This window comes from Kogia breviceps, chromosome 1, assembly GCF_026419965.1.
Source record: "Kogia breviceps isolate mKogBre1 chromosome 1, mKogBre1 haplotype 1, whole genome shotgun sequence".
Classification (NCBI taxonomy): Eukaryota; Metazoa; Chordata; class Mammalia; order Artiodactyla; family Physeteridae; genus Kogia; species Kogia breviceps.
The window spans coordinates 127,656,593-127,800,771 of record NC_081310.1 but is presented as its reverse complement, the minus strand read 5'-3'; the positions used below and the strand labels follow the sequence as shown (position 1 = coordinate 127,800,771).

General features: G+C 42.9%; 1 protein-coding gene across 1 annotated transcript; it reads right to left on the bottom strand.

The window, feature by feature from the left end:
* Window positions 1-69,781: 69,781 nt before the first annotated feature.
* LPAR3 (lysophosphatidic acid receptor 3) lies at window positions 69,782-143,675 on the bottom strand. Its single transcript, XM_059061675.2, has 3 exons — window positions 143,483-143,675; window positions 118,151-118,907; window positions 69,782-71,593 (listed from the first exon to the last, which is right to left on the bottom strand). The coding sequence occupies exons 2-3, from the start codon at window positions 118,884-118,886 to the stop codon at window positions 71,262-71,264; spliced, it is 1,068 nt and encodes a 355-aa protein (XP_058917658.1). The 5' UTR covers window positions 118,887-118,907; window positions 143,483-143,675; the 3' UTR covers window positions 69,782-71,261.
* Between the last annotated feature and the right edge of the window lie 504 nt (window positions 143,676-144,179).

The window sequence follows — 144,179 nt, the reverse complement described above, 5'->3', positions numbered from 1 at the left end:
AAAATTTCCAATTTTGCTTAGAAACAAAGTTTTATATTTGCCAACCGTATGAGACAAAATGGAAAATGTTATCCTTAATTACAGGAGTGAGAATTAATTTTGAGTTGTCTCCCCTGTGTTTCTCGGGGTCTGTAGATTGCAGCTTTTTGGAGCCCATGTTTCTGAGTGACTCACTGTTGAGAAGAAACATCTCTCTTTCTCAAGAAGAGAATGAAGATTAATAGTCTGCTGTAAATCCTGTTGGTTCACAGTTTGAAAGCTTGTTTTGCACAGATGTTCATACTGATGCGTGGCTTTAAAACACCTCTTCCATTACGCCAATGTCCTGTTCCAACATCCCCCATGGAGGGTTTCTGTCTATTGTACTGCTCAACTCCCTTAACACCAGTCCTCACCTGACAGCAAGAAACAGTCCACCTTTCACGTGCCAGAGCATAGGGGGAGGGCAACTTCCCTTTTGAGTTAGAAAAAGAGGACTAGATTTGTAAGGGGGAAATCTATACATCAATACTTATAAATGATAGATTTTTTACACTGTATCTATTAATTATATCCATCAAAATGTATTAAGGATGTGGAGATTCTATACTAGAATGCTGGGGACATGACATTCAGTAAGATATGGTCTCCAACCTTAAGTTCTGACAATCCAGTGAGGGTTAGTACTTGACTACCATGGAGGGATGTGACTTACAGTTTTTAACTTATCTTTAAATATTCCACATTTTTACTTAGATTCATCACTCATCAGTCTCTTCTTTTTGATCATGAGAAGGGAAAGCATCAACTTAAGTTTCTGTTCTTTTGCCCCAGCCAGTGATCATTCTTGAGACATATTCCTGAGATCTCTTCATCTAAAGGAGAAATGAAGATACATCAGTATTCACATCTGCACAAAACAAACGTGGCACTGATATGGCTGGTGGCACTATGTCTGTGGACAAATCAGCATGTCATCACGTGACCAAGTCGTAAATCCTTACAACCATAATCTTACTCTAAGGAGGGTAGCACTTGTTAAATGAAAGCTGTTTTGTTTGTTTTGGTTTTTTTTTTTTTTTTTTTTTTTTTTTTTTTCAGCTCAGCCCTTCCATGGGAGCTGAGTTTGGAATCCAGGGCTAGAGAAAGTTTCATTGTTTTGCATAACAGGGTGAGAAGAATTGAGAGTTCGCACTGCCAATTCATGGATTGAGGCGGGGTGGGAAGGGGAGAAAGTGGAGGGATGAAGGAGGGAGGAGTGAGAGGACAGCAAGAGGAGTAGAATGAGGCTAGGGTGCCATGTGGGGTGGAAGGGCCAGGGCAACGCCCTCAGTGGTGAGATGGACAAAAGCATGGCGCCTCAGGGTCAGTTGGAAGTAGCCTCTGTGGCTGCAGTGAAGCATTCCTCCACTCCTGCGCTCTTCCCCATCCCTGATGTGAACAGATACTGGGTGTGTGGTGGGCAGAATAATGGCCCCCAAAGTTGTCCTAACCCCTGGAACCTGTGATTATGTTAGATGACTCTACAGATTGGATTAAATTCAGGAGATGGAGCAGGGGAGATGATCCTGGATTCTCTGGGTGAGCCTGCCATAATCACAAAGATCCTTAAAAGTGGAAGAAGGAGGCAGAAGACGCCAGTCAGAGGAATACGGAACTAGAGAAGAAAGGCACAGAGAGAAGCAACGTTGCTAGCTTTGAAGCTGGAGGAAGAGGGCCAACTCTAGGAGCTCTGGAAAAGGCCAGGAAACAGATTGTCCGTTGGAGCCTCCAGAGGGGAAAGCAGCCCTTGTCAACACCTCCATTTCAGCCCCATGAGACCTGCACTGGATTTCTGACCTTGAGAACTGTTAAGATAATAAATTTACATTTTTAAGCCACTAAGTTTATGATAATTTGTTACAGCAGCAGTCGGAAACTAATATAGGGCATAAATCAGGGAGAGGAGTTGAATGCCAAGACAGGAAAATGTAAGTATGATTTAGCGACAGTCATTAGACCCGAGGGTTGCTGGAGCCAAGTAGAATAGACTTTAAAAGTCAGAAGGTCGGTTTGAGTCAGGCTGTGGGACCCTTTAAAGGAGAGATTAATGAATTTAGACAGGATCTCTGGGCCATTGGAAAGCCACTGACAGGTTCCAGCACAGAGATATAATGAGCAGAATTTCACAGGTGGCGATGCAAGAGCACTGAGCGCCTCTTGCAAACGCTGTAAAGATGCAGAGGCCACCTCGGGGCTTAGCTAAGCTGTGGTAGGTGAGCAGGCCCTGGGACTCCTACCTGCACTTCTCCAGAGCACTTTGCCTTGTCCCCCATTTCCTGTCCTGGGCTTCCACTTCAGAGCTCATTTGAACAAGGGATTTGTATCTAATTAATTAAAAGGAAACAGGAAGTGAACAGAATTTGCTGCACAGAGAGGTTAAGTGTCCTGTCCCAGGTCATCCAGCTGGAAGGTGGGAGGGCAGGAACTTAATCTCTAGGAATCCTACCTCCCAGTCCTGGGCTCTGCTGGTGGCAGACAGGAAGGACTGGAAAGGGAAGCAGATGAGGCCATCTGTTAGGTGATCGATCCTGAGTCATGGACTGTGGATGCTTTGAGTATGAAAGGAATGGTCTGGTCATAAAAGACAAGTTCCAAGAATCAATGTGTCTGGGGGACTCAGTGGACCCAGAGGCAGCAGATGCCAGTGAGAAGCACTGCACTGACCCCTTCCCAAGTCCAGGAGTCCATGGACAGGAGGAACTGGATGTTTAAAGCTCCAGAGTGAAGGAGTCACACTGGCAGACCACAAAGAGGACACATGAAGGATGCAGGTATGGTTTCACAAGAAGGGTCCAGTCTTGGGTTAACAAAGCCAAAAAACGAATGAAATGATAGAGCAGGAAGCAGAGACCTGGACTCCAGCTTCTGCCAAAGATCCCAGATGAATTACAGCCTAGTCTATTAACCTCCTCATGACCCCGCTTCCAGGAAACTTGTAAAATCATAAACCAAACAGCTCTGCGAGTGCTCAAAATGAATGTTTAGGGCTTTGCGGTTCTCTAAGCATGCCTTTCAATTGTCAGGGTGTTATTACTTAAACAGGAACATTGTAATTACTTTCGCGTTATTACAATACAAAAGTGATTTAAGCAGTAAAAAGGCTTTGATGAATTAGTAGGTCTTTTGATTCCTACAGTTTTGTGGCTCACGTTCAAAGATGTCTTTTAAAAGTTTTCAGAGCCATGGAAAAGCTGCTCTAGCTCTTACCCAGATTTTCTTTTTTCTGACTCCAAACCTGCATAGCTTTCTGCTTTCTGGGCACTCCACCCAGAAGACCCACCCTCATCTCCAACTCAGCTGTTCAAAATTAAAACTCATCTCCGTTCACTTGGGGCTCGCTCCTCCTCCTACATTTTCTATCTGGGCGAATGGTCCCTCCATCCATTTGGCTGTCCAAGTCCAAACTTTTGGGAGTCATCTTTATTCTCTTTTTTGTTCCATCTCCCACCATCACCCTTTACATTCAAATAACATCAGCCACCAGCCTAACAATAACAGTGGCTGCCATTTTTTGTTTTTTTGTTTGTGGTATGCGGGCCTCACTGTTGTGGCCTCTCCCATTGCGGAGCACAGGCTCCGGACGCGCAGGCTCAGCGGCCATGGCTCACAGGCCCAGCCGCTCCGCGGCATGTGGGATCTTCCCGGACCGGGGCACGAACCCGCGTCCCCTGCATCTGCAGGCGGATTCTCAACCACTGCGCCACCAGGGAAGCCCCTGTGGCTGCCATTTTTGAGTGTCTATTATACTTCAGGCACCTTGGACACATTATTGCTAGTCCTTACAAATTCTACAAAATTTATATTTGTAGTCCTCATTTAATAGTCAAAGATCCTCAGGTTCAGAAACATTGTTTCAGCAAAGGCATTATTTCAATAACTGCTACTAGGGGGCAAGATTTGAACACACATCCATCTGATTCTAAAAGATATGCATTTTCCACTACTCAGGGCTGCATTCAATAGATCACCAATAGTTCTGCTAAATTTTACTGTTAAGTATTGCTAAAATCTGCCCACTTGGCTCCATCTGCAGGGCTGTTCCCTACCTCAGTTTCCACGTTCATTAGTTCTCACGAGGTCTGGTCTCCCTACCTCCAGCCTTGCTATATTCTCAACCCCCTTCTCTAGTGGTGTATTGGTAACCTGACTGGTCATAAACATTTTCCTGGACCTACTAAATCAGAATCTCCAAGCCTGCAGGTCTCTTTTAGTAGCAAGCAACCCCATGCCCTGACCCAGCACACATTGATACTTAAGATCAGCCAGTACATCCAGAGAGATGTCTAAGAGGGAAACCCTTTACTTAAAATCTTCAGTGACTCTTGGTCCCCTACAGGGTAAAATGAATAATCTTTAACCTGACACATAAGGGCCTTTTATCATTTGGCTCCAACTTACCCTTTCTAATCATGCTGGCCCATAGAAGTCACTTGGTAAATTGATGCATGGTGTGGTAGGCAGAATAATAAATGCTCAAAGACGTGAACACCTTAATCCACAGAACTTGTGAATATGTTACCTTACACAGCAAAGGAAACTTCGCAAGTGGGATTGAGGTTATGGAACTTGAAATAGGAAGATTAGCCTATTTTTATTATTATTATTATCCTATTATTATTAGGATAGGATTATTAATTATAGGATTATTAATTATAGGATTATTATTAATAATTATAGGATTATTAATAGGATATTATTACCCTATTATTATCCTATTATTCTATTTATTATTATTATCCTATTTTTATTAATTTAGGTGAGCCCAACCTAATCACATGAGTCATTAAACCCAGAGAACCTTTTTTCAGCAGCAGTCAGAGAGAGGTACGATGATGGCAGAAGGGTCAGAGAGATGTAATGTAAGAAGGACTTGACCTACCATTGCAGATGAAGGAGGAGGCCATGAGCTAAAGAATATGGCAGTGTCTAGAAGCTGAAAAAAACAAAGAAACAGATTCTACCCTTGGGCCTCCAGAAAGGGATGCACACACCTTGATTTTAGCACATGTTGGATTTCTAACCTCCAGCACTATAAAATAATCAGCCTGTTATGTTTCATGCTGCTAAGCTTATGGTAATTTTTTATAGCAGGAATAGGAAAAAAATGCACATAGTTTTCCAAAGGTGACCTGCTCATCCACACTTCTTTTTTTTTAATATATATATATTTTTAATATTTATTTATTTGGTTGCACCGGGTCTTAGTTACAGCAGGCGGGCTCCTTATTTGCAGCTCTCAGGTTCCTTAGTTGTGGCATGCATGTGGGATGTAGTTCCCTGACCAGGGATTGAACCCGGGCCCCCTGCATTGGGAGCGTGGAGTCTCATCCACTGCACCACCAGGGAAGTCTCCTCATCCACACTTCTTGCATGTACCACTTTCTCTGTCTAGAGTGCCCTGTTAGGTGTACTTGGAAGACTCCTACTCATCCTTCAAAACCCAGCTCAAATTAACTGATTCACACATGCATTCACAAATAGTTCCTTCAACTTCAGTAGCATCCAATATTTTATTCATGATAAATCCTAACATCATCTTGCTTTGTATATATCTACAGTCCCCATTCTCCCCATTCTCCTTAGGATTGAGATCTAGTCATGCTCAGTTTGTACTCCTAGCCTGGCACAGTGCCTGGCATTTAGTCAGTGCTCAAAAGTATTTGCTGGGCAATAGCCATGGAGATATTGAAGGAACCGCATTATAGAGGCACCTCAAGTAAGCTAATCAATGTTGGATTCTGTGAATTCTTAATAGAATATCAGGGTTTTAAATGACAAAGGTAATGATTCCAAAGATGAGTCTCTTTGGGATTGACACTTTATGTTTACCACTTACATTTACTTTTGAAATCAGATTATTTTTGTTTTCCTTATATGGAAAGCATTGATTCCAGATGTTTTACTCCAGGCAGGCAAGGCAGAAGAAAAACATTACTTTGGTCAAAAGCAAGTTCTGCATCCCAATGTCATTATTAAAACTGAGTTTATACATCTTCCCAGGAACTTGATTCTCACTGGTTCCCTTGTTCTACAGCCACGTGAAGAAGTTAGGAGCCTGGCCACGTTTCCTCCATAATGTGAGAAAGCCCTTGGTAGCTGGGAAATCCTTACTCAGACCACAGGGAAGAAACCAGATGCTCCCAGAAGGAATCCTGTGGCTTTGTCCTGCCACCTCTGACTTGTCCCCACTTTGTGTCACAAGGAGCCCAGGGCTCTGTCCCACACCTGCCTCAAGGCCCAGGGGAGGAACCAGAACAGAGAGTGGGAGTGTCACCCAGGCTTGCTCCCCTAAGGTACCTGAAAAACTCTGTTTGTTGTCATGAATTGCTTGGTTTTCATCCCTGGATGCAAATTTGAATCACCTGGAGAGCTATTATCAAATTCCTGTGGAATTTTTATCAATTGGTCTGTATTAGGACCTGGGTACCAGTATTTTTCAAAGCTCCTCAGATGATTTTGAGGTGCAGCCAGGTTTGGGTTCCCATCAGACAATGGTTTTCAAATTTCCGTTGGAATAAGGATCAACTGTGAGGCGTCTTAGGCACAAGAGTGCGGGCCCCCACGGTCAGCAGGTCTGGGTGGAGCCTGGGAATCTGCTGGCTTGACCTGCAGCTCCACAGAGTCTGAGGCAGCCCCGCAGCCCCTCTGAGGGTGTGGACACTGTCAGCAGCTGCCATCTGGAGGTGCCCGGCCCACCCATTGCCCAAGCCAGGACACTGTCCTAAGAAGCAGAAACCCTGGGAACGTCCAGGGTCCCTAAAGCAAAGGCTGCAGTTATTCACAAGCACAAGTTTGTCTATACAAAACTGACGCCACAAAGGGAAGAGGAAAAAGTATGGTGTAGGTTGATGGCATATATAGAACACACCTCTCCTTTACCACCAAGTGATAAAGAGAATCAGGCCTTTATGAGTTCACCCTTTCCCACAGTCACTTCCCGAGATAACATATTAACCCATTAATGTCTGGCGAATTTCAAAGAAGAGCTCAGTGCAGGGAGTTTGGGATTAACATGTACACTGCTATATTTAAAATGGATGACTAACAAGGACCTGCTGTATAGCACAGAGAACTCTGCTCAATATTCTGTAATAACCTATAAGGGAAAAGAATTTGGCTTCCCTGGTGGCGCAGTGGTTGGGAGTCCGCCTGCCAATGCAGGGGACGTGGGTTCATGCCCCGGTCTGTGAGGATCCCACATGCCGCGGAGCGGCTGGGCCCGTGAGCCATGGCCACTGAGCCTGTGCGTCCGGAGCCTGTGCTCCGCAACGGGAGAGGCCGCAGCAGTGAGAGGCCCGCATACCACAAAAAAAATAAAAATAAAAATTTGAAAAAGAATAGATGCGTGTGTATAACTGAATCACTTTGTTGTACACCTGAAATTAACACAACATTGTTAATCCACTATACTCCAATATAGAATAAAAAGTTTAAGAAAAGAGTTCAGTGCAAATCCACACATGAACTCTCATGACACACTGCAGACATCCGGTTGTTTTAGATCCATCCAGCCTCTGTTTATCCAGTTTTTATTCACTCAGCTTAAACTTTGTAACAAAAACGTTTTGTCTTTACTGCCATAAGTATAATGGAATATGTGAGTTTGTCATGGTCAGGGACAAAGCTGTCAGGCAGGTCAGCTCTGCTCAGTTATCTGTGGCTTTGGTTCCAAATATTTACACAGATGATCCTATTCATCAGGAATGCGCAAACATTTCCTTATGGGAGGTGGGAGAACACAGGCTTCCTCAGTGCTCACATTCACCCTCCCCAACTTCTTGGATGCAAGATAGTGTAGAATAAATGAGTCAGGTCACCTTATCTGCCGAGACCAGGGGGCATATAACACACCATGTGGCCGGATCCAGATGGGGAGTTGAGGCAATGACACAAGAGTGGTCATCTCTAGGTCAGCTCTGCCCTTGAGAGCTTTGGGGATGCTGAGCAGACAGAAGTTGGGCTGCACACACTTGCCAGAGGCTTGCCTGCATCCCAAATTCTCCTATGGAGTTTCACGTATAGTATACTTTTATATAATGTACATTTCATATAAGGTACTTTTGCTTGTTAATTCTTGAGGTTGGTTTGGATCTTATATACAAGAGGGGCAACCACTTTAAAATGGCCACATGATATCACTTGCACTGCTGAGTGTAGTGAAGAGTGGACCAAATCATTCAGATGCCTTCATTTGTTTAGGAAGGGATGAAGTTCATTCTTTCTTCCAAATGTATTATTCACTATAATTCCACCCCGAAAAGGAAAAGCATCACAGTGACTTGCTGAATTCTCTGTGTGACTTGAGCTCACTGATGGCAGTGACCATGCCTGTCTCTCATGGGCTCACCAAGGTGCTTTGCCCTTACTGGGCCCTTGTAACTGTTCACTGAATCAAAGAATTAATTAACTAATGACAAGCTATGCATTACTCAGTTCTATCCAAATTTAATTGTGCTTCCATGGTTTCACAACATTCATTGGAAAGCTTCTATGAGACAATAATGAAGTAGAAAACAGTAGTTTATGGAATCTGAAAAGTATCTGTGGCACAAATCACATATTTGCAAACAATTCTGACAAAATGGAGGTATGTTAAGAGGCTCCACAGTGAGATTGGTTCAAGATGGTGGAGTAGAAGGATGTGATCTCATTCCCTCTTGCGAGGGCACCAGAATCACAACTAATTGCTGAACAGTCATCGACAGGAAGACACTGAAACTCACCAAAAATAATGCCCCACATCCAAAGACAAAGTAGAAGCCACAATGAGACTGTACGAGGGGTGCAATCACAGTAAAATCAATTCCCATAACTGCTGGGTGGGTGACTCACAAACTGGAGAACACTTATACCAGAGAAGTCCACCCACTAGAGTGAAGGTTCTGAGCCCCACATCAGGCTTCCCAACCTGGGGGTCTGGCAATGGGAGGAGGAATTCCTAGAGAATCAGACTTTGAAGGCTAGTGGGATTTGATTGCAGGACTTCCACAGGACTGGGTGAAACAGAGACTCCACTCGTGGTGGGCACACACAAAGTAGTGTGCACATCAGGACCCGGGGGAAGGGGCAGTGAATCCCATAGGACACTGAATCAGACCTACCTGCTTGTGTTGTAGGGTCTCCTGAAGAGGCAGGGGGTAGTTGTGTCTCACCATGAGGAAAGGACACTGGCAGCAGAAGTTCTGGGAAGTACTCCTTGCCGTGAGCCCTCCCAGAGTCTGCCATTAGCCCCATCAAAGAGCCTGAGTAGGCTCCAGTGTTGGGTTGCCTCAGGCCAAACAGCCAACAGGGAGGGAACCTAGGCCCACCCATCAGCAGTCAAGCGGATTAAAATTTTACTGAGCTCTGCCCACCAGAGAAACACCCAGCTCTACCCACCATCAGTCCCTCCCATCAGGAAACTTGCACAAGCCTTTTAGATAGCCTCATCCACCAGAGGGCAGACAGCAGAAGCAAGAAGAACTACAATCCTGCAGCCTTTGGAACAAACACCACATTCACAGAAAGATAGACAAGAAGAAATGGCAGAGAGCTATGTACCAGATGAAGGAACAAGATAAAACCCCAGAAAAACAACTAAATGAAGTGGAGATAAGCAACCTTCCAGAAAAAGAATTCAGAATAATGATAGTGAAGATGATCCAGTACCTTGGAAAAGGAATGAAGGCAAAGATCGAGAAGGTGCAAGAAATGTTTAACAAAGACCAAGAAGAATTAAAGAACAAACAAAGATGAACAGTACAATAACTGAAATGAAAAATACACTAGAAGGAATCAATAGCAGAATAACTGAGGCAGAAGAACGGAAAAGTGACCTGGAAGACAAAATGGTGGAATTCACTACTGCAGAACAGAATAAAGAAAAAACAATGAAAAGAAATGAAGATAGCCTAAGAGACCTTTGGGACAACATTAAACACATCAACATTAGCATTATAGAGGTCCCAGAAGGAGAAGAGAGAAAGAAAGGACCAGAGAAAATATTTGAAGAGATTATAGTCGAAAACTTCCCTAACATGGGAAAGGAAATGGCCACCCAAGTCCAGGAAGTGCAGAGAGTCCCAGGCAAGATAAACCCAAGGAGAAACATGCCAAGACACATAGTAATCACATTGGCAAAAGAAAAGCCAAAGAAAAATTATTGAAAGCAACAAGGGAAAAATGACAAATAACATACAAAGGAACTCCCATAAGGTTAACAGCTGATTTCTCAGCAGAAACTCTACAAACTAGAAGGGAGTGGCATGGCATATTTAAAGTGATGAAAGGGAAGAACGTACAACCAAGATTACTCCACCCGGCAAGGATACCATTCAGATTCGATGGAGAAATCAAAAGCTTTACAGACAAGCAAAAGCTAAGAGAATTCAGCACCACCAAACCAGCTCTACAACAAATGCTATAGGAACTTCTCTATGTGGGAAACACAAGAGAAGAAAAGGACCACAAAAACAAACCCATAACAATTAAGATAATGGTAAAAGGAACATACATATTGATAATTACCTTAAACATGAATGGATTAAATGCTCCAACCAAAAGACACAGGCTTGCTGAATGGATACAAAAACAAGACCCATATATATGCTGTCTACAAGAGACCAACTTCAGACCTAGGGACACATACAGACTGAAAGTGAGGGGATGGAAAAAGATATTCCATGCAAATGGAAATCGAAAGAAAGCTGGAGTAGCAATACTCATATCAGATAAAACAGACTTCAAAATAAAGAATGCTACAAGAGACAAGGAAGGGCACTACATAATGATCAAGGGATCAATCCAAAAAGAAGATATAACAATTATAATTATATATGCACCCAACATAGGAGCACCTCAATACATAAGGCAACTGCAAACACCTATAAAAGAGGAAATCGACAGTAACACAATAATAGTGGGGGACTTTAACACTTCACTTACATCAATGGACAGATCATCCAAATAGAAAATTAATAAGGAAACACAAGCTTTAAATGACACAATAGACCAGATAGATTTAACAGATACTTATAGGATATTCCATCCAAACACAGCAGATTACACTTTCTTCTTGAGTGAGCATGGAACATTCTCCAGGATAGATCACATCGTGGGTCACAAATCAAGCCTCAGTAAATTTAAGAAAATTGAAATCATATCAAGCATCTTTTCTGACCACAACACTATGAGATTAGAAAACAATTACAGGGAAAGAAATGTAAAAAATACAAACACGTAGAGGCTAAACAATACGTTACTAAATTACCAAGAGATCACTGAAGAAATCAAAGAGGAAATCAAGAAATACCTAGAGACAAATGAAAATGAAAACACGATGACTCAAAACCTATGGGATGCAGCAAAAGCAGTCCTAAGAGGGAAGTTTATAACAATACAAGCCTACCTCAGGAAATAAGAAAAATCTCAAATAAACAATGTAACCTTACACCTAAAGGAACTAGAGAAAGAAGAACAAACAAAACCCAAAGTTAGTACAAGGAAAGAAATCATAAAAATCAGAGCAGAAATAAATGAAATAGAAACAAAGCAAACAATAACAAAGATCAGTAAAACTAAAAGCTGGTTCTTTGAGAAGATAAACAAAATTGATAACCCATTAGCCAGACTCATCAAGAAAAAGAGGGAGAAGACTCAGATCAATAAAATTAGAAATGAAAAAGGAGAAGTTACAACAGACACCACAGAAATACAACACATCCTAAGAGACTACTACAAGCAACTCTATGCCAATAAAATGGACAACCTGGAAGAAATGGACAAATTCTTAGAAAGGTATAACCTTCCAAGACTGAATCAGAAAGAAATAGAAAATATGAACAGACCAATCACAAGTAATGAAATTGAAACTGTGATTAAAAATCTTCCAACAAAGAAAAGTCCAGGACCAGATGGCTTCACAGGTGAATTCTATCAAACATTTAGAGGAGAGCCAACACCCATCCTTCTCAAACTCTTCCAAAAACTTGCAGAGGAAGGAACACTCCCGAACTCATTCTATGAGGCCACCATCACCCTGATACCAAACCAGACAAAGATGCTACAAAAAAAGAAAATTACAGACCGATATCACTGATGAATATACATGCAAAAATCCTCAACAAAATACTAGCAAACAGAATCCAGCAACACATTAAAAGGATCATACACCATGATCAAGTGGGATTTATCCCAGGGATGCAAGGATTCTGCAATATATGCAAATCAAACCATGTGGTACACCATATTAACAAATTGAAGAAGAAAAACCATATGATAATCTCAATAGATGCAGAAAAAGCTTTTGACAAAATTCAACACCCATTTATGATAAAAACACTCCAGAAAGTGGGCATAGAGGGAACCTACCTCAACATAATAAAGGCCATATATGACAAATGCACAGCAAACATCATCTTCAGTGGTGAAAAACTGAAAGCATTTCCTCTAAAATCAGGAACAAGACAAGGATGTCCACTCTGGCCACTATTATTCAACACAGTTTTGGAAGTCCTACCATGGCAATCAGAGAAGAAAAAGAATAAAAGGAATACAAACTGGAAGAGAAGAAGTAAAACTGTCACTGTTTGTAGATGACATGATACTATACATAGAGAATCCTAAAGATGCCACCAGAAAACTACTAGAGCTAATCAATGAATCTGATAAAGTTGCAGGGTACAAAATTAATGCACAGGAATCTCTTGCATTCCTATACACTAATGATGAAAAATCTGAAAGAGAAATTAAGGAACCACTCCCATTTACCATTGCAACAAAAAGAATAAAATACCTAGGAATAAGCCTAACTAGAGAGACAAAAGACCTGTATGCAGAAAACTATAAAACACTGAGGAAAGAAATTAAAGATGATACAAACAGATGGAGAGATTTACCATGTTCTTGGATTGGAAGAATCAATATTGTGAAAATGACTATACTACCCAAAGCAACCTACAGAGTCAGTGCAATCCCTATCAAATAATCAATGGTATTTTTTACAGAGCTAGAACAAAAAAATCTTAAAACTTGTATGGCGACCCAAAAGACCCCTAATAGCCAAAGCAGTCTTGAGGGAAAAAAACAGAGCTGGAAGAATCAGACTCCCTGACTTCAGACTATACTACAAAGCTACAGTAATCAAGACAGTATGGTACTAGAACAAAAACAGAAATATAGATCAATGGAACAGGATAGAAAGCCCAGCGATAAACCCATGCACCTATGGTCAACTAGTCTATGACAAAGGAGGCAAGGATATACAATGGAGAAAAGACAGCCTCTTCAATAAATGGCGCTGGGAAAACTGGACAGCTACATGTAAAAGAATGAAATTAGAATGCTCCCTAACACCATATACAAAAATAAACTCAAAATGGATTAGAGACCTAAATGTAAGACCAGACACTATAGAGGAATAGACACACTTAGAGGACAACATAGGAAGAACACCCTTTGACATAAATCACAGCAAGATCTTTTTTTATCCACCTCCTAGAGTAAAGGAAATGAAAACAAAAATAAACAAATGGGACCTAGTGAAACTTAAAAGCTCTTGCAAAGCAAAGGAAACTACAAAGAAGACGAAAAGACAACTCTCAGAATGGGAGAAAATGTTTGCAAACGAATCAATGGACAAAGGATTAATCTCCAAAATATATAAACAGCTCATGCAGCTCAATATTAAAAAAACAAGCAACCCAGTCCAAATATGGGCAGAAGACCTAAATAGACATTTCTCCAAAGAAGACATACAGATGGCCAAGAAGCACTTGCAAAGCTGTTCAACATCACTAATTATTAGAGAAATGCAAATCAAAACTACAATGAGGTATCACCTTACACCAGTTAGAATGGGCATCCTCAGAAAATCTACAAACAACAAATACTGGAGAGGGTGTGGAGAAAAGGGAACCCTCTTGTGCTGTTGGTGGGAATGTATATTGATACAGCTACTATGGAGAACAGTATGGAGTTTCCTTAAAAAACTAAAAATAGAATTACCATATGACCCAGCAATCCCACTAGTGGGCATATACCCAGAGAAAACCATAATTCAAAAAGACACATGCACCCCAATGTTCATTGCAGAACTATTTACAACAGACAGGTCATGGAAGCAACCTAAATGCCCATCGACAGATAAATGGATAAAGAAGATGTGGTACATATATACAATGGAATATTAGCCATAAAAAGGAACGCAATTGGGTCATTTGTAGAGACGTGGATGGATCTAGAGACTGTCATACAGAGCGAAGTAAGTCAGAAAGAGAAAAATGAATATCATATATTAACGTATATATGTGGAACCTAGAAAAATGGTACAGATCAACCCGTTTGCAGGGCAGAAATTCAGACGCAGATGTAGAGAACAAATGTACGGACACCAAGGGGGGAAAGCGGTGTGGGGGTGGGGTTGGGGGTGGGATGAATTGGGAGATTGGGATTGACATGTATACATGAATATGTATAAAATGGATGACTAATAAGAACCTGCTGTATTAAAAAATAAATAAAATAAAATTCAAAATTTCAAAAAAATATTGCTGGAAAAATAACATTAAAAAAAAAAAAAAGAGGCTCCACAGCTTTATGAAGCTCTGGCTGACTCCCTGGCTCGAGCATTTTGTGGTCCCTTGACTTGCATTTCCCTGCCTGATGAGACACGGTGCTCACAGTGTTGGCACAGAGCTTCTTTGGCCAGTCGCGGTAGGATGCGTGCACACAAGCACGAGATGGGCAATTGAGAATATTTTCATAGCACTCCAAAAAAGACATCTGTTTTCAAAAAATGTTTATGTTTAGTACAAAAATGTTTTCTGATTCCACTAAATTATGGCATGAATCTACCTATTCGTGGGACCCAGAGGAGATCTAAGTTTACATTGGGAGCTCTCTCCCGGTTCTGTGAAGGGTGGAATCGCCCTGCAAGTAGGGTAGCAATACTCTGGCAAGGAATTTTGTCCCCTAGAGTCTTTAAGAAAAGGATCTCCTGGTGGGACATCCACCAGGCACACACTACATTTAACTGAAAAAGTTTTCACAAAATGATACTTCCCTTACTATGAAATGCCCCTTAATAGTTTCCATTCTATGCTATTCCAACTTTCAAAATGCTGGTCATATTCACTGTATTGATTACCTGACCCTCTAATGGACTGTGATCTCCAGTTGGAAAAATACTGTAGTAGAAACATGAAGAGTGTACCCAAAGTAAAGACTCTAACAGGAAGCCACAAACACTGCTTGGGAGGTTTGGGAAAGCTGTGGTCCAGAATATCCACCCCCAGAGCGCACTCTTCAATGGTGGCCTACAGCTCATGGTCTGGGAAGCTGGGCTGTCTGCCTGCGCTGGGGCGACAGCACCCTGGACTCACACAATGAGTAGGGATGGGAGAGGGCTTTGCATTCTTTGCCTGTTAGTACAGCACGGTCAGGAACAAGCCACCTCTCCTAGTTCTTAGCAGAGGCTTACAGAGATGTCACCCCAGAAGGAAACTTCTCATCCTTTGAGAGGATGAGTTTTTAGGCCGCACACCCCACCCCACCATACCTCAAATGTCACTTTCATGAAGCTCTCCTTTAACAGTTCAAAGTCCTCTCTCCCTCTTCTCAACACCTGCAGCACTTGATCCACACCTCAGTTTGTGTACATAACACTTTCTAAACTGTGTATTGGTTGTGATTTGGTCTTATCTCCTTTACTGGCTGTAAGTATTGAGGACTGTTATGATGTCTTACTCATTTTGTGTCCCTAATCTAGCCCGGTGCCTTGCATGTAGTAGGTGCTCAATTGATATTTGGTATGCACACAAGGAGGTCAGGGAAATGCTTTGTCTTATACCTGGAAGTTGAAAATGATTTATCTTTGGGAAAGTGTCACTAAACTCCTCTAAATATTCACTTATCCAGCATGGTTATTTCCACACCTCTTATCTTCTGCCTCCCCATCCATTTCTCCATCAATTCACCCATCCATCCATCCATCCATCCATTCCTCCATTCCTCTATCCATTCCTCCATCTCTCCATCCATTCATCCTTTCCTTGTCCACCCATCCAACACTTACTGAGATTCTACGATTTTCCTATGCTAGTCGTTATGGTTACTGAGGTAGATAAGACAGGATCCCAGAGTCTTGTGGGCGCAGAAGACAAAGTGATGAGTAATGACAACACAGTTTGAGAAATGCTATGAGAGTTTGCTGTCTCTCACCATAATGCAGTCCTCTCTCATCATATATATTTTTTTACTTCTCTCAAACTTCTTAAACTCTGCCCCACTAGCAGAGATTTGTTAAATTTTATATCCTATAGTTTGTATCATAAAAACCACAGCTGTGTGAAAATGTAAAATTGTTACAATACTGAATGTTTTTTTCAAAGCGTCTACATATATCTAAAGTAAGATGATGAAACAGAAATTACAATACAGTGTGAAAAGCAAACTGTTTAAGTTGAATAATCTCACTTTGCTGCTTAAACTCTTCAAAGGCTTCCCTTTTCCCTAAGAGTAAAATGTGAACTGAGGTCTTCCCATGAGTAAAGGTTTCTGCATGATCTCACCTCTTCACACTTCTGTTTTCCTTGCTGTGCCCCAGCCAGTGTGGCCGCCTACACTCTGCTTGATACACTCTTCCTCCATCACTTGGTGGGATGAGGGGGTGGGGTGTGCAGACTAAAAACTCATCAGAAAGGTTTTCCCTGACCATCTTGTATAAAGACAGCTTCCTACGGTTACTTCTATCATAGCAGCCCCCCTTTTCCTTCACAGACCTAATCACAGCGTGTCATTATTTCACTTGATTGTTTCTCTTGCTAGACTGTTCTGTCCACAAACTGTTCTGTTCACCAGCCTATCCCCAGAGACCCACATGGTTTCCAGCACATGGTAGATACTTGATATATTTTCGGAATAAATGAGTGTTAGGGCGGCTCACCGAAAGAGTTCCTACTTGTAAAGGGAGGAAGTCTTCCACCAGCGGGGGAAAGGCCTGTGTGGAAAGCAGCAGTGGAGCAACAGCGCCACCAAGCGGTCAGTCACCATTTCTCAAGACATCTGCTCCTTTCCAGAAATCTTGTTATTATAGGGCTGTTCCCGGTATTTAAAGGTGAATCACAATCCATTAAGCTTCTTTCTTTCTTTTTTTCTTTTCCCACACACACACACACAAAATCCAAAAACTTCCCTCAAATGCCTCCCACCTCTGCCCTTCCACAGAGCGGGACATTTGAAGGCAGGTGGAGGCTAGCTAGCTAGGTCGGCTTTGGGTGTTGCTATGGTATCTTTCCCCTTTATTGCTAATCCTTTGGAAACCTTACTTTTTCAAATCTGCACACTTGGAAAAAGTCTGCTTGCTTTTACTTTGTTTCTCAAGCTTAGCTTTGATTTACCGTATTGAATTTGCTCCACCTTCTAACTTGTTAAATGACATGTTATTAAAATTCCCCAAGGAGTCAGCAGGAATCTGCACTCTGAGAGACATAACTGCATTCTGGAAGCATCGGTGATTCCCATCTGAGCACCCCTTACAAGGTTTTAAAACCCATTAGGGTATCACTACTGAGCCGCTGTGGACAGACTCTGCGTTGGCCTGGAAGCTGCAGCAGGCAGCTCACGTCTTAGGTTGATGATGGAAAAGCTGGCTTTGTCTCTTCACTCCCTGCCCCTCGTCTCCGCTGCTGCTGGCCCTGGATGTGAGAAAAGTGACCCTGATTTCCCATCTCACCTGCTTGTTTTCTCTCATTAGTCACCCCTACCAACACAGGAGAACAATGTTCCGCGCTCAATTAGAATGACGCTAAAATGCATCCCTGAGGTCTGTCCATCACAGAAAGGAGACCTAAGCAGCAGAACAGGCTACTAGGCGGTAATGGCAGGGCCCCACCTGACTCTCAGGCCCCGGAATGGGGGATGATTTAGGGAGGCTACGCAATGCAGGTCTACACGGCTACCGCAGGCAAACGGAAGCGTTAAGTAAAGGAAATGCAGGCAAACCGTGGTTACAAAAAGGCTGCTAAGACTGACAGAGCTGCCAGAGCTTCCAGGAAGAAGGTGAAGGTAAAAATTTGCATTGTGAGAAAAATAGATCCCAGCACACCCCTTAAACGTTATTACACAGCTTTAGGGTCCATGTTGTCCTTCAGGTAAAAAGGGAAGCAATTTCTCCCGGCAAAGACCAAAGCCCTGGTGCCCTTTCTGGAAAGTAGTATATGCTTCCACCACCTCCCGCTTAATTTTTTAAAATGGTCAATAGGTGGTAGATGTTTTACGCAAATGCATACCCCTTATTAAAGGGAAGAAAATCGAATAACATGAAACTGTATAGAGAAAAAATAAAAGTTCTCTCATCTCTCTTACTCCCTTTCTACCCACCTCTCCATAGGGAGTCCTCTGGGAGCAGTTTGGTGTGTAGTTTCTGGTGTGTGTATGTGTGTGTGCAATTGAGGTGTACAATTCAACTTTCAGACTCAATGACCCAGTTGTGCTATGTCCAGAGTGCAGTCTTTATTGTTGCTTTAATTTGGTCTCCTGCACAGCCTCCTTGGTCTGGTGCTTCTTTGGCTGACCCCAGGATCCCACTCCCCAGCCCCCCTGACTTTGTGCTGGCCTCCCATGCCCTTGCTCCTTGCATGTTGGATCTGGGTGTCCTGGACACGCAGTTGGATTTTGTCCATGTCTTTCTGCCACCTACTGTGTATTTCTAAAAGCCCAGCTCTGACGCTGACCAGCATGCTTCCCAGAATCGTTTCTCCTGAGTAAAATCCACCCCCTTCTTTACCATCGGTCACAAGACTCTCCCAGCGGCTTCCATGGAGTCTCCTTATCTTTGTTTGTGATACAAAATTCCAGCTGCCTTCCCTAGGGTGTTTATATGTACCCTACCCCCTCCTGAACTCTCTTTTCACCAAATATGTTATCTTGCTGCCTTAACATCAGTCTTGGCTCTTTCAACGCTAGGGTCCCCCAGATTTGGAGAAATGGAGGGCACATCCATCCCACACACAATCTGTTTGGTTGACATTTTGTGTAATGACAGCAATTTTGCTTAAGAATAAAATAAGAAAAAAATGTGTCCTTAACTTGTGTATAGCACAGGGAACTACATTCAATATTATGTAATAACCAATATGGGAAGAGTCAGAAAAATTATATACATATATATACATATATAATGGAATCACTGTTCTGTACACCTGAAACTTACATGGTATTGTAAATCAACTAGATTTCAATTAAAAAATTTTTTTAATGTGTCCTTATTGTAAAGCTTGTCACAGTAGCTCCACAATGAAATCATTTGGCATTTTGCTTCTAAGTGGAATTGTGATATCAGATGGCTACTACTTCTGTCTCCCTCCCCTCCCCCATGTATCCTTTCACATTCTCTATGTTTGCCTATAATTTCTTTCACATCGATCAAGAGAAAGTATTTATTCAGGGCATAACCCTGTGATAGGCACCGAGAGGGATATGAAAAAGCCATGGGCCAACACTTTTAAAAGGGTGTTAATTGGATTTTTCCCATATAAAACCCCCCATAGCATTTTATTTCCTAACTCTGCTTCTCACAGTCAACTTCATTTGCCCATTTAATGCAATTTGCTTCACATGATAAGATTCTATTAAGTGATTATTAAGACATTCTGAGTTACTTCAGCCAAGCACGTCTATAATCATTACCTGCCTCCTGGGGGTGATGGGAGGCGTAATTAGTTAAAGCTCACTGTTACCTGCCAGCATCCGGAACTACAAACAGAGCCACTTCCACGCAGCTAAGCCAAGAGCCCTGAACTTACTCCAGGAGCAGGGCCAACACAGCTGCTCACATTTACATAAATCCCACAGATCCGTGTTTAATGACAGACAGTGTCAGCTCCGTGGAAACAGACAGCATACTAGAAGTTGGCTATCTGTATTTTTTTAATTGAAGTATAGTTGATTTACAATATTATATTGGTTTCAGGTGGACAACATAGTGATTCAATATTTTTATAATTATACTCCATTTAAAGTGTTATTATAAAAATTGGTTATATTTCGCTGTGCTGTACAATATATCCTTGTAGCTTATTTATTTTATACATAGTAGTTTGTACCTCGTAATCTCCCCCTTTCCCCCCCGTGTCAACCACTAGGTGGTTGTTTTTTGTTTTTGTTTTTGTTTTTTGGCTATGTCTATTGATATCAAATTATATCCCTAAGGGTTGATTTCTGTTGGTTATTAAACCCTATTATATAATAGCCCCAATCTTGCTGTTAATCAAACAAACAAAAGAATCTTCCACTAAAAATTAAAATAGCTTGAAATAAATCAACCCAACACTCCCCTTGAACATCTCATTCTTTTAGTCTCTCAGAAACACTTACTGAGCTCTTACTGTACAGGAAGCGCTAGGCTAAGATCTAAGGCTACCATGTTGAGAAAGAAAGTCACCACCCTCAAGGAATTTATAACCCGTAAACTATACAAATGGTAATAAAGACTTTGGGCAAACTTTCACCATTTATGCAAAAATCTACCTGGTATTAAGATAGTGGGGACCCAGGAGAGAGGAAGAGAGAAAGAAGACATTGCCTCTGAGTGGTTTAAAAACTTCACCGATGAAATACTTGAGTCAAGTACCAAGGCACCAGAGGTCCTGGGGTCTGTCCCCTCTTGGCGGGCTAGTTTTTAGTCCACTGGAAGATTAGAAGCCTTTAATTAGAAGAGGGAGTGAACTGCTTCAGTAGGCAGCAGACAACAGTGAGAAAGGACATGGGTGACATCTCTGTAATAAGGGATCAGGATGAAAAACTGAAAAAAGAAACAAGAATTCATGGAGCACTGCCGTGCGGGGACGTTTAGCATAAGGACCCAGAGCTCTGCAAGTTCCAGCAGCTCCTCAGGGTTCCTTCGCCTTACAGCACCATGCAATCATTTATTTGCATAATGGCTCTAACTCAACAGAAAAGGTTACAGCATGGCTGCTAGGCAGGGGAATAGGTCATGGAAGATGATTTCCACAGAAAAACATTTCTAGAAATTTAAATCAGTTCTTAAAATGATTAAAGTCACTCTTCAGTAATAAGATGCAGGAGAAAAACTGTAGCTCAGTCTAAAGAAGTGGGTTCTCGCCATTTTAGCTGCCCCTGCGTGGATTTGGCAACTTTGGGAGGTGGTGAGTATCCTGTGGCTCAGAGGTATTTAAGCAAAGCCTGGACAGCCCCTTGTGGGGGTGCTGCCGAGGAACTTCAGTGTTAGCCTGCTGCAAGTTTTGTACAGCCTGAGAGCTAAGGATAGTTTTTACGTGTTTTAATGTAAAGTTTAAATGGCCAAAGATCTGTTAGCTTTTCAGTGAGAACAGTTGCTCAATTTTGCCTCCCGACCTGGAAAGCCTACAGTGCCCCCTAGCTGGTCCTGGGCCCACCCCGGCTCTAAGGGGTTGTTGTCTCCCAACTCTGAGGTCCTGGGATCTGCACACACCTCATTTTCTGATGAGGCCTCCATCAAAGTGACTCTAGAGCAAAGCTGCTTCACTGTGGAGTTGAGGGTCCCTGCAGGAGACCAGTACAGTCTCTGGAAACAAACCTGGATTTCACATTAAGCCGTGCTTGTTAGCAGATACACATACTGGATTTCCTTTCTCTCCTCTTTCTTACCAGCTAAATGTTACACTTTCAGATTTTATGCACTGGCTGGGGAGAAAGACAACTCAATGAGCTCCAACAGGCAAGCAGCAGGGGCAGGGCATGTCACAGTCACCCAGATCTCCCCTTCCATCAGTGCCAGCGGGGACACTTTCCTGGGCATCCCTCACACAAGGGCCCATGACCCCTGGACCATCCTTCCGGGTCTCTTCAGGGAAGACGGTAGAGACAAGGGCCAGGGACTGTCGTGTTATTTTTACTCTAAAAGAGAAATACCCTTAAGAAAATAAAAGTGTTCACATTTCTTTAAACTTTTTTTCCTATTTTTTTTTTCTCCAAGTATAGGGGGAAAAAAATCTTAGCTTAGAGAAATGCTATCTCCACCTGTTCTGCCTTTGCTGAGGGATTAGCAACCTTTGAAATGCTCTGGTCCCCGGGCATGCCGGGGGCAAGAAGAAAAGGGCTCATCTTGTGACAGTCCCAGGTGTGAGGTTGTGGTTTCAAGAACGGAACTATGCCCTGGGTCTCTGGGAGGAGGATAAACAAAGGGGGAAATAAACCCTGACACAGCCCAGTTGACCTTAGCTTAACCTAATAAATTCCACTGCTTGGAGTTTGAGCCAAGAGACCAAGTCTTTGGGGGATTTCATGATCTCCAAGTACCAATGTGTGTTTTGAGTTCGTTTTTAAAATGTGCAACTATGTAACCATAAGTTTGTTTTCTATGTCTGTGAGTCTGTTTCTGTTTTGTAGATAGACTCATTTGTATTATTTTTAGATTCTAGACAGATAGAGAAAAGTAAAACATAAAAATGTGCATTTATGTATGTTCTTGTCTTTCCTAGCACCAGTGCTCCCAGACGTGGTGAGTCACTCAGGACACAACAGCATGCAGTACATGACATTAAAAAACACACATTGTAAGTCCTTTTAATTGCTTCAAGGACTTGCTCACATGCGCACACGTGCGTGCGCGCACACACACCCCAGCTCAGTGCTCTGACGTCTGCCGCTGCCTCTTGCCCTGCTGTGTGTGTCAGAGTTCAGGGGCACAGAAGCAAAGTTTACTGCCCCAAAAGGACCTAACTCATGCCACCAGCCCTGCATGGATTCTCCACGTCTTTCATTTCAGAACCCCTAAGCACAAAAGATTATGGTTATGCCACGTTTTACTAAACATCAATTTTGTGACCCAAATCATGCTTGAAAATACAGTTTTCACCCACTGTGGGTGTTTTTTCACTGTGACTGTTCTCATAAGCACCTGTGAGAGGCTAGACATTTCACAATACCTTTTAGAGTTAATTGTGGTCGGGAACCTACAAACAGGTCCAGTTACAGGTCTAGCTTTCCAGGTACCCTGCTATCCTCCCCCTTTCTCTTTAGACCCCTGCTCTTCACCTTCCCACCCCCCTCCCCCACATGATCTCACGCTTCTCCCAGAGAATGGGCTTGGACCACATGTGTAATGATCTGGACGGGCACATCTCGTTTGTCACAAAACCAATCGTGTCTTCTCTCCCAGCCTCTCTCCTCCCCCGCCCCTCCTTCCCTGTTTCACAGTTAGAATTCAGCTCAGAGTGAAAAGAGCTGGCACCCAGCAGACGGCCGTAGGCAGCACCTTCGCCCAACCTGGACGCCCATTCCTCAGCAGAAAGAACAGGGCAGCGCCATATGTCGGAGCCACTAACACTGCCAGCAGAAGGGGAGCTTTGTTCTTTTGTTGGGTTTGTTTTGAATGGGAGCATAAATAATACACACCCACTATTCCTTCCCCAGCAATCTGGGCAGACCTTGCTGGCAGAGCCTTGCAGTAGCACGGAGTGGCCCAGATTGTTCCCCGAACATGGCTGGGTACAAGTGCTGGCCTTGGCCCCCAGATGGATGAAGTCTGATTAATTGCCAACAGTAAATAGTACTCCTATTACTTTTCTTAAATGGAATCAGTGAATGAGCTTTTGGCTGAAACAATCATGTTTCCCTGTAAAAACTAAGATCTTTGTTTTCACACAACCCTAAAAGCTTCTCACAAAGTCAATCAGAGGGATGGGTGCTTCCACCTCCTGGGCCCATGTGTGTATTGGGGAGGGGGAGGGTTGGGGGGAGTACATGGGGGAGGGGGAGGGCCAAGGTCTGAATGTCCTCAAGGCACTTGAGAAAAGAGTAGCAAATGAGGGAGCCCAGGGCTGTGTTCTGCCTCAGCCAGCCAGGTTTGTGTCTCCTACAGAAATCCTGCACGCTTCTCAAAGTCACTCATTTCAAGCTGTGAAAAGCATCTAAAAAGCGTCTGAAAGCCAGCACGGCCTTGCTCAACACTTCATCCAGTCTTAGCAGTGCTGGCACGTCATCAACTCTCAGTAATTTTTGTTGGATAAGTGAGTGATTAAATGAATTACTGCTATTTGGGTTAAATTCTTCATAGCTTAAAATGTGTTTTGGAAACAGATTGATATACATGTATGTGTGTGCGTGTGTGTGCGTGCGTACTTGTATTATGTGCATATGTATACAAAAAGGATCTAAAATAATCTAGCCAGGATATTAATAGTGCTTAATATTATTTATTGCTAGTCACTATTTTCTGATTTTTTGTATTACTTTTGTTATTAGAAAAAAGATTAACTTCATTTTGAAAAGGAAACAACATGTAACACTGAATAAACCAAAACAATATCAATCATCATCATTATAGTAATTACAATCTGCAAAGAAACTTTGAGTGGGTGCCATGTATCGGACACTGTTCTGAGCATCTTACATGCATGACCACACTATTAAGTAGGAACTATTATTAACCCCTTTTACAGAAAGGAAACCTATGAATGCAAATGATTTATGTTCTTAAACAGTGTACATAATGCAAAGATAAACAAATGAACAGCCTACAATTTACAGCCATTTCCAGGCTGCAGCGTGGAACTGACAGCTCGACTCTGAGTTGCCGTATGTAGCGTAATGAGGTCCACCTAAACGACAACGCCTGCTGTGCTGGGTTTGAGAGGAATCAATGACATATGGGAGTTTCCTGCCCTGGTCCTGGCCCTGATCTGGGTTTAATAAATGCTAGTTCACGCCTTCAGCCATCGGTCCAGCCTCCCCCGCTCTAGCTTTCTCCTGGATCCTTCAGGTGTGAATGGTAACATCCCAGGCCTAAGCTGTAACATCTGGAAACATTAACAACAACAAAATAAGCAGTTTGAGACCCAAGTAAGGGCCAGCCCTGTGGAAGGTGTTTTATAACTGTTCCCTCATTCACTCAGTCTATCTACTAACTCTGCCCCCCAGTGGTAATCTGTACAGACCTCATTCGCCAATATGGTGACGTCAGCTGGGATTTATGCAAACACCGTGAGACAAGACTGTTCAGTGTTCTACAGCACCTGACACCATCCCCTAAAAATCATGTTCCATGCCATTGTAGTGGAAAATGGATTTTGTTTGAAAAACAAGTTGCCCCTTCCAAAGTCAGTAATCTATATATGGCTGTCATCACCATTAACAACTATTTGAAGAGAGTTCATGGATCATGCACCCAGTGAATAGGAGAGGCAGCTGTGAGGTTTTGTGGAAAGGTCAGGAGGCCGAGTTAATTCTGACTCTGCCACTCACAAGCCTGGTAAAGGAGGGCTTCAGTTCCTTACCATAACACAACAAGGGTGGCTGTGTACAGTTGCTTTCAGCTATAACATTTCATGAGTCTGAGCTAACAAAGCCCCTGGAGACCAAAGGGGCAGCAAAGCTTTCCCCAGAGGCAGGGGCATATGATGAGCGCACGTCCCATAGACTTGTAAAGCCCAAGTTCCAAAACGATGGGCGGGTCTGCCTGTTATTCACAATAGACTTCTTTGAAGGGATGAGTTTGAACTGGGTTTTGTGAGAAGGGAGGAGAGAAGGCTTTCTCTTGAAGTGGAAGGAGATTAGAGAACGGAGTCCGGGAAAAAGCTTTCCTGCTTGGAAAATATCAAGATCTGCTCAGCTGGCACAGAACATGCAGTAGCGGTATATTTAATTTAAAAAAGTAATATCCTACAATGGGTTAGTTCAACAAATATCTGTGGGCACCTGCTGTGGGTCAGGAATAAGCTGGTACTGGGACATCAAGGGGGCTTCTGCCTGGTCCCTGCCCTCAGGGAGTTTCCAATCTAGCGATCAAGCCTAGAGAAGGACAGGTCACTGAGACCTCCAGACTTTGGGGAGAATGGCAGCAATAGAGAGACTCCCGCATTCGGGAAGAGTCATCTAGATCAATGTAAAGATCTTCAATCCAGAAATGAGCTGATCACAAGGCTTGTGATGTGGCAGAGAGGAAGGGAGAGGAAGGGATTACATCCTTTAAGATAATTGATTCCTTTCTCAGGGCTCACCCTTGTGCAAACCTCCTGCATGCTGCTGAAAGGAGGATTTTTTCTACACCATGGAGAGCCTTGGGTCACCCTTCACAAGTTGTCATCGCCTCTCCATTTGCTGCAGAAAACTCCTAGTGTGGCATTCAAGGCCCTTCACAGAATGACTGTTTTCCTAACCTCTCCCCCAGCCTCATCCTGTGTCCTGGGATGCTCCAGGAGTGTACTTGTATCCTCGGGGTTGTTCATACTCTTGTCCCTCTAAGGAGAAGAGGGAGTAGAGACCATCTCCTCCAATATTATCTTTCCTGGGAAAATTTCCCCATCTTACAAATTCATTCCATTTAGCCCAACAAGATATCCATTGTATTGCTTTTCTCCCAGCGCCTAACACATTGCTCTAGACACATGGGCATTCGTGTGAGCTAAATCCTCAGAAACTGAAGGGGTTTGAATGAAATTGCTAATAGTGACTCTAGTTTGCAGACTAGAGTTTAGTCTTGCATGCTAACTCTGTCCTCTGATGATGCAGAGAAGGATTTTAATGCAACATTCTGGTCTAGCCGGAGAGGTATGGTGGTTGATTAATGAAATCTGCCACTATCACAGGAAGAGGGTGGCAGCATGCATGCCATTTTTCCATTATTTCACTAGAAGCTCCCGCAGTGCTCATACATTTTTTTTTGGCGGTACGCGGGCCTCTCACTGTTGTGGCCTCTCCCGTTGCGGAGCACAGGCTCCGGACGCGCAGGCTCAGCGGCCATGGCTCACGGGCCCAGCCGCTCCGCGGCATGTGGGATCTTCCCAGACCGGGGCACGAACCCGTGTCCCCTGCATCGGCAGGCGGACTCTCAACCACTGCGCCACCAGGGAAGCCCTATACTTTTTGTTGTTGTTAATATATTATAGTCCTCATTGTTGTTGTTGTTATTTTGTCAGAATAATATGTTCTCAGTCATTATGAGCCAGTTTTTCAGCTGTCTGTTGCCCTTCAAGTTGACTATACCCACATTTAGCCCATAGATTCTTGGAGGCTTCCATGTGTATCATCCATACCTCTGGCTAAATAATGAGAAAAAGATCTTTAAAACAAAATGCGGCTGGATTAAATACCTTCCACTGATATTTTACAGCATTGAGGCATTATTATTACGTGGACTCTTAGTTTTCAATGTTCTGAGCCTCAAATACTGCTGCTTGTCTGCATAGCTGATCCTACACAATACAGTCTTCTACATTCAATGAATAATGTGTTCTGGATGCTTAACAGTGAAGTACGATCTGATCTTCATCCAGCAATTTGGAGAGCAAAATGCTCTTGCAAAGACCAAATATACCTCTTCACATTCTTATTTGACTGGGGGCCCACAGCGAGGAAATTTGCGTCTGAAGCTCGAGACAGGTTCCCAGTCTTTGCAGACACTCCCTAATGAGGTTTCTAACCCAAGTCAGGGGTCACACAGTGCCCTGTGATCACAGTCAATTCAGATAAAACAAGGATACCTTCTGAATTAAGGTTGAAAGCAGGTTTTGTTCACTTGAGTATTTTTTTGCTTTCTCTGTAGACTCTGAAAGTGATTATCTTCCCAATCAGGGAACATCTACTGCAAAGGAATGCAATCCATGTAAAACCCAAGGGCACAGTTTCTCTAACCAGAAACATGTCTCACACTGCAGAGAGGCTGCCCGGGATGTTGCCACTGCCGTGGGACAGGGGAGGAAACCAGAACGGAGCCAGGATGCCAAAGTTCATGGAAGGGAGGTGGCTGCTTGTTTGAACAGGCGCTTTTGAAAAGCTCCTGCTGGGAAGATCCCCGGAAGTGCTAATGGATGTTATGAACCAAGACTCCCAGGGAAGCCAGAGACCGTCAGCCAGATCATTTAAAGCTAGAGCAAGGAGAACACTTTGGAGGAGAAACACAGTGGAGCCCTTCAGTATGGCCCAGGAAATGGGCAAGAGCCCCTGAAATGGAGGGCTAATCATCAGCCCTTCAGCCCTGAAAGAAGATACGTGGTGAATTTCCAGCACAGAGACCGGAGGTAGGTGGTTAGCTCTCAACAGGAGTCTCCCACCTGCTTTGGGAAGGGGTCTAGGGTGGTGAGGATAGTTTACAAAGGTAGACCACAGTGGAGGGGGAAGCACAGGGCAGCTGAGGCTGAGTCCTCACTCAGACTCCTCCCCCTTCCCTGCCCACCTCTGCCTCACCTTGACCATCATCTCATCCTTGTCTGCAGGCATTCAAGTGGGTGCCTGCTTCCACCTTTGCCCCTGTATTTGTTTCTGATTGCTGCTGTAACAAACTACCACAAACTGGGAGGCTTAATAGGAAGAGCAGAGAAATACAATGAATGGGAAAGTTGTTAAATTTGTGGCAGTCTTCTACAGCAGATGAGGAACGTATACAGTGATTGAGTCCAAGCCCAAGATCAGGCCTTCCTGAATTTTCATCTGAATTCTGCCATTTCTGACTGTGTGACTTGGGCAAGTAGACGTGTAACTTCCCATGTCTCAGCTTCCTTGTCTATAAAAAAAGATAACAATAGTACACGACCAATCCTGTCTTCCCCACCTGCTTCACACTAGAAGTGGAGAATAACAGACACGTGCTTTCTCCCATTCTCCTTTGCTGCTAGAGGTGACCCAGTCCTGGCCAATAGGCTGCTGGAGAATTGGGGGAAATAGTTTCTCCTCTATAATGAAAGGCATGGGAGGAAAATGATTCTTTCTTTTACATTCCTCTCTTTCTGTTGTGGGTGCTGTCATGAGAGAATGTGATGTTTTTTCAGCTGCCATAACCATGTCACCATGAAAGGGAGGCCAAAAGAATGTAGAGATGTTCGGCCTGTGCCCTGATATCACTGAGCTGCTGAACTTCCCTAGAACTGCTCATCAATCCTTCTGTCAAGGAGATGATTAAATGACTCTTCAGTTTAGGCCACTGTCCACTGAGTATTCGGATTCTTGCAACGTAGAGCATTCCAGCTGATACAAATTTCTATCTTGGGGAATCATTGTAAAGATGAACTGAGATAGTGCATGTCAAGTGCCTGGCACAAAGCTATCATTCTATAAATGATAAACTATAATAATTATTACTAATACCTGGGGAAAATAAGGATCTACTATTATTTGCTTTTTAACTTCCTTCTTTTCAACATCGCTAGCTCACCAATTTATGTTTCTACTGGGAAATCAGGTGAAGTCTTGTAGGCTCAACTACATTTGCTGAGTAGTTTATATCCCTACTTGGACTCCTGGAACAGGAGTTCTTCAAGGTAAGGTGCTGTGTCTCATTCATCAGTAGGCTTCATGCTTGGCACAGAGTGCCATGATTAGATGTTCTTGGGTGGATGGATGAATGGATATAGATGACTAAATGGATATGGATGGATATGGATTGGTGAGTGGGTGGGCACATGGTTGGATGGATGAATATGGATACATAGGTGGGTTGATGGTTGGATAGATAAATAGATGGGATAAATGGATGGACAAGTGAACTAACCCCAGAGCCTATGCAGAATCCCTTCTTACATGGCATCAGGCCTGGTAGCCTTTTGTTCTGTATAACACCAAAAAAATGAAAATCAAAATCACACTTTCATAGGATCTGGCACTTCTCATTTAAATCCTAACTAATGATGTTTTACAATCTACCCAGGGTTGTGTCTACCTGGGCTAAGAATAGGTCAAGGCCACCAAAGGGATTTCTCCTTCTCACTGTGATGATCAGCATCAGTCATCAAATTTTATTTTTTCTCATGTCTTCCTATACTCCTGTGTCAGCTAGGAATTTTTTTTTTTTTTTGCCACACCACGTGGCATGTAGGATCTTAGTTCTCTGACCAGGGATCGAACCTGCACCCCTTGCACTGGAAGCACATAATCTTAACCACTGGACAGCCAGGGAAGTCCCTCAGCTAGGAATTTCTATTGGCTACTATTAACAGGTTGGATATAATGTGTAATAAACACATTATTATGAAGTTTGGATGTAGGTAGCCCAGGCCTGGTTGGTGGTTCTGCATGTCATCAGGAACTCAGGGTTTTCTCTTACTCTTAGCATGTGGTTTCCACCTCAGGGCTGCCTCATGCTTCAAGTATGGTCACAATCACTCCAGCCATTAAGCCTGCCTTCCAGGTAGGAAGCAGAAGGAAGAGAAAAAGAACACTTCTCAACCATTTTCCTCTTTAAGGAGCCTTCCTGGAAGTTCCACTGAAGAGCATCCATTTATATTTCATTGGCTGGATATTAGTCATATGGACACAGTTGTCTGCAAGGGAAGCTGGGAAACATAGTATTTTGGCTGGTGTGTGGTTACCATGCATACAACTCAAGTTCATTACTAAGAAAGTCTGGGAGGTTGGATGTTCAATAGAAACAGTCAGTTTGCCCCATCTTTACTCTGCCTTTCCCTCTTTCACCCCCAACAGTCCATCTAAGTTCTGACCTCTGATCTGTATGGGTTTGGGTTCTTCTTTAAATCAGTGTTTAACTTTTAATGTTTATTATCTAGTCTCTGTATGGAGGGGGATTTGTGGTGTTGTTAGTGATGCACTTCAACCAAAACAGACTGAGCAACTCCACCCAGCTAGGCTGCTTCTCACTTTAAACAGAAGCCTAATGCCTCCAGGGTAACCTGCCATTAATTTGGCAACACCACCAAAGACGCAGGTGTAGAAAGAGGCAAACAACCCATTACTGAGTCTTTGCTATGTCTCATTAAATCCTTCTGACCAACACTTAATGGTAAGTACCATTATTAATCCTCATTTGATAGATGAGGAAATCAAGGATCAGAGAGGTTAAGTAAGTCACCCTAAATTGCACAGCTGTGAGGGGGATTTAAACCCAGATGTGTTTTATCCCAGAGCTTTTCCTAGTATACTATACGTTTTAGTAAGTTCTGGTCTGTCTCCTAAAAATAAAACCAGGCTCAAACTGGAGCCCACAGATGTGAGGTTCTGCCCAGAACACACCAGCCCCAGCCTGGTCAGGGTCACTGATTTCAGAGGTAGCTCTTGGCCCTTTGCCAATCTGCAAGACGGAAGCAGGAGGGGTAGTGGAAAGGTTCACCATTGGTCTGGTCCTCAACCTCAGTGCTGTCTAACTTCTTTCCCATTGTGGCACATGTAAAAAATGATAATATTTGTACAGCAAGGGGGTAACAGAGGCTGATTCAGGCCCCCTCCTGCCAGAGGATGAGGGTTCCGTGTCTCTTGCCGTCCCCTCTGTCAGGAACACGAATGTCCTTATTCTGCTCCAGGCTGCCATCTAGGACCCCACATTCCATCTAGTTGTCATTTCTCTTTAGTCTTCTCGAATCTGTGACAGTTCCTCTGTCTTTCCTAGTCTTTCATCACCTTGATGCTTTTGAAGCATTCTCATCGGTTATTTTTACAGACTATCTCTCAAGTTGGGTTTGTTTGATGTTTTCTTATGATTAGATCGAAGGTATGTGTTTTTATCAAGAGTACATAGAAGTGATGTGCCTGTCTCAGTCCATCATATCCAGGGGTTGGCGATGCCAGTGTGTCTTATAACTGGTGATGTTGACCATGAACATTTGGTTAAGGTGGTGTCTGCTGGGTTTTCCCACTGTCAAGTTATTATATTCCCATTGTAATTAACAAGTGTCTTGAGGGGGATACTTTCAGACTATTCAAAGAATCTGTTTCCCTTCAAACTTCTGCCCACTAATTTTAACATGCATCTGAGGATCTTGCCTGCGGTGTTCTAAAGGTGATTTTTATATGTGCCTCATTCCCTCATTTATTGATTTTAATTCTTCTGTAAAGTTGTCCCTTCTCCCCCCTGTTATTTATTTATTAATTTGACAATTTATTTACATCAGTATTGACTCAGGAATATTTTAGGCTATGAATTATAATCTGATTCTATTATTATTTATTTTGCTGCTCAAATTGTTCTAGCTCTGGCCATTGGGAGCTCTTTCAGATTAGCTTCTGTGCCCTTTTGACATGCTGTTGTCCTTTTGACATGTCCTGTGCCCTTCGGATATGCTGCTGTTGTCCTTTTGGGGCTACTTTCTTGCTTTTGGGCACCACCAAAATGTTCCAGATTTATCCTGTGTTTTCCCTGCCTCAGTCCGATTTTTCCAAAGGAGCCCTGGTTCCTTTCAAGGGAGAACGGTATTTAGGGAACAGCAACTGGATACTAGGTGGCATTACCTGTCATTGTAAGATAATTTAGAATCAAAACATGACTCCAGTTTTAGACATGAGAAGTATAGGGATTAGCGAGGTTACATGATTAACCAGTGTTACACAGGGCAGAAGGGGCAGAAAAGTTCAAACCAGAACAGATCCTGTACCCTGAACCTCTCCACTAGTGTAAATGCCTTATTTATTATAAACATGAATTAATACTTGGAAGAAAAAGCGCAGATGTCCAGATAGATGTGATTTCTGGTTGATGGAGTGTCGACATCAACCAGAACATATATAAAAACAAATTTGGCATCCAATAAATATCTTTGGGAAGATTCTGTTGAATGAATCGTCATTATCATCAAATATTTCTTGGTCTCTGTGAAATGTTCCTACTGTTCAGCTGTACTTTCATTCCTTTCTGGAACATGATAGGACATCTGCAAAAGAATAAAGAACATAGAAAAATAAAAACCATGGCAGGTTCACTTTCTGGGTCCCTGTGGTCTTTGGATGGAAATTTGATGGCAGAGTTCACCCTCCCTTTGCCATGTTGCTTTACTAAAGCCAAAAACCAAGTCTTAGGACAGTAACTTGTGTTCGGCAAGTGTGAAGCAGAGTGGACCTAGCATTGATGCCTCCAGGCTGGGTCCTATCTGGCTTTGAGCATCATGATCTGATCAATTACAGCCCCGGGGCAGGACAACAGCAGCTGCAGAGACTGAGCCTGGGCAGGACTACAGTTGAATTCTCTGTACCTTGTAGCCCAGGCCCTTGGGTCAGCTGAGAGGTGCATCCACACTGCTGGGAAAGAGACCTAGCAACTCCACTCCCTTCCTGTCCTTCCTATGTTTAATTCTCAACACCAAAGCCACTTCTCGCTTCAGTCGTGGCCAAGAATCCAAGACACACATTAAGGAGAGAAAGAAAACATGGTGGCCTGACTCAATCCAGAGGGAGGAGACCTGGTTTCTAAGTCCAGTTTGGCACTAACTGGTTGTTTATACCAGGAAAGATCTTTTATCTCTCTGAGCTCCACTTTCCTGGCCTCAAAATGATAGGGTTGAACTAGATGATCTCTAAGGCCCAACCCTGCTTTGAAATTCTAGGATGCTTCAAATTCCTTTCCAGAATTTCTCTAAAAGGGCCATGGGCCGGCTGTGGTCTCATTGGTAGAACTCTTGCGCCACCTAGTGGCTTATTTGGAGCCTTTTTCTCCCTAAAATGCCTTCTGCCCGCAGGTCTTTCCTCCATTTAAGCAAGAGAATAAAGCCGGTTCAGCCCTTCCTTTGCAGGAGTATGGCAAATTGCCAGACCTGGGAGAAACAGGTGTTTAATTCACATCCTAGAAAGATATTTTGTGTGAACACACTGTCACTTCCTATGGCAAAGACCTTGCCATAGAGAAGTATAGGGATTAGCGAGGTTACATGATTGCCCACTGTTACACAGGGCAGAAATGGCAGAAAAGTTCAAACCAGAACAGATCCTGCACTCTGAACCTCTCCACTTGTGTAAATGCCTTATTTATTATAAATGTGAATTAATACTTGGCAGAAAAAAATGCCGATGTGCCAGATAGATGTGATTTCTGGTGTGGTGGGCATGTGGTTCCAAAGCCGGGCTCCTGATGTCAGGAACACCCAGCGAGGTCCCCTGACACATGCAATGGGGAAATGTCTTTGGGTTACCCCCGTGTGCTAATTTGTTACACGCTGGTCCTCAATGCTATCAGCTGCTCCGCAGTTAACACTCATTAAGCATGCATGCAGTGCTTCCATCCTAGGCCTTACCCTGCTCTCAGAACCCTCCATGAGACATCTGACACAGAAAGAGAAGGGAAGGACCCCTTGGGTCACCTGCCAACTTGGACCAATCAATTCTTCATCATTTGGAAGCTCCCTCTGAGTTTTTCCTCTTCCTGACATTCCCATCTAAATAAAGACCATTTCTGAAGCCTGCCTGGCCCTCCTTTGAAGCACCTGAGTCATCCTTGAGCTGCGGTGCATTTATCCCACACATTTGCCCGATGTTGTCACTAATCCTGGAATGACAGACACTGCCTGGTGGCTCATCACTCCTCTCATGGTGACTGCTGTTTTCCTGGAGCCAGAAGTTCCACATCTTTTGCTTTCTGTGTCTATATCCTGGTGGGGCATAGTACCGGCAGCAATATTGGTGTCCACTGTATAGGCAAGAAAACCCAGGTCAAAACGGGTTAGGTGACTCTCCCCAGGTATCCAAATAGGGAGTGGTGGAGTGACACCGGAATGAAGGCATTCTGACCCCCTGTTCAATTAAGCAATGTTTGGTACTTTGTTTTTTATGGTCTCAGTGAGGGGGCCATTGTTTCGTTAATTTTCACCACAAACACCATTGAAAACCATTCATTGCCTGTGCCTTAAATAGCTGTGTTTTTTTGTTTGGGGTTTTTTTTTTTCATGCCAAGCAAGACAGTGGCGTCAGTGGAGGAGAAGGCACTGGGATGGGAACCAGAAAACCTGAGTTCTTTTCTGTCGTGGCTTCTGCCAAGCTGGGAGGCCTGGGGAATCACAACCCCTGAGGCTTTGATTTCCTCATCTCTGAAATGAAAAGGCTGGACTAAGGTTCCTTCCCTTCCTGAACTCCACATGTATGAAGAAAGATCATGTCTGATTTAAGGTATGTCTCAATATCTCTCTAACTCTGGATCTATCCAAATAAGATGATTCAGTGCAGATATCTTGCCTAAGAATTAAGTATCATTCATCTGGACAATCCAGATTGTTCAGGTGGATTTATTTCTTTATTGATTTTTAAGCTTTTTTCTTTCCTTTTCTCTCTCTCTCTCTCTCTCTCTCTCTCTCTCTCTCTCTCTCTCTCTCTCTCTCTCTCTCTCTCTTTAATGTCCTGGTCTGTTCTTGGTACAAAATTTCATTTCCAGGTTATAAATTTCTAGGGTAGTGATGGCAACTAGGTTTCATCTTGAGTGCCCTTCAAATCAGTGGGCATTGGCTGTCCGGAGCTCTGTGTTAAGAGTTCATGCTCGGGACTTCCCTGGTGGCTCAGTAATTAAGAATCCGCCTGCCAATAAAGGGGACCCAGGTTCGATCCCTGGTCTGGGAAGATCCCACATGCTGCGGAGTAACTAAGCCTGTGTGCCACAACTACTGAGCCTGTTCTCTAGAGCCTGCGAGCCACAACTACTGAGCCCATGAGCCACAACTACTGAGCCCGCGAGCCACAGCTTCTGAGCCCGCGCAGCACAACTACTGAAGCTCACACACCTAGAGCCCCTGCTCGGCAGCAAGAGAAGCCACCGCAATGAGAAGCCCGTGCACCACAACGAAGAGTAGCCCCTGCTCGCTGCAACTAGAGGAAGCCAGCACGCAGCAAGGAAGACCCAGCACAGCCAAAAAATAAAGAATCCATGTTCTAAGGCTCTTGGGGAGAGGGACTGGTTAGCCATGTCTGCCATGCCATGGGCATGGGCTGGGGATATATGGAGGTTGAGGGCTGTGTCTACAACAGCAGTGGACAATTTGGTTTCCCATGCCATGCTCAGAGGCACAGAGCTAGGACAGAAATTGAAATCCAGGCCTCCTCCCTTCAAGTTCAGCTGCCTCCCACCCAAATCTCCCACTCAATTGGATATCTGGGCAATCAGATGCTTTTTGATGACGACGATGATGAAATTGATGGTGCTGTGGCAGCAGGCTCCCTGCCTAGTCTCTCTGAGCAGTTTTGTGTACACCCCACAGATGTGTTTCTTCCTTTCTGTGGGACAGAAAGGCTTAACACTTGACAGGAGATTGACCGGGTGACTTTAATAAATGGCTCATGTCCCCATTAAAACATGCCTTTCTCCTCCCGGTCTGTCCCAAAAGACGTCTAAAAGACATGGGAGATTGGGATTGACATAGATACACGAATACGTATAAAATAGATAACTAATAAGCACCTGCTGTATAAAAAATAAATAAAATAAAATTCAAAAATTCAATAACTAAATAAAATAAAAGACATGCCTTGTACAAAGACAGGTGGCAGCAGGGGGAGAGCATCTGGGCTGCACGTGGGAGGGCGGAGGGGAGGGCAAGGGCAGGGGCATCTGAGAGAACAATGATCGCTCGTGGCCTTCTGAATGGCAAAGACACAGTCAAAGCGAGCCTGGCTGTGGAGCGGCTGCCCACCCAGATGGACTCGCTGTTCTGTGAAGGAACATTCAGTGTTCCCTGGCTGGCAGCCAGCAGCCGGCCCATCAGCCTCCCCTGACTGCACATCCAGGGCCCCGACAGCTTTCTCACGGGGCACCTGGAGCTTCTGCCCCGAGCAGATGCCTGGGCTCTGTGTTCCCACAGAGCAAGCTGCCTGCAGGGGTCCATCCATATTTCTCACCTTCATCTGGGAGACAGTGCAGCCCCCCTGAGCCCATGCAGAAGCCTCTGGCCTGGCCCAAGAGGGAGGATGCTTTCTGGGTGGAGAAGGCAGCCTGGGCCCTGGGCATGGGAGACTCTGGGACCCATCCAGGGCCCTGGAGCCTGAATGCCCTTTTGTTTGCAATGAAATAAATCTACCCTTTAAAAAAGCATCCGCGTTGCCAAAATCCCAGGTAAAGTGGGTGCAGTTGACAAGCTGCTAGGAAGGAATTCCTCAAGCCCTGTGCCTGGCTCTCAGTGTGCATGGGGTTCCCTTGACACATGCCCTCCCTTCACAGGCAGGCAGCTCCACAGTGAGGAAGGACCAAACCAAGTCTCAGAGCTGCAGAGAAGGGGCTCTGGATCCCACTTTAGGTCTGGGAGAGGCCCATCTTTTCTGGAGCAGCGAGCCTTCCAGTCCACTCCTCAGGGCAAGGCCTTTCCATCCTCTTCTCTCCGTTCACATGCAGGGCCCACCCAGCTCCCACAGGACTCCTATCTAACCAAGTAGGCTAGTCCTTTCTTTGCTACCATCAGTGCACATTCCTCAATCATGGAAACCCCAGGAGGCCAGATGTCTGCTACACACGGGTGTATTATTGATTTCCACAACATGATTATCACCGCAGGGTGAGAAACTGAATATGATTTGGGTCCTGAGAGACCTTAAGTCACTGTCAAAGGTGACCTTGTTATCAATCAGCCGAGACCTGGGGCTAAGTTTCTGTCTCCCAGGATTCCACTAAGGACCCTGCAGGAGAGGAGGGAACATTCCACGGACCAGGCTAAGCTGAATCCCAGCTACTCAAGCCATCCTTGCCCTTGGGATTGGACCAGGAAATTTTTGTAAGCATTTCTGACCCACGCTATCCTGTTGGATTTCTTTACACACCTGCACCCATTTCGTGTTCAGATCCATCATGCATTTGATTATAAGGCAGAGGCTGCTCCCGTGCATAAATACACTCCCTGCCAGGCTCAGCAGGAAGGTCCTCTGACAGATAAGCAAACAAGCATGTATTTATCTGCTATGTTCCAGGCACTGTGCCAGGCTCAGGCTCCCCCATGGGTCCTCATGAGGCTTTCAGATATGGGGGAAAAATATCAGTGCAAAACGTTACAGGTGCCGTGTGAGAACGAAGTATCAGGTTTCATGGGGGCACAAAGTAGGTACAGGAGTTGGAGGAAAGAGAGCAGGAAAGTTTCCCACCACCTGGATTGTTTTGAGGATGAAACTTACAACGTGGAGCTCTTCCATAGACACTTAGAGCTGTTTGCCAGGCTTTGGTCCTGATGGTCACAGGCTATCTGCTGGCCCTGTCTGGTGGGGACCAGCATCTGGGGTGTGGATCGAGTTCTCCAGGCTCCCAGGAGATGGTTAGGACATCAGATTGTTGGTATCTTAATTTTCCACAGTGGGAACTGTGTACGTTGATGAGGGAGTATCCCTGCCTAGCGGGAGACCACTCCTTCTCTGGCACAACCTTGCCCAGGAAATCCCAAATAAATGTTCTCTTCAATAAGAGCCATGTCTATCAAAGAAACACTCCAAGCGGGGGAGAAAATAAATAAAAGAAACAACCCATCCACATCCAGAGACCTGAACGTTGCCCAGGAAATCCAGCTAGGTTTGTCTAGAGAGCCACAGACTTGTGATTTTACATGGAATGGCTAAGGAAAAACATGTTCCCTGCGTACTTCCGGATCCACCCTGCCGCATCATCGGGACAGTTCGGGTTCTCCCTGCACCCAAATGCATGATTCAAGGTATTATATCCCTTCATGATTGCATCTGTCTATGGGCCTTATGCAGTAGAGTTACTGTCATAGTGATGCTATATCACATGTGTGTTAACTTGGAAATACCGCCTACAGCATAGACAATAATTGACAGCTAATGACCAAAGACAGCTTCTTCTTTACCTTGCCACTCTCACTACCCAGCATGAAACTAAATTCGAACATGAATTATCTAAATTAACTAAATTCTAGCAGGAATTGCTAGGTCATGCTAGAGTTTATGGAGCGTGCTCTGTGCTTTGCTATTTGTTATATTATTTAATTAGTTTTTTCCTCTTGCTCGAGTTCTCTGCTCCATGCAGGCTTAGGGAAGCCACACATCGGCTTATTACAACCTCTGAAAGTGCTTAGAATTTACAAGCACTGTGCACTTTGGAGAAACCACATGCCCTTTAGAGGCTCCTCTAAATCAACCTCCACTGGTGGCTCTGAGGGGCGTTATTGTATCCAGTTCACCCTCTCTCTGGACCTTGATGGGGTGTGTGAGCCAAGGAGGCTGGGCGCGCTGGGACCAGGGTGCGGAATGCACGCTGAGCCTTGTTTCCTCTGGCTTCTCCCCAGGCAGCAGCAGGAAGGAGGCAGCTCTTGGTACCCCACGCACCAGGTGCCATCCCCCGGGGGGCCGAGGAGGCATGTTGCCGCATCTCAGTAGCAGCCGGGTAGAGCCAGGAGCAAAACTGACTTTTGCTTTTACTTATTGAAAATCATGATCCGAGCTATGTGCTGCCTTAAAAAAAAAAAAAAAAAAATCATTCCTGAGTGTAAAAGCAGTAAACTATCCACTGCCACGGATTACTTTTAAGACGTGCTTTCGGTCCTTGAGGAAGTTGCACCACCCATAATGAATCCTGAGAGAGGGGGGAGGGGGGTGATGATCAGGAAGCAGAGCAAGGAGGGGAGCTCCCCGATAGTCACTTCAGGCTATAACTTTCCAGCAAAGAAAGCGATGCGTGGGTTCGGATTCCTCCAGCCCAGGGCAGTGTCTGCTGGGCACTTCAGGGTGTAGGGCTCCCCGGAGCACAGCTCAGCGCCTCAGAGGGTCAGGCCTCTCGGACACTCTGCTGTCACCCTGAAACCCAAGGCTTGTCCCAGGTACACAACAGCTCCTGTGCCCGACGTCCACTTTTAGGCTGTGCCATTGTATAGAATCAGAATCTACTCAGAAGAGATGCCTTATACTCATGTGCCTTCAGGACGCACTGACTTAGTACCCCCCCAAATGGCAGACACTGGTCTAGCCAGCAAGAATCCAGTAGTGAACCCGACATGATGACATGCTGTCATCATGGCGCTAGTGTTCTTGGGAAGGCGACAGCCAATCAACAAACAAACACATGGCTGTATAACCTAGCATCTGGTGGTGATCCACACCAGGAAAAGCGTAAAGCAAGGTGGGAGGATATGAGCTCCCCTGGGTGGGGTGGTCAGGGAAGGTCTGCTGATGAGCTGCCCTTTGAGCAGAATCCTGAGTGGAGAGCATTTCAGAGGGACCAGTGGGTGCTTAGAAGAAGGGAGAATCTGGCAAAGAGCGCTATGGACGCTAAGAATAGCTACTACTATTAAGTGCTTATTGTGTATGTTACACCTCGTGTGCTCCTTACATATATCATCTTAATTGTCACAAAAGGCCTATGACACTGGTACAATTACTCTCCCATCTTATAGATGCTGAAACACAGGCTGAAGGATGACCTAGTTTGCCTCAGATCTCAGAGTTAGGACATGGCAGCGCTGAGGCTTGAGCCTGTGTCTAGGCTGAGTTCAAACCCCCCTGTTCCCAGCCTGTAAGCCACATTGTTCTGTGCTGCCGCACGGAGGGTGCTCCCAGGCCCACAGGGCTTTGTGCGGGGAAAAGGTTTCTGAGGCTGCACGTTGCCTGGAAGACGCGTTGCTCTTCGTGAAAATCGCTTTCTTTTAGGATTGTTTTCTTTCTCTTACCTGGAAACACTGTCCAACTAAAGCTACCTCTGGAGGTGTCTTGCTGAGTCTTTGCTGCTTCTCTGGTTTTATGAGGTAAATGTGACTGCTTCCAGGATGACCGCCAATGCTACTCTGGTCCTCAGCTTTATTTCAGGGCTTCCTGGGGGTGCCAAAAAGTTGCACAGCTCTTTTAAGAACCTGGCATATGCGATTCACACTTGTAAGGTTGCTTCATTCTTACATTAGCCCTGAGATCAGAAATAAGTGTAAAGCGTAGCCATCTCAGCAAATGCTTCATCCAGTAGAACCGCATGGACACAGTGCAGTGTAGTGGAAAGAACAGCAATTTGGAATCAGCCAGTTTTGCAGAGTCTGACCAAGAAAACACACACACACACACACACACACACACACACACAGAGAGAAAACAACAACAAAAACCAATCTGCATGACCCTGAGCAGATAACAGTCCTCTCTGAGCCTCTGGATCCTCATCTAAAAAATGTCAACTTCCTTCCACCCTCTTCAGCCTGAGAATATGCTTCTTATGAAGGATCTCCTTCATCCCTCCCCAGAAGAGAAGGAAAACAAACACAAACAAAACTCCTGGTGCAGAGCCCAACTCCTGTCTCTGGATGTGAAATGCCTGGATGCTATAAAATTACCTGGTATTTATCCATGCTCAAACAGTAGTTTGGGAGGCAAAACAAGGTCATTGAAGGATGTCCCTTCAGGCAGAAGCAGCACAGAAAGCACCCCAAATCGAGGTAAATAAGAAACCACCTCAATAAACACATTTTGGATTTTAAAAACTTGACCCAAAATACAAATGTGTGGGTAGGTATAGATGTGATTAGTCGTTAAGGCATGGATTCTGAGCCAATCCCTTGAGTTCAGATTCTGACTCTGCCACTTACTAGCTGTGTGACCTTAAGTGACTTAATTGACAGCTCTGTTCCTTTATTTCACTCTTTATAAAACATGGATAATAACAGCACCTACCTCAGAGTCATTGTGAGATTGAATAAATAAATGTGTACACATGTACACACAGAGCCCCTGACAAAATAAGCACCATTTAAGTGTGGGTTATTTTATAAGGGAAAGACCAGGTAAGTGCTGGTGCTTAATACTGGTTTCTAAAAACAAACAAACAAACAAAAATAAACAAGAAGGAAAAGAAACGAGACAAACTAAAGGCTCTTCCAGCTAAGACCACCTAGTTTAGGGGGAAAATTCCAGGCCATGAGAAAGATGCTATTGCTTAATTATCCAGGGCATAGCATTCTCTAGGAAAAGCAACTCCAAATGTGCCCAGGTAAAGCGGACCCTTGGCTGGAGACATGTGTGGCGGCTCTCGGTTAGGGCTGGATGCAGCTCCTGGGCTCTCCGACTCATCTTGGGGAGTGGGAGGAATGTTAAGTGAACACTGCATTGTCGTTAATTAATTTCTCAAGGGCTGCAGTAATCAGGAGGCTCTTTAAAGTGTTTCAGCCTGCCTTTCATTTAGAGAATGAGTAGCAAATGTAAATGCAGTCTACTTAGAAACCTTAAAAACCATTCAGTGCTGCAGTAGGAGAGGAGACACCCGGGTATGTCTCTAAGGAAAAGAAAAAAACCACACGAGGGCTTCTTTAATCACATGAAAGACGAGCAATTCTAACTCGACAGCAACAGAGGCTCCCTGTGGCTTTTCAAATATTATCATTTGGAACTGCTCTTGTGCGATGTTTGAAGATGCCATGTTCGCTCCATATTTATATTCCTCCCAGCAGGGAGCCCGATCCCGACCCGCAGATTCGGCGGGGAGGTGCGGGGGGCGGTCTGGGGGCGTCCCGGGCTTGGCAGGGCCACTCCAAAGGGGCCGCTCTGAGCTCATCGGGATGGGCAGCCGAAAAGGCTACGAGTGGAAGCCGGGCCCCCAAAGGCTCCCCCTACTGGAGGCCTGGCTGCTGGGCCAGGTTGGGGACACAGGCTGGTGGTTTCTCTAATTCTTCAAGGCCAACCTCAGGATTCCATGGACTCTTCCTCGCTCTGATCTTGACCTCCTCTGAGGAGGTGCTTGAAACCGCACCAATTCTCTCTTCTCTATGAAGTCAGCACATTTCAGAGGACCCTTTTGTACACCTGGACCCCTTCTTCCCCAGCTAGTCCTGTTACACGACGATAGAAAGGGCTTAGAACAATGCCTCGCTGATAGTAAAGCCCTCTACAAGTGTTTATTATTTTTGTTGTGCTATCGGTGGCCACTGGCAGAGAGTGGCCATAGGATTTGGGGCCTCTGTCCCTCCAGTTTTCCACATTGGGCTTTCTGACCATAATTGCCATGCAAGTCATCACATAACCAGTCATAGCATCTTGGACTGTGACTCAAACTTCCATCCTTCCTAGTACCCATCCTCATCTTTGATCCTATTAGGTCAGTAACACCTACTCTCATTTTTACCCTCCCCCACTGCAAGGGGCAGAGGGCTGGGCTGAGGTCCACACCCTCCCCTCTAGAGTAGGACATGCCTCCAGTGGAGATGATGATCAGCCCACAGAAAGCAGAGATTCCCCTGCACAGAAAAGGAATGCCAAGGAATCTGTGCACATTTTCTCCCCTCAGGGAAAATAATCATTCCGTCACTTAACACACGCACTGCCCCATTTTACCCTACCCTCCCGATGACCTTGAATATAAGACTCTCACATGTGTCCCCACCAGGCTTTCCTTTTAAGTTCAAACATCTATTGAGCACCTACTATGTGCCAAGCTCGATGACAAGTGCTAGGGATACAACATGGCTGAGTCTCTACCCTTAAGGAACGTACAGTCTAGGGATTAAGCCACACCCAGAAAACACAACACCAAGAAATGAGAGCACAGAGGAGAATATGTCACCCAACCTAGGCTCCCTGGAGGGGATGCAATGTAGGCTTGGTCATCAAGGACACGTAGCAGGGCCCAGGCAATGGGCAGTGGGTGGGCATTCCAGACACGGGTAGGGGCCAGCATGGCATCTGCCACCAAGGTGAGCACAGTGCGTGACCCACAGTAGGTGCTCTGCATGCCCACTGAGCTGGCTGATGGCAAGGTGGCAAAAGCCGATGGGTGCTGCCAGAGTGTGAACTCTGTGCCGCACTGGGAAAGGGCGCTGAAGAGGGCCTAAAGCCCTGAATCTGAGCAGGGCTTTGTGTGCCAGGCCCTTATCTGTAGACCTTATCCTACAAGAGTTTGAAGCAAAGGGGTGACGTGCTTGGTATTACATCTTATTCGCATGCAGTATTCCACTACCCCAGAGGAACCCCCCGAGAACGCTGAAGAGTAAGGCTGTAAAGATCACAGGGGTTTTTTTTTTGTTTTTTGTTTTTTTGCGGTACGCGGGCCTCTCACTGTTGTGGCCTCTCCCGTTGCGGCGCACAGGCTCTGGATGCGCAGGCTCAGCGGCGATGGCTCACGCGCCCAGCCGCTCCGCGGCACATGGGATCCTCCAGGACGGGGGCACGAACCCGTGTTCCCTGCATCGGCAGGCGGACTCTCAATCACTGCGCCACCAGGGAAGCCCAAGATCACAGTTTTATACTCTGGTATCGTAAGGAGCTGTTCCCCAGCCATATGAGAACCAAGTTGCTCCTTTGTTAAACAATTTGATAGCTGGATATCTAATCTTGAGATGCTTGGTTGAAAGTTTATAGGTTGAAACCTTCAATCTCTACCTTAGTTCCTAATCTGTAAATAGAACATTTGAATTGTATTGAAAGGTTTTCTCCTTCATAAAGCTGTCCTATTAACCAAGGTTTGTTCCTGCCTCCTGCCCTTAACCCCTACGACGCAGTGTCATGGGCCTATTTGTACACTTATGGGTCTATTTCACAATATTACAGCCTGGACCTGGATCAACTTCTCAGATGTAACATGTGACAACATAAAGAATTTTTGTTCCAGGCTTTGACACAAATCGTGCCAAGGCTGAAATTCAAAGGAGTGGTGTTTACTGAAGTATCTAGTTTTAAACCTGAATCGTGCCTCACTCTTTAAGATTTTTGTTACATTTTAGTGTTTTTTTCTGAAAATTAAATAAAATAATGGTAAGGGGCTTAGAAATGTTCTATCTATAGTAAGCCCTCAAGAATGTTGCCTCTGTTCATTATTATTCACACAGGCAGTTCTGCTGAAGATTCAAGTCTTTTGCCTACCTCTGGGGGTTGAGAGAAATTTATCAACTCTGAGAAATGAGTTTGGCTTTTTAAAAAAATGTTGATTACTTTGGCCTCATTTAACTCTTGTATTGTTCTTTAATGTTTTGTATTTATGTCTTGGGCCCCTGATTAGACTATAAGGAGTTTGAGGGCAGAGGTCTTGTTGGACTTCTGTGTTTATATCCCTCACAGAACTCAGTACCATTCCTGGCACATAACAGATGTTCAATAAATACATGTAGATGGACTAGATGCATATAGGGGTCTATACATGAATATTAGAGTGTTCATCACCACGATACCTGGCAAGTCATTATCCACTCCACAGTCCTTTTCTTTGCCATTACTTCTCAGCTCAAATTTATAATATTTCCAGTTGCCTGGTTTGCACACCCTGACTCATCTCTGGGTCTCTTTCTAACACTGTACACTGGCCCAGCAGAATTGATGACCTTCTCTGCCCTCCAGGCTCCAGGAAACCAGAGGTAGAACCAGCTCTCCAGGCTGTTTCTTGTGCTAAGATGCAAATGACTTCTTCACAGTTCAAGAGCCAAACTGGAGAGGCGGCCCCCTCCCTAGGTCACCCACAGCAAGTTGGGACAAACTGTGTTGGCTCCATCTTCCCTTTCAAATAATAGGCCATTCAGTCTTTGGGAGAGAAATGACTCAGCAACCCCAGGGCCATTCTGGCGGCTCAAACAGCTTGCCAGCTGGGCAGCCCATTTCAAACAATCACTTAGTATGAGCACCACAAGTTGATCGGAGCAAATCCAGGCACCTCTCCCTGCAAAAACTAGAAGGGCACCCACATCTGCATGGAAAAATGAAGTTGTTTCACCTTCCGTGGCATTGTTCCACTCCAAGGAACAAGCTTTATTTCTCTCAAAACTTGGCTTTCCTTGACCTGCCAGATGAAAAATGATATGAAGTTACTGAAATCATCTGCTCAGGGAAATGAATCCAAGCTCAGTGAAAGACGTTTGCTGCTTTTTTCAAAGCACATCCATCAGCCTGTCTTATAAGCAAAATAGAATGTCGCTACCAGGTAAAGACAGTAATTATTTCAGTTAGCAATTGTATTAGATGTAGAAGGTAACGAGGAATAAAGACGTTGGACCCAGCCCAACCATTCACTACCTATGCTTCTCTTTCCTGTTTTGGCTAAGGAGGCAAATAAACACAGAGTGAATTCAGCAGTGGGATGATAGAGGCTTTCCCTGCTAGTGGACCGAATCACCATTCATCCTTCGCTGCCTGATGAAGAAGCAGCACAACACTGGAGACCACACAGACGTGAGATGCCAATACTGCTTGGTTCACCCTCAGTCCAATACTGTCCTTGGTGCCCAGTGACTCTTGCAGAAAATGAAAAACTATAAGGCTGTATGGTAGTTAGTGAAACAATAATTTTAAAGATATTTTCAGCTGTACTGCTAAATGAAATAAGGAATTCCCTTATTGGATAGCTGGATATCTAATCTTGAGATACTTGGTCTAGAGTATTTTTATTCCACATCTCCTTAGACCATTCTTCGGATTTTAAGTGTATGTATTGTTGGAATGGGAGGAAAGAAAAGAGAGGGGACAGGAGATAGAGCAAGGGCCACCTTATTCTGGAAAGACTGACTAAATTGGGTTAATATGGCAGAAAAGACTGAGCCAGCTGATAATCTTTTTGCAAATGTAGCACATTTGACATTTCTGCTTTGATTAGTGCCTCTGTGTTATCTGAAAAGTCTATCACTAAAGCAAAAACTGACAGTATTTCAAGGAGTAGTTGACAAATCCATGATCAGAGTGGGAGATTTAACACATTTTCTTAGTAATTGATAGATCAAAAAGCCAAAAACAATCAGTCAAGTTTAAAAGATTTTGAACAACATGATTAACAAGTTTGATGCAAAGAACTTATACAGAGGACAGCACTCAACCACTGGAAAGTGTATATTCTTTCCAAAATCACACATTACATTTACGAAAACTGATGTTGAATTCAGGCTTAAAGCAAATCTCAAATCTCAAAAAAGTTTAAAGAATCAGTATTATAAGACTGTACCATCATTAAGTTAGAAAGCAGAAAAAAATTACAACTTAAAACCTCCATACATTTAGACATTTAAAAGCACATTACTTAAAGATCCAGAGACAGAAAGCAGATTGTGGTTGCCGGGCCTGAGAGGAGAAAGGAATGGGGAGTGGCTGCTTAATGGGGATGGGGTTTTCTTTGGGGTAATGGAAATGTGTTGGAACTCGATAGAGCTAGTGGTTGCACGACATTGTGAATGTACCGAATTGTACACTTCAATATGGCTAACATGTTATGTGAATTCCCACTGCAGTAAAGAAGTGCTTGCTATCTCTGTTTAAATCCTAATCTGTGGAAACACGGGTGTGTACCGTTTCTGATACTTTTTCAAGCTATTATGTGTGCACTTTTCTGTGCTATATGAATATATGTTTACACCTTCTATATTATGCTTCAAGAAAGAGTTTTTAAAAAGCAAAAACACATTACTTACTAACTTGGGGGTCAACATGAAATCAAAAAGTGTAAAGAGCAAGAATCGCATGACACTGCACTCAAAATTTACGGTATGCAGTGAATTCACTCAGATCACAGAAAAGCGGCCATGACAGAGGATGATGATGATTTCTCCAAAGTAAACATAAAAAAAAAAAACAGCTTAAAATGTTTATTTGGTAAAAGAAGAAAGGCTTAAAATTAATAAGCGAAGCATCAACCATGAGAAGGGAGAAACAAAACAACAGAATATTCCCAAAGAAAGTGAAAAGAAGGAAACAACCTTAAACGAAAGAAACAGATAATAGATACAATTAAGATAATCAACAAAGACGAAGACTGGCTCTTTGAAGAGACTAACCCCTGGAAAGACTGATTAAGGAAATTTTAAAAATATAGAGAGAAGGTACAAATAATATTAGGAATGAAAAAGGAGAACACACAAAGATCAAAAGGATAATAGAAATATAAGATAGAAAAACTTATGCCAGTAAGTTGGAAAATGTGCATTGCAAATGGAAAAAGTCCTAGCAAAATAAAACTTACCAAAGTTGACTAAATAAGAACTAGAAAGTATAATCAGTAGTAAAAAATCTTCCCACAAAAGAAATCTTAGGTTTCCAGAGTTCTATTTGTGAGTTCTAGGAGACATTTTAATTACAGCCTCAGATTATGACCAGTATGTTAAATATGCAGGATGCACGGGATGTAATTCAGAAAGTGATCATATTGTTGCCTCCTACTGTCCCTTTAAGTCTTCTTGTCCTGCCATTGGATGAAAACTCAGACTTTTGTGGTTATTATTGAATAATAGAAATGCTTATATTTCTTTTAGACATAAACCCAGAATCAAATTAGTAACTTAAAATGCCCAGTACAATATAATAAGCTAGGCTTTCAATGTAAAAGTTAAGACTTCACTCCATTCTTTTCCCCCAGCTAGGGGCTGTGGCTGGCTGACCACCTATCTGCGGGGGCAGGAGGTGGAGTCAGAGTCTTCTCTTTCTCTCTTCCACCTTCTCAATCATCCCTCCCTCATCAGTCAGGGTCCAATCAAGGAGACAAAAAACATACCAGTTATTTGAGAAAGAAGTTAATATAAAGAGTTATTAACTAAATGTAAAGTTACTAACCAGGCAACTGAAGAGACAAGAAGAGTATTCTAAGGTATCATACATGCAGCAATTTCAAGAAGCAGCTACCATCTCCAGGGTTGAAGGAATAAAAGGTTGAGGTTAATATTCTTAAGGCTTCAAAGCATAGACAAGGGACCCCACAGAGCTGAAACTCTGGCTCCTGAGGAGGAAGTGATGCTTGGCTGGTGCTGGTGTCTCTGAGCTCAGAGGAAGGAGCCCATGAGGTCAGAACCCAGACTCCGAAGAGGAGGTGGCTGGCCAAGACACAGTCATGTTTCAGAGTGAAGGAGTGGATACGACGAGTCTGGTCCTGCAAGTTTTGTAGAAAGTGCAGACGGGATTGGCTGGGGCTGTGGAAGGAACTGCCACTGCAGGGGTGAAGAAGTGGTGCTGGAGCGACACTCACAAGGACCTCGAGCCCGCAGAAGTCCACAGGAGAGAAGCAGGGAGGGCACGTCTCTTCTGTTCCTCCAGCCTTCCAGTCTCCCTCTAGCACCCCGATTGGCAGAATCCAAGAGGGAACAACCGGTAAAGCACAGGTGTGGTTTGCAGGGCTGCGGCCTCAGCATCACAGAGCAGAGGATGAAAGGGTGGGCCTGGAGCTGAAGGAGAATAACTTAAGAACTGATACTCCCCCGCCAGCCGCCCCCCACCGCACCGCCCATTCACTCAGCGTTGTTTCTGATCCTGTCCAGTTTTGGAAGATGGAGAAAGAAGGGGAAGAGAAAGTCTTTACTGAACTGGTACTGTTATTAGAGTGTTCTGCTCCCTCTGGACCTGCTGGGTATTCGAAGCTGGTTCTTTCTCTCATGGAGCGCTTTCCTGTGAACTGTGGAGAACCTATTTTCTTACCACACCACTGCTGATTTCGTGTGATCTGAACGAATGCATTGCGTTCTAGAAGTTGCTTATTAACATCCATTTAATACCCCAAACCTCCCTACCCCAGCATCCACCTCCAGCTTCCCCTGTAATGAAACCTGTTCACCTTCCAGCTGACCTGGCTCTATTTGAAACAATCTGGGAGGACCCCGTGCCAGCTCTTTTGTGCATACCTGGCTATATATGAGCCAAGGAAAGACTCATGCATTCTTTGCCTAGGCAAATTTGGGGAATGAAAGCTGATTCAAGCCCAGCAGCACCTTTCTTTCACTCTAGCCAGCTCTGATCTTGCCTTCCTTGTTCTAGGTAGGAGCCAGACACAAGTCCACTGGACCTGCCTAGCTGCAGAGGACTCATATGGAGTTCTCCAAGGGCAACTATTGAATCCCTTCTCAATTGGCTCAATTCATACCAGTAACACTTTCCAAAGGAAAAAATTGAAAAATCTTATAGAGACATCTCCATCAAACTCCACTCTCTCAAGCCATTTACATGCTTCAGAGGATGAGGAGTTGATGTCAAAAACTAATTCCTGGCTATTTCCTTTGAAAAGGCTCTCTTGGCCTATCATCTCACTTTGGAAGTTTATATCTTTTGAATCTTGGTGCTTCAATTGACACTTAATTGAGCATCCTCTTGCACCAATCTTAAATTCTTCCAATCCATCCTGTGAGATTTGTATAACATTGATCCTAAACTAAAATAAAATATGACTGGAAAGAACACTTTATAGGTCACTCTTACTCATAACCAAAGTTGCAAAAATGAACTATTCTAACAAACTATTATCAACCAAATCCAGAAGAATATGAAAAAGACACTCCATCATACCAAACGGGGTTTATACCAGGAAAGCAAAGTTGGGTTAACATCATAAAAATAACATAATTCCTTATACTAACACATTAGAGAAGGAAAACCATTTGATCATCTCAAAAGATGCAGAAAAAGCATTTGAGAAAAAGCAACCTAATTTGTGATAGAAACCCCGAAAATTATAATTAAAAGGTACTTCTTAATTAAAAGCTAAAACAAAAGACATGGAAAATATCATTCTTCATGGTAAAATTTATAAGCATTCCCTTTAAAATTAGGAACAAGCTGAAGATGCTATCATTCTATTCAACATTATCCTCATGATTCATTAGTAAAATTTAAAAGGGAAAATAATAGGTATTCAAATTGCAAAGAAGAAATAAAATAATCATCATAAGACTGTACCATCATTAAGCAGATGCTATGACTGCCTATAGAGAATATCCAAAAGAATCTATTGTCTAGTTATTAGGATTAGGAAGGGAATTTAGCAAAGTAGCTGAGCAAACAAAAACCAATTGCCTTTCCATACATCAGCCATAAAAATTATAGTAATATAACTTTTAAAAGATAACATTACAGGGACTTTCCTGGTGGCACAGTGGTTAAGAATCCACCTGCCAATGCAGGGGACCCAGGTTCGATCCCTGGTCCAGAAGCTCCCACATGCCGGAGCAACTAAGCCCATGCACCACAACTACTGAGGCTGCACTCTAGAGCCTGCAAGCCACAACTACTGAGCCCATGCACCACATCTATTGAAGCCCGTGTGCCCTAGAGCTCATGCTCCACAACAAGAGTAGCCACCGCAATGAGAAGCCCGCACACTGCAACAAAGAGTAGCCCCCGCTCGCTGCAACTAGAGAGCGCCCATGTGCAGCAATGAAGACCCAGTGCAGCCAAGATAAAAAAGAAAGATACCATTACAATAGAAATAAAACTATAATATAATATGGGCAAGACCTTTATGAAGAAAAATTTTATTGAAAAACATTAAAGAAGACCTAAACTAATAAAGAGATATACCATGTCCATAGGTAGGAAAACTCAATATCATAAATATGTCAACTCTCCCCAAATTTAATGCAATTCCAACCAATATCTCAATAGTTTATTATAGACATTATTAATCTGATTCTAAATTTTACATGGAAGAGCTAAGGCTCACAAATAGTCAAGATACTTTTGAGGAATAAGAACAAGGGTGTGTGTGTGATGGAATGGGGGTGAGGGTTGCCCTGGCAAATGTCAATAGCAAGATTCATAAATCTATGTACATCAGGCAATGTGGTATTGGAACATGGATGGACAAATAGTCCAAAGGAAAGAATAGTGAGCCCAGAAGTGGAACCATAAATATATAAAGATGATTCTCTGTCACTGCCGAGCAGTGTGTGTTGGGGGTAGAGGCGTGGTGGAAATGACTGTTTAATAAATAGTGTGGGAACAAGTGTTTATCCATATCAGAAAAAAAATGATTCTGGATTCCTCCCTCACATCATATATAAAATAAAGTCCAGGTAAAATAAAGAGAACTTTCAATGTGAAAGAAAAAATAATTTTATATATCAACATAGAAGAATATTTTATGACCTTGGGTAAGGAAGTATTTTCTAAACAAGATGCAGAAAATACAAATCATAAAGGAAAATATTGAGAAATTTAAAAACTCAAATTATGAATTTCTTTTTAATGAAAGACAATATAAAGAGAGTGAAAAGACAAGCCAAAATTGAGAGGGCATCTTTGTCACACATATAATTAACAGAATCCATGAAGAACTCCTAAAAATCAGTAAGAAAAATTAAAAACAACCCAACAGAAAATGAGCAACAGGGATGAAAAGGTTTTTCACAGAAGAGGAAACATGAATGGCCAACCAATACACAAGATGTAGTTTAATTCCATTAGTAATCAAGGAAAAGCAAAATAAAATCACAAGAGATATTTTTACACCTACTAGAGTGGTTTAAATTTAAAGTCTGACAATTTTAAGTGTTGGCAAAGCTGTGATATAATGGGGTTGACTAAACACAGGTAGGGTTACCAGATAAAACATAGGGGCCCAAATACCTTTGAATTTAAACAATGAATAACATTTTTAGTATAAGTATATCCCAGATATTGCGTGGGGTGTACTTACACTAAAAATTATCTATTGCTTATCTGAAATTTAAAGTCAAAAAAAAAAGAACATTAATTAAGTGTCCTTTTTCACTGTTGTTTGTTTTTAGCTAAATCTGGCAACCCTACTCACAGGGAGTTTCAATGATATTTATAACATTCTATTTCTTAAGTTGGGTGATAGGTTCATGACTGCTCATTTTATTGTTTTACTTTTAAAAAACAAACAAACTTTAAAGCAAGTCTGTCATGATTTATAATTCTACCTGGTGGACCCAAAGCTTTGGCTAAAATATCATCAGCAGCTATAGGCTGGGCTGGGGCATCAGGTGCTGATCCTTCCTGGCCTCCTTGGGATGCACCAAATTGCTTGTGGCTGGGTTTTCTCCTTGCTGCTCTCACTGTGCTTCTGTTGGTGATTACTGTACCCCATCACACAGCTAAATAGCAGCTATTAGAGTTGGTTAGATAGGGCATCCCACCATCTTGCTTTCATAGTGTCTGGGTGTTACTCAATGCAGGATCCACTTTAAGCTCATGTTCCAAGCCATAAGATTTTCTAACCATCAGAGGGCCCTCCAATATCCCCTGCTCCTCAGAGAAAACACATAAAAGAGATTACAAAGAACATTCAGATTAAAGAGGTTATTATTTGCAAAATCACTTGCCTAGTCCCATGGGAAGGAGCTTACTGGAGAGAAGAAAGCCTTCCATAAAATTTAACTGATGAAGACTCAATATCTAAAGACTCTTCTTGAAGCACGTGCATAAGCAATGGGTAAAGAATACTGAGACCACTAAAACAAGAGTAGGACCTTCCAGCATAGCACAAACAGCAAGGGCGTAGTATGGGGGCTGACAGGACATACAGAAGAGATTCAAACCAGATGTGCAACTAATAAGCCCCAGGACTGCAAGCAGCTCTGTTCTGCTCACTGTGTAATCCCCGTGCTTAACCCACTGACCAGCATAGAGTTATCCTCAGTAAATATTTGTGCGTGGAACGCATAAATGCATAATGAATGAAAGAAGTAGCAAAGAGAGGATTAAAGGCTATATCAGATCCTTAGAAAAGAGGAATTAAAAAGTCACATCTCTATCTGCTGAATCTCTTATATATTGCATTGTGTATCGGTATGTAAACTATTTATTTTTCTCAATAAAAAATGTGGGTTCATAAAACCTGAATTAAAAGAACCCCTGGGTGAAACGACATATCAATTTCAGTCAAGAACCTGGTGTCCAGAGTGGGCAGAACCAAAGAAGCAGCTTCTAATAGATGCCATCGTAACTGGGCCTGCTTCTGCCTGTGTTTGCTTAGTCATCCTAGCATCACTGTTGAGTACATCCTTGGTTTTTCTGGCAGCCCTTGAGGGATCATGGCCAAAATTCTGACACTTTTCATTTTGCCATAAGGTTGGGATACTGGACTTCTCCATCAATTCTTGCGTTTAACCATTTATTCAACAAACATTTATAACACATGTGCCAGGTACTGTGCTATGCCCTGGAGATTTAGAGGTAGTATTTAATGAGCACTTACTAAGTCAGGCACAGTGTAAAGCACATTGCTTAAATTATCTAATTTTCAGCTCTAAGCAGTAGATACTATTATTAACCTATTTTACAGTTGAGGAAATTCAGAGATGAATAAGACATGGTAAACGGCTTCAAGAGACGAGATGGACATTTGCAATATGCTGTTCTGAGGATTTTACAAAGTACCATGGGAACATAGTGTATATGTGACCTGAGATGCTGTCCCGAAACACCTGTATTAGTTAGGTATTGCTGCAAAACAATATTACAACACAATTAGCAACTTAAAACAACACACATTTATTTTCTTACAATATCTGTGGAATCAGGAATCCAGGCATGATAGCTAGATCCTCTGCTTCAAGGTCTCCCACAAGACTGCACTCAAGGTATCAGCCAGGGCTGGGTTCTCATCTGAAGGTCTGACTGGGGAAGGATACACTTCCAAGCTTTTATAGTTGTTGACAGGGTTCAGCTCCTTGTGGGTTTGAGGGCCTCAGTTTCTTGCTGGCTGTCAGCTGCTCTCAGTTCCTTGCCATGTTGCCCTCTCCATAGGGAAGCTCATAACATGGCAGCCTGCTTCTTCAAAGCCAGCAAAGGAGAGGGTCTCCTAGCAAGAGAGATGTTACAGTCTTATATAACAAAATCCAGAAGCAACAACCTATCACCTTTGCCATATTATATTAGTTAAAATGAAGTCACAGGTCTGGCCACACTCTAGGGGCAAGGGATGACAGAAGGATGTGAATACGGGAGATTGGAAGCACAGAAACCACTTTAGAATTTACCACCCTGTGCTCTTCTTCATCTGACCAGATTAACTGTTCCTCCTATCTGCCTCCAGAGCTACCAAGGCTGCCACATGTGGCTGTGTATTCCCCTGGCTGCAATGTGAAAGGCACCCTGCCCCCACCTGGAGTTGTGTAGCATACAACCTACATAACCACACACAGCAGGCCTGCCACTTCCATCATAGTGTTTCTAACACTGCATTGTGAGTATTTGTTTACTTTTCTCTCTCTTTACTAAACTGAAAGCTCCTTGAAGTCAGAAACTGCTAGATCCCCAGTATAGCAAGTGCCAAACAAGTGTTTGTCAAGTAAATGGGAAGAAGAAGGGAGCACAGGTGGCTCACATGGGGTAGCCTGGGGAAGACTTCTCAGGGAAGGCACCGGGATGCTCCTCCTTATCTCTCAGCTACAGATGGACACTCAACTTCCTTAAAGAGACTTCAGGAACAATTTCTTCTTTTTAAAATTTATTTATTTGGTGTGCAAGGTCGTAGTTGTGGCAGTCAGGCTCCTTAGTTGTGGCTCACGGGCTCGTTTGTTATGGCTTGCCAGCTCCTTAGTTGTGGCATGCGAACTCTTAGTTGCAGCATGCATGTAGGATCTAGTTCCCTGGCCAGGGATTGAACTTGGGCCCCCTGCATTGGGAGCGTGGAGTCTCAACCACTGCACCACCAGGGAAGTCCCTCAGGAACAATTTCTAAGGAGATAGAATAATAAAAATTTTGGTATACTGTACTTTAGTTTCCTACCAAATAATCTCCATGGAGATAAACACAAAAACACCCTGTTCATTCAACCCAGTAAAAACCAGAGTCTTTGTTCTCTTAAGGAGGTAGTGGGAAGTAGCAAGTGGGATGTTGCCTATTTTTCTGGACCTGGCAAGTAGGGCCCAGAGCAGAGAAAGGGCACTGAGCTTCCTGCAGTCCAAGTCTGGACAGCGTGCAGCTCTGGGATGCACCTCTCTGCAGGGCTTGCTGAGCGATGCCATCTCTGCCGTGCCGGCCTCAAGCTCCTCCCCACCACCTTGCTTCTCCCACTGCTCCACCCCCAGCCCCTGGAGCACGCTGAGAACTTTAAAGTCACGTAAATAGAGAGGGGACAGAACTAAGGACAGTCTTAAAACTGGTTACACATTTTAAGATCATTAGCAACTCTCTTTTCAGGTTTTTCTTCATATAAAATCATTTCTGTTTCTTTAGAGTTTCTTTATGGTTTCCATGTTACAGGCCTTAAGTCATTTGCTGTGGTTCTTCTAAGGACTGATAATGGTAAAGTTAAGACCAACGCTCCATATCCCAGGTCATAGCAGCATCTGTCCAGGGCTCTCTCACCCAGACCTGACCAATGGGCCAACTTGGAAACTTTAGGACCAGCAGTCACACATGAGGAAAACAATGATACGTGCAGCAGTGATGGGAATGAAAAGACTAAAGCCAGAAACGTCCGCCACTTCAACATGATCGTTCTGTGGTTTTCTTTGTGGAGACAGAGTTGGTTCCTCAAATTAAGCTAATAAAGAAACAGAAATCAAACACATGCCTGCATGCCACCTTCACCGTGCTGTCTTTGGGAGGAGAGGCCAGGATGAGTGGAGCTGAGCTTTGATGGAGCTCACGTTATCTGTTCAGTCACGAGAGGCCTTTGGACCTGCTGTTCCTCTGTGTTCCGAGGAACGCTTTGACGCAGAACAAAGGCGCCAACCAGCAAAGTTCACAGCCTTCTGCTGTTTCCTCCACAGCAAAGATCACCTTCACACTGTCCAGACGCCGACTGACTCCGCTGACTGCCTCCTCGAGCCCTGCTCCTGAACGATGCCATAGTTAGAAAGTTTCTTTTATGCCGCTTCTATTAAATGTGAGCTTTTTGGTGCCCTCGAGTGGTTTTGAGGAGGTAAAAACTACTCAGAGGTTAATGTTGCTTTTAAAAACTAACATGCAATTTATTGAAGTTACAGATTTAAAAAACTATTTTTTTCTGAAGCTTTTAAGTTCTGCATTTTACTGTTCATTGTATACTATATACAGCCTGTCATATTTTTTAAAACTATGTCAAAGGCCTTTGAATAATATATGATTCTGTTTCTAAGCTTAGCTAAACTAACACCTTCAAGCATTTTAAATTGCATTTATAAATCAGTGTATTCTATTTCTTTTTTAAATTATTATTTCCATGTTTTGACTGAACTAACACAACCTCCCTGAGTATTCAAATAACAAGGAATCATCATAATTCAAACTTATAAATAAGGTTGACCTTAACTTCTTTTAATATTTCAATACTGTGTATAAACTTAGTAAAATTATAACAAAATTGAAAGCAATTATTCACATATTATAAGTTGGAATTTAAAATCTGGTAGTTTTAAAATTAGGCCAAATTGTGTTAAACACTGCAGGCACATGAAATACCAAATACATGCTTCTCCTTCACACAGAATATTAATATACCACAGGCTGATTTCCTTAAACACATCCATACTGAAATCTAAACCAGCCTGTGGTTGAGTGATGCTTAAGGTCTGTATTGCTTTCTTAGGGCTCCTGTAACAAATGCTCACAAACTGGGTGGCTTAACACAACAGACATTTATTCTCTCCCAGTTCTGGAAGCTCAAGAGTCTGAAATCAAGGTGTCAGCAGGGCCCTGCTCTCTCTGGAGGCTGGAGAGGAGCATCCTTCCTCACCTCTTGCAGCTTTGGTGACTCCAGGCATTCCTTGGCTTGCAGCTACATCACTCCAATCTTTGCCTCCATCTTCACATAACCTTCTCTGTGTGTCTCCTCTTCTGCCTCTTATAAGGACTCTTGCAACTGGATTTAGGGCCCACTCAGGTAGTCCAGCCAGGATGATCTCATTTCAAGATCCTTAATTCTGGGCTTCCCTGGTGGCGCAGTGGTTGAGAATCCGCCTGCCGATGCAGGGGACACGGGTTCGTGCCCTGGTCCGGGAAGATCCCACATGCCGCGGAGCAACTAAGCCCGTGAGCCATGGCTGCTAGGCCTGCGCGTCCAGAGCCTGTGCTCTGCAACGGGAGAGGCCACAGCAGTGAGAGGCCCGCATACCGCAAAAAAAAAAAAAAAAAAAAAAAAAAAAAAAAAGATCCTTAATTTTATTATATCTGCAAAAAGACTTTTCCCACATAAGGTAACATGCACACATTCCAGGGATTTGGACATGGACATGTCTCTCTGGGGACCACCATTCAACCCACTATCTGCACAAAGGAGCTGTCATTCCAGTGGATCACGCGGTAATGCCCAGAGGTGGTCAAAGGGTGCCTTTCTGATGGCAACACTGCAGGGACATAGTAGTTCTATTTATAGCATTGCTATCAATGCCCTTCGGATGAGGCTGTCTCATAATCGAGCCCTGAGTTTACATTCTGTTTTACTGAATTTGTTTAACTTCTCACAGAAGTCTGCACCAACCCTCCTCCCACGTGGACTACACACTTCATTTGATGAGGTTTTGCATTTATTAACTCAACATATAAAAATATGTTTTCTGGTTATCCCTAAAGACATTTGAACTTCAGAATCCTGGATTCTTTTCATATCCTTTCAATCTGTTAGGCTCATCAAATCTTAGGGTTAGTGATTAAAATGGTACCCAATTGAATTCTGGCATTCTTGTTACAGTTTTGCTGACTCGTTGGTCCCACTTCTAAGGTCTTCCCACTGCCAGTATCAAACAGCTGGGTAGAAATTCTCTTAGGACTTTAAACAAATCATTGAAAAATGAGTCTCAAAGAGCGAATTCTGACAGTAGGTCTTTACTTAAAGGAGGTGGATTTGTAGAGTGGTTAAGAAACTATATGTATAAGCTGTGTGGCTTGAGAAAATTACTTAGTCTTTCTGAGCTGGTGTACCCCTGTCTGTAGAGTGGAGGTAACATCATTCCAAGTTTCTTCATTGGGTTGTGAGGATTAAAAGAGAAGTGCATGTAGAGTACTTCCCACGGTGCCCAGTTTATAACAAACACGCAAAAAAATGTTAGTGTTTAGAATACTAGAATTTGTGTGTCTAGCAGATGTTCAGAAGAGTGTTCCTATGTTCCCTTAAGACGATATGAACACAAATTGTGGTAGATAGAGATAGTCCCTAAAAGGAGGTTTCCTCCTGCATATAATACATTCATTCATCTTTATTTATATTCAAATATTTATTGAGCATCTACTATCTGCCAGGCACTGTTCTAAGTGCTTGGGATGGATCACTGAACAAAACAGGCACCAATCCCTGCCTCACGGAGCTTAAGTTCTAGTGGAAGGAGCCTTACTGAAGGGGATAAGTACCACCAAAAAAATGGAGTGGAGGAAGGGGGTTGGGCAGTGCCGGGCGTGGGGTGGGCTGCATGTTAGATACGCTGGTCAGGGCAGACCTCATGAAGAAGGAAACATTTGAGTAAGGACTTGAAGGAGGTGAGGGATATGCAGATATATGGGGAGACACCATTTCAGGCAGAGAAACCAACAGTGCAAAGGCCCTGGGGTGGGAGCATTCCTGACATGTTCAAGGACAAGCAAGAGATGATGTAACTGGAGTGGTATAAGTGAGGGGGAGAGTACACGGGAAAGAGGTAGAGAGGTGACAGGGCTAGATCTTGAAGGTCATTAGCATCTCTTTAATAAGATGGGAAGCCATTGCAAGGTTAAGAGCAGAGAGATGACACGATTTAACCTGAATTTTAAAAGGATCACTCTGGCTACAGTGTGGAGAATAGATGGGAGGAAGGGAAGTGTAGAAGCAGGGAGACCAATCAAAGGCTATGTAGGAATCTAGGCCAGAGACGAAGGTAGCTCAGACCAGGAGGTAGAACTGGAGGTGTTGAAAAGTGGGCAGATTCTGCTTTTATGATAAAAAGAGCTTAGGCAATTTGTTGACATATTGGATGTAGGGTGTGAAGGAAAAAGAAGTGAAGGAAGGCGCTAAGATTGCTGACCTGAGCAACCTGAAGCATTGTGTTACCATCAACTGAGACAGGGTGGGCTGTGAGTAGATCAGGTGTGGGGTGGAAGTGAATGTATACTAGACATTCAAAGGGGAATTTTCTTTTTTAAATTAACTTATTAATTTATTTATTTTTGGCTGTGTTGGGGGCTTTCTCCAGTTGCGGCGAGCCGGGGCTACTCTTAGTTGCAGTGCACGGGCTTCTCATTGTGGTGGCTTTTGTTGCGGAGCACAGGCTCTAGGCATGCGGGCTTCAGTAGTTGTGGCACGCAGGCTCAGTAGCTTTGGCTCGTGGGCTCTAGAGCGCAGGCTCAGTAGTTGTGGTGCACGGGCTTAGTTGCTCCGCGGCATGTGGGATCTTCCCAGACCAGGGCTCAAACCCATGCGCCCCACATTGGCAGGCGGATTCTTAACCACTGCGCCACCAGGGAAGTCCCAGGAATTTTTTCTTTTTCCCAATTTTTGAAAATTGAAGCATAGTTGATCTACAATGTTGTGTTAGTTTCAAGTGCACAGCAAAGTGATTCAGTTGTACATATATATATCTTCTTTCAGATTCTTTTCTATTATAGGTTATTACAAGATGTTGAGTACAGTATAATTCCCTGTGTTATACAGTAGGTTGTTGTTGTTTACCTATTTTATACATAGTAGTGTGTATATGTTTCCCAAATTCCTAATTTATCTCTCCCTCAAGGGAGAATTTTCTATATGAGTTTAGAGTTTGAGAGAGAGAGAGGTCTTGGCTACAGATAAAAATTTCGGAGCTGTCGGCATATATATGGTATTTAGAGGCATGTGACTAGATGAGATGACCAACACAGTGGAGGTGGATAGAAAAGAGAACTGGACCGGTGGCAGAGCCCATCAGCATTGCTGAGCCAGGGAGAAGAGTGAAACCAACAAAAGAGACTGAGAAGGGGCAACCAAGAGACTTGGTGTCGTGGAGGCAAGGGGCTGATCCTCAGCGGTGCTAGAGTCTGTATTTAACTTGAAATGCCCTCCACTCGATGACAGTGAGCCCCTTAACAGTCCAGGTTACATCTGTTGTAGCCCTCCCAGTTTCCCCTAACTCTTCCTCTCTAGCTAGACATCTTTTGACTTTCTGCATAGACTTCTGTAGGGGAAGTCAAATGGGTTTTAATAATTTTAAAATAATAAAGGAAATGAAAATCAAGAGATACACCTTGGGTTAGCAATAATAATTTTTTTAAAGTATGCCTATAACTTGTTCACATAATCTATATAAAATGTGCACATCACATGCAAATGCCCTTGCAGTCACTGGTTCATAGGAAAATTCCAGTTAGTTCCATAACAACAGTGAATTTTATGCCATAGCCTGTGAGTTGTGCAATGGCAATCCATACAGCACTTCTGGGTATAACTCTGGCGATACATTTTGTACAGTGTGGGCAACCTCCGATTTTAGCCCCTTTCTTGCCCCATGAATATCTACTAGAAGAGGCGTAGTCACTAATGTAAGCTCTTTTTGAGCTTAGAGTCAATCTCATTTTCCTCGGTATCTTTCTCAGTACCCAGCACACTGTCTGCTTTAAGGTAGATTCTCTGAAAGTATGCCCAGTGAATGAATGAATAGTGAGAGCATGTTGCATTAATGAATGACTTGAAATAAAAAAACTTTCTTGGTCAGAAACTGAAACTCAGACGAGCATAACAAGTATACTTAAATGTGGCCTTTTATGTTGAATTTATTGCATACTTTTGTGTGTGTGTGTGTGTGATACGCGAGCCTCTCACTGTTGTGGCCTCTCCCGTTGCGGAGCACAGGCTCTGGACGCGCAGGCTCAGCGGCCGTGGCTCACGGGCCCAGCCGCTCCGCAGCATGTGGGATCTTCCCGCACCGGGGCACGAACCAGCATTCCCTGCATCGGCAGGCGGACTCTCAACCACTGCGCCACCAGGGAAGCCCAGACCTATTGTATACTCTTTGATGGGATCATTTATACTTTTGTTTCCACCGCAGGGCAGGCAAAATACTTTCCAGCTTATCTGAACCACATATATTTCCAAAAGCAATAACCAGGCAGAGAGAGGAGAAATTCAGCTTTCTATTCAGCATAATATTGAGGGCAGATGCTATTTTATTTTTCATATCTCTTTTTTTCTCTTGCTACCACTTCAGGAATTATGATTTTCCATATCCTCAAAGTAAAAAACCTCTAGGAGAAGGCAAGCAAACCAATGTCATGACCGAGTACACCACACAGGTGCCTATGAAAAGCTGTATTACTGGCCAAAGGGGCATAAAATAGTTACTCTGCAAACCAATCAAAAGGACCACTTCCGTGTGCAGCCATCTTATTAGATGCATAATCAACAGTCTATCTAGGGCCTCTTTCCATGCGGGAGGCGGGGGAGATAAAGATTCTTTTTGTCAGTGTGTTCTAGTTTTTCATATGATTCTTTGCTGTCTCCAGAATTTTTTTCAGCACTCAAACAGACAGCTATAAAATTGATTGGCTTGAAAGCCAAATAAAATAAAACACAGTAGCCTACTTTATCATTTACTACTAGCTATTTATTATGAGCAGTGCTGTGTTGGGATATCGACCCTGAGATTAAAGCTAGAGAAGTATAGATTCTAAGATTCTGCAGACACATAAAGCTCCCCAGCCAGGGTGACAGATGATAATGAGATTATACTCAGAGGCCATCTTTTATCTCAGTGGAGCCCTACAGCTAACATTTCTTAAAAATAATGAATTGTACAAACAATGCAGGGAACGTTTGCTTAGCAGTTCTGCAATGCAACTTCCTGGGGCAGGCTGCCCAGCTGTCTGGCCACTTACAGCAGACACTCCCTCACTTGGTTCATTGGTTGAATCATTTGTTCCTTCATTAACTTCAACCCACCTGGCCATGGGAGGCGCCTTTCTTCCTGAATTTTCCTTGTAATCATCATGTTCTTTCTTGACTCCATGCCTTTTTCTCACAGTATCCCTCTAGCTGGGAAGCCTTCTTGCCTCTCCAAAATCAAAACCATACTCCTCCTTTAGCACACAGCTCAAGTCTCACATCTTCCACAAAATCTTACACAAAACTTTAGAGTAAATTGGTTCCGGATCTAAATCCTGGCTTGACGACTTATTAGCAGTGGAGCTGAGGGCAACTCACCTCACCTGTCTGAATCTCAGCTTATTTACAATAGAGGTTAAAATTCTTATCTCCAAGATTCTTATCTAATTCTTATCTGATTCCAGGTACTAAGTATAGAGGGCACAACACAATTCCTAACTCATAATGGGTACTCCATCAATGTTAGTTTCCCCTATCTTGCCTTCTTTTCTCAGTTAAAATTTCAGCCCACAGTTAGGTTATTAAACAGATGCTGAATTTTTTCACAGCAGGACGTCCTGGATCTCAGGCTCTTCTGTGAACCTTCCCTTCACCTTCTTGCTTTAATCCATGGATCTGAACTCTGGCTACACATGGAAATCACTTTGGATGTACCCACGGCTTGGGCCAAGTCCCAGAGATTCTGATCTAATTGGTTAGGATGGAGCCCAGACATGACTTGACAAAAAATTCAACTCTCTGTCTGTACCACGACTGCAGCCAGGCAACTAGTCAGGCTGAAGGGAAACACATGAACTTTCTGAATGGTCTTAAATCTCACTGTGGGGGCCTTGGTCCAGCAGCCCTACTAAATCCCCTGGTCCACTCACCGGCCTACTCCCTTGGACAGTGATTTCTCACCTCCTCTTCTCTACTCAAACCTCCAACTCCTCTTGCCTTATCTTTATTCTCTGCTAAAGATGTGAAGCCCTCACTCATTGATAAGATAGGAAAAAAAGTGAACACACCCCCATCAACATATCTTCCAGCTCCCTGCGTGCATACCTTGCCTTCCCCCCTCTGACTATGAATGGAATGTCCCCACTGCTGTCAAAGGCCAAAACTTCCACTTATATCCTGCAGCCCATTCCTTTCAGCAATTTTTACCATGACTCTCCTGAATCATCACTTACTCCCTCTTTACTGGAGCATTCCCACCAGCAGCTAATAAGCTGTAATAATTCCCATCTGAAAATAAATCCCACTCCCCCACCCCCCAACCTCACATACCTCTCCAGCTACTGCCCCATTTCTCTGGTACCTTTTTAGGAAAAACAGTAATTTAAAAATTTAGGAAAAACAGTAATTTAAAAATAACTAGTCCTGGGACTTCCCGGGTGGTCCAGTGGTTAAGACTCCGTGCTTCCACTGCAGTGGTCATGGGTTTGATCCCTGGTCAGGGAACTAAGACCCTGCATACTGCGTGGCATGGCCAGAAAAAAAAAAAAAACAGTCCTAACTTGTCTCCTATCCTCTCCTCCCAATCTCTCTTGAACCCCCTCCAATTGGGCTTTCACCACCACAGTACTGAAACAGCTTTGTCAGGTCACCAAACACCTCCAAGGCCAAATCAGCAGTCACTTGTCAAGCCTCAAGTCGCAGCATTTGATACAGTTGATCACTCCCGGGTCTCACTGACTCTCGGTTCTCTCCCTACACCACTGGCTGCTCCTCCTGTCTCCTTAACTGACTCCTCATTTCTCTGACCTCCAACATTGCAAATGCCCACGGGTCAGTTCTCAAATCTGTTAATCCATCTACACTTACTCTCCCTGTGATTTAGTCCAGCCTCGTGGTTATAAATACTATTCATACACTGGTGGCTCCAAGATTAATATCTCCAGCCTCTACCTCTCCCCCGAGCAGCAGATTTGTTTCTCCAGTTGCCTTCTCGACATCTCCACCTGCATATACCTCTGCAACAGCTAGTATCCCACTGAGCCTGAATTCCTGATTCCAACCCATCCCCAAATCTCCTGCTCCTACCACCGTCTCCATCGTAAAAAGAAATCCCATTTTTGTAGTGGTTTGGATCAAAACACTTGAAGTTGTCTTAAGACAAATCTCTTGTTGCCACATCCAATCCATTGGCATATCCTACATCATACACATTTTTTTCTTTTTTTTTTTTTGCAGTACACGGGCCTCTCACTGTTGTGGCCTCTCCCGTTGCGGAGCACAGGCTCCGGACACGCAGACTCAGCGGCCATGGATCACGGGCCCAGCTGCTCCGCGGCATGTGGGATCTTCCCGGACCGGGGCACGAACTGGCGTCCCCTGCATCGGCAGGCGGACTCTCAACCACTGCGCCACCAGGGAAGCTCCATCATACACATTTTTCAATGTTATTAGATTATCCATACCCATAACTTAAAATCACCAAGTAGCATTCCATCAATAGCAATAAGTGCACTTACACATGCCCAGCATTGTTCTAAGTGCTTGACATATAATTTATTGAATCTACAACAACTCTGTGAGGGAGGTAGAATCTTGATCCCCATTTCATAGGTGAGAAACTTAATTAAGCACAGAGGAATTGCCCAAAGTCACAGAGCTAGTAAGTGAAATGGCTAAGATATGAATGCAGGCAATTTGATTCCAGAGTCCATGTGCTTGACTACAATGCCTTACATTTGTCACATGCTTGAATATTTACGTTGTTTAGAAGTTTCCAGTGTTATAAATCATTTTGTTTTGATCACCTTTGTGTAATAAACCTTTTCTTAATTTAGAATCATTTCTTTAGCATACATTCTTAGAAGTTGAATTGCTCAATGAGCATAAACGTTCTCAGTCCCTAAAATGGCTAACCTATTATTAGTAAACATTGGTCCTTTGAAATCTGAAGTTATATACAGTGGTAGGAAACTTTTTCTTAATAGAGAAGAACCTCTGAAGAACTTAGCTAGCTAAGTTTGATCCCGACTCAGTCACTTAAGTACTCATTCAATTTTGTGGTCTTCAGTTTCCTCATTTGTAAAATCAAGATAATCCCTACATTACAACTTCCTCACAACGATGCATAAATCAGGCCCTTATTTCCATCAAAAGAAGAAACCTTAGTGTTACTTTCCCCCAAAAAACCACAAACTCTGAAACTTAGATCTATTACCATTCAACTCTAGAAAAGGCTTGATCCATTGCATCTTTTAAGGCCATGGAACACACAGTTCTGACTTTTAAATAACTTTGCACATCTGCATTTTATACCTACCTTGGCTCACTCATTATTGTTTCAAGGTCCTCTTCTCAACATCTGGAAATCTAAAGGAAAGATTAAGTAGTACTAAATTTGCCACGGCTGTATATCAACTGTGACCACACATTTTATTTCTCGTGCTCTAATCTGAGTTTTGATATCACAGGTTTGGATAATGAATAGTCAATAAGTAAACCATACTCTTATGTTATTTTTTGTCTTATTTACCCATTCAGTCTTCAGAAGATCCATATACTATAAGGGGGAACCTGTAAGTTACACATACCAACACTTCACTTTTTAGAGAATTTTCATCCCTTACTCTAGAACTAGTTATATTATCTTCTACCCACAGTCAAGATAAACTAATAGGACCCATATCTCCGCAAGGCAAAAGTCTCAGAAGCCAAGATGACCCACTCCCTTCTTTTTTTCTTTTTCCATCTGCTGTATTGTCTGTCAGCAGTCAGCTGGATTGCTGGTCCTTTCTCTGTTCTCCCCTGAACCTGAAAGGTTGGAAGCCTGGGAATTCTATTTCTCAGAATACAAAGCCAGCAAATATCCCGTTTAGATTCTGCCAGTGCCAAAGACAGGAGATGAGGAGGGCAGAAAGGAAGCAGGAGCCATATTCTTCCCCTAGCAGCAGATGTTAGATTTTGCAGTGGCCTCTGAGTATCCCTCAGGAAGCAGCTTCCACAAGTTCCTGACCTGTGTGGCAATAATTCCCTTCAGGTTAGCTGCAAACCTGAGAGTTAACAATGGGCTTCCCTCACCTTTGCTCCTCTAGCCTTTCCAACTATTTTATAAGCACCTAATTGCCTATTTTAAATACCTTCCTGCTTCAAGTACCCAGAGTGGTTTCTGAACTGAAGACTGACTAAAATATCCCATCTCCTAATTTATATAAACCTGTTGTCAGGTGTCCACTTAAGAAAAAGACAAGTCTAGTTTAGATGATCAGTACCAGATCCCCAATCCATAAATTGTAAACTGATTTTAACCCCCAGAGTAGCCCCTTTATGTGATTTCTTTTTCTTCCTCTAGGTCTTGGAGAATTCTATATTAAGAATTATATTACAGAGGCCGGATCTAAAAAATACAACACCAATATCAAACAATGTTCCAAGTGATATCTGGAGGATGGCTACCTCCACATATGTCCATCCTTAATATTTTCAGCTCCCTTTCATTTTATTTCCCTTCAATTACTTGTGTGTATGTTTAATTTATGATTTTGTTCATTCTTTTAATGGCAGGGACTTTTTGCTTGTTTGTTCCCTAGCACCTAGGGACTATTCAAAGATTTTGGTTAAATTACAGGTAAAAGTAAATTTGTGGGTTCCCATTTGCCTTGATGGAGTAAACATCGACTCACACACTTTAAATTTAAGTTCACTTTAGCACATATAAGCAGATCTTCAAGTCTCTTAGGTTCTCCATTTTGATTAGCAGTTCCATTGTATTCCAGAAATTCCTTCCCATATTGATGATGGGTTTACAGTTACACATTTCACACCTGCCTCAATCTCATAGATTTTAAATGGTCTCCCCTAGGTGATCCTTACGTACACTAAAGCTTGAGAACCACTGCAATAAATAAAAACAGAGCTCCTTTTATTTGAAATCCCTATGCAAGGAGTAAAACCCAATGAATCCAAAGACTTGGGGTTCTTTCCATGATTCACGTCTGGGAGGTGATGCATAGGAATGACAGAATTTTGGAGCTGAAAAGGTCCTTACAGATCATTTAAGCTTATCATTTAGGAGATCAGAAATCGTATCTAGAATTTCATAGATAGTTTAGGACAGAACAGAACAGAACTCAGAACCTAGGTATTCTGAATTTCAATCTTGTGCTTTTTTTAAGATGGTTGTCATTACATTTGGGTGAGTGGTGAACTGAACAATTCTATGTGTGCCAATCACACTGTGAACATGCATATGTGTTAGGAAGTTGTCTGACAAGTAGTAGTAAAATTCTAATACAAAATGTATTAGATGCTTTCCAACAGATACAGGTAAAGTGTCTTAGGAAGGGACAGTGTTTCCTAATATGCACAAAGATATAACATGGACTTCTGACAGGTGCCACCCCCTTTTCTTCAATACAACCTTACAACTAACAAAGAATGTGTAAGTGCTAATCTCAGTAACAAATACAATACATATGCAGTTTGTAGAAATTTGAATTATGTAAACTTGAAGTTGCTAACACAGAAAAATTTTTACAAAGTTGCAACTCTCTAAAAAGCTGGCAAGAACTACAAATTCCAAAATTGGCTGACCCAGTAAATTACAAGCCATGTTCCTGGATTGACATGCAGAGGTACTGCATTATATATATAACATGACCCACCCTCTTATTCACGTGTACCGGAATCTCCCCATGTGATTTTAGTGACCATTGTACTATTGTTTGCACCATAAACCTTTAGCTCAGAAGTTATATATAATAAAATACTCTGAACACTTAACCACTGCCATTAAAACTTTACCATCTATTAATTTAGGAGAAAGCACACTCTAAAAGGCACTAGAGAGAATGATGTAAAAATAGATAGAGGATTAGGGCCAAAAAGAAAAAAAAAACCAACCCTACAGCAACATCATCTCCCATCCTAATGTTTACTCCTCTGTGAAAACCAGTCTTACATTATGAGTATTGTAAATTATGTGACGTGTTCAGGAGAGCATCCCTCACAAAATGCATCTTCTCTTAAAGCTCCTTCATGTCTTTAAGTGATTCTAACCCCAACTCCTATGCCTGAAAGACAGTGTGTAAAGTTGGAAGGAGCTCTAGGAGTTTCCAATTTAAGCTCACAGTTAGTGGTCCAACCAGGGGATAGAATTCTCTGGTAAACATCCCAGAAGTCAGATCTGTTTTTGTGTGGTTTTAAATTCTTTTTAGTATGCCGTGAGATGCATCGTCGTGTAGAACAGCGCTCTGGTTATTTTTACTCCAGGTTCTAACAGGGCTTGTGTTTGTCGTTAAGTCACCTTCATGAATGTCTTCATGGGGCTTGCCTTCATTATGCCTAGTCACTCAATTAAAAGCAGGCAAAGCATTCTTTCTTTCTTTTTTTTTTTTTTTGCGGTACGCGGGCCTCTCACTGTTGTGGTCTCTCCCGTTGTGGAGCACAGGCTCCGGACGCGCAGGCTCAGCGGCCATGGCTCACGGGCCCAGCCGCTCCACTGCACGTGGGATCTTCCTGGACTGGGGCACGAATCCGTGTCCCCTGCATCGGCAGGTGGACTCTCAACCACTGCGCCACCAGGGAAGCCCAGCCAAGCATTCTTATTGCCCCCACTCCCTGAATGATTAGAGAATTGACGAGCTAATAAGAACAAAACTCTCAACCTCCTACAGTTAGTCCACAAGCACAGGGCATGGCATGCCTTGTAGTCCATGTGGGGCAGCACCAGCGGATGAAAAGAGCTGCACCCCCCATGCCTCCCCGGTTCCCCCACTGCCTGCTGCTGCTGCTGCTGGGCCCTCCCACGCCCTGATCCTGGGCCATCCAAACTCAGGGTGGCAGGGCAGCAGGGGCATCGAAATTGCTAAATTTTTATTGTCAACATTTATAAAAAGCATCAAAGTGCTAACTGTGAAGGAAATTAGAGTATTGTTCAAGGCTTACATCTGTTCTATGGTTAAGTACTGTTTTTACTTGGAATTACACAAATGGAGGCATAATCATTTCAGTGCTTAGGGCTTCTAGAAGTTACATTATGGCCTCAAGTCTACGAGTCACTTAAAAAAAAGTCACCAAGAAACTTCAGTTTACTTCCAAAAAATTCTTTCTTTCCAAGCAGGCAGTCTTCATGAAGGACTAAACTCCCACACCCATACAGATTTAACAGAACACCTTGGACAGTGCTACAAATCTAAGGAGAAAATGAAATCTTGCTGGGCTCGGGAGTAGCCCATACTCTGAGTCAAGGGCTGGTCTGAGAAGGTCTAGATCAAATTTTTAGAACCATCATCACAATGACTTGCAGATAAACTTGGGGTCCTAGGATTTGAATAGGAACATTCTTTCCTTGTTTTTTATTCCCAACTAAGAGATGGGTTTGCTGTGTTCTTGGTGAGCCCTGTGATGGCTGGCACTTGTCATCTGCAAATATACATTGACTCCTCTACTCTTGCACCAGTGCTGAGATATGTGTGTGCATAAAAACAAAAGCTATATATTTCCACCCCGAGTCTCCATAGTTGGATCCCCTCCAGACACCATTCTGAACATGACACTCTGCTGTAGGGTACTAAAAATGGTGCTTTGCTCAAAATAAAACCTTTAAAGATCCCTTAGTAGCTATTCAGGGATGGGAATTCAATCTCAATTCTCCACCCTTTGCCCAGCTGTAGATTCAAAATACTTACATAAAACACTGACAGTATGTACTTCCTGGCAAATCTGATTTTTCTTCTGCAATAGAAACATGTGCTATAGTTACCACAAACTATATTTTTACTTAGAAAATACACAAAGTAATAATGCACCTCCAACAACAGAAAACAGATCCTCTTTTTAAATTTTATTTTATAGGTAGCTTTGGTATAAGCTTCAGATAGACCCACTTACTACACAGTTCGTGAAATCTATACCTTCAAACCATACTACTCTCTATTTTAGGCCATTATATCTAAAAGCATGACTTCTCAAATCCTTTTATTACAAGTAGTTCTTGCACATAAATGTTATAACACAATAGCAAAAAAAAAATGTAAACTTCTTTTGCAAACTACATAAATACTATAATATCTGCTTTGAAGTTATTCTCATTTTAGAATCAGAAGATACTCTATATGCTTTACATAGAAAACTCTGGTCAGTAGCCTATGTATATAAATTTTTTTTTTCTTACTGACTTGCCTTTCATGTTGCCTACTTAGGTCTTTGAAGGAGAAAACTTTTAAATAGAACCCAGATCAAAATTCAGTCCACAAGTAAAACAAGTAGTGGAAACATGTCAATAATTGTGGGTAAAATATGAGGTGTGAACATTATTCTAAATACAAAATCTGACAAGTCACCAGTGGCATGGAAGGAACTGGATAGAAAGACTCATTTAAGCTCATATTTGATCCTATATGCAAGGAACTCAGCTCACATTCTAATATACTTTTTTACCCTGCTGAATGTCTGTTTTCAAACAAATCACCTCTTTCTATTTTAGAGCACAACAGGTCATTTCTACAACGGTAGTCCTAGACTGGAAAGTCTAGGTGGTCAGTGAATTTATTTCACCATCACTGTCTGTGATGTCTTTAAATACAAATTCAAAGTGTGAAAATATACAGGTGTGTATACACACGCATGCACACTGAGAGGACCACATCAAGGCCTCTTTCTCTTTTTTCCTGCAAGAAGAGTTTTTAACATTTACCTTTTTTGTTATTACTTCAAAGTAAATCTTTTTCCTCAGAATGTTCTTTCAGTTAAAAATCAAGTTAATTAATCTGGAGCCCTGACTGATTTGTTATTCTGAGATTCCTATTGAACACCTAGCTACTGGCCATGATTTGTTTGAGGAGAAAAACATCACTGCTGAAGCATTTCTTAAAATTTCAAATGCATGCAGAAAGAACTACATAGGCTTTCCAAGCAGCTACATAAGGTGGCTCAAGTAACGTTTTTATTTATTTTGGGCTAAGCCCTTTAACAGCATCCTTTGGAAACACAAAGAGAATGGCTACAAGATGGTGGCAGAGCCCAGGATGCATGGCCTTGCTGGGCGATGCTCCCAGGGGTTCACAGGATGTCAGGCAGGAATCCACCGTGCTGCCTTCCCTCTTTCTGTGCCTTTTCTCTAAATGCATCGTGTCCTCTCTTTCCTGCCCATGCTTTTAAATGATGAAAAACAATTTTTTAAAAATTTCCCAACGATTCATTCAGAGCTCAAATAACACTGTTACGTGGGCTTCGTTGGAGACAGGTAACCATTGTGAACAGTTCTCCCAGAGGAGGCTGGGCCAGGCAGAGGGGCACTGCAGCCTAGGAGCTGCTCTTGTTGCAGACCTGGCCTTGGTTGCTATTATCCTCCATATACTGGCTGCCCCCAGTGTCGCTCTGGCTGAGGACCACGGAGGGGATGTGCGAGAGCCGCCTATCTGGGTGCTTCTCCTGCGAGAAGCAGCAGAGCATCCTCTTCATGGTGCTGTACATGTCCTCATCCTTGTAGGAGTAGATGATGGGGTTCATGACGGAGTTGAGCAGCGCCAGCAGCAGGAACCACCTTTTCACATGCTGCACATTGCACCACGTGCAGTTCAGGCCGTCAAGCAGCAGAACCACCAGGCCTGGTGTCCAGCACACGACAAAGGCCCCTGGAGGGAGAGAGAGGAAGCAACAGGCATTCAGACCTCAGGTCGATTATTCGGGTTTCTTCTCGCCCGGTCTTCGGGCCGTAGTGCCAAGGGACTTTGAGGACTTGTTCTGACCACTGCAAAGCAAACTTCCAGCCTTCCTCTGAGCATGGGAGACTGGGCTTGTTAGAGGCAAACAGACTATTAACCACATTCCACTTCACCTTCTTATCTGCTTACCCAGGTACCGTAATTAGGGGCTTACACTTATCTCTTACTTATTGAACACAACACGGACCTTATTTCTGTTTGTTCTCTGAATCACACTAGGAGGCTGTGCAGTCATTATCCACACTCTCTGCAGGTGAGAAAACTGGGGCCAAATCCCAGGGTCTCTGTGGGGAAGCCTCACACGCTTAACCCTGCACTCTGCTGTTCTCCAAATCAGACATTCCAAGTGCTTTCCTGAAAATGAGATGCATTGCATCTATGGGAGTCTCCTAGTCTTTTAATCAAGTCACCTGCTCAGAAACTGTATTCTTTACAAATCCATGTTGCTGCTGCGTAAGCACTAAATTCTTTTTGACATATTCATAGGCCATCTGCTTAATAATCTGTTCTAGGCTGAGATATTTTTGTCAGAAATAAATCTTTCTCTTTCATGATGAGATAGAGATGTGCTTAGTATTAGCACATTTATTTATTTAGCATAATTTTAGCATCAATGGCACATGAAGGGGTGGTTCTGTTCTGAGTCTCTACCCATATGATCATACTTAGCTTACCTCAAACTTGCTAGTATGTTTTTCCTAAAATATGAGACACATGTTCAATATTTCCCTACTTGGTCATCGTAACATCAGATAACGATGACAGTTAACACATCAACGCTTCCCTTTATTAACTCATAGAACCACACTCTGAAATAGCCATCATTATCATCCTCAGGAAACTGTGGCACAAGAGAAGTTCAGTAACTTGTTTACAGGCAAACAGCTTGTAAGGGACATTGAATTTTGAACCTAGGCAGTCTTCCTCCACAGGCTGTACACTGGGCCACTATGGGACCTGCCTCCATACTGGGACGTGGTTTCTTTCTCCCAAAGTCCTTATGATTTCTGAAGGCCCTTACTTATCCATTGAACAAATAGTCATTGTGAGGTTTCAATGTGCCAAGAACTGTAATAGACAGTGAATGAGGCAAAGACCATGTGGTGCGGGAACAAAAGTGCTAATGGAAGAGATAGAATGAACAAGCAAGTCTGTGAACCGTATCACCAACTAGTTACTCTTCCTGGTTAGAGTCAGACCTGGACAGTATTCCTCTTGGTGCTTTATCTTCCTTCTGAGAGATATAATAATAAGCAAGTCAAGTCAAGAATTATAAAGAGGCAGTATGAGGCCATGAAACTCCGTGTGCTATGGGGTCAGACAGCTATGCCCAGCTCCTCACCTTACACGCTGCTAGTGAGGCAAATGACTCTTCTGAGCCTTCATTCCCTTATTTAATAAGGATAATGATCCCAACTTACAAAGTGGTTGTTAAGAGTCAGAGGTGATGAAAAGTGGTGTCTAATACCGTGTTGGGTTCACTCAGCAGTGGTCATCATGAGATGCTTTGTAAAAGACAGCTGCCAGGGCTTCCCTGGTGGCGCAGTGGTTGAGAGTCCGCCTGCCGATGCAGGGGACACGGGTTCGTGCCCGGGTCCGGGAAGATCCCACATGCCGCGGAGCAGCTGGGCCCGTGAGCCATGGCCACTGAGCCTGCGCGTCCGGAGCCTGTGCTCAGCAACGGGAGAGGCCACAACAGTGAGAGGCCCGCGTTACCAAAAAAAAAAAAAAAAAAAAAGACAGCTGCCAAAAGTAGATGTGCAGGAGTTCTCAGGGGGTTTCATTTCCCATTTCATAACTACAGCTCTCCAATGGCTCCCTTTTTTCTCCATCCTGTATTATTTTTGGTTTGGCTGACATATGTGAAGAAAGAAGTGAACTTAGAGATAAAATATCAGGGATTTGGGTCCTAATTCTTCACCTACTGTACAACTCTGGGAGATCCATGTCATCGTTCTGGGCTTCATCTTCCTAAACTGTAAATTGAGGATGTTAGGCAAGTTCTGGGTTTTTCAAACTCTGGGCCAAGGCACCTTAGTGAGAATGCAATCAATTTAATGAATTTGGAAAAGTTTCTTTTTTTTTTTAATGAAAGAATGGAAATGCAAATGGAATGGAATCGCTCAGAGTATATTACACAGACCAAGAGAAGTATTGTTTCATGAAACTTTTGCTTCAGTTTTATATACTATATTTATGTGTGCATTGGTTATAAAATAAAATATTATTTTTCACTGTTGGGATTAGTCAAAAAGTTTGAAAAACACTAATTTAGATAACCTTTAAGGCCACATCCAGCTCCAATGGTCTGTATTTCCCATAAAAGTAACACTTTTGTTCTCTCTGCCATTTCTGAGACAGGGTTACTATGTTGTCAGGAGGGAAGAAACTAAACAAAGCAGACATCAAAAGCTGTAGCTACCAACTTTGATGTGAAGAGTCCTTTCTGTGTGAGATTGCAGAATTCCAAAGAAATCCTGGTGGGAGTGTTCCAAGGTTTTTGTGTTAATGGGTAGGAGGGAGAAATATTGATAAACTTTATACTTAGTTACATGTGCATGTCAAAATTTAATAGTGTATATAACTTCCAAACCAATGGAGGGGGAAGGATGCAAGTAAAGGAAAGGAAAAAAAAAGTCTCAATGCATAGGAAAGGAGGGAAACATAGAAAACTGGGATAAAGAAAAAATTAAGATGCTGGAAATGAATCCAGATAAGTTGATCCTTGAACAACACAGGGGTTAGGGGCACTGACCCCTGCACAGTTGAAAATCCCTATATAACTTTACATTTGGTACTTGTATCTATGATTCCATATCTGTAGATACAACCAACCTCAGATCAGATTATGTAGCACTGTAGCACGTATTTACTGAAAAAAATCTGCACATAAATGGACCCGCTCAGGTCAAACCCCTGTTTTTCAAGGGTCAATGGTATACTAATAATCAAAATCAATGTTAATTGTATAGTTAAAAAAGTGAATCTAAATAATTTGATGTCTAACATTATAACCATATGTGATAAAACCATGAAGAAAAGCAAGATGATTAACATGAAATTTATAGTATGGCTATTTCTACAGGAGAGAGGGGGCCACCAGGATAGGGCACAAAGGAGGTTCTAAAGACACTGATAATGTTCTATTAAATTGGGTGGCAAGTACACAGGTGTTTTAAAATTTTAATATTCTTTTAAGTGTTATTCTTTAAACTGTACATATATCTTATATAATTTTGTTTGAGTGATGTATTTCACACACACACATCAGAAAAAAGGATAAAAGTAAATTGCCAATATGTTTTCCTAAAGACTGTTTTTAAAATTGGATTTTTAAAAATCATTGAAGCTTTTTTCCCTAGCATAAAACTCTAGTTTGGATTAATCAGGGGACCTAAACACTCTAAATAATTCTTCAAATTGATGCCCTGTTTGTCATAATGTGGTACTTCACATACATTTTCCTTTTGCATTGAATTTCATAAAATAATTCATTCAGTCAACTCTGACACACTTTTCACTGAACAATCGTTATATACCAGGCACTGTTGTAAGCATTTTATATGAATTAACCATTTAATCCTCATAGCAACCCTTGGAAATAGGTACCATTACACACACACACACACACACACACACACACACACACATATATATATATATATATATATATATATATATATATATATATATATAACCCTCATTTATATGTATAAAACCCTCATTTTAAACCTGAGGAAAGTGAACCACAGAGAAATTGGTAACCTGCTCAAAGCCATGATAAGTGGAAGGGCCAGGATTTGAAAAGGCAGCCTGGCCCCAGAGCCTGTGCTCCTGTTCACGTGCTAGGCTGCTCAGCAGTGAGCTACAAAGGATATTATTTCTAAAGTAAGTGATGGGGAAGGGGGGAGGGTACTTCTGACCTTTAAAGTCCCGTTCATAGAATATCATATCTGACTGTGAAACTGCATACAGAATATCACAACCAAGTCATTCTTTGCTTCGCTAACAGAATGAATTTCTGGCAAAGGAAGGAAGGAAGGGAGGGAGGGAGGAAGCGAAAAAGATGAAGAAGTAAAGAAGGAAGGAAGGGAAGGGGAGGAAAGAAGGAGAAAGAATTTCAACAAAAATACAGGTAAGAAGAGCAACAAAAATCTGCTGACCTGGGGCTTCCCTGGTGGCACAGGGAATCCGCCTGCCAATGCAGGGGACACGGGTTCAAGCCCTGGCCCGGGAAGATCCCACACGCCGCGGAGCGGCTGGGCCCGTGAGCCATGGCCGCTGAGCCTGCGCGTCCGGAGCCTGTGCTCTGCAACGGGAGAGGCCACAACAGTGAGAGGCCCGCGAACCACAACGAAGAGTAGCCCCCGCTCTCCGCAACTAGAGAAAGCCTGTGCGCAGCAACGAAGACCCAACGCAGCCAAAAATAAATAAATAAATAAAATTTATTAAAAAACCAAAAATCTGCTGACCTTTTCTTTACACCGTTTCCAAGAACAACAAAAGGCAAGTCTCTGACAGAACAGCCTCCACACACTGCGCTGCTGATGGGTGCTTCAGCGCTGCTGTCTGAGGTGGTGATTGCACTCCGAGCAGGAACCCTGGGAAACTGCAGCTCCCCAACTCCTCCACCGGCGGCCAAGCTCTACCTCCAAACACATCTCAGAGCAGGGGCACAGCTTATCTAAACAGCTCATTCCTTGGGGGTTTTTACTGTATGTCAGCAGCAGCAGATATGAGGTCCCCAAAAACACTTACAAGAGAAGAAAATGACAGGAATGGTTTTGGCCTTGGGAATCTGTCTTTTTGGAGAATTCTTGGAGAATGTGGGAGATGTCAGAAACATACAAATGTTTCTGTCTGTCCCAGTTCTTAAAAGAGGGGCAAGAGGGTACATCCTGAGAAATATATATCAGTCAGTCCCTTATCAATTTCCAAAAAATTCTAGAGGAAAAAACTAAGATGAATGTTTTTTGAGTATTTAAACTCAATGCTCAGACCAAGACAGCTGGGACCAAACAAGGCTTTCAAAGAGGCATATGCCAAGCCCGGATCTCCCCCCGCCCCCTAAATCAGGCATTAACAAATAGGAGCAGATCTAAAGGTATCTATCTGGGAACTGATGGAAGAAATCAAGCATGTTTTTCTTGGAAAAGAAAAGGCAAAGGAAAACCACATTATGTTAACTGTCCCCAAAGACCTGAAGGGCCATCACACAGAGAGAAGCATGACTCATCTTGAAGGTCACCCTGAGACAAATGGAAAAGTACCAAAAGGCAGAATTTGAATGTAAGACTTCTTTTTAAGAAAATGAAGCTATTAGGAGAGGAAGTTGTTGTTCTGCAGATAGAGAGCCTCCCTTGGCCAGGGTATTTACTTTGCCCAGATCATCCTGAGATGTACAAAGGGAAGAGATTTTTCCTAAATGAGAGAGGGAGAGGGTTAAGTGGCTTCTGAACTCTTTTCCAAGTAGAAAACTGCTAAATTCTACAAACTATGAGTTTCAACTCCCCATAAAATTCAAACAAATTCGACGTATTGGGTTTCCCAGACACCATTATCAGACGGTATGGCTAAAAACTGATTAAGATGAATTTTCTGAGCTACAAGTTCCCAAAGCTGGTTGGCCATCAAATTCCCAGGGGAGCTTTTTAATAATGCAGATCCCCTGGTCCTAGATCAGAGCCAATGGTCAGACTCTTCGGGGTGGTACATGGAAATCTGTAGAAATAAAAAGTTCCCTGGGTGATTATGATGCATGGCCAGTTTTACAAACCATTTTTCTATGCTGACCAAAATGGTTTAATCAAGCTGATCCTGTCAGCAAAACTGTAGACTCCATACACACTTGGCAAAAAGTCATGGAAAAGAGAAAGGGGGCAGAATTCTTTAGAACAAGAAAATCACCTTCAGGTCAATACCTTCAACTTCTGTTTAGAAGGAATGTTTGAGTACATCTTATGCATAAATGAAATGTACAAACACTAGCAGGGTAACTAGTCTATAGGCAAAGCATATACTGTCCTCCACTGGCCTTGGTTGGTGCTCTGGTTCGCCCTGCCAGGAATGCCTTCCTGGCTCCTAATCTAAGGTCTACTTTTCATTCTAAGCTTAGCTCCTCCACTGGACCTTCCCCATACGTCCAACCCACAGTGACCATTCCCTCCTCTCAACTCCTGTGGCATTTTCCACCTACAACATCCACATGGCACTGGGCATATTACCTGCTTAATTCCACTCTAACATTTCCCAAGAGCTCTGGGCTGGGCAGTGTGCTTAGAGCTTTACATACACCCATTGTTTAAAACGCATGGCCCTGTGAAGTTGCCACTCTTATTTTCCATCTCACATATGATGAATTTGAACTTCAGAACAGCTCAAGAGTTTGTCCTAGGTTTAGTCAGAAGCCAACAAATCGAACAGTCAGAATTTGAACCTAGGCCTGATTCCCCCATGCAAACTCTTGAGCGTTGTGCTATTCTGAGGTAGTTTTTAATATATACATCCTATCTCTCAGGGCCATTGCAAGCTTCCTAAGCATGTAGGCTGTGCCTCATACCTGTCTGTGTCCTCAGAATGAAGTATAGAGCTCCATACTCAGAAGCAGAGAAGATGAGTCCATTGAACATAACTGAAGTTTATTAAGAGCCCACACGAGACCAGGTAACACATTAGCTGCAGCACTTGCTGATACAAACAGTGTGCTGTCCTGCCCTTTGGGCACTGCCAGGCAGGAAAACAGGATGTGATGATTCTGATTACTGTCCAGGAAGGTGTCAGATGAAATGACACTCAGTTGAGCTGAGTATTGAAGGTCAAGAATGACTGTGCAGAGGTGAGAAATAGTATGATGTACTTGGGGAATTCCAAACAGTTTAGGATGGTTTTAACCCAGGAAGGTGACTAGGGAAGTAAGATGAAGTCTGAAAGATGAACATGGGTCAGACCTGGGAGGGCCCTGTGGGCAGTTCTCAGGAGTTTGGATTTATTGTATAGATCACACCCCATAAGTCTTTTTCAACCAGGAGTTCATCAGGTGAATGCCCTCAGGTATCCATGGTATGTAATGAATAACCTCTCTCCCAAGCACCTAGAATGGTATGAGTCATACACCATCATGGGAGGTTTAAGAAAATATTTCTAGCTTCCACGGTTCATAAAGGAAACCTAATGAGATAGGTTAAGAGCTGAGGTTTTTCAGGCTCAGTTGCAACTCATCAGTGGCTTGTGAAATCAATTTAGTAGGCTGCAACCAGCTTTTTTCTAAACAATAAAATAGAACAGAAAACATCGGGATACATCAAGTATAGTAATGGTATGTTTCATGAAACTTGTTTCAATTACACACAAAAATATGTGTATGTATTGGGCCATGATAGAGAATGTACATTATTTCTCACTGTGGGGTCCTGATTAAAAAATAAAAATTGAAACCTACTTCTACAGATCATTATTATTTTTTTTAAGTAGAGGATGATTTCCCAAAGAAAATCTCTTGTTAAACTTCAATATCAGAGTTGCTCTGACTAAAGAAGGAGATGGGGTGGGGGGAGTTGACTAAAGATCTTCCTGGAGAATTCACTCCCATCTTCACATTACAGTGCTCCCCCCGACCCCCCCAACACATACATACACTGAGGCACCTCTGAAGAACCCCTGGAAACCTCGCTGACCTAGCTTTGAAAATGACCACTGTAGAATGTTAGTTCTTTGAAGATTTTTAATCAAGAGCATGGATAAGTCTTATATTTTAAAGCTAAGCTGTGTCTGAGTGCTCAGGATGGAATGGAGGTATGTGACGCTCCCCCTGCATCATAATCACCTGACTGCTTGAAATTCAGATTTCTGGGTCCCACCCAGACCTACCAAATGAGAAACTGATGAAAGTATGATCTGGGCATCTCCGGTTTTAACGAGCTCCCTGGGGAATGCTTTAGTAGGGTGAAGTATAGGACCACTGACCTAGGCATGGAGACTCCTCTGAAGACCAGCTAAAATTCAGGTGGAAAGTCTAAGGATCTGATGGAGTTGGAGAGATATAGCCAGGTCAGCGAGGTGGTAAGGAGGAAAACCTGTAAGACTTGATGTATAAACAACCGGATCTAGGAAGTGAGGGAGAGGAAAGAATCCAGGGTGACTGGGTAGCATGGGATTCTGATAACCAAGCGGGAGAGAGAGGAGGGACAGGTTTAGAAGGAAGAGATGGTGATTCAGTTTTAGGCATCAGGCACTTAGAATACCTGTGGATCCTCCAGGCATAGATGAGTAGAAGGCAGCCAGAAATGTGGGTCAGAACTCTGAGAGCTCCAAATTGAAATGTTAGCTTGGGAGTCATCGGCAGTAGGTGGAACTGAAGCCATATGTTCTTTCATTAATAAATACTTACTAGGCAACCACCTGCCATGTGCCAGCTACTAAGAGTGAATGTCTTCCAGATGATTACATTTGAATAACAAATATAACATCCTTCTAGTGCCACGTGACAGGTCAGTTATGTTGATAAGAAGCAATTATTTTTTTATTTTAATGATATTCTATGTTCTTTCAGTACCTGTTTATGAGACTCACTAATAGTCCAATTAGATTACCACTGAGCTTTCCTCTAGTAATTCAACTAGTTTCAGTGCTGTACTCAAAATCCAGTATCATGAATTCAATACAAGTTTCTAAAGTATAGTGACTCATACACTAGAATATTCAATTAAGTACTGAAATGATATTTAATGACTGTAATTTAAGGTAATCAGAAACATCAAGTTAAGGAATGTCTAACACTTTAGAAGAGACAATTACAACTGAAAATATTGGTGACAAGTGAAGTCAAAAATCTTTCAAACTCCCTAGTCAATATTATGCTAAAATAATCTACAACCACCACCCCTCTTATTTGGAAGTTTTCAAAATAGTTCAAACAATACTCTGGTTAACACCTTATGGCTACATTATATGAAAGAAGATATACACATTATAGGAAAGAATACCAGTCCATATGGGAGAAGGGCCCCTCACTGCAATGTATTTAAGATAGTTCTTGGGGTTTAGGTGACAGACAAGATGTATAGAAGATTCAGACCTCAAGTTGTATGACTCCTGTTCTTTAGGACTCATACTTTTCTATTCCATCTAGTTAGCCCTATTTTCCTCTGTTTAAAAATTCACACATACAATTAAAAAGAAAACTTGACATGTGAGTGGCACATAAATAAAACATCCATAGTGATAAAAGCAATCACTCACACAGAATAGTCTCAGTTTGGCACACTGGCTACTCATTTCATCAAACAAGAGGATATATTTTAAATATGTTCACTCTGTTATTCTTTGTTTTTAGTCCAGGAAAAAACAGCAGAGCTCCAGCAATAATGCTAACCTACTAAGCCACAGGGCTGTCTGATTTACTAAAATAGAAAATTACAACTCTACATAAAAATCAGGCTAGGAACCTCATCCTATGGAAGCTCTCTTCTTATTTGAAAAGAATTTTAAAAGTAAAATTTTAAAGTTAATAGCTCTTCTTGGTTAGAAGTATTACAATGTGTAAGTTACATATTAATAGGATATTCAAGTGAAAATACTCTTATGATACTAAAGAATTTATTCAATAATTTAAAAATAACACCTCCAGATGTGGTTTGCTTTCAAATTCATACTCATTTACCCACAGTTTTAGAAGTCCAATAATTGAGAAAATAGGTTGTCACATATGTGAAAGGAATGAAAATATATACCTTGAGTAAACCTGACTTATTTTTACTGAAGAACACAAGATACACTGAGACACTTCAAACAGATGATGAGCAGTTAAGCATTCCACAAATGATTCATTTAACACGGTTGTTACTACCTCTGTATCTTTTGACTCTAACAACTGCTTTTAGACACTTGTTTCAAATTTGCGGCCAGCTTTGGAAAGTTGAAATTCTTCGCTGCCAAGGAGTTATGAGATAAAATTTAAAGCAGAGGCGTACTAGCTAGAACCACAGCCTAGACCTAATTGTAGTGTCTAACTCAGGGCAACAGCTGGAAATCATAAACTGCAACAGTAAGAAAACACCATCTCCACCTCCAGATTCCTCTTTAAGCACCGTATGTGTGGACCTACAATACCTCAGTACCTCACTAACTATTATATCAAGGGCTCTCCAGCATCTAAGAAAAGGTGTGAGGTCAGCAGCTATTTGCCTGGTATAATCTTAAAGACTGACATCCCAGCTAGCCTGCCCAAGGATCTGAACTTCTTTCTGCTGGAGTCACTCCTTTGAATTAGGAAGGCCTGCACCTTACCTAGACACGAACATATTAAGCTGTAGGCATGTAATAATCTACATATCACATAAGCTGTCATCAGCACAGAGCAGGGTTGTGAGGCAATGCAAAAGGGATATCTTTGATGGGGTTGAAAATTTTGCAAAGGGTTGCAGCATGGGACAATGCACAGGGGAGCTGACCTGATTAGGAGACAAGATTCTAGACACCCAGATGGCACAAAATACCATCTTGAGCTCAGAGGAAGGGAACAGGATGTAGGAGACTTGACTTAGAGAGAGTTGGGCCTGGAAGAGTGACGGTATGGTACAGCTCAGGAAGTACAAAGTGCTGACTCAGGGCTACCCCTTTCCATCCTAAGCCCATGGCTGCCATCATTAATCCACCATGTGCTTCTGAGCCCAGATATGGCTTGGAAGCCTTCACAGCACAGTGCTCAGCCTCTAGCAATCGGCTGGAATTTGCCCTTGAGCTGACATCCACTTACCATCCCTATTATAGTAAAAAAAAAAAAAAAAAAAAGAGCATAGGCTAAAGATCAAGCCGACCCAGAGTTGAAATCCTGGTTTAAGCCCACAGGCAAATCAGTTCACCTTCCTGAGCCTCCCTCCAATTCTTAGCTATGGAATGAGCATGAAGGATACTGACCTGATGGGATTTTTTGGGAGATTTACTGTGATAATGGGTGGAGAGTGCCTAACACAGAAGACACTCAGAAAATGTTCATTCTGACTGCCCAGATGGTGTCGGACACGTCCCCTGCTGTGCTTCCTCAGGCAATTTATGAACACATCTGGTGTGTTGCTGTGATGTGAAAGTGTGAAAGCTTGCTGAAGCATGAAAGCTTGGTTGCTGTCATAGGCCCACACCTGTGTGTACGCCTGTGCGCGCGCGCACACACACACACACACAATCTATTACACTCTATCCTATTTTGGCTACCCTGCTACACTGACATCCTCAGAAGAGATCCCTTCTGCACCTTCTTCAGCTTGGGATACCCAGTGCTTGGCCATGTGCCATACACATAATAGGTACTTAATAGAAGCTTATTAAATGAAGGAGTAAGGGAGGGATCTTGATTCGAATCCAGACCCTGGACTAGAGTAATTTGAAAAGGTCATTCTATATCTCTGCCTCCAGTTTCTTCATCTGTATATTAAGGGATTTGGACCATAATGACCTGTAAGTTTCCTTCTGGCTCGTACATTGGCTGATTCTGAGTTTCACCTACAGCTTCCTTCTCCACATGCAGATGTGTAGATAGTCTGCTGTAAATACACCCCACTGGTTCTCAAATAGCCAGCTTCTCCAATAACTCATTTTGCGTTTGTTATGCTTTCTGCTACCAAGTGGGGGAAAAAAAACAATCCAAGTGACAAACATCTATAGTTTCAACTTGCCAGGTGTATGAATCAGAGCGTCATTCAGAATCTGTCAAAATACCTTTAACTTGCTACTTTTGATCATATGTAACTTGCCCCTAAGCTTGTTGGAATTGGTATTTACCATAATTTGCTTTAAAGGAGTGTAATGTGACACTGTCTTTGTTTTCTAAAGACTTTTTAAAGTTTACTTTGTAATTTAGAAAGCAATGCTAGTCAGAGCACAGTGCTCAAATCCCAAAAATATGGCAATAATTACTGATTAACCTTTTAACTAGCAATACAGTGATGCTAGAGGTGCAAACATAGCCTTGTTTTCTAATTTTCTTTATTCCTCGACTCTTAGCTGCCCTGTGCTGCCACCCTCCCCAACCCCCAGCCGTGTCCTATTCATCCCAGATGCTCTCCTTTATCTACTTTTCTTCATTTTCTCTTTTTCTTCAGGAATTCTGCTTGTATCCTATTGGTGATATAAGCATTGCTATCCCAGGACTGCATGCATCATCCAACGAAAATTCATTGAGCCCCAAGAGGTACCAATAATTGTGTTAATTACCCAGGACACAGGTAAATACGGTGAGACATACTAGCTCTTTCCCAATTCCTGATTTCACTGGCTCCTTCTCATAGTTCAGCTCCAAGTGTACCCTTTGGAGAGCTTTTCCTCTGTGCCATATAAAGTAGCCCAGCCCAGCCATTCCCTAAAATATTATTCAGTTTGGGGCTTCCCTGGTGGCGCAGTGGTTGAGAATCCGCCTGCCGATGCAGGGGACACGGGTTCGTGCCCCGGTCCAGGAAGATCCCACATGCCGCGGAGCGGCTGGGCCCGTGAGCCATGGCCGCTGAGCCTGTGCGTCTGGAGCCTGTGCTCCGCAACGGGAGAGGCCACAACAGTGAGAGGCCCGCGTACGGAAAAACAAAACAAAACAAACAAACAAACAAAAAATATATATATATAATTCTGTTTGATTTCCTTATATCACTCTCTGCACTTACCTTGTTTGTTTGTTGACTGGTTGGTTGCTTCATTTACTAATTGCCCATCATCCCAGTTGGACAGAAAACATGAAAGTGAGGACTTTGCCCATTTAACTCACCTACAAACACCTTTCTTGTATACAGCGCCTTCTAGTTACCTTCTGGAGGTTCTGATTCCAGGAGCCTGGAGTGGGGCCCAAGAATCTGAATGTTGAACAGATGCCCCAAGGGAGTCTCACGCTCAGGGTGAATGTGTGAAGTGCTGGATTTTATACAAACCCAGGTGTTAAAGTTTGATGACCATATCTGCTTACATCCCACTTGGGGATCCTCCCACTGCAAAGGAAGAGTCTTCAATTTGGATATACGCTGTGGACTTCTCTGTGAAATGTAATTTGTGACAGTGAATGGTGTAGTCCTACAGGAATTTAAGAAAAACCATTCTCCATCAGGTTCATATTCAAGAAAAAGAAAATTATTGGTAAAGCACAACCTGCTTAATAAGTTAATGAACAAACGATGTAATCAGAAAAAGAAAAAAACCCATTATTTGGAAGCATATTCTCAGTTTACATTGAACAAACTTTCAAAGCTTGATAGAAGGAATATGAGGGAATGGGTGGCTTAAGTCTACAGTAAGGATGAAAGAAGAAGGCAAAGTAAGGTTGGAGGACATAAATAGAATATGTATAACAGATAACAGTGAAAGAGACGATGGACACTGCAAACAAGGAGTGCCAGGAATACACCTGCCAGGAGTGCCAAGTACAAGAAGATGCCAACAAAGTATCCTGTAAGAACCTGGAAATGAGAGGGAAAATGTCATTTTTTTGAGTTCAGCCCTATACCAAAGTCATATTAAAGAGACATTATAGTTCCCAGACCTGCAACACCTTTTCTGAAATCTGACTGAAGGCACTAACATCTCAGAAGAAAGAATGTCATCAGAGCCAGGGATGTCTAGAATGACTGTATGCAATTCAGAGGGAGAAGAGTTCTTGGTCAAGGTCAGCCTTTCTCATGGCTGGGATGTCTCTACTGTTCCGATTCTGTACAAAAAACAACCTCTAATGGTCACTTGATTTGCCAGGTATTGAGTATCTAAACCTCTTGGTAATTTTATTTCCTCCATCCAAATAAATACGATGGCATTCTAGTTAATCACACACACACACACACACACACACACACACACACACACACACACACACACACACAGAATCCAGAGAGAGGGCAGGCCATAGGGAGGAAGGAAGGAGGCAAACTGGTTGTGGTACCATGCTTGATTCACATTCTCCCCTCTGCCACCTGATGGCCTGATGGTCTCCTCCTCCTCCTTTGAAAGCAGCTCCCTTGTTACCTCCTGTGTGCAGCTTTCCCCAGACACCCCTCCCAGGCTGAGCCAAATGTCCCCATCCCACATTTCCATAGGCTCTCCACATACTTACTGTCAAATCAGACACCATTAGTAGATTATCCCTCCATCTGGCCAGCTGGGCTGAGAGCACCTGAAGGGCAGAGATGCTGCCATATTCACCTTGGATTCCTGACACCTGATTGGGGCTGGATGCTTAAGTAGTTGCTCAGTTTTCAAGGAAGCAGGAAAGGAAAGCTGAAATGTCCCTAACCTACTGACCACACACATGACATATAAATATACCAATACCTTTGCGATCATGCACTGTACCTTGGTGCTGCAATACCAGCAAGCTGGGACAACTCCCCATGCATTTTTCTCCCAGAGAAACTATAAACCATGTTATCATAGGTACCTGAGAAACCAAGGACTCCTCTTCTGATTTGGGGTGGTCTATTATAATCTAGAACAGAAGAGTCTGAGCTTCTTCTTACAGTCCATGTGTTTCCACATTTGGGTTAATCAAACACATTTAAGCCATATTATATCATAGCTTGAAAGAACTCTCTGTTTAAAAGGTTACTTTTACTATCCTATTAATCAAATGAGATTAACAAGTCAAAAGGTGTAAACGACAATAAATAATTTATAAATTGTTAATCAGTGAAGACGAAACATCCAAATCACATAAATATAGATGCTGAGAAAGATTGTTCAAAGTTTAAAGGAGTCTACCTTTGAACTAGAGACTATTTACCTTGGTCCAGGATATTGGGCACATGAAATACCCTGAGTTCAATAAAGGGCAAATAAATAAAGTCTGAGATACTGTCTCACTCAAACTGTGGAACTAAAGACATCGTGATACTCAAATAACAGAAAGCTCATCTTCTTATCCTTTAGCCCCTCCCCCATAGGAAAACATTAAACACTTCCTCTTTCAACATATACCTTTTTATTTTCCTGAAGCAAATGTGTTTATTTATTATTGGGTACAATGACTAATTTGATCTTTTAACCTAATGATATACATATACTGAAGGATTTACTAGTTAGGTAAACTCGGGTAATTTACTTGTTTCCTCATCTGTAAAACAGACACTAAAATTCCCCTCGTGGGGTTGGTGAGGCCCAGTTGGGAGAGCAGACATAAGGCCCTTCAGTGCAGCATTCAGCACAAAGACATCATCGTGATCAGCATCTCTTACGTGTACTCCTTTTGTGATCTGATATTTGGAAAACCTAAAACAGCATTGGTCAGAGGAGCATTTTAACAGCTCAGCTCCTAGCGCCAAACTACTGGGTTCAAATCCCAGATGTACACTTGCTTTGGGGTACCCTTGGGTGATTTTTATTTAACCTATTTAACCCACCTGTACCTCAATTACCTTATCTGTGACATGGAGATAATAAGGAAGCCCACCTCCTGGGATTGCTGTAAGGGCTACATGACTGATTATACATAAAATATCCAGATCATTGCTCAGCACTGAGTGAGACATGATGTTAGTCCTTCTTGCTGCTGACCCTGCTTTCCAGATTTAAAGATGGTCAGACTCAAACTCCAGAGTGGGAAGATGTGGAAAAATACTAAGAAACTAGAGTTATTTGAGATGCAGTCACTAGTTGCTATTTCCCAAGTAATCCCATAGGGATAATGATTTTTTTCAATAAATACAGTCTTTATTTTTTAAAATTTAGTCTTTTAGAACATAGCTGTACAGGAGGAACTAAGTGAAAAGACCTGAGTGACAGAAGTAGCCTGCAGAGCCCCATCCATTCAGCACACCTCTGTTACAGCACTAGCAATGTTGCAAATATTTTTCATTTTCATTCCTGTTTTCTCTACTAGACCATATGTACCTAAAGGACTACAACTATATACAGCCAATTTACTGTTGCATTCCCAGTTCTTAGCAGAGTCCCTAACATAAAGCAGGCACTTAACCAATACTTATTAATGAGTGAGTGATCAAACGAGTGAATTAAAGAATGGTCTAAAGATATATGTAGATATTTGTCCAAGTACAAGAAGATCTTTTCATCCTATCAGAGCAGAATCTGACTTTTGCATCACCAGGTAGGAGCCAACAGCAAACGAGAAGATAAATGAACAGGAATGATGTCTATAGCCTGGAACCTCAATTTCACAGAACCTAGTTTTCACCGTGTGGAGGTTTTATTATGAATCGTCTCATTTGCTTGGCAATTCTAATTAGCCCAGCCACAGCTAATGTACTGCATGAGGCCTTTGGCAAGATGGTTTTGCTTTATGTGGATGATATACACCCAACCAACTAAAGTATTTAATGCTTTGCTCCCAGTTCAAATAAGGTCAAGTCATCTTCCCATACCTGCACAACAATGTTATCAATAAATCTAACAAACATTTTTTATAGAGTCATAGACTCTGAGATTCACAAGCATTCTTACAGTTTGTCCATCTATCCTCCCCCATTGTGTAAGAATCCCTAAGTAGCACTACACGAGAGAGTCATCTATCAGTTACCCAGCACCTCCAGCAAGGGGAAGCCCACCCGTATCACTAGGCAGCCAGCTCCATTGGAGAACAGCTCTAATTTTTACAAAATTCTTCTGATAATGAATTAAAATATTCTTGCTCTAATTTCTAACCCTTGATCCTAGCTTTAACTTCCAAACTTCTAAAATATAATTCCTTTTTTTGAACACATAAAATGTTTTAAAATAACTGTTATGTCCTCATTTCTTCTCTTTGGTGACAATTCCAGTTCCTTCATCTGTTCTGGATCCTTTCAAACCCCAGTCACTCTCCAGTAGGTACTGACTACACTGACAATATTCCTCTCAAAATGTGATGTCCAGATCTGGCCTTATGGTACCACTGTGGACGTCCTTGTATCCAGAGAAAGTAGCACACTTTCTTTCCTAAGCATAGATCCTTCACATTCCATGAGCATGCCTATGACCACACTCTCCTTTGGGACAATCATACAGTGTGATGTCCTCGACACGACAGCACTTCTGGTCAGTAAAAACCCCTAGTTCTTTTTTCCCCCAAAACATATATACATATATTGTTTTTAAGATCTTCCTTATCTTTTTGGTTGTATAACTGCAGTGTGTGTGTGTGTGTGTGTGTGTGTGTGTGTGTGTTTTGTCTAAACCTAACGACCATATCTATTCTTATAAAGTGCTGTTCTCGCTTGCTTTGGCAGATCATTCTACTCTGTTGACAGCTGTTTGAATAAGGAACCTTCTACCTAACATATTAGCTATTCTTCTCTCTTTTTGCTACCTACATATTTTGACACCTGCAAGTAATGTTTTTTCCATCTTCTCTAAGTCATTGCTACTTTGCTGGGGAAATACAGACCAAGCACAGAGTTCTCTGGCATACTTGAGATTCTTGCTAGGTTGACATCAAGCCTGTCCCTCATCACCAGGGCTCAGGTGTACCTGTTCAGGTACTGGTGAATCTTCTCATTCTATCATCCTGCCCACAGTTCCTCTTGATCACCAGAATACGACGTCCAATTAACAAAGGGCTTCTTGACATCCACATATACATACTATCTATAATAGCATGCTCTTATCTACTCTCCTAGCAACCTTATCACAAATTATAAACTGAGCTAATTTATTATTTATGTGGTGTTTTATGAGCACCACTTCTTATTTTTTTTAATTAAAAATCTATTCTACAATTTTGCTGAGCATGTAAGATTCTTCATCAAACATTAAAGTAGTTAGTTATGCAATATAAATTCATGACTTATCTTCTGACTTCATACAAAACTGCTCATATTTGTAAAACACTCAGATCTTGTAAAGGTGGTCAGAAAATGAAATTTAAAATTTTAAAGTTCAAAACTGTTATTTTTTTTCCACATATACACTGCATCCTAGGGAAGAATAATAACATTTCATTTACAGTCAACCATAATTGCTCATTTGGGACTTTATTTAGAAAATTAGAACAAAATCTTAAAACCACAGGTCTCAAAATAAGCAGTCATTTCTGTGCTTTCTAATTGTTTCATTTCATAGGTGAGGAAACAGACACAGAGGGGTTAGTAAATCTTACTAGCAAATAATACAATTAAGGCTGATCTATTTAACAAATTAAAAGCCCTATATTCTTAAGAGAAAAAATAATTCTATCCCTGAAAGAAAAACATTTACTTTATCACTTATTTATTTAAAAACTCCCTTGATATGAACATAGCACTTTATTTAAAGCAAGACAGAAACTTCCCCAAGGTTGACTCTACATGGTCAGCAGATATGCTTTCCTGCAGGTTCTGAGCCAGGTTGGGGCCAGTTAGGATAACCTGGGCTTCTCTCCTATTCTAGAAAAAACCCAAGTGACATCAACTCTGACGGAATTAACAGAAGGTGTATGAAATGCCAAACTTAGGCAGGAGTTTCTCATCATAAAACATGGAGGGCTTCCCTGGTGGCGCAGTGGTTGAGAGTCCGCCTGCCGATGCACGGGACACGGGTTCGTGCCCCGGTCCGGGAAGATCCCACGTGCCGCGGAACGGCTGGGCCCATGAGCCATGGCCGTTGAGCCTGTGCGTCCGGAGCCTGTGCTCCACAACGGGAGAGGCCACAACAGTAAGAGGCCCGCATACCACAAAAAAAATAAATAAATAAAAATAAAACATGGAAATATGGTATATATATACATATATATATATATATATATGTATATATATGACACACACACACAAATACTATTCATATCAGTTTGCTGCCACTGAAAAGAAAGGCTGAAATCTAATGCACGTAACAAGATACAGAAACAGGAGGGTAGTGAGGCTGGGGAGAGTTATGTTCTTAGTGGCACAAAAACTAGGGTGAAAACAATCTTATTTGGAGCTGGAAGAAAAATAGTGTGATTCAGAAATGGTATCCTTACAATACACGTAATTCAGTATTATCACATCTACTTGTGAAATATCCTCCAGGGATGGTTGAACTAGATGACCTTTGAGGTCCCTCCTGGCATTATAGCATGTGATTTTAAAATTCCCCCTAGAACACCAGAGCTCTACAAAACACAGGTCTAACATGCATTGGGGCATAAACAGCATGAGGCCAACTCCTTGAGAAACAAGTTGCATTCATCTCCTGATAGGGCAGGCTCTGGAGGCTAGGGGGCCAGTGGGGATCCTCAGAGCAAAAGGTATCTGAGGGTGAGGATCACTGTTTCCAACAGCCCGGTGCCAACAGTCTGGTTATTAGCCTCTCTGTACAAATGTTAAGAAATCTGTGCCACCCAGTATTGACGCCAGATCCATCGTGGATTCTTTCATAGGTCATCCTCTTTCACTGTGTACTCTACTTTCTCAATGCTGCCAGAACCCACACTCATATATGGCTTACATGCCATGAGTTCCAGGGAATAGGACCACTGTCCACTCAGTTGTCCAGGCCAGAATTTGGGTGTCATCCCAAAGGACATTTCCCTTCTTCCACCTTCGCATGCAAACAACCACCAAGTACTGTCAATTCCACCTCATTAATATCTCTAATGCATTCGTTTCTTTCCAACCATCCTATGTTTCCATTAGATCGGATCACCATCATCCCGAGCCTGGGTTAATTTAATAGCTTTCCAAATGGCCTTCCTGACTCTATATTCTGCAAAGTGTGGTCTGTGATCTTTATATGAGTCAAGTCTGACAAAGCTGCCTCCTTGTTTAGGACACCTTCAGGACGAGTCCAAAGTCTATAGCCTGACCAGCAGGTCCCTATGACCTCTCCCTGACTGACCCACCAGCCTCCTTGCTCTCCTCACCCCTTGTTCTGTGTTACTGGCAGTGCCCTAAACAAGCCAGGTCGTCTTTCGTTTCTGGGTCTTTGTCCCTGCATCTCCCTCTGCTTCCAACATACTTTAAAGATCCACTGGCCAGTTCCTCACACAAGTCCACAGCTTCCAGTGCTTAGTTTAATAAAAACATTAGCTTCCACTTAATATGAGTGGTTCTGTTCAAGGCATTTTTTATGCATCCAGTCATTGAGTCCTCTCAACAACCCTTTGAGGCAGGGATTATCATGTTCCCCTTTTAGAGATGAGATCACAAGATCTCTCAAAGCTGGGTTATGTGCCTCTTCTAAGTGCTCCCAGAGCCCCCTGTGTTTATCATAAAACTTACAATTATCTATTTTCCCAATTTTATGCACCACAGACTGCAGGTCCTGAAGGAAAGACATGTCTGATTTTGGGTGGTCTCCTAGATGAAGCTCAGTGAATGATTGTTGAATTAATACGTGATGACAGTGCTTGGCAATATGGTATAGGGTTAGGAGCACATGCCAGGAGCGATCTACATTCAGATCTCAGCTCTTCCAATGACTAACTGTGTAACCTTGAGCAAGTTACTTAACTTCTCTGCCTAGAATGGAGATAATGATAATACACAGTTCATGTAAGAATTAAATAAGTTGATAGCTGTAGAGTGCTTAGATGAGTTCCTGGAACATGTAAGGACTATACAAGTGTTTGCTATTATTAGCATTCATGTTAACGAAGAAACTAAAAGCACTTGTAAAATGGAATGAATATCATTAGTTCAACTTTACAGGCAAGAGAAACTAAGATAAAGTGACAAACCTCAAAAATATGCTCATCCTAGAATTAAACATCACTGCCCAAATACTTGTTACAAAGCATCAAGGAAATAGCTTAAGGATGGATTCCTTACAAAATAATCTCATCAGTAGACTTTTTAAAAAACAACTAACTAACTAACAAAAACAGCAGATGAATGAGTCGGCTCTAACCAACTCTAAAGAGGAAATGATCTAGAAGTTTCAGAGCACACCACTTACTTACATAAAAGATAAACTCCTACATATGAGGAACAAATTTATAAGACAGCTTTTGGGAAATGCTTCCTAAGACTAACTAATAGGACAAGCTCAGATTTGTGAGAATGGTTAGGACCAAAGAAATTCCATTTTATAGGGAAAATTTCCTGAACAATTTACTCACTGACAGTGAACAAACTTTAATCCTCAGATCTCAACAGGGATTTAATTGTGTGCTCTTAAAAACAAAGCAGATGTCTTATTAAAACAATAATTTAATCTAAGAAAAGATATAACCAAAGGAGTAGACACTGTGCCAGGATTTTGTGGAGTAACTGAGTATTGCATCCCTTGTTAGGGACAGTGTCTTTGCTTAGAGAATACTGGAATGGAGACCCCATTTGCTGAAACAGTGGCTGGTTTTCACCAAAAGAGACACATAAATATAGAAAAGTTTCACTCAGAGTAGACTCTCTGCTGAGCAATCCAAAGCCTTGGTCCTCACGTCCATGACCCATTTAAATACTCACTGGAATTTCCTTGTGAAGAAACAGCAACCAGAACTTTTACTATAAACATTATCCTTCAGTTCTCAACAATGATCCATTCTTTGCCAATGCTTGGCAATGAAAATAATACAGTATTCATTGAGGTTCCTATCTTTTCTTTCTAGATCCCAAGTCAAAAATGAATTCCTGAAACTCCATTTCCCATTTTTGTGATGGAGATTAAATCCTACTTAAAATGTAGCATAATCATGAAATTCTTTATTTGTCTGAGAGGTTTGGAAGAACAAGCAATGGTGCCTTATGACATATAATCTTTGTTTTATTCATTAATTTAATAAAAATTTTTTGTAACAACAAAATCCCACTACAACTAAAAATCTGGAGAGTCCTTAGATTTCACTAAGTGGAGTTTTTCCTTTAGTGGTAAAGAAAAATGAATGAACCCCCCACTCCCACTACCACATAAGATTCTAGGAAATTCTCAATGGCTCTTCTGTCATTCTCCAGGTACCCACCTCTACACTTTCAAGTTATGCAGTGTGTAGGGCATCATGTTTGGGGATTAAAATGGACACCTACAAGTCAAAGATTCCTTCTCTGGTGACTGCATACCCCTCTCAATCTCTCTGTCTGTGTCTCAGATTTGTAGTAATTAAGTAACACATCCCTTATCTCTCTCTGTCTCTGTCTCTCTCTGTCATTCTCTCTTTGTTTCTCACTCTCTTTCCTTCACACACTCCAACCACATGGTTACACAGGTGAGGTTCCTGGCATACCTGATTCTACTCCTGACCAAAATTGGTTCCTTTGAAACACTTGACTCAGACTGGACCAATCAAAATCCCATCCATAGACCTCAGCTTCTGGCCAGATGTGAATGAATGGTCTAAGGTTTAGCATCTGATTTCAGGCTGGGCCAGTTGAGTCCCATCCCAGAGACTATGTCAACAGGAGAGAGAGAACTTGATATACACACATAGGAGCTACTGGCTGCTATATTTTGCACAATCTAGATAGAAGTAGTTGGACAATAAAAAGCAGTTTGCAAAGGGAGGTAAGAATAAAATGAGCACATAGGAAAAACTCAGATGAAAAGGGAATAGAATTTCCTGGAGAACACAGGGCTTTCCAAGACCTGGTTCCAGGCCATTCCTTAGGTCTGGTGATCTACACATTTTTGGTTCTATGGCACTCCTGTTCCTCTCTTTTTCACTTCAGCTGACATGAGTTGGTCCCTGTTTTTGCAATTAAGAGGAAAGTTAATAAATGAATGGAACTCTAAATTTAAGCATAGGGCCAGAAACTGAAATATATAGTTTCTTCCAGATATTTCATAACCACCACAATCAGATCAATCATTTGCTGTAATTTTGGAGTTGCAGACAAAAGGATTTCAGTCATTGGTCAAAAGCCAAAAAGTTCCCAAAGGGTTTGGGATGGGGGAAACATAATGTATGGCCACACAGGTAGTTTTAATGATGTAAATAAACTTGCAGAAATTATTTTCCTACATTTCCTTTAGCTTCATAAGTTAGAGCTTTGAAGAGATGTATTAAAGAAATGCACTTAAGTAGATTAGTTTTCATTTCTATAAAATACAAAGTATTCGTGCAGATTTTAAACCTCATCAGTCTGTTTATTCATAACACTCTTACAAACTTGTCATTTAAAAAAATTATCTGTTAAAGCACTTCTGAGTAAGCACATTTTTTCTTCATGCAGGTAAATGAGGGTAGACTTGGGAGTTCCTTTTAGAAGTAGAAGATAATAATAATAGTCCTATGTTTGAATTTCAAGTTCAGTATCACATTTGGCATGAATATCAAAATCTTCCAGCCGTGCTGCTTTGTTCACAGAGAGGTTTTTCTTGTTTGAGCCTTCTTATGTAAGACTCTTGGAGAAGGGCAAAGAAAATAAAAAAGATTCGCCACATGTTGAGACATAGAGGAGCTGGTACGCAGGCAACATAAACCACCCAATAAGAAAGGCTTTGGCCTCTATAAGCCTTATGGCCAGGCAGCTTCATCTTTTCCTTAAAAGATGAGCTCTAAAAGGAGGGGACCAACTGCTGACGAGGAAGTAAACTCCTGTCTCAGTCTTCAAATCACTAAAAGGAACTCAAGCCTAGGGTGTGTGTCAGGGATGAGCCAGAAGTTCAGTGCCTATGGAGGCTCTCTTAACTCGTGCCTTCATCCTCATATTTAAAGCTGCCTTTTTGCTTTCAGCACATCCTCTTTCATGCTCCACACAGCTACCCCTCAATCTCCTAGCTGCTGCCCTCAGCCTTTGCCTGAGTCAGAGGAGGGGGAGGCGGGGGTGACCCATCCTTAGACACTGGAGTAACTTCCTAGGCCTGGAGAGTGGAAGCTTTTTGCTGCAACTATCTTCCAAACAAATTTGGTTTGTGATTTCTTCTCTCCGGTGGTGTTAAAACACTTTAACAAAGAGCTGGGTTCTTATGAAGCAAGAAAGCAGGAGGAAGGCTGTGTCAGTCATAAAAGTGTGTTGGTCTAACCTTCTCCAGGCTGGAGGGGCAGTGGGTCCGTTTTACACTTTTATGTTTCAACACAGGTGGTCTTACTGCTAGGGAGAGAGGCTGTGTGAAAACTCCACATCTGCTGGACCCTGGCAGAGACTTGCTGGTGGATTTTAGTGGTTAGAATCCCAGTCTACACTAAGAGCATTGCTTTACTAAAGAGACATAAGCATTTCCAAGTTCCTTCACCTGAACATGGCCTTCTGTAAAGAAAGTAAGTAGCTCAATACTATTCTGGAAGATCAAAAGTCAGTGAAGCTTTAGGGCTATTTCTGGAACCCACCAAACTGCTCCTTTCTCGGGCTTTTTCTCTTGTTGCTGCCAGCTCTGTCTGGGTGGACCGTCTCTGATCCGCAATGGGTTCGGCCCTCACTGCATCAGGGGTTCTATTCAGGCATCACATCAGCAGAGAAACTTCCAGGACCACCCCTCTCCCCTCTGCCCGCCTCTGCCCTGCCACTCTTTATCCCTTCCCCTGCTTTATTTTTCATCAGAGAGCTTCACACTATTTGAGATAATATTCTAATTTGTTTATGGTTCACGTCCACTAGAATGTAAGTTCACGAAGGTAGGTACTTTGTCTTTTATCACTCTCTTCCCAAGGCCTAAATAGGGCCTGGCCCATAACAGCCCTCAGTAAAGGCTGTTTGAATGAATGAATGGGAATGGAAGCCAAGACTCTCCATTTCTAGCTCTCTGTCAGCTTTGATTTACTCTGTGCTTTCTGCCCTCAGTTTGCTGACAGCAGTCGGGAGACGGATAGCTCTCACCCTTTCACACGTCTTGTGCTAAAGCAGGAACACTTCATACGTGAATTATATAAACCTGGTCTTGATGGGAAGCATGAGAAGAAAGAATACTGCACCGTTTGTGGGAGTGCGGTTTGATATAATCCATTGGAGGACAATTTAGAAATATCTAACAAAATTTTAAACAGGTATTTTCTTGACCTGTTAATTCTCAAATAATATAGTCCACAAAATAGTCCCACAAATCCTCGGAGATGTATATACAAGGTGCTCACTGCAGCATTATTGATAAGGGTGAAAAATTAGAAGTAGTCCATAAAATATCAACAATTCAGTGTGGAATACAATGTAATCTTATACAGTCACCAAAGAGAATTAGATACATATGTTGATACTGACATGACCAAAAAAACCCAAAAAAAACAAATCCAAGATATTATGGTCAAGGGAACAAAGCAAACTAAAGAACTATTGTAAGTATCAAGAACACCTTTCTGTACAAAAATCATCACATATGTGTGTATCACACACTTTTATTTGCAGGGAAAATGTCTCCAAGAAAACACATCAAACTGTTAACAGTGGTGCTGACTGCTCTAAAGAGAGGGCTGATCATCGGGGTAGGACGGGAATAAAACACAGACCTACTAGAGTATGGACTTGAGGATATGGGGAGGGGGAAGGGTAAGCTGTGACGAAGTGAGAGAGTGGCATGGACATATATACACTACCAAATGTAGGGTGGATAGCTAGTGGGGAGCAGCCGCATGGCACAGGGAGATCAACTAGGTGGTTTGTGACCACCTAGAGGGGTGGGATAGGGAGGATGGGAGGTAGGGAGATGCAAGAGGGAAGAGATATGGGAACATATGTATATGTATAACTGATTAATTTGTTGTAAAGCAGAAACTAACACACCATTGTAAAACAGTTATACTCCAATAAAGATGTTTAAAAAAAAAAAAGAGAGGGCTGAGTGGGACTTTCACTTTCTAAATATAATACATTTATGTCATGTGTACATTTTAGCAACAAGCAAATGCCCCATTGCTAATAACAAAAATAATAAAGGTTTTAAACATCATTTAAATTCTGGAGCTGGAGCACTTTAATATTTATAAAATTATTTACATTCTGAGCTCTCGTAGCCGACATTCAGATTAACAAATTCTATCACCTCCCTAGGCTTTATTTATTCCTGACCCATAAAATGAGGCTACTGCTCAGGGTTATTGGGTAGCTAAATCAAAATGATGGCATGAGTTTTAAAAACATGTTAAATTCCAAGAAGCCATTATGTATATTTTTTAAGCTTCTTGTTAGCATGCTATCATTTATTCCTAAGGATACACTCTAGGAAGGATCTATGTTATGACTTTTCCAGGTGAAGAAATTTGGGCGGAGAGAAATTAAATTTCCCCTGTAGATTGCAGAACTAGAATCAAATGCTCTGACATTAAACCCCCGCTCCATCCCATGCATTACCCAGAGAGAACGTAGGTGAATAGACTCTGTAGACTGTGATTCCCTCCAAGGTGAAAGGGACTGGGTGTAGTCAGGAACAGTAATAAGCACCTTTGGAACTATAAAATAAAATACAACTGCAGCGAAAAAAACCCCGTATGTTTCTTTTCTTGCAAAGTGTGTTGGTCCATCTTCACCAAGGCCAATTAACCTTTTGAATTATGCTCAAATAAATGCTTTTATGCACCTAAAACCAGGGCAGTTTAGGAAAACTTCTTCAGAATAAATATAGAGGATTTTAAAAAAGAAGAAAATGTAGGTCTTGATTCAAACATGCATTTACCTGGAAGAAAAATAAGACTTAAAAAAGCAGGGACACTGATTCCACCAAATTGCAGAAAGGGATACTTCAGTCACTGGGAAGTTTCTGAAGGTTTGCTTGTGGCACTGCTACCGTTATATACAAACAGGGTGTACAAACAAGTGGGCAGGACATGTCCTACCTGTCCCACCCAGCCATCGTCCCATAAGTTATAACTCTTTCCAAGGCTTCAAATAAGGTGTGTAGTCTCCAATTCCCTCAGCTTCAAGCAAGCAATTTTTTTTTTTTTTTGGTCTACGCCGTGCGGCTTGTGGGACCTTAGTTCCCTGGCCAGGGATTGAACCCCGGGCCCTCAGCAGTGAAAGTGTGGAGTCCTAACCACTGGACCGCCAGGGAATTCCCTCAAGCAAGCAAAAATTTTTTTTCAATATTTAACCATTCTTATATTTGTAGAATTATCCCAGTGTGATTTTTTTTATTAGTCTCCCAGACTTAATTCACCAGAAATATATTTTTAAAAAAATCTTAATCTGTATGTAGTCGGTATGATCTTAATGTACAAACTCAATTGTGACAGAAATATCACAGTTTTTATTACTTTTAATTCAATTTATTTCCAACTTCAAGCACATATGCCTCTAGGTTGGCAGGAAATTCACTGTCAGTTATTCTTTTTTTGTGTGTGTGGTATGTGGGCCTCTCACTGTTGTGGCCTCTCCCGTTGCGGAGCACAGGCTCCGGACGCGCAGGCTCAGCAGCCATGGCTCACGGGCCCAGCCGCTCCGCGGCACGTGGGATCTTCCCGGACCGGGGCACGAACCTGCGTGCCCTGCATCGGCAGGCGGACTCTCAACCACTGCGCCACCAGGGAAGCCCATGTCATTTATTCTTGAGTCCCCTTCCTATTACTGAGGCAGTATAAAGTTTCTGGGGTCTTACAAAGTACCAAGGCATTGGAGGAAACCCTTGTCATCAGTCATCTCTGCTCCTCAGTTGCTCCCAAGCCACCTATTATTCAGTCCTAGATCCCTGTGCTGCCATTTTCCCCAGAGGTTTTACTGCTTTCTAGAACATGCCAGAGCACACAGTGCAGGTCCCTGATGCTTTAGGGAATTATAAATCTTTCTTTCTTACCAGTTCAAGGGAACTTCTTCGTGGCTTTCCTCTAAGGAAAAACTGGTCTCCACCATGAAAATACTTAAACTGATCTCTTCAATGGAGTTTTTGCATAAGAGGACAGATAACTGTTCAAAAATCCTTGAGGCAGCAAATTACAAATCTTAAAGCTTGGTGCTGAGTGGGGTGTGGGGAAGAGTAGTTATAAAGAACAGCAACATAATTTGATAACATGAATTGTGACATTTTGCATGTCTTCCATGCTTTATAACAGTTTAAACAAGACAAAAATATCATTCCTTCTCAGAATTTGGAAGCACTTCTTGCTAAAACCAACTGAGCTTCATACCTTTTCAGAGAATACCTCTTTTACAAGTGGTTCAATTTAGTACATGGTTATTGGTATATTCAGATTTTCTGCTTTTTCTGTTTTTTAATCTTTTTTTATACAGCAGGTTCTTATTAGTTATCTATTTTATACATATTAGTGTATATATGTCAATCCCAATCTCCCAATTCATCCCACCCCCCCATCCCGCTTTTCCCCCTTGGTGTCCATACGTTTGTTCTCTACATCTGTATCTCTATTTCTGCCTAAGCAAGCAAATTTTTTTTTTTTTTTTTTTTTTTTAATTTTTGTGGTACGTGGGCCTCTCACTGTTGTGGCCTCTCCCGTTGCAGAGCACAGGCTCCGGATGCGCAGGCTCAGCGGCCATGGCTCACGGGCCCAGCCGCTGCGCGGCATGTGGGATCTTCCCAGACCGGGGCACGAACCCGTGTCTCCTGCATCAGCAGGCGGACTCTCAACCACTGCGCCACCAGGGAAGCCCTAAGCAAGCAAATTTTAATCAATGTTACAAAGTTCTATCAATTTCCCACTACTATGGGTCTAAAAACCAAATGTGAGGTAGTATGTTTATTGACCATAAAAGATTGTCAAAAAGACTTCCCAGATAAATTTTCCTAAGTGTTAAAACAGGCATTTTAAAGATGTTTCAGCTATATAACTAAACAGTAAACAACTACCAATTACACTGCTCCTAGACATTAGTTTTAAATAATAATTATTATTCCTCTCTTCCTTGGGAGTATCATCCATGCCTCAAGGCAGGAAAAGACTGTCTTCTTAAAGATTTCTTTGCTTGGATAATTCAAATCAACAAACATTTCTTGAGCCCAACTGTGTGTAGTTCACAGTACAATATAAAGCTGAACAAGATAGAGGCACCACTTCCTGCCTCAAAGGCGTTCACCCGACACTCAGAATTAAGGCTAGGGACTTCCCTCATGGTCCAGTGGTAAAGAATCCACCTTCCACTGCAGGGGATGTGGGTTTGATACCTGGTGGTGGAACTAAGATCCCACATGCGGCGGAGCAACTAAGCCCGTGCGCCACAACGACTGAGCCCACGCGCTCTGGAGCCCTCATGCCACAACTAGAGAGAAGCCCACATGCCACAACGAAGAGCAGTGAAACCTGCGTCGCAATGAAAGATCCCATGTGCCACAACTAAGACCCGATGCAGCCAAAAAAATAAAGAAAATAAAGAAATATTAAAAGAAAAAAATAATTAAGGCTAGAGATGCTAGGCCTAATTTGCACTTCCCTGAAAGTTGCAGTCCTATTAGAGAATCGCAAAATGCAATATTGCAGAACCCCGTGCAATTTTTATCTTTAAGATGCTATAGCAACGGGGTCCTGTGCCCAAATCAGACATACCGGTGTTGAAGACGTGCTGTTCCAAACGAGTCGACCTTGTCATCAGGTTAATTCCCCAAGTCCCTTCTCCCCTCTCACTTATAGCTACTGATCTTTCTCTGCCTTTATTTTATGACTTTTTCCACATAAAGCATTCTCTGAAATATTTGGAGGCAAGCTTTCACTCCATGCTTCCTCAAGAGTGCAATAATACTGGAAGCACAGTTTGCAGGTCATTGTGAGAGGTCAGCGAGAAGTCCCCTGGTGTTAATCGCTTGAGTAATATTGTCTTCTCCTTTAGACCACACCATTAAATTGTTTTCATTACCCACAGAGGGGTTATTTGTGTCAGGGCAAATGAGATCTGACACAAATTCACACTGGCTAATTTCAACCTAACGAAATAGTTTATTCCTATAGCGAAAAGAACAAGACAAGGACAAAAAATGTGTTAAGTCTCCATGATATAGAGGCAGAAGGGAAGAAATGCATTAAATAGATGGGTCCTATCAGAGCAAATGATGCAGCTTTCATGTGGTATCTGGAAGTTGTGAGGGTCTACCCTGCAGGTTATTCTCCTAGAGATTGGGCTTGGGGGAGCACGTATTTTCTAAAGGTTTTTAAAGAAATGCTTTTTTACATCAGAGATTTGGCTTTGGGTCTCTCTATCTCACTGAACTTCTTCCATCTCTAAACCACCGATTTCTTTGTCCTTTCAGCCATCCGAATGTAAAATTCTGAAGCTGAAGTCGTCCTTTTGCTGCTCCCCTCATGTCGATATGTCTCCACCTTCTGAGGCATCGATCATTTTAATGTCTTTTAATTCCATGTTTCCTTTTCTTTTCTCACTGCCGTCACAGGAACTCTTGCCTCTGAAGCGTTTCTGCATGGGATGAGGGCATCCAGAACACCCTGGTAGTTTTTTCAAAACATGCATATCAGGGCTGTGCCAGCAGACCACTGAAGTAGAAACTGGTGTGTGTGTGTGTAGGAGGGGAGAGAGAGCTCCGCGTATGTGGAAAATGTTGCCTGGGGGATCTTGATGCAAAGTACCACTACATTCTGTAATGAACTGTCTGGGCCCTCTTTCCTCAACCCTCCAAACCAAGCACTTGGAACAAGTTAGAGCCCATCTCTGATCAGGAGGAATCTGAAGAGCCCCAAGCCTCAGTTCAGCCTTAACCCTGGTGTCTGCCTTATAGCCCAGCCCCACTAAATTAGGTCTCCATGCTGACCTGACACTCAAGGTCTGCTGAGGCTGGGCCTCTCCCCAACTCCTGTCAGTCTCTCAGAGACCTTCCGGCCCCCTGCCCATCGTGCATCCATCCACCCACCATGATCCCAGCCGGACCTGGGTCGATGATCAGGTTCCCGTTATCCACAGCCAGGTTTCCCTGACCCTGACTTCCAGCTGCTGCTCCCAAGAGGGCTGCCTGTACCTGGCTGCTGCAGGAAGTGGCATCTGTTGTCCCCAGCTCTCCCGGCTGGATCCCAAACCCTTCCTTGGTGGCTCCTGGGCACTATTCTCGGGCCCGTGCTGTCTTTGAGGACCCACCACTTTACGCTTTACTCTGTGGCACTCCCTCAGTACCTCCTTTAACGGCAGGCACAGGTCTTTGTGAGCCTGCCTAGAGTCAGTTCCCTCCCTCCACTGTGACCCCTACAGCCCAGCCCCTGCCTGCCAGCCACCCCAGCCTGCACCTGCTACAGAGCTCGGACAGTGGCAGCTTGAAGGGAACAATGCTCTCCACCTGAATGTGGCCAGCCCCCACCTGCACTACTTCCTTAACCTTATAGGGGGCTCCTGCCAACACTCTGTGACCCTATCCTGGTCTGGAAGTATGGGAAAAGCTCCACCTAGGTGGCCACCGGACCGCAGGGGGCCATCTGCCCTCTCAGGTCTCCAGGCATCCACTTCCCATGCCAAGGGAATGCCCAGAGAGCTCCCTAGGAAACTCCAGAGGAGCCCACAGCTGCTAGAGAACTTTATCTCCCATGGAGACATGAATTCAGCGAGCTTTGCACCCAGCCTTCCTTGCTCAGCATAGGAAGGGTGGTCTCAGCCTATGCCCTAGACTGACAAACGTCAGACAGGCATTACTGTGCTCCAAAAAGTCTTCAGGGACCTTAAGAGAATGAGGCCTCCCCTACAGAACCCTTGGACCCTAGCCTACTCTCTTTTCCATTGTCCAGGGCTGCTTCTGGCTGATGAGCTCTGGCTTGGCTGTGTTCTCTGAATGGCCAGTGCCTCTAAACGATCCAAGGAGGCCACTCTCTCCTGAGACCTTGAAGCTTCTTGAGGCTGCCCTGAAATCCCAGGTTCCCAGAGCCTAACCCTGGGGGCTTCAGAGGGGCTGCAGAGCCAGATCCCAGGGAACTCCTCGGTTTAGAGATCCCCATCCTTCTTTGCCAGATCCTGAAGGCCACGGCTCCTCCACTCTATAATCACTGAGACCACCCCCAGGCTGAGCCCAAGCATCACTTTTCCATCTGGGGAGGTTTAGGCCTGACTCTCCCACCTAACAGTGAAGTCTCCTATGTTACTTCATTCCTGAGACTGAGGGAATTCAAGAAAGTCCTCAACTTAAGAACTTCCAGACTGTCCCTGCAGGGCCCCCAGGCTGGCCAATATTTCTCCCAAATGACAGAAATCCAGAATTCAGGGGTTGGTTCTTGGCATTGTCCCCGGGGACTGCATTTCAGAGTGACTCCCTGAGTCAGGAGGGTCTACATGGCCCCTTGTTATACAGAGGTCAACAAAGAAGAATCAGGAATCCTAAAGACTCTCCAGGCTCATGCCAATGCTGCCGTCTCTGAACTGCAAGTTCCCTTAAAGCAGAGGAACAAGATTTCCCCTCCAAATGAGGAGAGTCCAGTTATTACCCCATAAATTAGCATTAACCTCTTGCAGGACCACGTCAATGTCCTTCTGACGGTCCATTCCATGCTACTGGAGAGACACAGTTTCAGCTTCCAAGCTGCACAGAGAGTCAATGGAGTGCCCAGAACCACTCAGGTCTGCTGTGCCACTTCAACATCCTTATGTTCCCTAGCCTCAGTGACAGCACTGAACTCCACTCAGAGATGGCATTCAAAAGTCTGCCATGTCATGGTTAGAGAAAAGGCCATGTGAGGACACAGCAAGGAGACATCCACCTACAAGCCAAGGAGACAGGTCTCAGTAAAAACCAGCCCTGCTTGATCTTAGACTTCCAGCCTCCAAACTGTGAGAAAATAAATGTGTGTCTGTAAGCCTAAACAGAAAGTCTTGCCATGTGTCTCTGGAGAAACGCAAGACACCTAAGCAGCCGTGCAGATCCTAGGAACTTGGCTACATGCTTTCCAGCATCTGGACCCTCAGGAATAAACTCACTACAACTCCTTTGGAACCCAGAGCCTTCCACAGAACGTCAGACCTAGCGATGAGGAGCCCCAGGATCGAGGAGCTTGGAACGTGTCCCGGGGAGGAAAACACGGACCTTTCAAAGGAGGTATTGTTCGAGTGACAAGTCCTGTCCTTTTGCACAAGGCCCATTTGCAGGGTTCTTGAGATGACCAGTCATGAGGTGGACTGCTCTGAATACAGCACTTATCTCATAAGCCTTGCCCTGGACCCAGACAGGCAACTCAGAGCAGATACAGAGCAGGAACAGACCGTTCCCTGACTCATCGGTGAGTCCAGATCTGAAAGCCCAGTAACGTATAAGCTCTAAGCGGGAGCCCTGGGCCTGTCTCAGCCACGCAGCCCCACTCCACCTCCCATCAGTGCTCAAGCCTGGTGATAAGGAGCCTCACCCTGGCAACAGGAGCGTGGAAACAGGCACGGCCCCTAGTGAAGACAAGGAAGCCTCTAAGAAAACACCTCTCTCGCAATCGAGGAGACATCATGAAACGACACACGTGGCTGGTCCTCATAAAACTGAAGGAGCAAATTCAATGAGACTTAAGTCGTTCAAAGTGCTGTGCATCACAGTAGCTGGGTCCTGGGCTAGTTAAGGTCAAGGGGTCAAACTCAGCAGCCAGGGCCAGCCTCGTGGGCATGAAGCCTGCGCAGTCACAAGTCACTCACAAGGGCCCTGCGCCTGGCTTAAAGCTCTGCTGTTGCCTCCTTGAAATCCTAAGTGTACCTTTGAACTTATCTTTTTGTAAGTGAAGTTTGACGGGAAAATGAGCATGAGTGTGAGTAGAGGAGATGTGCAGAAGAAAAGAAAGTAGCACTTCTTTCCCCTGCCTTTTGGTTATAATTTTAAAAAAAATTTTTTTATTGAAGTATAGTTGATTTACAATGTTGTGTTAATTTCTGCTGTACAGCAAAGGGATTCGGTTACACTTATATATACATTCTTTTTTATATTCTTTTCCATGATGGCTTATCACAGGATATTGAACATAGTTCCCTGTGCTCTACAGTAGGACCTTGTTGTTTATCCAGTCTCTATATAATAGGTTGCATCTGCTAACCCTAAACTCTCAATCCACTCTCAATCCTCCCCTTTCCTGCCTTTTTTTTTTACAAGAGGTCCACAAATTATGTAGCTGGACCTGTCAGCAGCCCTGAAGTAATTGCTTCCCAAGTAACATAAAACTCCAGGTATTTTCTGGAGCTCCCTCAACCTCTAGTCCCATGCCTCCCAAAGAAATCTCCTCTGATGCCTTAGGGTCACTCCTCACATAAGTCAATTCCCATCCCAGCTTTACTTGCTATCCTCTTCAAATTTCCCCCAGCTCAAAACAAGACCGCTCGTGAGAAGCAGGACATAGGGGGCCTGCATTCCAGGAAGAAATCATGTTAAGATACCCTAGGGTTAGTAAGCAGGATCCTGAGTGGTAATAAGACCATCCCTGTGGTTATATGACAAGGACAAGGATGGAGGCTGGGGCAGCTGCGTCCCAGTGACCCATCCAGTAAACATGTTTGTTAGTTCATTATATAAACATTTGTTGAGTACCTACTGTGTGCCAGGCACTGCAGAATGAAGATAGACACAGTCCTGACCTTGACGAGCTCCCAGTCTAGTAAGAGGTAAGGGCATTTAGCAAATAAATGGTAATAAAGTGAGCTAAATACTTTTATGCATATAAATAGTGTGCTATAGAAGCACTGCATAATTAACTCTGCCTGAGAGAGTCAGACGATATCACAGAGAAGGATCCCGAAAGATGGATAGGAGTTTGCCCTGCTAAGAAAAACCACAAGGTGTATCAAGCCATCCCTGCATTCCTCCAGAGTGGTGCTGAGAAGCCTGACACAACGGAAGCATGGGCTGCCAGGGTGGGTGTGAAGAGGCATTTGGAAAAGAAGACTGGGAACAGAGCTGTGAAAGGGGCCTTGCAATTCCAGCTAAGGCATTTGAGAGGAGAGAGAAAAGATCAGAGTTAATTGTGCTTTTTAGGAAGATCCCTCAGCTGGTGGTATGGAGGAAGGCCTGGGGCAGGGAAAACAGGCAGGAAGGAATCCAGACAGACTCAATGTTAAAACAACAGAATGGCAATGGTGGCTTCATCAACACGGTATTAGTAGAGTGGCAGGGGCAGAGCTAGCTTATCATGGTTCAAGGTATTAAGAAAATAGGATAAGAAATGGAAGGAGACAGAGCAGTAGTTAGAAAAGGGAGGTAAGATCAAGGGTTATATTTTTTAATGACCGAAAATAGAGCACAGGAGAGATAAGGATGAGGCTCCTGGGGAGGTGGGAAATGATTCTCACAGAAAAGCTAGCAGGTTACAGGGAGGGCCTTTGTAGGCTGGCTAAACCGGTGAAGGGAGGGAAATTAGGGTAATTCATTCCAGATAACTTCTATCTTCTTGGTTAGAAGGAAGCAAGGAAGGAGAGGTCAGCTGGGAGGGGGGGAAAAGGGCAAAGTTCAAAAGCCTGAAGGAAAGTGGGAACAGTTTGATTAGGTCCAATCTTGTCTTTGCCAGTCCCCTGCCCCTGAATCGTAGTTCCCATGATGGATCCCTGCTTCCTGCTTCCAGATGTCTCTGACCTTGGCCACCTGCTTATTCCACCTTCGTCCCCTACCAGATTTCCACAAGCCTATGCTCCTCTGGACTGCTCCCTTTCTGCTCCTCTGCAGTCCCCGTTGGTCCTCCCTTGCTGCTTCTCCCTCCCCGTGTAGATTGGGCCTGCTAGTGACAGATGTGCTTTCCTGCAGCACCTACTATGACGAGCCAGCTCTGTCTCTCTCGGGCATCTGAGCTACCTACCGCCCACAGAACCCTGGGCCAATCCCAGCAGTCCCCTAAGTGATCTCTCCCTCTCCAGCCCACCTTGCAACTCCCACCTTCTTCTCAACCCACCAATACCCCCAAGACCCTACAGGGGTTCTCCACTGCCAGATGAGGCAACTTAGCTATGGGCTTATGACTAGCCACAGACCTATGTAACTTAGCCTGCAGGGCTTTTAACAAAAGTTGAACTGTCCAGTTAGCCACAGGTGCCACCCCTCCCTAGTGCCTTATTCCTACCCTAGGCCCAATCCACACACCAAGGTGTTCTACTCAGTCTCTGTAGACACTTGACAATAAAGTCCACACAATCTCAGGATTCAAGGCCTTCCAATCTCTGGTCCAGTCACTTCTCAAACAATGCAAAGCCCTTATTCCAGAACCTGCCTGCCTTGTTCCCCCACTCCTCCCTGTCCCGGCCCTGGCATGGTCTCACTAGATGTATGTATGCCTGTCTCCTACCCTATCTTTCCCCCTATCGGTAAGGCCTTACCCTCTCCTCTCCACTTGTCACACTGAGATCCACTCATATCTCCTCTCTTCAAGGAGGCCTCCAAAGACCATCCAAACCCACAGCACTATTTGCCTGGACCCTTCACTTGGCTCTTGTATATATTTCTTTGTTTCTTTTTATCTATATTTATTTTTTCTGTATTTCTTTTTATCTTTTTTTGGTAAGCTTCTTCATTCTTCAGATAAGCCTAAAAATAGAGTTCCCTATAAGTCATTCGCCCAAAAAGCCACACAGAACAGATCCTCCGTTGTGTAATCTATCTCATACATAACCCAACCGTTGACTCAAACCATGGCTATCTCCTGACAATCATAAAACATCAGAGCAGCACAGATTCGTAGCCTTCAGGACAGAGGCCATGTCTTATAGTTAGTATACTGCCTAAAACCAAGTAGGTACTCAATAAATGTTTATGATGAGAAAATATAAAAAGCAGAAATCTCTTCTTGTTAAGAAAATGTAAAGGATAAAATAGGCCCACTGTAAACTCTCTGACTTGATGGAAATAAACAACTTATTATTTATCACTGCCACTCAGGCACCCAAGCACAGGTGTATTTCACCAAAGCAAGAAGAGAGACCCACAAGAAGAAGCAGAAACTAAGAAATCCGGAGCTCTGGCCCCAACATTAGCAATGATTTACAAGATGAACTTGGATAAATCTCTCAACAGATATTGATTTTCTAGGTAATGGGATCTTTCCTTCTCACACTCTGAAGAGCTATGATACCAGTCTGGTGAGGAGGGAGAAAGAGCAGGTACCTGCACTACAGCAGGGGGAAGGGCTGCCCACCTGGTATACCCCCGCCAATACTGCCTGGTTTGCCCACCCTTTATCCCAGCTTCCATGTTGTCCCCTAGGTCTGTGACAAGCTATGATTTCAGCAAACACCCTTTACTCCTAATTCCTCCCCAAAATGTTTGCTTTAGCTACACAATGAATGCAGTGGAAATTTTAAAAGTACAAACAATGTTAACACAGATTTGGTAAAAATTCTACCATGGATGAACATATACCATGCTATTCCAGGTGTTAAGTTAGTCAAGTGATGTGACAGGTAACAGCCACATTCTCCTTTGGCAGAAGTCAAGGCCCTGAGATTGGGCATGACTGAGTTCTGGAACTCTAACCCTTCCAGGAGGCTGGGTGCAGGAGAGTAGGATGTAGCTGGGTAATGAAACTTCTCTGTTAAGTGAAATAAGTCAGATAGAGAAAGACAAATGCCGTACACACCACATATATGTGGAATCTTTAAAAAAAACACAAAAGGCTGAGTTCACACAAATGAAACAGAATGGTAGGTACCAGAGGCAGGGGGAGGAGGAATGGGAGATGTAGGTCAAAGGTACAAATTTTCAGTTAGAAGAAGTGTAAGTTCTGAGGATCTAACGTATAGCATGATAACTGTAGTTAATAATACAGTACTGTATACTTGAAAGTTTCTGAGAGTGTCTCTTAAGCATTCTCACCACAAAAAAGGAACAGAGTTAACTATGTGACAGATGAAATGTGTTAATTATCTTGATCTTGGTAATCATTCCGCAATGTATATGTCTATCAAATCATCATGTTGTATACTTTAAAAATATACAATTATATTTGACAATTATTCCTCAATAAAGTTGGGGGAAAAAAACATAGAGGTAGAACTTGAGAAGTGTTCCTGTACCTTGTACTCAGGAAATATTCGATAATTGTTACGGCTGAAGAGGAAGGTTTCAGGTTTCTAAAAAGATGAAAAACCAGAAATAAACAGTTCTGAAGGAGGGAGCGTGATAGGGAAATAAAAGAAGCTGAATGGATTTAGATTAACAGAACTGAAGGGGTATATGGAGGAAACAGAAGCAGGAAGAAGGCAGAGCAGTGATTACACTGGAAACGACAACAAAGATTTGGTAAAATGACTTTTGAACTGACTGCAAAGGAAGGCATCTGAAACAGTAAAGCAGGAAAAAAATTAAAAATAAAAGAACCAAAAGCCAGACTCGAGATAACAAAGGGCTACATACAGCAGAGGCAGAAGGGGAGGAACAGACCCCTAAAAATGTGGGGTTAAGAAAAGGTATCAAGAAGTGCAGACAATTTGAAAAGGTGGGATGGAGAGGCAATACGGTGATGGATGTTTTTAAAATTTGAAGCTATCTTCCCTCTAACATCAGACATTGAGGCTTTCTCAATCACCACGTTCCCCCTCAGAATGGAGGGTCTGTCACACTGTATTGTTGGGGGCAGCACCTGGGGAGCGATTACATTTTTGCCCTCATTCATTTACAGCTTGCCTGGAAGCAAAGGTCCCTCTCCCGAAGGCCCCTGCTGCAATGACATGAAGCCCAGAGGAAAAGTGTCTGCCACAAAGGTGCTCCTTTGATTAGCTGTTTTCAAGACAAAAGTACAAACACCCCTGGACAAAACGTACTGAGTGGTGGTGCCTGGGTGGCTTGACTCTGAAAAGACTTAGTCATTCTGATATGACTGCACAGCAACAAGCAAACTCTTGAGTGCCAAAAATCTGATCGTTTCACTCAGCGTTTCTTAAAGCAAAGCTTTAACTTTTTTTTTTTTTTTTTAACAGATATTTGATTACAAAGGCATGCAAGGCAGCAAACATTGAAAGCAGGCTTCTGTGATGTAGAAGCCACTACAAGGTCACAGAAGCTAAAAACAAACATTTCAGAATTCCTGGGGGCCGTAGTTAGTTTCTCTTCGCTCCTGATTTCTGTGCGTGTGCATGTGTGCGTGCATGTGTGTGTGTGTGTGTGCACGTGTGTGTGTTTTCCCAATTCTTTTCAGACGAAGGGCAAATTTCCCAATCCTAGTAAAGATGGTAATAGTACTTGGTTAACTAGGAATCCTGGTAGGATTCATTAGCAAGATGGGGACAGTTTCTCATGAGGAATGTTTTATAGATCCACACACAAGATGTTGGCGCTATATTACAGGATTCTTATTAAACTAACACTTGATGGTCAGGGTCTCACTTGCCACGTTTTATTCATAAATGTTGCAAAAGCAAGATGAATTATTAATGCAAAGATCATTTGGCAGAGATAGGAATCATTAACAGAATTTCACCAGCACTGGGGGCGGAGGTGTGGTGGTGGTGGTGGTAGAAGATGGTTTATAGGAACTAGCAATGCAAGCACAGAGCTTTTCAGATCTGTGGTGTCCGTGTTTTCAGATTTGCCTGGGTGTCCAGGAACTGAACTGGTGCCATTTGTCTGCTGTCGGATAGCCTTTGCAAAGCACATCCAGTTAGCTTCCTTCTGGCTACTTGTCCACAATACAAAACCTGCTGTTATGCGCAGGTTTGCATAGGTCCCTAGTCCCCCTCTCCACAGTACCTGTGACATTACTGGGGAAACAAGAGCACTCTGCTTTAATACAGGGCAAGGCTCTTCAGATTACCTAACTCTTCTTAGTACTTACTCTGTAAATTGTTTAGTACTTTCTACGTGTCAAGCACTACACTAGGTATTTTATGTGCATTGTCTCATTGTATCCGTAAAAACTTGCCATGCCAGGGGTACTGATATTATCCCCATTTTACAGATGGGGAAACTAAGTCACAGGGAGGTCAGGTGAATTGCTCAGGGTCATGCAACTTGGAAGCTGCAAAGCCAGGATTTAAATCTGGTTCCCTCCCTATTCCAAAGCCCCTACTCTTGCCATCTACTTTAATGAACATAAAATTTGAAGAATGTGGAGCTGTCATTCCTGAGAGATGTTGTCATAACTGCCACCAAGCTGCAGAATCTTTAAAACAAATCAAGAGCAAGGTAAACATCGAGAGATCAAGTACCTTCACTGAAATAAACTTAACTAGAAATTAAGGGAGATACAAGTTATAAACATCATTACGTGGGTAGATGTTGTTCTAGCCCTATCACTTTCAAGAGGTTGCTAATTTACCTTGAAAAATTGGTTCCTGGAGCCAATCTGCTTGGATTTGAATCTCAGCTCTGCTACTAATCTTGGGCAAGACACTGAACCTCTCTGGGCCTCAGTTTCCTGGTAATAATAACAGAACCTCCCTCATAGGGTTGTCATGAAGATTAAATGCAATAAAACATGTCTCAGAAACCATATATTGCACACAGTGAATATTATCTATTTTTTTTTTCCAGTATGGGTCTATGGGGAAGATGCTTAAGTCCATCTGAGTTTCCTCATTTATTAAACAGATCTGTTATGAGGGTTAAATGAAATAAAATCCTAAAAGTGTGTAAGATGCAGACCTCCTCATAGTAAGCAATCAAAAAATGTTGGTTTGTTTTCCTCTTCCCAACAGAGACCTCAGTTTCCCACCCTATGAAATGGGATACCCACTCACTCCCCTCATGCCACTGTTTACCTCACAGGCATGTCACAGCCAGAGCCTGACAAAGGTCAGGCTGCACATGAGGAAACCTGCGTTCTACTTCTATTTCCAGCTTTTGAAAAGCCACTCCTCTTAACCTTGATTTCCTCACTTATTCCTTCTGTTATAACCTCAACAAGTATGTTAGACAGCGTGCTACATGTTAGATATGCAAAGGTAGATTAATAAGGTACAGACCTCAGCTTCAAAGAGTGTACACCCTAGTTCAAGATAAAGGCATGTAAACAAATAAAGTACACTGATTGAGGTATGGACAAGATAGAGAGTGGCCCAAAGGAGGTAGGATCAGATTTATCTAGGCAAGATTCAGAGAAGATAAACCCTTGAGTTGAATCTTACAAGATGAATGCGAGTTTCCCAGGAAGAACAAGAGGAAAGGTATTCCAGCTGAAAGCAAAGGCCTGGCAATGCAAGGTGAAAAACTGTAAATAATTACTTATAGCTGAGTAGAGGGTGCATTTAGGGGAGTAGCAAGAAAATAGGATAATGCTATCTTCCCCACTTACCGTACAGAATTTCCATGAGACCAAATGAGAATAATGTATTAAAACACTGAAAAAGACATAGTGTCACAGAAATGTCATGTATGATTATTAGTAGTACTCTAGCAAGGCTTATATGGCACTAAATTTTCACCCATTTCCTAGCATGAGAACTCCTGGTACCGTTTCTTCTCTTACCACCGCTTTGTCTCCCTCCCCTCTCCCCTGAGACAAGGCAAGGTGGATTCAGCATTGATCTGAGTGGAAAAGTAGAAGGGAGAAATAAAAAATTCCAGCTCTTTGTTTCAATGACCACAAACCTTTTCAAAGTCCCTTAACTGTAATGTTGCTCATATTTTTGAAAAGCTCTATCCTTATTGGCCAAAAAAGTAAACCTGGACCCTAAGACCATGGCTTTTCAAATGTTCTTCACTACAACCCAGAGTAAAAAAAAAATATATATATATATACACACACACACACACACACACACACACACACACACACACACACACCATAATCCAGTCTCACACACACACACCATCATCCAGTCTCACACACACACAAACATTATGAAATACACTTATACCTACTATATGCAATGCACTCTGATATTTTCTCTTCTTTTCTACTTTATGTCATTTTTTAAAAGTGTCAGTTACAATCTCCTAATTGAGTTCACTACTTGCTAGTAGGTCACAACCTGCAATTTGAAAAACACCATCCTAAGAGACAGGAAGGTTTATGAAAGATTTCAAAAGTATGGTTCACAAATCCTTTGAATCTTTCTTTTCTTTTGCATTTCAAGATACTGCAGAATAAAAGAAAGCCCAGCCCATTTCCTGGAAAATAAAACATCCATGTGTGCACAGTTCACATAGTATGTTGTTTGACAATAAATAAGAGGTTTCCACACAGGGTATCTTGTGTGTTTGGGGTTGCTGTGGCTGATTAGGCTGGCTGACAAGTAAGAGTTCAAAATACAGGAGTCTCTCTTAGGCAGGGCCTTGGTGCCCTGTGGAAAGTAGGATCATACGTCTCCACTGTCTTTTCGATGAGAACATTCAACAAGCCACTGGTGGTGCAGTGTTTGGGAGTCTGCCTGCCAATGCAGGGGACATGGGTTCGAGCCCTGGTCCAGGAAGATCTCACATGCCTCAGAGCAGCTGGGCCTGTGAGCCACAGCTGCTGAGCCTGATCTCTGGAGCTCGTTAGCCACAGCTGCTAAGCCCGTGTGCTGTAACTGCTGAGGCCCGCACTCCTGGAGCCCGTGCTCCGCAACGAGAGAGGCCACCGCAATGGGAGGCCTGCTCACTGCAGTGAAGAGTGGCCCCAGCTTGCCGCAACCTGAGAAAGCCCGTGCACAGCAACGAAGACCCAACACAGCCAATAAAAAAATAAGCAACTTCTTTCATGTAAAGGGCCCATCACACATTATAAACCACAAGTGAGCAGCATTCTGCCTCAGGGCTGCTGAAATGGGAACACAATGCCTAGATGCCTTTCCAGTCACACACAGATTTAAAATCCACACTGCCATCATCACTACCACCACCTCCCTCAACCAGGAAAGTCTGCTCCCCATCCGGCTCTGTATGCTTTTTGTGTTCAACCAAAATTGTAAAGCCAGAGAGAAACACAAAGGTCATCTGGTCTACCTCCTTCCAAAGAGGATGGCCAACTAAACTTTTCTGGCTCATAGCTGAGTTATTTCCCCTTGTACCTCAACATGCATCTGAGTTCCATGGGGCCTTCCTTGTGTTACTGCACAAGCTTTACATGTCTCTGCCATCACACTTCTGATTATACTGTTTCTCCTACATAGAATTCTTTCCCTCCTGCCAATACAAATCCTACCCATCCTTCCAGATCACACCCCGAGCTCCCTAAGAAGCCTTCCCCAAACTCTACAGCCCCTAATTATCCATTCTTCCTTCTCTGAAATGAGATTAAGCTCACTGAATACATGCAGCCCTTTGCCTCTTAGATGCTATTTAACAGACAGTTGATATATATTTATTGATTAACTTTCTAAGACTTAAAAGAAGTTATTACGTATATAAGAAACTTTAATCTTAAATTAACCTTTCCTACAAAATATATATCAAGGAGTAAATAGAAAGGTTTAGCATTTTGTCACAAAGATATTTAAATCAGGTAATCATTACTGAAATAAGTATTAAGCTATTAATTTCCATATACTCAGCACCAATGACTACAGTGATGGTAGGTCCTGCCAGTCCTGTTGATTTTTCTAGTGCATATAATATCATATGAGAGACACCTGTATTAGGCAACCAAATTCTTACATGTACCAGATAGAGCAACTAAGGGGCTTCCTTCCTAAGGAACACCATGAAAGATGCTCTCATGGAAGGGGACTCTGTGCTTTGATACACAGTCAATCCACAAACTCTGTGTTAGCTTTGGCTACTTACTGTCATGGTAGGATTACTGAATTTCATAACTTGGAAAGAATTTAAAGTTAACCTATTCAACCTCAGATGAGGAAATTTAACCAAGAAAAGGTGAGCTAATGTGCTTCAGATCATGCCTGTAGAAAATCACAGAGGTGGGGCTAAAACCCAAATCTGTTATCTGAAGAAGTCAGGAGGTGGAAGCCTAAAAACCTCATACCACCTAGCTCTTTGGTTTCATTTCCCCTGTCCCCAAACTTCTTGTCTTCCACCAGATCCCTCTGTCTCACCACTGAGGAACTTCCCCAGGTCCTCCACACCAAACTGTCTTCCTGATGTTAACTAATTCCCCAATGTTGTTCCATCTTGATGCCCTGACTCTTCTTAACCTACTCGGCAATTTCACTGTTTCTTCTGGTTTTGCCCTGATCCAACACCACACCTGCCCAAACCACACAGCTCTTTTATTTTAAGCCCTTCCATACATTCCAGACAAAGTCACATATGACACTGAAGCTGGTGACCATGATGACCATCTCACATAAAGTCCTACCTAGGATGACAGAAGGCTTTTTTCCATCTCATGCTGTATATAATATAGAACATGCTGGAAAAAAAGTTTTCTCTTTAATTAGGCAGGTAGTTTCTCAAGATACATAGCCAAGCAAATGATTATGCTTGCAAGTTAAGCAGGGAAAGCAGCAGAGTTGCTGACACTACCAATAAATACCAAAAACATCAATAGCTCCAGCTCAAGAGTGGAAAAATGGATTAATTTTCTTACTGTTGTCTATGTTCTTGTCAAGACACTAAAAGGAGAATGAGGTGGTCAAAGCAGAAGACAAGACAAAGAGGAGGCCAGTAAAATGTCCAAATAAAGCAAAACTAGCTACAGAGTGTGGTAATAAACATGTGGACTCCAAAAGCCAACTGGTCAGTCTTGGTTCCACCATTAATAACAAGTGATCTTGGGCGTACTGCTTAAACTCTCCACTCAGTTCCTTCATCTGGTAGGGGGATGACAGTAGCACCTATCTCACAGGGTTGCCATGGGAATTAAATAAGTTAATATCTGTAAAACACTTAGGACAATGCTTGACACATATTAAACCCTACATAAATATTTGTTAACTAAAATAAATCCTCAGTTTGAAATTATTTTAACAATCACACTGTGTTTCTGCTGACCTCCAAATTTTATCAGCAGTTTCAGGACCTACAGACATCACGATGGCTCCCATACCACACCATATATACCCTGCATCCTCCATTATGAATTGTTTCCCAAGAGTTCATTTTATAGTTCCTTCACATTGGGAATTCAAAGGAATATACTCCTGGCTCTCTCTCAATAATGGTCCCCATGGCTGCAGCCACCACACATGGTGAGAAAATGACCTCTCTAACATAGAACACAAGGCCTGTGAAGCCACAAAAGTTCTTGTTTGCCCACATATCACAAATTCTACCTGTAACCGGGGACTGGAATTGGGGCACATTTGGCTACCTGCCATAGAGAAAACAAAATGAAGGGAAAATTCTTTGCCCCAAAAGTGTCTTCTTGGTCCAGGGCTCACAGTGGAGAGCAAAACTCCTCAGAGCTGTTTAAACTCTGTCTTAAAGACTCTCCTCCCTCCGTTTCTTCATTTCCTTCTCGTCAGGCTCTTGGCTATGCTAGTTTTGATCTACTCAAGGTCACCAAACAACTACCACTCTGCTAAGACTGCATCTGACTCCATCTCTCAGAAGTATTAACATTGCTGATACACCCTTTCCTTCTCACAGTTTCCAGGGCACCATATTCTCCTGGGTTTTCACCCTCCCTACGGTGGAGCACCCCAGGGCTTGTTCCTCAGTCCTCTTCTCTCTTCCATCCACACTCAAATTGAGTGTGGATGGAAGAGAGAAGATTTGAGCCCACCCTTGGTGGGCTCATCCAATCTTGTGGTTTAAAATACCATTTTTTTTCCCCAAACGACTCTCAAATATAGATCTCCAGCCCAGACCTAAATCCTCAACTCTTGATTCAATAGGATCAATTCAATAGGATAAATTCAATTCACTGTCTAATAAAATCCTAAACTTAGCTAGTCCAAAGCCAGACTCCCTTCCCCCCAAATCTCCTTTTCTGTCTTCCGCATCTCCACAAATGACGTGCTCCACCCCCTGCTCCTCCTCCCGCCTTTCTTCATACCTTACTGCTCAGCAAATCCTATTGACTCTACCATCTAAAAAAATTCAGAATGCAACCTTGTTGCATCACCTCTAGCCTGCCCTCTGGTCCTAGGCATTACCATCTCTCTTGAAGACTGAAATACCCTCTTAAGCAGTTCTCTGTTTTAACCCTTGCCCCACTACAGTACTTCCTCAAAAAAGCATCCAGAGAGATGCCATTAAAATTCAAGTCATGGGAAGCAGCTGCATAGCATAGGGAGATCAGCTAGGTGCTTTGTGACCACCTAGAGGGGTGGGATATGGAGGGAGGGAGGGAGGGAGATGCAAGAGGGTAGACATATGGGGATATATGTATATGTATAGCTGATTTACTTTGTTATACAGCAGGAACTAACACACTATTGTAAAGCAATTATACTCCAATAAAGATGTTAAAAAAAAAATTCAAGTCAGATCACGTCACTCCCTCGTTCAAAACCTTCCAATGGCTTCTCCTCCTCTCCCGCAGAAAAGCAAAGGCTTTGTGATAACTGTGCAGCCTGACTGAATCTGAGTCACTCCACCTATACCACCTCAACTCTTTGACCTCATCACCTCTCACCCTCCCTCCACTCCACTCTAGCCACACTGGCCCCCTTGCTGTTCAGCCTCCTATGCTCACTGCATCTCCTGCCTGGAACACCCTTCCCCCCACACCCACATGGTTCACTCCCTCACCACTTTCCCATCTTGGCTAAAACGTCACCTTCTAGGTGAAGTTGTCCCTCATAACACATTTTTAAATTGCAAACTATACCTGCTTAGCGCACTCCTTATCTCTCTTCCCTGCTTTATGTTTCCCCATTAGACCACTCAACATCTTATTTTACAAATTTTATAATAAAATGTACTATAAAATTATTTTGTTTGTCCCCATTAGAATATTTATATTGTCTTCCCCTATTAGAGTATAAGCTCCAGACAGGTGAGGGTTTAGGTCTGTTCATGTTCACTGCTGCATTCCAACTACCTAGTAAGTGCCTTGTATACTGCAGGTGCTCAACAAATATTTGCTGAATGAAGGGGGATAATGGCTGACTTGGTTCCTCTTACCTAGGACAGTCATCACCGTCTTCATTAGCTTCATGAGTGTCCTCCGGTGGCCGATGGACCCACTTGTGTGTGGAGATAAGACGTTGGTTTTCCTCTTTACGTACATGTAGATCCGCAGGTACACCACGACCATAATGAAGAGGGCCATGAGGTTGGACACAGTCCAGAAAATGAGGTAACTCCTGCTATAAATGGGGGCCAGGGAAGAGCAGGCAGAGATGTCACAGAGGCAATTCCAGCCCAGTGTGGGGACGGCCCCCATAAAGATGGCAATGGCCCAGACGAACAAGATGAGCAGAGTCACTCTCTTTTTGGTCAGGTTGCTGTGGACTCGCATCCTCATGATTGACATGTGCCTCTCCACGGCAATAACCAACAAATTGGTCAGGGAGGCTGTTAAGCTAGTGTCCAGAAGCCCCTGGCGGAGAAACCAGTGGTTGACAGTCAGAGTTTTTGAAACTGGGCCAGTGTTAAACATCAGGTATACATAGGCAATTCCAGCAAAGAAATCTGCAGCAGCTAGGTTAGCCAACAGGTAGTAGAAGGGGAAATGAAACTTTCTGTTTTTGATTACTGCTGCGATGACCAGAGAATTAGAAAAAAAGATAAACAGGCAGAAAAATGTCCCAACACACAAAACAATTATAAGCTTCATTCCTGTCCACTCATTGGCAGTGTCAGTGTTGCTCCTATTATAAAAAAAGTCCATCTGCTTATCATAGTAACATTCATTCATTGTGGAGAAGAACTGAACATCCTAGAAAGAAATTTAAAGAAGAAAAAAATATCACTCTTTGGAAAAATCAATCACTAAACCACCAATTGCCATTGCTAAGCCCCTTGTTCTAGTCAACTCCTGTTAATCCTTCAACTCTCAGTGTAAATGTCCTTTGCTCCAGGACCCTGGCCCCCGACCACCTATCACAGCATTTATCTCATATCAGTCATCGTCATCTGTTTCCCAGGTTAGGTGCAAGCGCAGTGAGGGAGGGTCTGTGTCTATATTGTTCCCCATGATAACCCCAGGACCCATCTGCCCTGGCTGCCTCAAGACAGGTATTTGCTGAATGGTTGGCTGGCTGGTTGGCTGAATGAATGAATGGTCATGGAAGCAGGAATAGGTCAAATATTCTGAGCCTTGCAATAATCCCCCCTGCATTTGTAACAATTATAGCACAGCACGTTAAGGCTTCTCCTGGTGGTTTCCAGCTCATTTCTTATTTATAGGTTCTGTTTATTAATCAAGGGCAGGTTGGTAATGCCAGGCACATTCTTGCCCAGATAACAGGTGTTGAGTTACTCTTCACATGACCAAATGGCTTCCCCAAGAGATTAATTTTCTACCACTTCTGATTCCAATCCTGATCCTCCTTTTGCCATCGTTTAGTTTCAAACTACAATGACAACACTTGTTAAGCATGTGGTGCAGAGCTGGTGACTTTGGCCTCAATCCTCCTTCCTTACCTTTATGTTCACTTCTTTCTTATTCTCCTAATCCAAATTGTACCAATGTGAGTTTGCATATTGGATTTTCCACCTCAATCACTTCAAGTCAGTTTCCTTCCCTGGGCTCTCTTCAACACTGATGGTACTAGAAGACCAGGCCTCCCTGGGTAAGACTAGGATCTGGAGTCCAAGGGTGTGAGAACACTCCTGCCAAGGAGGGGCAAGTCCTCCAGACACATGTCTGAAAGTAGACCCCCAAATGGGGTATCAAACAGACAGGCAAGACACTAATCTCAGGACATGCAGCCCAAAAGTGAGGGATTCTGGCCAAAGAGGGGCTGGGCAAGGACTCAAACAATGTCCATCCATCTATGCTTATTAGGAAGACCAGGTGTTCTGCCTCACAGTAGTCTGGCTATAGGCATGAAGTGTCCAATCAATGGAGACTGGGGTTGAAGGCCAGAAAATCTAGCTTCTGGGGAGAATGACCACGGGCTCTCTCTCAAGAAACAAGGCTAAAACTTTTTGCTGGAAAGCTGGAGATCCAGAAGGCCCAGGCACTGAGCAGTCCACTGGTGGGAATGAAGTGGCTCTAACAGTAAAAGCTTACTAGAAATCCTCAGCTCTTAAGGCTCTTATCAATTCTACAGTCCAATAGCACATCCAGAATCAGGATAAGTGGATCAAATATCAGCTTAAAGTAGTACAAAATAGAAATGTATCATAGACAGTCTTCTTTTTATATATATATATATATATATTTTTTTTTTTTTTTTTTTAGTATGCGGGCCTCTCACTGCTGTGGCCTCTCCCATTGCGGAGCACAGGCTCCGGATGCACAGGCTCCGTGGCCATGGCTCACGGGCCCAGCCGCTCCGCGGCACGGGGGATCTTCCCGGACTGGGGCACGAACCCGTGTCCCCTACATCGGCAGGCGGACTCCCAACCACTGCGCCACCAGGGAAGCCCCTTTTTATATATTTATATTTTAATGGTATAATGATATTTTTAATGAATTAGATATATGCATCCCTATTGTAAATAATGAAAGGTAAATTATCATTTTATATGCTTAAAATAAACAAAATGGGAGTGGTCTCCAGAGACAAATGGTTCTAGTGCCTTTCAATTACAAGGAAGGGGGATTCAATTTTAATAAGGACAAAACACAGATACCGCAGGGCAATATATCTACACTACATCATGATAATTTTCACAAATTAAAACTATAGATCTACATGATAATTTTAATAGCTTCATAATATTCCAGTATGACTATACCACACTTAACTAATCCCTAACTGTTGCATATTTAGTTTGTTTCCAATATTTCACTTTTACAAGCAAGGCTACATTCTTATGCATTAATCTTTACACACTTGGCCAATTATTTCCTTATGATTAATCCATGGATTTCAAGTTGATGAAGTAAAGAATATAAATTTATTTAAAGGTTTCTGATACATGTTGTTGAACTGCCCTTGAGACAGATCATATTTCTAATCCCACCAGCACATATGAGAGTTGAATAGCAGATACTAATCTAGTGAAATTCAATTTTAATATCCAAGAGGAAAATGTAGCTTTCAACAGTATTGAAAGTACATAGAAATTCAAGACAAAAAAATCCAAAAACCACATAAGAAATTTTAATAATTATGTGTCTTCTTATGTGTGCAATTTTTTTTTATAAATAAATTTACTTATTTATTTTTGGCTGCGGTGGGTCTTTGTTGCTGCGCGCGGGCTTTCTCTGGTTGCAGCGAGCAGGGGCTACTCTTCGTTGCGGTATGCAGTCTTCTCACTGCAGTGGCTTCTATTGATGCGGAGCATGGGCTCTAGGTTTGCAGGTTTCAGTAGTTGCAGCACGTAGGCTCAGTCGTTGTGGCTCATCGGCTCTAGAGCACAGGCCCAGTAGCTGTGGCACACGGGCTTAGTTGCTCCACGGCATGTAGGATCTTCCCGGACCAGGGCTCGAACCCATGTCCCGTGCATTGGTAGCTGGATTCTTAACCACTGCACCACCAGGGAAGTCCCTATGTGTGCAATTATTATGTGTCCTATCACGAATGAAAAATCCTTTTTATTTTGCTATATGCTTTAGATAGCTAAGAGAAGCACATTTCTAATTTTAAAATTATATTATTCTTGATTAACTCATCAGTTTAATCAAGATTAAATTGTCAGAAAGATGTAGGAATTAACATACTACCAAAAAACTTTAAATTTTCCTAATTTCCTTTTTTTAAAAAACATCTTTATTGGAGTATAATTGCTTTACAATGATGTGTTAGTTTCTGCTTTATAACAAAGGGAATCAGCTATACATACACATATATCTCCATATCTCTTCCCTCTTGTGTCCCCCTCCCTCCCACCCTCCCTATCCCACCCCTCTAGGTGGTCACAAAGCACCCAGCTGATCTCCCTGTGCTATGCGGCTGCTTCCCACTAGCTATCTATGTTACATTTGGTAGTGTATATATGCCCATGCCACTCTCTCACTTTGTCCCAGCTTACCCTTCTGCCTCCCCGTGTCCTCAAGTCCATTCTCTAGTAGGTCTGCATCTGTATTCCCATCCTGCCCCTAGGTTCTTCATGACCTTTTTTTTTTCTTAGATTCCATATATATATGTGTTAGCATACGGTATTTGTTTTTCTCTTTCTGATTACTTCACTCTGTATGACAGACTCTAGGTCCATCCAACTCACTACAGATAACTCAATTCGTTCATTTTCATGGCTGAGTAATATTCCATTGTATATATGTGCCACATTTCTTTATCCATTCATCTGTTGATGGACACTTAGTTTGCTTCCATGTCCTGGCTATTGTAAATAGAGCTGTAATGAACATTTTGGTACATGACTCTTTTTGAATTACGGTTTTCTTAGGGTATATGCCCAGTAGTGGGATTGCTGGGTCATATGGTAGTTCTATTTTTAGTTTTTTAAGGGACATCCATACTGTTCTCCATAGTGGCTGTATCAATTTACATTCCCACCAACAGTGCAAGAGGGTTCCCTTTTCTCCACACCCTCTCCAGCATTTATTGTTTGTAGATATTTTGATGATGGCCATTCTGACTGGTGTGAGGTGATATCTCATTGTAGTTTTGATTTGCATTTCTCTAATGATTAATTATGTTGAGCATTCTTTCATGTGTTTGTTGGCAATCTGTATATCTTCTTTGGAGGAATGTCGATTTAAGTCTTCTGCCCATTTTTGGATTGGGTTGTTTGTTTTTTTGCTATTGAGCTGCATGAGCTACTTGTAAATTTTGGAGATTAATCCTTTGTCAGTTGCTTCATTTGCAAATATTTTCTCCCATCCTGAGGGTTATCTTTTCGTCTTGTTTATGGATCTTAATTTCCTTTTAAAGGGGTCTTAACATTTATTTTGGTTCATAAATTTGGTTGAATTTGTAATTAGATGATGCCCTAAAACCTCAATGATTCTTACTTCAAAAATTTTCAAGTTCAACTTTCCCCCATCAAAACCAAAATGGCATGTTCTTCGACATATTTTAGCAAAATTTGTCCTGAGAATGAGAAGCAGTTTTGTCTTACACAGTTGAAAACCACAGGAAAACCATGATTAACCAGAACTCCCACCACACAGTTCCCTACCTCCGAGCCTCGAATTCTACTTTTGGGAGAAATAGACAATGAGAATATTAAAAGTTCATATAGGGAATTGATGAAAAAGATTCCACAGGATGGAATATTATACAGCCATTGAAAACCATGTTTACTATGAAATTGTAGTAATATGAGGAAAAGCATATGCCATTATTTTAATTATAAATATATATGTATGTATACATATACAGATATTTATGTATACATACATATATAACATACATATGAACACACACAAATGTGCTTGTGTTTGTATGTCTTAACTATTTTTAAAAGATATAGAAAGAAAATAAGGAAAAAAACTCAAAGTGTAAATAGTTAATTAAGAATGGTAGAATTGCAGGTCATTTAAAAAAATTCTTTCCAGTTTTTTCTATGTTCCACATTTTCTGTAATAAATAAATAAATAGACTTTTAAATGATAGTCTACAAATACTGTTTTAGGAGCACACATTCTACTTAATCTACCTTTCTTTGACAACTACGACCATGAAAAATCAAAATTAATGCTCAAAGGAAAAGCCTCAAGGATTCACTTATGTTCGTTATTACTACTCTTACCAGCACAGTGCACTTTAGTATTTTCCAGTGTTAATAAAAATAAAATGGTTTTCTACTTAAAACTTCATGTAACCACGAAACCTTATATGCTGACAACTGACCAAATCAAGACGTCACTTTCCCCAACTCTCTTATAAAACATTTCCTAACACAATTGCCCCAGAGCTCCAAATATGAATAACTAGACGTTTCTGAGTTAGTACTTTTGATTTTTTCTCTCTGCCATATGCTATCAAGCTTGTTGACAGTTCCCAGTACATATTAACTACATATCACCATATTCTCTTAGCTGGAAATTACCAAAAACTTTAGTGAGCTTGTAACAAATTATCAACATAGTTTCTCGACCTCTCTCAAACCTTAAAGTATGAGTCTATTATCTAAGCCTAAACATCCCCTCCACAGAGATACCCCTCTCTGACCAATCAAAAGTAACCCCCAGGTCTCGCTATCAGAGAGCCTTGTTTTCTCTACCAGTTGGGACGTATTGTTTTTGTGTGTGTTTGCCTTTATTATTCACCCCCCACTGCTAGACCATTTCGATCCAGGAGAGCAGGGACCTTGCCTTTTATGCCCATGTCTATAGCATCAGCATGTGTGGAAGGAAAAAAATGAATCTGCACCCAACACTATCTCTTCCCCCAACACTATCTCTTCCCCCACTAAAATGAAGAGGTTCAGTTAAATGCCTTTGATGACTTACACATCACCCACTAAATATGCCAATTAGAGAACTTCACTAATTAACTATGTGTTCTTGGGTTAGTTACCTAACATCTTGACTTCATTATTACTATTTTTAATTGCTAATATTTGAGTGATTACTTTGTGCCTGGTGTTGGCCTAAGCATTTTATGTAGGTCATCTCATTTAATCCTCCCCACAGTGATGTAGATACTACTAGCATAGTAGTAGTAGTACCATTTTGCAGGTGAGGAAACTGAAACAACCTCGCCTAAGGTTGCACAACTAATAAGTGGAAGATCCTGGCCTCTCTTCAGGCAGCTATGCTCCCAGGCTTGTGTGCTTCTCTACAACACTACATTTTCTCTCCATAGACATGAAACACCAGACAGAACAAGAACTATAGTCATACTTAACAACAACCATGGGATTACCAAAATAGACTGATCCCATCAAATCACGTTCAAAGACTGTCTTGCACTATTAAAAAAGTTGGGCATTCTAAATACACTTCGGGCTTTTTATTTTGTTTTAAAAGCCCTGAGAAGTACAGAAAGGGCATTTTTTTCTGAAAATATGTTTTCAAATTTTACAGTAAGCGGGGCACACAATACAATTTCAAGACTAACATTGCTAAACTTTAATTCTGCCAAATCCCAAGCTGGTTTTTTTTTTCTTTTTCTTTTTTTTTTATACTTAAGGTTTAGAGGGTTTGAATAGTTCTGACCCAGAAACAAAAGATGTTAAACTTTGGAGGTATTACCACAACTTCAAACTTCAGTAATTTAAGACTTCATAAAATGATGGTTTAGAAAGTCTATATGTGGAATCTAAATGAAAACTTCAGGAGCAAAGCTTTCATTTAGACTCTCCCAAACTTGATTCTCTGAAAAACTGTCCAGCCAGCCCATAATGTGGAAACAATTATGAAAATTAAGACATGTGAAAACCACTCAAACAGCTTATTTCGAGATACATCTTACGAGACAAGTTACTGCTGGCCTTTTAGCTGACTTTCAATAACACTTTCTTTTTCCCCTTAGGACGAAACAGGGTGTATGGAAACAAGATCATTTGGTGCTGTGCACATTTTCTTTTCCTGTGGTCTACAAATGTAGAACTATCCTCCCCTCTCTGGAAACTCCAGACAGATGGGAGTTGGAGATTAGGTTAGTTGGTATGCTAATGAACGGAAAAGAGACCACTCCTTCTAAGCAATCATGTTTGCTCACTGAATTCTTTTAACAATTCATGTTAATGGCAAAATTAGGATAGCATGGGAGATTTAAATCCACATATGATCCTTGAGGTTCATTCTAGCCATTAGTTTCAAGGCCCTTAAACTGCTGCTCCTGACAGAAGCCTCTTCCCCCAGATACCTTCAGGGCTCACTTTGCCACCTCATTCCAGCCCAAATGTCACCTCACGAGAGATTCTCTTCCCTGCCCCTTTGTAAAAAAAGCACCTCTCCCAAACCCCTGCCCTCACGGCACTATTGCCCTTTCCTCTGCTTTATTTTTCTTTACAGCATTTCTCACTACCTGACACCATCTGCTTGGGGTTATGGTCTGTCCCCCTGTGTGATTAGGAAGTCAGGGACTTTGTGCTGTTTTAGCACATCCACAGCACGTGGAACAATGCCCAGCACACAGTAGGCACTCAGTAAATACTAGTTAAATGTAGAATTAAATTAAGTATCCTTGGGCACACGTGCTCCCTACCCAAACTGGGCATTATTACTTTCTTCTACCGCTGCATACTCTCTAATTTGGGTCTCAGAACTCTTTCATTTTCTTCTGTAGACTTGGCTCCAAGCCCTGCTGGCTGAGAGGTGTGAGGAGTGGTGTCTGCCACCCTTGAACAGAGGCTTTACCAGAGCAGACAAGACGGAGTGGGACAGGGTGGTCTGAAGGGCAGTCCCACCTTAGAGAACCCCCCACCCACTGTCTGTATGGGCATCAGAAATTATGACTTCTCTTTGAACATAACTTCCCAAGAAAGGGAGACCCAATGGCCAAGGTAGAACAATTTGAGCAACAAAATAAATAAAGTAGGATTGGACTATATAACCCAATGTATTTTTTAAAAATCTATTAGTCCATATTGTTGGAAGTAAATGACTGAAAAAAAATAAATAAAAAGAAAAGACATATCTCCCATGCTGAAGAATTCCAAATAAATTATGCAGATATTCCACTCTAAAGGAGGGGAACATATCTCCTACTTCGTAAGTATGGACTGTGCATGGTGACTTCCTCCCAAAGAGGAGAGTATGAAAGGGGGAGGCTCATTTTCAGTGGAGAAATTTGACAAACATGACTTCGGCCAGGTGATCAAGGTCAACATCAACAATAAGTCATGTTGCTAGTCTGTAACCTTGATAAAATATGTTAAGAATGGCACTTTACTCTGTAATCTTCCTTCCCAAAACCCATAAATCCAGCCTAATCTGAGAAAAACCTCAGACAAATCCCAGTTGGGAGACATTCTCAAAAACCATCAAGGTCATGAAAAACAAAGAAAATCTGAGAAACTGTAACAGCTAAGAGGAACCTAAGGAGACATAACATCTGAATATAATGTGTATCTCAGATCCTGGAACAGAAAAGGAACATTATGTAGAAAGTAAGAAAATCTGAATAAAGTGGGACTTTAGTTAATAATGATGAATCCATAGCAGTTCATTAACTGAAACAAATGTACCATATTACTGTAAGATGTTAATAATAGGAGGGGAAACCGTGTGTAGGAGTGGGAGTATAACATGGGAACTCTCTATTCTATCTGCTCAATTTTTCCGTAAATATAAAATTGTCTTATAAATAAATAAATATTAAAAATAGATTTTAAAAAGAGAGAGGGGAGAGGATGTTTTCAATTCTACGATACCACAGTAATTTCAAAATAAATAAAGCCTGCAGGTTTCATAAACAGTTATTTTACTCTTTGCTGCGGTAAAATAACACAAAGAAGTAGCCACCTATTGGAGATTCAACTTAAACAGATATTATCTATGACAGAGTATTGAGATCCTCGATATTCTTGGGTAAAGCTAATGCGTTTACTTTAGGGGTACGGGCTTCCCTGGTGGCGCAGTGGTTGAGAGTCCACCTGCCGATGCAGGGGGCATGGGTTCGTGCCCCTGTCCGGGAAGATCCCACATGCCGCGGAGCGGCTGGGCCCGTGAGCCATGGCCGCTGAGCCTGCGCGTCCGGAGCCTGTGCTCCACAACGGGAGAGGCCACGACAGTGAGAGGCCCGTGTACCGCAAAAAAAAAAAACCAACTACTTTAGGGGTACCTGTTAAGTGTAGGGCTTTTACAAATCTGCTACCCTATCTTAATACACTAGACCATTTCTCTTAAAAAAGCTGAACTCAACTTTGTTAACGTTTCATTACTCTGTTTCTTAAGAACGAATGGTAAACTCACGCACATAAAATTGTTCTGATTGTGAACCCCTGCTCTCCACAGAGCAACAAGGTCCCACGGCACACCGAGTGCTTCTACTGGTAGTAAAGTTCCCAGGACAGCAGCCACAGAGGAGAAGCAGGCACACACCCAGTGTGCTTGGGAAATGAGAAATTTCCATGCCTCAAGTCATCTTCAGCTCAGTGACACACAGGAGCAACTGCAGCCAGAGCTCAGCAGGATAAACAGGTTATTGTGCCCGTGCACGTTTCTGAGTCCTGTAGGTAGGAAGGACCGCCTGTTGCATGTCAGCTGTTTCAACCACTGCTTTCCCTCTCTCCATCGAGTGGGTGGATTTACAAGAGGCCACAGTATATACAAACAGCTACTACCCTAGGACTTGTTTAATAAACAACTATAATCACATATATTGTTCCTCAGATGTCACTGATGACTGAAGACCTCTTAAACCTCTTGGTTAAACAGGAAGGCAAACTTGAAAACATACAGAACTAAACCAAATAAACGAGGTGAGACAGGGATTTTATATGATCAGCAAACTCCCTGACTCAGCTTATCCAAATGTAATGTAAATCTTTAATTGTGTTTACTTTACCAATTGTATATGATTTTAATCTCCTCTAATTCATTAGGATGGAAAGATGACAGACACATTTTGTCCTTTGACCCTCTTAAAAGTAAAGACACTGGGCTTCCCTGGTGGCGCAGTGGTTGAGAATCCGCCTGCCGATGCAGGAGACACGGGTTCGTGCCCTGGTCCGGGAAGATCCCACATGCCGCGGAGCAACTAAGCCCGTGAGCCATGGCCGCTGAGCCTGTGCGTCCGGAGCCTGTGCTCCGCAACGGGAGAGGCCACAACAGTGAGAGGCCCGCATACCGCAAAAAAAAAAAAAAAAAAAAAAAAAAAAAAAAAAGTAAAGACACTAATCAAAATGCTTTAAATGAATAATATTTATATATAATATAACCCCATATGTTCTATTATATACCAAATAATCCTTAGATCATCATGTAATCACATGTTTGAAGGAGGAGAGAATGCCAAAATTTAAAGTGTGGACATTCATCTCTGAAAGAGATATTCTTCTTGTACAAAGAACTTCATCATTCCTTCTGTGAAAATATATTTTGAGAAATTTCAAAGTTCCTACTTACAGCCAATGAGTTCCCATAAGAAGAAAATTAGATTTCTTTACATTATAAGATTCACAACAGAGAAAATTTTGGTCCAAACTGGTTGTCCTAACTTAACCATGAACTGCATTCATTCCCTGGCTCACTCTCCATTTCGTGACTCAGTCTCCTGCCACCAGTCCTGAGAAGGATATTCAACAGCCTCCTGTTCTAAATAATCCCCCGCTGTTCCCAGCAACAGATGAATAGTGATCTGCAGTGACCCCTCCTTGCTTCTGGAAAGCACACCAGCTCAGGTTAGCGCCTGACTGAATTCTGAAACTCTACACAGAAAGGATAGTCATATCTTCAAAGCATGTGGCTGTAGTGGGAAATGGTTGTTTTAATGAAGGCTTCAGAGGCTCTAAAGGAGGGTACTGCTGTTTCATCACAAAAGCAAGGAACTCATAGCCATCCCCATCCTGCCCCCTCTCCCACCCTATGCATGTCTCGTAGTAAAACAGCACATCTGTATGAAGGTAACCAGGTCACAGAAGTGCATATAAAAGGCATTTGAATGCTGTTCCTGGTCTCATCGTTTGGTCCCTCCAGCTCCCTCTCCAACCTCCTCCACTTGCTCTTTTCCCTGCAGGACTGAATCAACCGGCTTCCTTGCCCTCCAGCTCTGGCTGAGAGGTACGAGAGGTGGGGAGGAGTGGGTTGGGCAAGGCTGAGACATTGATTTCCCCTGCTCCCTTCCTGCCACGTTGCTATGGGTTGGCTGGCAGGCAGCCTCTCCTTCTCCCTCCCCTTGGCTTCCAAGTTGAGGGGTATTAACAGCTCCTTGCTGTCTCTAGCTCTGGGTCACTGCACCATCTCTTCGTTTCCATGAATTCTGCCCTCCCCCAGTTACCAAGTTACCATCCCCCGCTCCAAATACCAAATTAACTATATCATGTTTCCTGTGGAAGTCTGAGCAATACAGATATCTTCAAGTACATTGTAATACAACAGTGTTATTTGTAAGGTGTTAATATGTTATAGATTTTTCTTAAATCTTTTAGTAAGATTGAGTACACATAATATTTCCTGGCTATAAGTGTAACAACACTCAGAGAAGGAAAGAGGAATAAACCATATTCCCAAAGACATGGGCCAGTATCACAATTCTTTGGATGCCCCCTACATCCCCTTAGAGTACCAGAACCCTAGTAAATTTCGCTACACACAGTAAGTGATTCAGTCAATGAGTGATTTGCCCATAGTTAGAGGCATTATATACAATAAAGATGATTGCACTGGATTCCAACAGATCCCTGCACGTTGAAGTCTACCTCACAGATGTCCTCCAGTGTAATCAAGGATCAGTTCCAACTCTGTGTTCTTGGTCTTGTATACCATGGAAATAAATGACATGGGTTGAAGTGTTTACTGGGACCCAAGGTTAGCCAGGTTTGAATCTAGACACTGCAGAGAAAGAAGCAGTAGAGTTTTCCTTAAGGTGCTGTGAGGAGAGCAGGGCAGAGGGGGTCAGGGTAATGACAACCTGAGCCAAAGGGGGCACTGTAGCCTGATGCAAGGCCATGCAGACATCACTACAAGGACTGTCTTTTGGTGGCACTACTGATCCATCCTCCACAGTGGCATTTCCAGTGGCAGGGCCAGCTATGGGGGATGCTGGATAAGTGCCACTCTCCCAGAAGCTCTGCAGGCTGCAACCTAGGCAGAGATGCTATAATGGCAGATGACCTTTAGACCCTGGGGACACAAGCTAGACTTAGCCCCTGAGTAGACAAAGAAGTATGGGGGCTCAGGGCACTGGGAGGAGGGAGGTCAGGAATAAACTCATTTCTATTCCATCAACAGTCTCATCTTATTCTAGCATTCCTCACCTCTACTCTTCGTAAATGAATACAAATGCACTTGGGGGAGATCGGAGGTGGTCCTTGACTCTGGAAGCTGTAAACATCTATATACCTGGAACTTTCAGACATGTGTATATTCATTCTCCTAAGGTGACTTTTTATTTACTAAATTCGGACACTCTTTTAGCCACTGGAGGGGGACTCCCCTGATACTGCACTGTAGAAGCAGCCTCTGCCTCAGTGTCAGCCTTTACCACCATACTGTGAGCTTCTGAAGGGCCACCACAGTTTCTTACTCATGTCTGTGCACCTGATGCCCAAAATAGGCACGTGGACAGTGCGTGACTGGTTCACGTGTTGGTTAGTTTTAGTTCACTGGTTGAAAGCAGAAGAGACAGAAACTTGATCACACTGTATTGAATAATGCTCTGGTGATATGGAAATGGAAAGAAAGTATAGGCTATTCTTCCAAGAAATTTGGCTGACAAATACTTGGTATCTCCCCTGTGGCATTCAACATATCATATTAAATGTTGATTCGTCTTAGCCTCACTTCCAAGCCTGCTGGAAGCAGAGCTAGTATCCTTCTGTCTCCCTGTTCTCTGAGGCACAAACACAGAACCTTGCCTATAATCAGCACATAATAAAAATATGTTCAATTTTATTGAATAAGTCAATAACAATTCCTTTGTTTCCAGTCCTCTTTTTCTTTGGTTTCACTGTGGATGCTGAGAGAGTTATTCTCTTTTTGAAACTCCCCTCCCAAGCCTCTGTGACCCTACTTTTTCCTGGTTCCTTTCCCACTGTCCTCAGTATTTCTGTCTCCTGTTCTTCCATCAGCCTTGAAGTGTACATACTCCAAGACTTGGCTCTCAGCCCCCTCTTCTTTTCCCTTTAAACTTTCTTCCACAAGAGCTATGATTGCTCAAGTTTTTTCCTCCATGTGGATGACTCCTGAACTAGCTCAAGACCTGATTCTGCTCACATCCTCTCTCCCTCATGCTAAGCTCCCAAACTGCCTTCAAGATAAACAAGAAGAAAGTCACCATAAGGGTAGCATGTATGCAGGTTGGGACATGAAACCTCCCTCAGTTCAGCTGTTGGGATAGGACTAAAATTTGAGGTTTAAGCACCAGGTTTTAATGCGGGGGCTAAAAGAATGGTGGCCTCGGGCTTCACTAACTGTTTGTAACATAGCATTTGCAAGCTGGCAGAGAGGTTTGGGATTGGAGAGGCCTCGTTCGGCTCATACTGGCCAGGATCTTTTGTCCTCCCTCCTCCGGTGCTTTGCTTGGGCTCAGGGTAGACTATTGGAACCCCTTTCCTGATGCCCGCTGATCCTGACTACTGCAGTGTCCTAAGCCTTCAGATCTGCCCCTGCTCCAGCACTCTGAACACCACCTTGTGGATTCCAGCTCCAAACCTGGGTATTTGATTTCTGGATTTCCTCCTGAGAATGGTTCTCAGCCTCTTCTCTCATGAACTTCCCCCTTGTTAACCTCACTGCACAACCAGCCTCTGACCTCCTGGCTGCGTGAAAAGGCCAGCAGGACCCTAGACTCTATTTCCAAGAGGCCCTGTCCCGAGTGACAGGGCACTGAACTCAGAACAGTTCTTCTAACTCATTTGCCCATGATTGTCTGCTGCCCTGCGATTTCTCTCATAAATATTTCTTTTATCATTATTTAGCTTTATGGTCTATGGCACAAAGTGTTAAACCATGTTTTCCTTTTCTTATAGAGTAAAAAACTCTATTTCCCAGACTCCTTACAGGGAGGCATGTGACTAACTTCTTGCCAATGGACTGTGAGAATGAATGAAGTATGCTGCTTCCAGGTTAGCCCTGAAATAGCGTGTGTGCCTCCGAGCTCTTTCACCTTCCTGCAAGCTGGAGCACAGCAGCCCTGTGATCAGCACTGAACATTCAGACCAGGGCAAAGCCCTAGAAACACAACTCAAGGTAGTCTAGGGACAAGTTTCCATTAATGAGGAGATAAGTGCAGAAACTGTGAATAAACACCTAGAAATGTCAGCGACAATTTGACACTGCTGTGAAATACAACTGCGTGATCAGTGGAGTATAAACCAAAAGTATTGGTCTTTGGCACACTGGCAATAAAAAAAAATCCAGTCTTTAAACAAAGGGAGTTTGAGAAACATTGCCCTGGTGGATAGTGGAAAAACAAGATAAAAGAAGCCTTTCAAATCCAAACCACTCACCTCAGGACTGTTAACAAGAGAGAAAAATAAACCTCTGTTGTCTTCAAATCACTGTATTCGAAGGCCTCTCTGCCTAAGAAGCCTGCAGCTCTAGGTGCAGGCACTGGAAGGAAACATAATATAAGCAGGCATTGGATGCTCCTCGCAGCTTTTAGCAAGGCATTCCCAGAAAGAGATGAGCTCAGGCAAGGATCGTTTGTAAGCAAAGGTGGAAAAGAATGGTCAGCATCCAGAAGCTGGAGGCCTTGGAAGGTTAGAAAAGTTAACTGCTTCTGCGACCCCATGGAGCAGAAAATAGTATCACTGCTCACAGCCTTTCTCAAAGGCCTCTCAGTAAAACATGGCATTGGAACAAAGAAGTCAGGCCGACAGTAAAGAGTAAGCATGCATCCTCCCGCCCAAGTCCATGTTTTAGAGGACTTCAGGGCAGAAACCACTAAGGAGAGGAAAAGAGAGATGGGCTCAGCACAGAAGTTGGGAAAAAAGAAATGCCTAAGACCTTGGTCCAAAATAGAATTTCGATGTGGTAACTGGTGTATGGAACTGACTAGAAGCAAACAGACCAGAAGCCTATAAACTTTTTAAGGAATTATACTGCTGTGGAAGCCACAGAGGGGCCTGGAGCACACACTTTCCAACACCCATTTCAGATATGGCCACAGAGGGTAATGGGCAAGGAAGAACTTCCCAGGGAACAGAGTCAAAGTCAAGACCACGAGGAAGCCTCTCACATAAAGCAGAGGAAGTTGACCAGGGCAGGGAAGTCTTAATTCCTGCCTAGCGGGGTTTCATCATATCTGCTGCATGTCTCCCTTTCTTCTGAATGGGAGTTTTGTTTTGTTTTGTTGTGGTTTGCTTATTTCTATTTCTCCATTGCATAATGGACATTCGTTGGTCAGAATAAATTAAAAAATGGACATTTTAGCATGGGTATTTAAAACAGGGTTTAGAGAGTGGAAGGCCAGACCAGTGGAGTTCTGGTCACCTAAACACTTTCTAGGAGAGCATGGCAGGCTGTGACACACAGGAGGGCCAGTAATGGGGGGAAGGAGCAGAAGCTTTGGAGTCAGCTGAACCTGGGTCAGATGTAGGCTCATCACTTTCAGCGATGGCTCTAACCTGGCAAACTGCCGATCTGGCCAGAGACTTTTCCTTCCTCTCTAAAAATAACTACAACATAATAACTACAACAACTATACAGAATTGTTGAAAGGATAATTAAAGCAATGTTTATAAAGTGCGTAGCAAGATGCTTAGGATATAGGGGTACTCAATAAATGGTAGATAGTACCTCCCAAGAAAGTTAACTCAAAATTTCCCCAAAATTCAATAGAATATACAACTGGCATTCTGGAATTTTAACTGTTCATGCTCTAACACTTTAATTTAACAAGGACCAATAACAAAGGTATCCTATACTTACACTAAAATAACTACAGTCCAGGAAAGACTCTTCTCCTGCCTGAGAGTAAGGGCCTAGAGCCACAGTGACTAGGCTTAAGAGACTGCCACTTCCCTCTTCTGTTGCTTGAAACAAAGCACGGAGGCAGGAGTGTAGAAGGGGGTGAGGAAGCAGAGGAAAGACAATGTGGTGTGGCAGAAGAACACAGGCTTCAGGTTCTGGGTTTAAATATTAGCAGATAAACAGGTAAGCAGAGTGGTTAAAGAGCATGACCCCCAGAATGAACATCACACTCAACAGTGAACAACTGAAAGCTTTTCCTTTAAGATCAGAAACAAGGCAAGGAGAGCCACTCTGGGCACTTCTATTCAACAAAGTATCTGAAGTCCTAGCCAGACAAGACAAGGATATAAAAGGTATCTGTATCAGAAAGGAAGGAGTAAAATCATGTTTGCAGATGACGTGATCTTATATGTAGAAAACCCTAAAAATCCCACAAAAAATAACTGTTAGAACTAATCGATGAATTCAGTAAGGTTGTACGATACAAAATCAACATACAAAAATCAGTTGCATTTCTATACGCTAACAACGAACAAGCTGAAAGGGAAATTAAGAAAACAATCCCATTTACAATAGCATCATACTGAATAAAATACTTAAGAATAAACATAACCAAGGAGGCAAAAGACTTGTATACTCAAAACTACAAAACAATGATGGAAGAAATTAAAGAAGACATAAATAAATGGAAAGACATACTGTGTTCATGGATTAGAATCTAACATTGTTAAGATGTCTATACAACTCAAGGTAATTTACAGATTCAGAACAATTCCTATCAAAATCTCAGCAGCTTCTTTTTTTTTACAGAAATAGAAAAAAAATCCTAAAATTCACATGAAAACACAAAGGACTCCAAGCAGCCATAACAATCTTGAGAAAGAACAAATCTAGAGGCCTCATACTTCCTGGTTTCAAAATATACTACAAAGCAATAGTAATACAAAGTTACAGTAATCAAAAAAGTATGGTTCTGACATAAAGACAGACATATAGACCAATGGAACAGAATAGAGAGCCTAGGAATCAACCCATGCATATATGGTCAATTGATCTTTGGTAAAGGTGCCAAGAATATACAATAGGGAAAAGACTGTCTCTTCAACAAATGGTGTTGGGGAAACTGGATATCAAAAGAGCAAAAGAGCATGGCCTCTGGAGATAACTGGACTGAGTGTGAAGCCTTACTTACCAGCAAGTTAGTTAACCTCTCTGTGCCTTAATTCTGTCATCTATAAAATGGGGAAAACAACAGCACCTTCTTCCTAAGACTATAGGAAGATTTAAATAAGGTGCTTAGAATAGCCTCTGATACAGTGTTAATTTCATTACTGTTATTATCAGTGGGGCCTGAGGATAGTTATTTAACCTCTTTGAACCTCAATTTCCTCTGTTACAAAAGGGGAGACAAGATCTAACTTGTCAGGTTACTGGGTTACTGGGACAAAGTGAATGAAATAGCCAATGTAAAGTCCTCAACCCACTGCCAGGTCCAGAGGAGTGAGACAAGTCCAGTAAAGCAACAGGGTAAGTCTGTTCCCAATAGGTTGGGGAGGGGGATCCCAAGAGAGATTACCAGGAAAGGGATGTCAAATGAGGCACTCCCTCCCTCAGGCAGGGTGGGTCACCAGCATTACAACCCCAAGAATTTCTCCCCTCTACCACCCTGTCCAGGGTCACTAACTGGTGTTTTTCAATACCAGTTGAAACTATTTAGTCCCAGAAAATAAGTATAAAAGGAATTTAGCCAGCTGGGTTGAAAACCTGATGTTTAACCTTCTAATCATATTACCATGCTTCCTCTAGACTACTCTATCTGGATCTTAGAGTAATCCATCAAAATATATTCACTAATATACCACTGAACAGTTTTCAAAGTGAATTCATGTCTCTTTTCCCATTTGATCCCATGGTGAGATGGGCAGTGTAGCTTTCTCCATCTTACAGAGAAGAAAATTAAAACTGGGAGACACTGATTGACTCTGACCAGCTCTCATCCTTCTAGCCCAGGGCTCTTTTTACCACCCTGACCACTGAAGCCTTTTTTCAGTAGTTAATCCTCTAACCCCAAGAGAAATTAAAATGTAGATTTGTTCTCCATAATGACATTAATGCATTTTGCAAATATTTAGTGATTCTAGAAGTAATACAATGTGGTTGTGGTAAATGTCAATCAAAATTTGTAAATATATCTCTACTTAGAATTGTTGACAAGAGCCTATGGGAAAAATCCATAATCAAATGAAAAGGATTGAATAAAACTCTAAAGACACGATAGAAAATAGCAATGATTAGTCAGTTTACCTGCTTCAGAGAAAGCTCAGAAGAGCAAGCAACCCAGTTTACTTCTAACATGTTGAACGATATAACATAAGAAACAGTTTCTCCTAAAGCATTTTACTTTCTCCATCAACAAAATAGAGACTATCAGTTGAACTAGGCCTCCGAAATCAATTATCTGACTATAGAAATTAGGCTGGAAATTAACTGAGAAAGGCTAGTAATGACCTAGTAGCAATCCATGGAAACCTTAAAAAATGTATATGCTGTTTCTATCTTTGCTTTCTTTCATTCCCATCTTCTTCTCTCTTCCTCTGCCTTCTCCTCCCTTCCCTCCCCAGAACTGAGGGGTCAGCATGTGGCTGAGAACGCAGTATGATGGAGAGAGTTTGGGGAGTTGCACAGAAGCATGGGCTGTGGCTGGGGAGCCATGCAGAGTAGTGAGCTGGAGGGACTGGAGGCTGATAAGAAAGCTGCATAGACACGCGGGCTCGCAGGCCTGGCACCAAAGGTGAGCAACAGTGGGAAAAGAGATGGACACAGAGGAGGCAGGATGGCCTTTGTGGCTGAGAGGTGGGCTACTCTGAGCAAAGAAGTAAAAATACTGAAGGTATTGAGTGTCAAGTTTCTAACTGCCAGAGAAGATATGTAAAAAGATATAAAGGGATAAGACTAGAAAGATCCTTGGGTGTTGGATTGGAATTGGAGATATCAGTATAAACTCACGCTTTTATAATATATGGCCTAATGTAGAAAATATATAAATGTGTATGTGTAAATACATATATACATATATTTCCTAGCTCTGTCCTTTGAGAGATCTAAGACACCCAAGTAAAAATGGACACAATCAACCTTCTATATCTTGGTTTCTAAATACCATTCTCTACCAAAAGGTATAACTAACCAGGTGAGGGAAAGTACAAGATGAGCCTGGGATGCCTTGTGGTGACAGAAAATTTTTAAATGTTCAATGGATGATAAGGATGTCAAAAGGACAAAGGAGCCAGTTCAAAGGGACTCCCACCGGCCAAACTGAGAAAAATTTGAGCATCAAAATAAGTAATTATAGTAAGAGATCTCAACATATTGTATACAAAAGGAATCTACAAATGCTTCCTAATATAAATGAATAAATGCATGAAAGAGAAAGAAAGTTCTTCCTAATAGCAGAATGCCAACTAACAAATGTGGAAGGAGTGATGGAAATAAAGAATCACCATTTGGCGACCTTCAGAGAGGTGGCCGATTCAGGCAAAAGTCATCAGCGAATGATAAGGCTGTAGGTGGATGTTTAATGAGAAACAGGCTATTAGCCTCATAGACTATATAGATCTATATAGATCTAATAGGCTATTAGCCTATTAGCCTCAGAACACCTCCCCACAAATACCAATAAATTTCAAAGGGAAAAAATGGTGAATTTAAGGTGGGGAGATCTGGCAAACACCAACATAACCAGGTGATTAAGGCCAATATTCCAGTGGTGGACAAGTTGACATTGTGTACCTTCTAATGTGATGTGCTGAGAAGAGCAGAGTACCCTGCCAAGAACATATGACTTAAGTCTGGTTCTGAAGACACCTGCTAGACCCAGGTTGAGAGTTATCTACAAAATGTAAGACCTATACAACTGCAAGGACTTTAGGAACAGGGAAAGTCTGAGGAACTATTTTACAAAAGACATGACAAATAAATTTAACATGGATCCTAGATCAGACAGGAAAAAGAGACACTTGGGGAAGCACTGATGAAATACAGATGGGCTCTGTGGATGGGAGTGTTGTACCAGTGTCAACTTCCTGGTTTGGTGGTGCAAGGATTAATTTTATGGGCCAACTTGACTGGGTTAAGGGATGCCCAGGTAGCTAGTAAATCATTATCTGAGTGTGTCCATGAGGGTGTTTCCAGAAGAGATTAGCATTTGGATCTGTAGATTGAGTAAAGAAGATGATCCTCACCAATGTGGCTGGGTATCATCCAATCCCCTGAGAGACTGAATAGAGCAAAAAGGCAGAAGAAGAGCAAATTTGCCTGGTTGCTTGAGCTGGGATATACATCTCCTCCTGCCCTCAGACATCAGAGCTCCTGTTCCCAGGCCTTCAGACTCAGACTGGACTACACTACCAGCTTTCCTCGTTCTTCAGCTTGCTGATGGCAAGACCGCAGGACTTCTCAGCCTGCATGATCCCATGAGCCAATTCTTATAATAAACCTCCTCTTATAAATAGCTATATATGTCCTATTTGTTCTTTCTTTGGAGAAGCTGACTAATCCTAATGCCATTTTTATAGAAAAAAATTATACTTATTTTCTCTTTGCCAGACCCATGTGACAGTTTAGTTCAGGGAAAGGGCTCCCATTTAAAGGACTGGCCTATGAAAAATCAACCAGGGCAGGAGGCAAATGATTCAGTGATGTTCTATACCTGATGCCTTGCTTTGATCTTCAATAACTAGTTACTCTCAAGGGCTCTGAGCCTTAACGTTAAATTTCTAGCTCTCCTTCGGAAGTGAATGCCTCTGACTCCATTGACCACCTCTGATTTGTATGGTCTGAGTCCATCTGGGGACAGCTCCAGAATTTCTGAAGAGGAGGGGTTTGGGGGCAGACTGACTGAAAGGGGGCTTGCCTTAAAGCTGCATTTGCAAAGCCAGCACACTGCTTTTATTTAGACTGCATGTTTGTTTGGAGAGCCTTTGGGCAAACCAGTGGCACTTATGGTGGGGGCTAAAGTGACCTCCGACCCACCCCCGGCACCTGCCAAGCCACCCTTGATGATACCACTGAATCTGCACACGGATACGTCAAAACCAGAGGTAGTAGGTCCTCCAGCCTAATGTCCCAGGGAACAATAAAGACATAGGACTATAGCTGATGAGTAATTAGGGGGCTGACTAACATTGTTTGGAAGGGGTGAGGCAGGCTATACTGGACAGGCTGTTTTCCAGAGTGACACCCAGTCTGGCCTGGACTAAGGTATAGGAATGATTCACATCTGAGGAGGGGAGGCAAGGTCCATGGGAGCAGGGAGGGGCACGGGCAATGGAGTTCAAGGCAGTAGGCAGACAGGACAAGAGGCTAGGGGTCAGGGGCCGCAGAGGCCAGGCCAGGAGATGAAGAGGAATCAGGATGATGACATCAGTCTGGGGAGGAAAGAGGGGGTGGGGACAATCCAGGAAGTCAGACCTTCCTCTCACTGGGCACTACTCTCCTGGCTCACAAGGCAGGTCAGGCAGAGAGCAACACACACCTCTCAGATTGAATTAAATAATTAGCTTAATTGTTTGTGGGGGGGTGGGGGGATGCCTTGAGTCAGTTTAGTGCTTTGCAGAGTGAACCTCAGAGACTCAAGTTAGCAAGAAGGCACAGGCCACTGAGGATGGCACTGGGCACCCCAATTCAACGTGTGATGATCGCCAGTACCACTCTCCTCTGCCTCATTGGCTGATTAGTTAACTGTATGTTTCTGTCCACTAAGAACTGAGATGAGCAGACAGTACAGGTAATTCTAAGAGGGAATTAAAACTTCTTTGGACCTTTGCCCTGTGCCTTCGATCACACAACGTCAGGTAATCTCAGCCCTGAATTTTCTCTTCCTTTCATATTTCCCACAGAGCAGTTTCTCAACCATTGGCAGGATTTCCTCCTTGAAATCTCATTTGCCATCAGAAGGCAGGAAAGAGGGGTGTGGAGAGATGGCATCAATGACCACTTAGCACGTCCAACACCCACATGGAGATGCTCCCACCCCTACAGCCTGCCTGGGGTGTCCCACATCTGCAGGCCCTATCTCTTTATCCAACATTTATGTGGCCCTCACCAGGTACAAAGCTCTTTCACATGCCCAATTTAATGGGACCCAACACAACCCATGCAGGTAGCTAGAAAAGGAATTATTATCCCCATCGTGTGAATGAGAAAACTGATTCAGAGATGATAAGTGATTTATTCAAGGTCACAAGGTCACAAGAGCTCACAGGAGTACAATTCTGTACTCCAAATTGCCTCTCTAACCCAGCACTGTGAAAGCACAAACTCTCAGGGCTTCTGCGGACAGCTCTGCACCCCTCACCTCCATCTCTCCCATCCACGGCAGAACTAAGTTCCAGGGGTCTCCTCCACATAAACACAGAATCCAGCATGAGGGACAAAGGATCAGCAAGGCCAGACAGGAGTCAGCTCAGTACCTGAAGGAGAAATGATGGAGGGAAGAGCAAAAGGACCATGGCAAGAGAGGAGGAAAGCAAGTAAGGAAAGTGAGCAGACCATCTCTAAATCATCCAGGACTTGGGAATCTATCTTTGCACTCTCACCAGTGCAACGTACATTTGCACCATGTTTATAGAAATGTCAATACTTTATCTAGGAGGAAAAGAGGGCAACCAACATATAAGGACTACTTCCTGTATATCAGAGACCCTGCCAAGTGCTTTCTCTTTTCATCTTGGGAGGTGGATATAATCTTCATTTTTACAGACAAGGAAATTAAGGCTTAGAGAGGTGAAGCAAAGTATACAAGGTTACGAAGCCTGGCCTGGAACAAAGCCTGGTCTCTCTGCAAAGCCCTGCTCTTCTCTTTACACCACATTAATAATACCTTAGGCCTGGGCTCTGCCATGTAGAACCTTGCAATCAGACTTAACCACTCTGCTGGGTGTAATCACAGGCTACAGAGCATTTTGAACTAATGTATACTCCACGGAGAATGGTTAGTGGGTAATTCGAGTTATAGTAATTCCCATTCAAGTTACAGTGGTTCCCCCTGCCGCGGCCCAAAGAAATAAGACGCTGGGCTTAGGTTATGGTGGATTTCTGCTCCAAAATGAAAAACTTGGGGGAGAGGCAGCCAGCTTTGGGCATGTGTGCACCACTTTGAGAATGTGTGCCTTGATTGCTGCCTGGCTACAATGCTGTGTGTGCAGTGGTTCCTCTGTGCCTGTGTGTTTTGGAAAAATGAGAGAGAATCAGCATGTAGATTTTCAAATAGGCTCTGATGGACATACATGAAAATAATCCCATATTGGAATGTTTTCATTTCGGTCTTCATTCAGAGAAAACATATGCAGATCTGTTCTATCAAACATCTTGTAAAACAGCCTGATACCTAAAATAGATCTGATCTAACAATATAAAGAGGCTGGTAAACTACTATTTACATATTTGTCAGACTTAGAAAAGAAATGTGTTATTTCTCATTTAATCGAAGCTACAAAGTTTTGAATTCTAAAGACAAAAAAAAAAGAAAACCTGAAAATGTGTCAAAATAATCTAGTTACCTGGTAGTAACAATCTATATAAGTTACGTCCAGATGATTGGATGTCCAGCCCCTACATGATACAGTCATACAGTCTCATGGCACAAGAAACAAGTCCAGAAGCTTATCTCAATTACATAAACCCCACTGGTAGGGTTTGCTTGCTGGTCTTTTTAGAATGGCCCAGTTTGTTTAGACAAGCATGGTGTTAATAGAGCCAAGGTTGTGTGTTTCTAACTGTATCACTTCTGTTCAAAAAAGAGGAAAACTCTATTCACAGGACTCAGACCACACAAAGTTGGATTCAATTCCTCACTGTAAGCAGGGTTAGCAACCACTGATAGGTAGTTCACTGGAAAACCCAACAACTCTCCTTAGCAACACAAAAGTTCATGCATTAATGACATGCTGTGCAGTGCATGAAATAATAAGCGACTTGTAAAGAGATCACCGGTTTGGCATTTACTTTATTCTCCGACTTACAAAAAGCAAGTAGGAACCGTGAGAAGTTAAGCGGTCCTTAACTTCTAAATTAACGTTCCAAGGCCAGGTAATACTCAGGGCAGCAAAGAAGTGAGGAGGGAGACGTGTACGACAATGACAGTAACGAAGCACCGGGAACACACTTCGTGGAAAAGACTCAGTTTAAAAATGCTTTTGAGGGCAGTTTAAATGATGACCTTAATAAGACTAAATTGTTTCCAATACTCACAGTCACTCCTCAAAGTACTTGCTTGAGAAATTTCTAAGCCATTTTAGGTAGTCGCAACTTGTTGAAGGAAAGCAATAAAGTAACGCTGCTACAGAACAAAGCACTTTTGTCTGCCGGTGGTGAGAGGGGGACCGCGGGGACCGTCACTTACTCCCAAAGCACAACCTCCAACAGTGTCACTAGTTAGCTCGTAATAACCATTTCCCGAATCTTTGGATGCCTTGCTTGGTTCGAGCTGTTCCCTAACACACCACCGGGTAGGGAGTAATTGAAGGCTGGAAAATGTTATATCCCTAGGCTCCACGAAAGAACCTCAGTTCACCATCGACGGCTGTAAAACCGAGTTTGGAAAAGAAGCACCTGTGCAAAAGCAGAGCGGAGCCTGCGCCCTGCTCTGCGCTCCTCTGCGCCCAGCCCACCAGCCCACAGCCGGGGCGGGCGCTACGAGGATTCTGCATCATGACTGCTTCTCCCTCCTAAAATAAAAAAATTTTAAAAAAGAAGGCGGAAAGGGCAAGATGCGCCACACACCGCCCAAAGAGGGCTGTTCCAGGTACTTGGAATGGGTCTGGGGCCCGGGCCGGGCTGGACGCCAGGCAATCCCGAAAAGCCTCCCAACGCGCCCCGGCCGGCCGCCGCTCCGGGAACCCACTCACCGCTCACGCTCGCCCGCGCCGCGGAGCCCGGGAGCGGAGACCCCTGCTGCTGCCGCATGCCCTCGGGGCCGAGCACGACAGGGAAACCGGGGGCTGGGCGCGAGCAGCCAAGGGGGACGCGGCGAGCGGGCGGGCAGCGGCGCGCCTCCTCTCCAGCAGACGCTGAGACCCACCCGGAACCCGAGGAAAGTTTGGCAGAGCGAGGGGTGGCGCCCAGGGGGCGGGGGGGCCGCGTCCCGCCCCGCCCCTCCCCGCCCTGCCCGACCTTTCCCACGGGAGAGCGCCCCCAACCGGCGAGGCATGGATCGCGCTCGGGGCCTCTTCTGCTGATGCCCTTCTGCCCGGGACTGGTCCCCAGGAGTGTGGCCGGCCTCCATGGGTAGATGGCGCCCACTAAAGGACCGCTAGCACCCACAGGTCCTACAGGGCCGTACCTCGTAGCCCCGTATTAAATCACTGTCCTCCTGTCCCTCTCCTCACTCTCCTCTGCGGGGAGAGATTTGTTTGAAGTGGCTTCAGGGAAGTACAGCCCACGTGTGAGGCAAGCTCACCGCCAGGCTGACCGCTTGCTCTAAAACTCCAGCTCCAAAGCTACCTGAAGGAGCAGGCAACCCCCAGAGGCCACAGGTGTTCACAGACATTTGGCTTGGGACCCTTCCTGGGCACCTTTTTATTGAAACAGGAAACAAAAAATATT

Bases quoted from the DNA above. Each gene is read 5' to 3' on its own strand.
- LPAR3 (XM_059061675.2), bottom strand. From the start codon at position 118,886: ATGAATGAATGTTACTATGATAAGCAGATGGACTTTTTTTATAATAGG. The intron at 71,594-118,150 runs GTAAGAGGAACC...CTCTCCCTCCAG, and splicing joins GACGGTGATGACTGTCCTAG to GGGCCTTTGTCGTGTGCTGG.